Source organism: Seriola aureovittata, chromosome 5 (assembly GCF_021018895.1).
Source record: "Seriola aureovittata isolate HTS-2021-v1 ecotype China chromosome 5, ASM2101889v1, whole genome shotgun sequence".
In the NCBI taxonomy this organism is placed as follows: domain Eukaryota; kingdom Metazoa; phylum Chordata; class Actinopteri; order Carangiformes; family Carangidae; genus Seriola; species Seriola aureovittata.
This window is the reverse complement of record NC_079368.1, coordinates 313,670-451,480: the sequence shown is the minus strand read 5'-3', so window position 1 is coordinate 451,480 and position 137,811 is coordinate 313,670. Positions and strand designations below refer to the sequence as shown.

Below are 137,811 nucleotides of genomic sequence, written 5' to 3'. Positions count from 1 at the left end.
AGCTGGGCTTAGGAACAATACGTACTCCATGCCCCAAAGACAGGGACGCGTCTCAGAGGCACCAAACAAACTACACTAACAGTTCACAAACACTGCACAAATATCACAAAATAATCACAATGATCATACAATAAACAGTTGGGAAAAAAACAAAAAAACAACCTCTGACAATTTCAATTATTTACATTTATAAATCATTGGGTGTTTGGATCAGCAATTTCATTTTGATCAATCAAATAACTGATGGACACAGCAATATTTCAGTAGTGAAATGAGGTTTATTGGATTAACAGAAAATGTGCAGTATGCATCAAAACAAAATAGGACAGGTGCATAAATTTGGGCACCCCAACAGAAAAATCACATCAATATTCAGTCGAGCCTCCTTTTGCAAAAATAACAGCCTCTAGACGCTTCCTATATCCTCTGAGTGTCTGGATTCTGGATGAAGGTATTTTGGACCATTCCTCCTTACAAAACATCTCCAGTTCAGTTAGATTTGATGGTTGCCAAGCATGGACAACCCGCTTCAGATCATCCCACAGATTTTCAATGATATTCAGGTCTGGGGACTGGGATGGCCATTCCAGAACATTGTACTTGTTCCTCTGCATGAATGCCTGAGTAGATTTTGAGCAGTGTTTTGGGTTGTTGTTTTGTTGAAATATCTTGAACATTATTCTCATGAATCTGCTGATATTGAGTGGAATCCATGCGACCCTCAACTTTAACAAGATTCCCAGTACCAGCACTGGCCACACAGCCCCATAGCATGATGGAACTTCCACCAAATTTTACTGTGGGTAGCAAGTGTTTTTCTTGGAATGTTGTGTTCTTTCGCCGCCATGCATAACGCCCCTTGTTATGACCAAATCACTCAATCTTTGTTTCATCAGTCCACAGCACCTTATTCCAAAATGAAGCTGGCTTGTCCAAATGTGCTTTTGCATACCTCAAGTGACTCTGTTTGTGGTGTGTGTGCAGAAAAGGCTTCTTCCGCATCACTCTCCCATACAGCTTCTCCTTGTGCAAAGTGTGCTGAATTGTTGAATGATGCATAGTGACACCATCTGCAGCAAGATGATGTTGTAGGTCTTTGAGGTCTTGAGGTGGTCTGTGGGTTGTCTTTGACTGTTCTCACCATCCTTCGCCTTTGCCTCTCCGATATTTTTCTTGGCCTGCCACTTCTGGCCTTAACAAGATCTGTGCCTGTGGTCTTCCATTTCCTCACTATGTTCCTCACAGTGGAAACTGACAGCTGAAATCTCTGAGATAGCTTTTTGTAGCCTTCCCCCTAAACCATAATGTTGAGCAATCTTTGTTATAAGATCATTTGAGAGTTGTTTTGAGGCCCCCATGTTGCCACTCTTCAGAGGAGAGTCAAAGAGAAGAACAACTTGCAATTGGCCACCTTAAATACCTTTTCTCATGATTGGATGCACCTGTCTATGAAGTTCAAGGCTTAATGATCTCACCAAACCAATTTTGTGTTCCAATTAATCAGTGCTAAGTAGTTACAGGTATTCAAATCAAAAAAATGACAAGGGTGCCCAAATATTTGCACAGCCTATTTTTCACGTCTGATTTAATTTCATACAACTTAATATTGCTACACTAAAAATCTTTGTCCGGAAAATACCCCAGTGCTCAGCTTTTATTAGAAAATGCATGGCATGCCACTGTGATTATTTTCTGCGAAGACGGAGTAAATTATTATGCAGCCTCAGAGGGGTGCCTAAACTTTTTCATACCACTGTATATAGAAAACGTCTTCACTTCTCACCACCAAGCACCGGACACAGTGTTGAAGAAGAAGAAGAAGAAGAAGAAGAAGATAAAGAAGACAATGACTAAGAAAAGGAAGAAGATGAAGAGGACAAAGATGAAAAAGAAGAAGATGAAGTAGATTTTGATTTTTAAAAATAACTTCATTTCAATCCTTTACTTAGAAACAACAGTATTGGACATGCAGGACATTTTAATCTGCACATTTTTTTTCTCCCTGATCAGACACATGACATAATAAATTTTCAAGACCCCACAGTTGCATGAAAGTGTGTACATTGGTGTGGCTTTGTGGAAGCAGAACTCCAGCCTCAGCACTGGCTTTAATGTTACACCAGACTCAGTCTGTAGTCTGTCTTTGCAAGTGAGATGGACTGCCAATTTAGCTTCTCCGTTCAAAAAGTTGACCAATTGACACTTTGATTTAGCTCTTTTGCTGAACTGGATTCCACAGATAAAAACAGGAGCAGACAACACAACACTTAGTTTAAACACTGACAATAGTTTAAAAGTACCAGATAAAAATCGCTGAGTCTCCTGTACTCAGTAAAAACATGAAAAACATTTTCAGACAGACCACAGAAAGGACACTCGTTTAAAACACTATTGTTAAAAGCAGACACAAAAACATTGGTGGCAAAAATTCTCCATTGGAGATCACCAGTCCTTTTTTTTATTAGTGGTTTTTAAAGGGAGGTCCACTGGGGGCGCTGTCCCTTCAGTCTGTATGTCCTCACAGTGGCTGCTCTCGTACACAGACTTTTCCTGTTGATTGTTTTCATACAGAGCATGTACACTGTCTTTCTGCCCACTTTGTGCAGGCTCAGTTTCTCACCATCCTCAGTTGTAAGGAGGGAACCACCAAGCTGTGAGAACCCAGGGCTCAGGTGGTGGTCAGGGAAAGTGTCCGTAGGGTCAGGCTCAGCTCCGGTCTGGCAGCAGTGCTAAGAAGAGGCTCCTCTCTTTTGCATAGAGTTTCTCCCCCCAGAGCTCCAGGCTCCTCTGCACTAACTGAATAGAATGTATACCTAGCATAGAGCTCACAGCCTGGGCATCAGTGAGTGTTGGCCCCACTAGGTCCACCAGCTGTTTCAAACTCTTTTTACTGCACAGCGCCCTCATCAGTCCAAGCACAGCGCTGCTGCTTATGTTCAGTCTGGCACCACAGATTAAGGGTTCTTTCAACAGCCAGTGCAGAGAGTTGCACTCTGGATTTCTTTTCAAATCAAAAACTGCACATGACTTAAATACACCCTGATAAAATGGAGGTATCCCTACTAACTTTAAAAATTTTCAATCAGTTAAAAACAGAGCAGCATCCAGTCCCGGGTTATTAACACGTCTGAGTATGCAGTCGGCCACATCCCTCCACACTAGATTAGCAGACCCTGTTAAATATTTCTGGACAAACTGTTACCTAAAGTTGGCTGTTCTACTGGCCAGGTGGATGAGGCCCTGTCCCCCCTCACTTCGGGATAAAAAACAGAACAGATTGTGGCACCCAGTGTAGCCGACCCCTGGATCTGGGCCAACACATCTGAAGGTGGATCCAAACAGGCAAGCAGGTGCCACAACAGAAAGGCAACAAGATTGTTTAAAACCAACACTCTCCCTCTGTAGGACATCTGAGAGTGGATCCATTGCCATTTTTCAAAATTTCCACTCACTTTTTTCAACGATGTCCTCCCACTTTTCATCACCCAAAAGAATATGAAAATACTTAAATCCGGCCTTTTTCCAGGTCAGGCCCTGAGGGAGAACTCGGAGGCCCTCATGCCAGTCACTGACAGTGAGCGCTTCACTTTTTTCCCAGTTCACCCTTGCAGCCGACAACACAGAAAACCTTGCATTACTAACTATGTGTTCACATTCTGCAGATCTTTTACACAAACAACATCATTCAGCATAGGCAGATTAAACCACTTTGCTATTAAAACTGGATAAAAACAAACCATGAACGGACTTTGTGAGGGAGGGGTTCCAGGGAGAGTGCATAGACCATTCCCACAGATCCCTGTCGAACGCCCCTATGCACTGTCAGAGGGGCACACAAGGCACCATTAACCTTCAGCACACTCTCAAGGTCGATGTACAACACTCGGATCTTGGCAATGAGACTAGTTCTGAACCCAAACCACACCATAGTCTTCCATAGGAAGGCATGTTGAACACGGTCAAATGCCTTTTCTTGATCTAATGACATCAGTCCAATATTAATGCCAAAAGAATTGGAGATGTCTAAAATATCTTGAATTAGGTAGATATTATCTACACCAGTTTTTTATGTCCTGCAGGTTGTCTTTTTTTGGCAGGAGGGTAATAACTGCCGTGCAGCAGGACATTGGTAATGAAGCTGAAACCAGGCTTTCATTGAATATGTCCAACACATTGTTGCCTAAGATGTCCCAAAAAGCCTTGTAGAATTCTACAGTGAGGCTGTTGATGCCCTGTGCCTTCTAGCCCTGCATGCTCTGCAGGGCAACATGCAGCTCATATAGCATCAGGGGCCAGTCTAGCTGGGAGTTGGTCTCCTCAGAGACCTGAGGCAGTCCACTGCAAAACTCCTCCAATAGCTTCTCATTTTCTTTATACAGTGAGGAGTAAAACTCCAAAACTCTCCTCCTGATCTGGCTGGGTTCAGTCATCTCCTGCCCTGTGTCTGACAGCAGAGAGTGGATGAACTTCCTCTGCCCATGTTTCCTCTGGAAGCCAAAGAAGAAGCTAGAGGGAGCATCCGTTTTGCAACATTTTGGTTTCAGGACTAGTCCAGCGCACCTTGTACTTCAGTGTCAAGCAGGTAGGCTAACACCATCTTTTTAATTTTGAGAGTTTCAATATATCCTCAATTTCCTGTTGACTTGCTCATACTCTCTAATTCCACAATATCAATCTTAAAATCTCTGATAGATTTGGTGATCACATGTGACATTGAGAGCTCTCTCAAGAGCCTATCTAAAATTTTGGTCAGCAGTTAAAACCAAATTAAAATGCCAGTAGGCACTTTTGGGTACTTCTGGTACTTTTGGGTATTTCTAATAAAAATACTACACAAAACTAACGAAAGATCAATACAACCAACAGGTAAAATTTTACATCTTAAAAAACACTAAAATGGTGCTTAAAACAAAAAGCGGTCGAGGGGGGTCGCAGAGATACTGTTCTCTCTAACGTGTGCACTGTCTGGACTTCTCAACACGTCAAACAGGCCATGGGAGTAGAACAGCTGCTTCAGAGCCTGCTGGGAGATTGGATGAGGCTCTGCATGATTCCCATTCTCTGTCCTCCGCGGCTCCAGGCCCTGCGGCGGAGTGCGAGTCGAGCCGGGTTGGTTCGGTTAGGACAAGCCTTAATGCGATGACCTTCTTCAGCACAGCCAAAACATTTCAAGCCAGAAGAAGTGGCAGAAAGCACGTAGTCAAAATCATCTACTCTGACATGAAATTGATAATTATGCCGTTGTCGCCTGGCTGTGTCAACGTCAGCACTGGCTCAAACAGGCCGTTCACAGTAATCCCTGTCTCCACCAGCCTATGCACCTGTGATCACTATTCTGCACAAACATAACTACCACCGCACTGTTCATGCGGGCAGCAGATTTGACAGACGCATGCCCGATCAGCTCTCCTACAGCCAGAGCAACATCCTCCACGCTGCACAGAGGCCAGCAGCTACTTTAATCGCATGCTTCCATGTTAGCAGAGAAACCACCGCCATTTGCCATGGCATTTGACCAGCCAACCGGCTAGACCAAATCTAGCCAGCAAAAACACACCCAACACCCATGAACTGAAATAAACTAACACACTACACTACCAAAGCCCTATAGCAACCACTGCATGAAAGAAAAGGACAGAGAAACATTTTGAAAACTCAGTCACACTTCCTCCACTCTTACACTCTCACTCTCACAGAAGAACAACAAGAAGAACAAGAAAAAGAAGACAAAGATGAAGAAGAAGAAGTAGACAGACTTTTCTTTTACTTTCACACAACTTTATTTAGGACATTTTCTGACAAAGTTCTTAAATGGTCCATTTCACAGCTTCTAATAAATTAGTAGTCAACAATTAAACCCCCACAATTAAAACAACACACTCCTAGCTAGGAGTTAAAAAAGCTAAAAAGCTGAGGTGAAGTAACCCATCCTCCCCACCTGAACACAGGACCAGCCTGATCTCCCAAACATCCATATTGCAGGTCAGTCTGTAAAAATAGTGCTTTATTCTGAGCTTAGCTGAGACCAGAGCCTTCAGACAGAGCACCGGCTCTGTCCAGCCCACACCTGACAACTGGTTCTTACAGCTTTTCCAGATTGCAAGCTTAGCAGTGGCTAGCAAGAAGTTGATAAGAACCAGTGCCAGTGTCTTTTTTTAACAGTATACCTTGGCCCAAAAACAATTAGTGAAAAAACAAAAAACCTCTCCCAAAGCCTCCACCTACCCATGCAGCCTACATAAATCAGCCAAAACGAGGACAGGAAACCACCAGATGTTCTAAAGTTTCTGTCTGCCTGCAAAAAGGACAGCCCTCTCCAGTCCAGGTGAGCTTTGTATCTATTCTTAGCTATAGCTCCATGTATGATCCTCCACTGGAGGTCAGTCATCCATTTTTCAACAGGAGGCTCATACAGGAGCAGCCAGCAGCCTTTAGGGGAACAGTCTGCATCAAACACCTCAGTCCATTTGGACTCCCTGAGTCCTGTTAGAGAGCCAGGATTCAGGATCTTTACACAGCTGTAGTAAAATGGTTTCTTCCCACAGGGGATGAATTTGCCCAACGCTGGAGTCTTCAGGGAGAAAATCAGACCACTCTTCTCTCTCCACTCTCCCACAGCAGGATTGATAATGAGGGAGGGGAACACTCATGGCCCTCACTCCACTGTTCAGCTTGCGCCTGGTCCTGATCAAAAGCCCTCAGTGGAGCAGACAGAGACTGCCCCACCTCATCTACAAATCTCTTGAGTACTCTGTATGACCTGATGTTGGTCACCTCCGCTAGTGTGTCCAAAGACATCCTTATTTGATGACCCAGCTTGACGACCCCAGCTCCAACAAACCAAGTGCTCAAAGGAGCTGAGGAGAGGATGGCATTGGACAGGAAGCTGATATTGAACAGCAGCTCCTCAAAAAGCCACATTCCAGGTCTGGGGTCAGGAGGTCGGGTGATGTCAAGTGTCCTCCATGCATCAATCACTGACCTGTAGAACAGCGTGAGTCCACATAGGTCACACTGCGAGTCCAGCAAGGATGAGCTGGGAGGGAGCCGGCCAGCAGAGAGCGCAGCCGTACACCAGCCTCTGAGCTGCCTGAAGTCTGCCATCCTGGATCTGATGTCTATATGCCCTCCTTCTACCACAGGGACATACAGTACTGCCACCTGCAGCCAGTGATGACCCGGCCAGTAGAAGTCCATGAGGAGCCACTGCAGCGCCTCCATGAGGTCTGGTGGCGGAACCAACACTTGTAGTCTGTGCCACAGGGAAGAGGCAAATAGGTTATTGATAATCAGAATTCTTCCACTGTAGGAAAGCTGGGGGAGCAGCCATTTCCACTTAGACAACTTGGTTTCCACCTTCCCTAGCACTCCCTCCCAATTCTGTCTTTCTATGTCCTCACTGCCTAGATGAACACCTAAATCCTTTAATCCTCTTGTTCCCCAGCTAAGGCTCCCAGGAAGACCAGGAGGGCATCCTGGAACCCACTGCCCTGCCAGACAAGCTCCACTCTTCCCCCAGTTTATCCTGGCTGATGATCTCATACAGAGCCAGGCCGGCCTCTAACTCCCGTACATCCCCCAGACAAAAACATTGACATCATCATCAGCGATATAACCACAGGGGGGCAGTCAGCCAGCTCTGGCAGAGAGAGACCCCTCAGCCTGGACCTCAGTCCGTGGAGGAGATTCTCGATGGCCACACTGTAGAGCTGGACTGGGATGGGCCAGCCCTGCCTGATCCCCCTCCTGACTGGTACAGGACAACTAAGACCTCCCCCCACCTTTAGCACACCACACGCACCACTGTACAGTACCCTCACGCAGGACAGGAAGTGCTCCCCAACACCAAAGGCCTGCACTTTTCAAACAGAAAAGAGCGGTCAACACAATCAAACGCCTTCAATGGAAACTGCAAATTGTCCAGCATGAATCTGTCAGGGCAGACAGCAGTATGACTGCTCTGCCCCAATCAACAGTTCAATAAAAACCTTTAGTCTGTTAGATAAAAAACTTGTAGAGGATTTTGTTATCCATACAGAGAAGAGCAAGTGGTCTCCAGTTCTTTAAAAGTGTTTTATCTCCCTTAGGCAGTAAGGAGATCACCGCGTGCCTGCAGGAAGCTGGAAGGGTCACTTTAATAAAAGCATGTCAGGTCCCAGCTCACTCCGGAAGTGTTTTGAAAAATCAGCAGGTAAGCCATCCATGCCTGGTGTGGGGCTCCTCTGGACTCTGTGGAAGATCCTGCAACAGCTTGGCAACGGCGTCCACATCACAACTTTCAGCATTGAACAGTTCAGTGTACATGCCTCCTAATCTCCGCCTGGTCAGAAGTCAGCCTCCCATCAGGCAGGCAGAGACACACCATCTGCATCTTCCGGGCCACCGACCCCTCCAGGCTAAAGAAGAACATAGTTGGTGAATCCATGTTGTTGATCTGAGTTGAGCACTCCTTTAGCCCTCTCCTGGAGGAAGGTGCTCGACTGCTGTTTTTTAGAGAGCAACAGGGCGCTCTGCTCACCAGACCCACTCCCCAACTCTGTGATATTTCTGCCTCTAACAGCAGAAAACCCTGATTTGTCCCTTTCCTACCTCCCACCACTGACTCAGAGAAGGAAAGGACTCTTTCCTAGACTTCCAGTATGCGCAAAATAATTTAAAATTTCCACAATTTTTTATAACAAGTGATCACATTAAAATGCCAAAAAGATTTAAAACTGTCAGTGGAGGATAAAACAGCTCCATAAAAACTAAATGGTGATCTGTGAAAGCCACAGGGAGGATGTGACAGTCAGCAGCCCAAGCTGTAAAAGCAGCTGACAGATAAATCCTGTCTAACCTGGCTGCACTGACCCTGCCACCTGCCACCTTCACCCATGTGTACAGCCTGACTGTAGGCTGCCCCATCCCCCATACATCCACTAAATTAGCCTCTGCTAACAGCTGAGACAGAAGGTGCAGCTCCTGACCAGTCCTGTGTGAAGAGTCTGTGCAGCATCGTGGCAAAGAAAGAATAAAGAATGCAGACAAAACGTGCAAAAATGGCTAAGAGCCATGGCTAAAAGCGAGAAGCTAAGAGCTGTTGCTAAGAGCTAATAATTTAGAACTTAGAGCTTTTGGCTAAGAGCTTAGAGCAATGTGTGAATTGATCGCAACTGTTTTATCCCCTGGGGGCTGGCGCACATTTCAGGGGCATCACCCATCTTCTCTTTTGTTTCAACTTGTAGAAGAGAATAATTTTCCACTGAGCTTTTGAATTGTTTTATTCTAGAGTTTACCTATAAACTCACACTTCCACCATGGGCATAAAAACATTAAATGAAGCAACATATAAACCTAATGGCACTCATAGTGAGAGATGGGAATAATACAAGTGTGGATTTCATATTACATCCTTCAAAACCTGGAATTAATCATAATACAAGTGGTTAACTCATCAAATAACATAACATTTCCTGAAGCTAATAGTCTATAAATGTGGATTACACAGCAGTTCTTAGACTGTAATAGTAATAATAAAGACATTCTGGATGTCATGTAATGTGTGTTACCTTGTGTGAAGGATGCTGACAGTATGGTCACATGAAAGACAGTGTATTAAAGTCTACAAGTTGAATCTCAACCATTCTATAGGATAGGAATCTGGGGATTGACCTCGTACATAGAAACATCACATGCTTTACAGAACAGTTAGATATTTAATTTCATATTCTTCCTCAGATCTGTGTCTGTGAGGAGAGTTCTGCTGGTCACTACCAGGATTGGAATGAGGGTTGTAGATTATGACTAGAGAGAGGGACAGAGGAAGTTAGGTTGTGTGTGTGTGTGTGTGTGTGTGTGTGTGTGTGTGTGTGTGTGTGTGTGTGTGGTGTGTGTGTGTGTGTGTGTGTGTGTGTGTGTGGTGTGTGTGTGTGTGTGTGTGTGTGTGTGTGTGTGTGTGTGTGTGTGTGTGTGTGTGTGTGTGTGTGTGTGTGTGTGCACGCGTATTCATGCATGGCACACAGAGGCCGGGATTCACACCTTAGTGATAATCAGTACTTTTCCATATAAGAAACAAACAAATATCAATAAAGTCTTATTGTTACAAACTGGAGATGCCTGTGCTCTCCAATTTGTCTGGTGTCCATTCGTTGACCCTCTGCAGCTGACCCTTTGACCCATGATCTGGTTGTCCATCCCTCTGACATGCTAACAGCATGGTCTGTTTATGAGAGAAGCTCCTTTGTCTCTGTTTCCTATCAATTTGATAGTTCGATGTGGTAAGAGAAACAAAGCGTCAATTTTAGATCCATAACTTCACGTGTCGTTAAAATTAACTTCTTTAATGGCTAGTGACTGATGCCAGGCCAGGTATGTCTGCTATAGTATTTTCCAGTTATTTCAGTGAGTGCTCTAACTTAACTAAATCAATCCACAACCTACAGCGAAAGAGATGCTGCCTTCACTAAATGATAATGAAGGATTGGTTTAAAATCATCAAGGGAAACAGGAAGTTGCAGTTTCAGTCTCCTGGTTTCTTCAGGTCAAATCAGCAAAAACTAATGATCAGGTATCTCTGTACTTTTAGCTTCTCTCACACTTTAAACAATGCTTTTGAGAGGGGTTCTTTAGGGTGGCCCTGAGAGCTCAATGCACTGCAACTATTTTCCAGCATGGTCCATCACGTCTTAGTGTCCCCTGGAAATACTGCTGTTGTGTTGTGAGTATCTGCAGCTCATGTGTTGTCAAAGTGTGTGGGTGCACACACATGCACCCACACACACAACCAATGCAGACACTGGGTATATCACCATGGAGACTCTAACCACACACTCACACCCTACGAAATGGCCTCTGATCAGCTGCCTGTCAAATATGTCTCTGCTGTAACTCTCTGGACTCAAACTATCATGGTAAATATCCTACATGTGAAATATGTAACACATCAACACAAAGCTAACTTATACAGTGTGAACAAATAGCCATCAAACATGGAAAAAAAGCTGTACAGTATGGATGACTGGATGACGATTTATTCTATGATTATTCTCCGGACTGTTTCCTTTTGTTACCCTACTTTTATTTATTTTATTTCTACTTTTATTTTTGGTTTTATTCGCTTTCAAACATCTCCTCTCTTTTAGCTTTTTATTATTTTATCTTCACTATTTTGTCTTCATTTTTTACTTGATTTTTAATATCTTACTTTTCACTTATGGTTTTATTCACCACAATACATGTCCTATGTTTTAATAGTTAATTATTTTATCTTTATTACTCTATTTTTTTCTTTGCTTTCCAGTCTTAAGTGTTTCCTCAGTGCAAATTTATGAGATTCACAACAGCGTTTTCTCAATTCCTGTTATTGTTGTCTTCATTTTTACTAGTGTTTATATCCCTGCTTTGTGCATAAATGGGGGCACTGTGACTGTGTGTGTGTGTGTGTGTGTGTGTGTGTGTGTGTGTGTGTGGGTGTGTGTGTGTGGGTGCAGGGGGTGGGGGCTTTTCTTTTTATTGCTTCCATTCTGTAAAGCACTTTGTGTTACATTGTATGTATGAAAAGTGCATACAAATAAAGTTTGATTGATTGATTGATTGATTGATTGATTGATTGATTGATTGATTGATTGATTGATTGATTGATTGATTGATTGATTGACTGATCGATTGATCGATTGATTGATTGGCAGCACCTGATCACACAATCACTGCATTTACAGCATTCATCATCAATGACAGCGGCCACATGTTGTCACGAACACACAGAACAGCAGGTGCATTTTCCAACATGTGAGGTAACAACTCCATTGCTGTAGATCCCGCTCCATACAACAGAAACCTTTACTCACCCATTAGAAGTTCATCCAGCAGGCATTCACACAGCCTCTTCTATCCTTACTCTGCTGAGTGTCACTGCGAAATAAATCCTCCATTTTCTGAAGAAAAATTGATGTCCACTCACAAATGACAGGAAGCAGGATCATTGGTCAAGCCCCAGTCACTGGTGTGTCAGGGGCTGATGAAGAGTATACTGTTATCTTTAATCATCCAATCGAAGCCATGCTGATGCCATTTTCCTTGTAATCACATTAAATAACATGGCATCACTTCATACAAGTTTTCAATGTAGAAATAACAACTTTACTCTATTTCAGCAGTGGACGATATCACAAAACTTCTTTTCAATCCAATACCAAGTAATTCAGGGCCAGAATTGATGACAATATTTTTATTATTACAGTTTTTCTCAGTCGCTTTGGTACATTTCTCGAATCATCTTCGAAATTTGCAAAACAGTAAGTGAATTTCTCAAAACAATTCGTACAAATAGCAAAACACCATGGATTACCTGCAAAAGCCAGTCTCTTGCTCAAAATCCTTAGTTCATCTCTCAAAAGTAAATATCTGTGTCAATGAACATGTCACTGCCTTCAGATGAAAAGTCCTTGTGTTATTGTGTACGGATAAGACAGTCAAATTGCTTAGTCGTGTTGTCAATATAACAGTGTCTCTGGAGGGATGTTCTGATGTAAACTATGGCTAAAGTTTTGATGACACTTATTGTAAATTGTAAGTTACACCTTAGTGTATGTGGGAGATTGATTGCAAGAGACTGGACAAGATTCACATTTACGCTTTTACTGTTTGTACTGTAATTTGTTGACAGACCATGTCATTGTGATACAGAAAGGCCTCTTCTGCCTCTTCCTCTGTTTTGCCTCCCAACTCCTCCACGCAGCCTCACTCCTCTTCCTCTTCTTCTTCTCTCTGGCTGTTGACCCCGTCCAATTCCTTGTCCTTCCATTGTCAAACATTGTAACATTGTGTTGTGCTCCGGCTATATATATATATATATGTATATATATATATACTTGCCAGTTGGTTCATGAGATGCACCTTTGAGCTATTTCAGAAAACTGGTTGATCATTTGTTGATCGAATGCTTCACACATTTCCCTTCGTTAGAGAAAGTCAAGATTCACCTGGGAGCAATTTACCAATTCAGGACAGATTTAGAAAAATAAGTCTAATGGAAATGTATAGAGATATGTTTGACATATTATGACAACTTGTTCAACCATTTTGCATGTAAAGACTTATGGGATGAACTAATGCCTAAATGTTGTGGGGGGTGAGACTATTCACAGAGACCCATTATAATACATTTTGATCAACATGACATAAGCAACTGATAATGTAGGAAACAGCAGAGAATTGAACATAATCATTTGCATGATGAACCAAAGCATTTGCAACTTGTTCAAAGAAATGAGAAACTGCTTTCTTGATGTGCACAAGTGACACAATGATGTGAAGATTGAACAAGTAGTTTTGAGAATTTCAATTCTGATCTGAGAAACGAACCAAAGCGACTGAGAAAAACTGTAATGCAGAGGTTTGAAAGGGTTTTATAATAATAATTCAACTGATGGTGGATTCTTCCATAAAAAATATAATAGCTGGAGATGACAGAAGAAGACTGTCTGCTTCGAGGGTCGGAGCCAAACAAAAATGTGCAACAAAGATGTTCTCATCACATTATGGATATAAAGACATGGATATTCCTCAGAACTGGTCCTGGGCTGTGCTGCATTAAACAACTTTTTACGCACATCTGGAGTCGGGGCTTTGTTTTGTTCTGTAAAAGCTTTTTCATCGCTGGCTGTTGAAACACGTGCTTGATTAATCCACTGCGTGCTTCTTGAGTTAAAACACACACACTGCTTATTCCAGAGAACTTCAGACTGGACTGGTTTTTAGGAATGGGACTTTATTGGTCGCTGAGGACGTGTTTTGGATGATTTTCACTTCCCTATCTGATAGCTCTTAACGCTGTGTTAATAACACAACACATGAGGCAACAGTAAAAGAGGAACAGGCCAGATGATTTGAGTAAACAAGCCTGTTTCACTGGAAATGTCCTCAAAGCAGCCACACACCAAGACCTCTGATCAGCTGACCTCCAGTTCAAAGTGACTATGTGAGGAAACTACATCAACATCACTCAGATTGATCACCCATCTCTTCATGTTTGGCCATAGCTGTAAACACCAGTTTCCTTTGTGTATTTTCATTGGTAATATAACACCACATGAAAATGTTTCCAGTTGCTACTGCTGAAGTTTTTTAACCATTCTAATGAAGGTCTGGTACACCAACCGTTGTAGGGACATTATTTTGTTTCTCACAGTCACCACTCTCTCTATCACAGGGACTGTAACAGTGTAAACAGTGATTGTACAGGAGTTGTCTCAGTCACGGGACATGACTAAATAGAGGTTACCACACTACGATAACTCCAGTTAGATCAGCATCCGTTCGTCTACATCACTAAGTAACTCTGAACAGTTACTGTGATAATTAAAGCCAACACTATGTACAACACTTCCAGCTGGTCTTGTGGCGGTGAAATCCAAGTATGGACAGTGACACCAAATACAGCAGTTTCATCCTTCCTGTAGCTCTGTTCTGGTCTTCTCTAACTCCAGAGGGAAACGTCTCTTCAGCTCCACTGTGTTCCCCAGCTGCTCTATAACCTGGACCATCTACTGTTTGCTTCTATGTAGGTTGTTGGTTTATTTTTAAAACAGCTGACGCTCAACCCTGAGAATTAAGTTTCTGTACAATTAAACTACAAAAACAGATTTGTTCTGTATGAAATGTTATTGCATCTGGATTTCTTTTTCTATTCACATAATGAGGATATGTTAGATAGATAAACAGACAGACAGACAGACAGACAGACAGACAGACAGACAGACAGATAGATAGATAGATAGATAGATAGATAGATAGATAGATAGATAGATAGATAGATAGATAGATAGATAGATAGATAGATAGATAGATAGATAGATAGATAGATAGATAGATACTTTAATTATCCCCTGGGGGGAATGCATGTGTCCATTAGCTCATTGATAATAATAACAGTTGATAATAAATAAACAAAAATAATTAGATTAGTCCACTTCCTTTGGCTGAGGTGTTGTATAGTCTGATGTCAGTGGGAACAAAGGATCTCCTGAACCTCTCTGTTCTGCAGCGCAGTGAGATGAGATGTTTGCTGCAGCTGTATCTGCTTCTCTGTCCTGCCAGAATGTTGTGGAGAGGATGGTTGGTATCGTCTGAGATGGCCTCCATCTTACATTGCATGCATCTCTCCACAACAGTCCTGAGTGAGTCCAGGAGTGCCAATCACAAACTCAGCCCTTATTACCAACTTGTCCAGTCTCTTTGTGTCTGACATGCTGCTGCCCCAGCAGACTGCAGCATAAAAGAGTTACACTGTCCACCACTGACTGATAAAACGTGCAGCATTTCACTGCAGACGTCAAAGGACCTGAGCTTCCTGATGCAAAAGAGCCGGCTCTGCCCCTTCCAGTAGGGCATCCATGTTCAGGGAACAGTCCAGTTTACTGTCCAGGTGCACACCTAGGTATTTATAAGTGTGCACCACCTCAATGTCCTTTCCTTGAATGTTGACTGGCTGAAGGGTGGGCCTAGACCTCCGAAACTCCATGACCATCTCCTTGGTCTTGGAGGTGTTCAGAAGGAGGCCATTCTTGTCGCTCCATTCACTGAAGGCCATCGTCAGATCCCTGTACTCCTCTCCCTGCCCGTTCCTGATACGCGCCACAATAGCTGTGTCATCCAAGTATTTCTGGATGTGGCAGGACTCAGAGTTGTACTTAAAGTCGGCTGTATACAAGGTGAACAGGAACAGAGCAAAAGCAGTTCCCTGTGGAGCCACAGTGCTGCCCATCACTGTCCCTGAGACACAGTTACCAAACCTGATGTACTGCGGTCTTCTCGTCAGGTAATCCACAATCCAGGACGTGAAGCAGGGATCCACTCCCATCCTTTCCAGTTTGGATGGGGGGTGGATGGTGTTAAATGCATTTGAGAAATCAAAGAACATAATCCTCATGTAACCACCTGGCTCATCCAAGTAAGTATGAGCCCGGTGGAGCATGTAAAGGACGGCATCATCCATTCCGATATGTTCTTTGTAGGTGAACTGTAGGGGGTCTAGTGCATGTTCAACCTGTGGCCTCAGAAGGTGGAGAAGCAGCCGCTCCAGAGTCTTCATGATGTGTGACGTGAGGGCCACCGGTCTGTAGTCATTTATCTCAGCCAGTCATCCTACTTTAGGTACTGGAACAAGACACACACCATCCAGGCCTGTTGCCTTTCCAGGACGTAGCCTCTTGAGCTCCACCTCCTCCGCTGTAAAGGACAGGAGACGTGACCCCAGTGTGGAGAGAGTTGCAGCTGCAGTGTCAGGTTGTGGAGGAGATGCCATAGGAGAAGCTGCAGCTGAAGCAGTGGGAGAGAGAACAGGTGAGGCTGTGTCACACCTGTTGTAGAATAGGTTGAACTCATTGGCCTTGTCCACATCACCTGATGTTGCCTGGCTGTTCTTCTCTTTATAGCCAGTAATGGTCCTCATCCCCTTCCACACCTCTCTGGTGTTGTTGTGCTGCAGCTTCCTCTCTACTTTCTTTTATGTTGTTAATTTATGTACAAGTCACAAATATGTTGATACTGAACGTATCAGTAAACGTTCACAGACATGTTTGTTTTCCACCAGAATATCTGATCTCACTGTGCAATCTCCACCTGTAGTGACTCCAGCTTTATCAAACTGTTTGGTTCTGTTCAGACTCATATCCTGGTTCAGGTTAGAGAAAGATCCCGATCTAGTTTAATCCAGACAATGTTCACCGTCACTTCAGACAGAACCTGTTCATTGACATTTGAAAGAGCTGTTGTTGTCTAGACCATAGACAGGACTGTGGTGTGAGAGTCATGTGTTTGTAAGACCGTCATCCACCTCGACATCCTCCTGGTGACTTCGCTCCTGATAATAAATGTAGCTCTTCATTCATTTAAAAATTATATTTCCTGTAAACATTATCCAGCTATTAGAGAAACTGTAGATGACTGAACCACAACAGTTAAGCCGTGAGGCCATAAAACCAAAAACAATGAGCTGAAAACAGAAGTTTTAATGTTAATTTCCATGACAACTGGGGAGATCATGTGATTTGATTGATTACCTGTACAAATATTAAATAGATAGTGTGTGTGTGTGTGTGTGTGTGTGTGTGTGTATGTCTGTGTCTGTGTCTGTGTGTGTGGTTCAGTTTCAGACACAAATTCACATTCCTCTACTGTGGCAATCACACGCTCTGCTCTGGCTCGCTGTCAGGAATCACGGCCTTTGGTCTCCCTGCAGGATTGACCTCATAATGAGAAATAAATCAAGCCTCTGGAGCTGCACTTGGACTATAGGCCTGTACTATGCAAAAGGTTATTTTCACAGAGCTCACACATCATGTGCCAGAGCATTGCTTCCTCTTTGAAAGGTGCCTTATGGACACACGGTTTTTATGTGAGATTCTGGGATCAGAAGATATCAGGGGTTTTATAACACTCATGATGAACTGTTGACGGTGTATGGAAACCATGCTCCTCCCAATGAGAAATTTGTGCCCCTCCCATTCAGTCTATCCTCAGTGAGTGCAGGTAACACCAACAGATCTGCAGAGCTCTCTGTCTGACCAACAACAGCCACCACTCACTCCACCTTCATGTAATTATGAGACCAAAAACTTACTTTAAGTTGTGTGTGTGTGTGTGTGTGTGTGTGTGTGTATCTATATTTATATAGATATATATGTATATGTATATATATTGATACTTTCACAGTATTAATATAGAACCTAGACCTGCTTTACAATCAAACAAAATATGGACATCTACCTTTAGACTGAATAGAGCTTTAAACAGGAGAGACCGACAGAGCAGACTTTGAATTTAAGAAATATTTGTAACTGTCATTAAAGATTTATTGTGGTCTGATCCATCTTTTTCTCATAGTGCAGCTGATTGCACTTTGAGATGGTGGCCTGTGGGCAGAGTTGTTGTAGTTGGTTCTTCTGCTCTGTTTGCTTTCTCTCTGTGAGGGAAACACTTTATGGCTTGTATATGGAGAAGTCAGTCCTCAGGCCTTTTTCACATTCTGGCAATATTAAATTTTATAATGTGTTGCGGATGCACATTAAAATGCTTTATGTGTCACGCCTTCACAATAATTTTTTCACTTCGTTGCTTGGCCCAAGTCTTGCTTGCCTACAGCAGATCATGTGTGTTTGATCTGTGCTCCATGTTTAAACCCTCTCTCATTACACACACTACTTCAGGCTAACAGCACACCTCATTGTGCTGCCATGCTGCTGCTGCTGCTGCTTCATTAAACAAAACCTGCAGCAGCTGAAAGGGTTAAACAACACAACGTTTCTCCCAGCTGAAGTCAGAACCTCACGAGAGGTGTAATAAAACACCTCATCAACATTGTGGAGATCCAAGAGGGATGGGCGGGAGTCTTGACCCAGTGAGGCTTCATTACCCCCCTCCCACAGAAAACAACTTGTCCCACATGCCGAGTCTGAGAAAACCACAATGATATCATGGTTCAGACCCCCAAAATATGTAGAGAGGGGCACAGTGTGAAGATCCTTTAGACAAAGCGAACAGTGTGGTGAAATATTTCCACATCCACACTCATCAGCTTATACTGGGGCTCTTTTCACAGGAGGGGCTCTGATGAGGTGGGGGCGGGGGTGGCGGCGGGGCGGGCGGGGGGGGGGGGGGTGGACAGAAATGCCTATACATGAGATAATTGAGGATTCAGTTGGATTTTACTGATCTAATCTGTCTCACAAATGCAGTTATACAAGGAAGTGCAAAAAGAGATTTCAAAACATGTCCAGTCCAATATAAATGTGATTTGAAATAGCTAAAGAGAGAAGGGACACAGTTGCCTCTGTGGAAATGTCTCCAGGATTACAAATGACATTTTGAGTTTTGAAAGGTCATTTCATCACAGATCTGTTTTGGAGAGGATTGTGTTGCCAAGCATCTTTGTGTCAGTGGGAAGTTCAGTGACCTTTCCAAAGTCTAGACAATTACTGGAGGAGAGGGGACATTTATGATGCTCCAGGGTTTACCTCTGACTGTCCAAGTAATGACACACACTGAAGACACAGCTATTGTTTCCAATCCACTGAGGTCAGATTTACAGTTACATTTTTTATGCATCTTGGTTTTACCCAGATTCATTTCTCCAGTTGCAATTACCTGACTTGATTAGGATTTGATGATGAATTAGTTCGTCCAAACTCATTGAGGATAGTGGTATTTTCAGCTGCCTTGGATGGATAATAAGAAATGAATCAGACCAAGTATATGATGTTGTACTTTTAGTTGGACTCGTTTTTTTCACTGAGGTTTACGCTTGGTGATGTAACGTTATGTACAAATTGTAATTCCAGAGTCTATGAGTATAGATCATAGACTGTAAATGAAGAGGAACATTGCTTCTGTGATGTCACCCACAGGTTTCTGAAGCTCAGAGTGAAATTAGCTACAGAGACCAAAACTGTTTTAGTACCAGGCTGTAAACATGTTTATTTCTGCTGTAGAGTTGGACATTTTAACATGGGAGTCCATGGTGATTGACTCACTGTTGGAGCCAGACTCCTGTGGTCATTAGAGAAACTGCAGCTTTTAGCACTTCAGTATTGATGTTTCATGTTTCAGCTCCGGACGTTGGTGATTGGTATAGACGCAGCCTGTTAAGGCCATCACTAATGGGTTTATCCCTCAGACAACCATGCATGGTGAGCATCCTTTTGGTCATATCTTGAGTGTAAGTTGGATGAAGACAAGACATTTAACAGCCATGTAAGGAGCTCACTTGTATCTGCTGTTATCTGCTCACATTAAGGTGGGGGTCCTGTAACGAGTGGTGTTAGTTAGGCCTTTTTCCACATGTTCTCCCATACTGTCCCCTCTGCTTTTGTGTGTTGTCACCTATCTGTTATCAGTCCTGTGTGTGTGTGTGTGTGTGTGTGTGTGTGTGTGTGTGTGTGTGTGTGTGTGGTGTGTGTGTGTGTGTGTGTGTGTGTGTGTGTGTGTGTTCATTCATGTCATAGAGATTTATCCTGACACTGACCTTAGTCACTGCAGGTGTCCCTCAGAAAGCCATTTGAAGCTGTCAAGACTGGCCAAAATAACCTCACACTGATGGTTTCAAACCCAAATTTGTCCCCACAACCATAGCAAGACATGTATACACATGTACATTCCCTAACAGAAGTCTATCTGCAATAAAGCTATACCACTATATCTTCATATACAGTAGACGATAGATTCTAAGATTGAACTTTTTCTACCTACCTTCCCAGGTAGGAAAGAAGTGCTCTTAAAGGCATTAAAAATGTACTTGAAAGTCATATTTCCTTGTACGTTAACACACTTTTCAAAAGTATACTTTGAATAAATTGGTAATAAATAGATGCTTGATTATACTTTTAATTAATATGCTAAAACATAAGCACATTTTTTGCAACATTTTAGTCTATGTATTCAAAACATATTTATTTCAGTCTTAGTAGAAGTACTATTTAGGTTTACTTTCTGGAAGTGCATAGGTAAATAATTAAACTTTTAGTGGGTTAAAAATATATTTGTGACTTCCGGTGGCTGCTCGCACGAGATGCACATGTAACCATGAGCTCTGTCTCAAAAGTCAGAATATTTTCAAAATGTCTTTCAATTCAGAAACAAATCCAACGTAATTTGTATTTAAGGACCCCTGCAACATGTTGGGACCTAGAGTCACAAGAGGTAAACCATCCCAAGAAGACCACGCAACTAGAAAGAAAGACACAGGCGAACCGCAGATGGATCCGTCTAACGCAGCCATCTTGTTAGCATTGGAAGAACAGGAGGATCGGTTGGCGAAGAAAGTTAAACTAGCCGTGAGGGAGGCTGTTGAGGATATGCTTGCCGGGGAAATCCAAACCCTTAAGACTATGATTGAATCCTCTAATGCAGCAATTAGCAAACTTAGCCAGGACATCGCTAATCAAGACGGGGTCAGCCCTATGTTCCCACAGCCTTATGTTCCCACATTTCTTAGAACTTTTTTTTCACAGAGATTTTTGAAAATTAGGGTTAGAGTTAGGGCTGTGGGAATATAGGGTTAGGGCTGTGGGAATATAGGGTTAGGGCTGTGGGAATATAGGGTTAGGGTTAGGGCTGTGGGAATATAGGGTTAAGGTTAGGGCTGTGGGAATATAGGGTTAGGGTTAGGGCTGTGGGAATATAGGGTTAGGGCTGTGGGAATATAGGGTTAGGGTTAGGGCTGTGGGAATATAGGGCTGTGGGAACATAGACACGCTCCCATCAAGACAAGGCTAGAAAAGCACTGCAAGGGAAAGTGGCGGCTATGACTGCTAAAGCTAGAGCGGCTAAATGCGATGTGATTACCCTCCAGGTAGATACATTTACTTTGCGTCAAAAACTCATGAGATGGAAGAAAGATCACGGATGTAACATCTGACTCGTCGGTCTAGCTGAGTCAGCAGAGGGCGAAAATGCTATCCATTTTCTCCAGCAAAGTTTGCCTGTGTGGATTCCCTCCCTGTCGGGGGAGAAGATCGAAATCCAGCAGACGCACTGCATCTAAACCTCCCAGGATAAACCGAGCCACCCCCGGACCCTCATCTTCCAGCTGCTCCGGTACCAGGAGAGAATCTTTAATGGCGTCAGAACCCTCGCAACCCTGCCGACACACCAGGCATCCACGTTATATCTTATTTCTTAATGTTTCTAGTTAGTAATGTTTAGGACCTATACGGACTTGGACTAGAGACGTGTGTCACTTTTGAAAGCCACTGGTAGCTAGTGGATATTTTATTTCGGTTTTTTTCCAACCTAAGAGTAAATTCTTTATTTCTTGTGGATGGAAAATTTGGTTCTGGTTTTTGTTTGTCTCCCACTAAAGCCTTGCTGTTTGTGTAAAATTCACTATAGTATATCATATACTCTATGTTTTAAAGGTGCCTGCTTGTGTAGACTTACAGCTCATATTCTCCAGACCACACGATGGCAAGAATCTGGTTATGAATAGGCCTTTCAAGGTAATGTCATGGAATGTCCAAGGCCTAAATTCGCCAGTTAAACGCACTAAATGTCTGGAATTTTTTAGACGTAAAGGAATCTCAATTGCTCTGGTCCAAGAGACACATTTGAAAACAAATGACATCCATAGATTTCACAACAGGTTTTATTAATGTGTTACTTACTCTTCTGCTGCAAACATTTTGAAAGGTGAAGCTATTTTATTCGACAGGAAATTGTGTGTCAATATTGACAGCTCTGGTAAAGATGACTCTGGAAGGTTGACATATGTCTGCATTACAATTAATAATGTCAAAATGTGTTTTGCTTCAATATATGGTCCCAACATTCATGACCCAAGCTTTTTCACTATGGTTTCTAATACGCTTCTGGACATGCCAGACTACCAGTTTATAATTGGGGGTGACTTCAATCAGGTGTGTGATGAGACTTTAGATAAATCAACAACAGGGCCTCCAAGTCAGGAACCATCCCCTGGTATTAACTTATTTATTTATGATCTGAGTCTTATTGATCCTTGGCGCCTATGTAATCAAAACAGCAAAGAATTACACTTTTTTCTCTGCCAGACATAAAACATACTCAAGAACTAACTACATATTTGTGTCTCCTCATTTGAACCAATGGATCAACTCTACTGATATACTTCCTATCATAATATTTGACCACGCCCGTGATGTACAACTATCAAATCCAGCAGAGCTCTCGTAAACATACACACAGGTGGCGCTTCAATACACTTCAATACAACGTCACTCCAGAAATCTACTTTTTTAAAACGATTGAAAAATAATCCCAAAGTATTTCTAGAAATCAATTATGAGACAGCCTCTTCACCCCAAATATTATGGGAAACAACAAAATGCTTTATAAGGGGGGAATCATATTCATTTGCATCCTATTTAAAGACCTCTAGAAAACACAGAATTGTACAACTAGAAAGTGAAATGCGGATGCTAGAATCTGACCAAAAACATAAATTCTCTGACCAGACCCACCCAAATCTTCTGGCCCTGAAATTTGAACTAAACAATCTCTTTATGGCCCAAGCTGAATATATAATTCACCAAACTAGAGTAATGTACTGTTGCCAGAGTGAAAGTTCAAGCAGACTTTTAGCAGCCAGATTAAAACAAAATGAATAATTTTCCACAATTATTGCAATCCAGACCATATCAGGATCTGTTACTCATGACCCAGATGAAATAAATGATACCTTTAGATCATTTTATTCTCATCTCTACACAGCTGAATCCACCCCCAATCTGACTGCCCTCAAATCAAACCTGTCAGAGCTCAATCTACCTTCACTGACAAATTCTGAGGCAGAACAACTTGAAGTACCACTTACTCTTTTAGAATTTAAAGAAGCCCTCAATTCCATGCAAAAAGCCAAATCACCAGGTCTTGATGGCCTGCCCCCAGAGTTGTTCCTTGAATTGTGGGATATTAGACTTTTAGACTCGTGACCAAAGTACATCACTTATATCGGTAATGCTTGAAAAAGGTAAACCTCCTTTGAGACGTGGCAGCTATAGGCCAATATCTCTTATTACAACAGAACTAAAGCTGTTTGCAGGGGTTTTAGTTAGAAGACTAGAGAGATTCGTGGTCAAGCTAATTCATCACGACCAAACACTTCACTGTCTACTTCTCTCATTTCTGAGCAAGCCATTTTCACTCATCTCCTCTCTCTCTCTCTCTCTCTCTCTATTCTCTGGTGCTGAAAGGTAAACAATCGATTTGATTGGCTTGGCTATTGATGACGTTTCTGTCATATTAACTAAATTAGCTGCGCATGCACTAATGGTTTATCTTTTTATTAGGCCTAATATTATAATTATAATATAATTTTCACGGGTCCGGGCAGAACCGTCACTGGGTCCGTGCCTGGACCGCGGTCCGCCATTTGGTGATGCCTGCCCTAAACAATGCAGCAAAACAGCTCACATTACCAGCTATTCCGCATATTCATTGGCACAACTCTACTTTTACATACTTAGGATTGACCATAACCAAATTCTCTGATATCTCGCACACTAATTATAATAAGGTCAAACTGGAAATCTCATCTGATATCATCATTTTCATGATATATTTATACATATTTTACATATTTATATGCTGCATGCGTCATGAAAATGACGAGGAATCAACAATGTTGCGCTACACAGCACCCGGTATAAATGGGTTAACTGCTGCCAAGAAGACAATTATACACTCATGGTTTTCTCCCGAGTCTCCGTTGATTAAAGAATGGATGAATCATTTCAGGGATATCGCTCTCATAGAAAGATCACTGGCTTTAATCCATAAGGCCCGGGCGTCCGCTGTGGAGGCTTGGGTTGCCCTCATTGGTTCTCTTTCAGACCCACATTTTCTTACATACCTATAACTCTGATAAAAGAATTTGATAATATAAAAAAGTCTACACACAGAGTCTGCCCACTTTTCTTATGTGAAAAGCTGGTCTTGGGTATAGTTTTAGGTTTAGTACAATGTTTGTCTAAACTTTTGTTTTGTTTTGTTTTGTTTTTGTGTATGTGTGTTTGGTGTGTTTTTTCTACTTATTGTTATTTCTACTTTTTGTTTAATTTAATTTTCCAGGGTAATGGTGGTATGTATATTTCTTTGTTTTGTTTGTATTGTTGTTACTGACTGTAATCCTTGGCAATTGTATTCTAACTATCCCATGTAACAAAAGGCAATAAAAAGTTGATCACAAAAAATATATATTTGTCATTTACTCTTCGATGTGTACTGCAATATATTTTAAATATTTATGTAATTACCATGTGCTTCAGCCTGCTTTCCATTAGTAGGCTATAATTTTTTTTAACTTTTTTTTAACATTTTGATATTTTTTTTTATAATATAATTTTTTAAATACACTTAAATACAGCGCAGCTATGATTCATGCAAGTGTATTCTTACAATTTACCAGCTTCTTATTTCTTATACATATAATTTTCAAAAGTGTCTAAGTATAGTAAGAAGCACACTTAAATCATAATCATGATGTAGTTCAACTATACTTGTTTGTAAAGTATACTTAAAAATCATTAATAATTTACTTAATTATAGCTGTTCTTCCCACAAGCATTTCTCCATCAATTCCTGATTTGAAGTGTACCATCGATCAATTTTAAGATGCCTATGTAATTAAAATGACTTATAATTGAGATCGATCAAACAGCGAAAAAGGAAAAAAAAAATTTAATTTCTAAAAATTAAAAAATGTACTTATTCACTCCCGCCTAGCCCGCCATCACAGTACATTTGGTTTGACCAATCAGAGTCAACGAGTCACACCGCTAGTCCAACGCATGAAAGTATCGCATGGTCAGGTCACTGTCAGGCCGCTGCTGTTTAGAGGGAAGTTCATTTTGGCCAGAAATCATATAGTTTCCAAGGTTTGCTTTGTTTTACATCCCCATCTCTGACTTGGCGAAGGTGGACACCACAGACATGATTAGAAGCGAACACAGACGAGAGGAATATCAAGTCAGGTCCCGCGAACAATTTACATGTGAAAAGAGCCACGTAGAGGTGTGCCTGCAAAGATACTGCTGGCAAAAATACTTCTTTTTGGTGGTAAGTTTATCATTGTTAGCCAAACAACACTGTTACTGACGTTGAGCTCACTCTGGGTTTAGAAAATATTGGATAGCATTGGTGTTGTTGAGTCCAGATCCATTTTACCCTTTTATATATAACCAAACAGGACTCGCGCATTCGTTTGATGAAGTATGCAGGACAATAGATAAAGTTCAACACGTCTAATTTATTAAAAGTATAGCCAAGCAGATAAGTTTGAGATTGCTTACAGAGCTCTGGACCACACTGCTGTCGCCTCTCCTGTCTAAGCAGCGTGCGGCACTTCCTTCTTTCAGTCACTCACTCTTATACACACAGTTATCACAGTTATCACAGTTTCACTCCGCCTCTCTGACATTTAGTACAGTATCAAACGCATCCAGTTCATTAGCTGCATATTCTGATATCGACACAAACACATATCATACATATACTATCTTGTCCTCTCCTTTCCCTGTACATTATGTTCTCACTCTTCCTGCTTACACAGCATATGTCGCAATCCCAAACTTATCAGAAGTTTATAAGTTTCATCACAAACATTTTTATCAGCTTAAGGCTGATTCATACTTTCATTACACAAACTTATACAGTATGAAATAAAGTAAGCATATTATATCCTTCAGTGTGCATTAGCTAATGCTAGCTTAACCCATTTATACCAGATGCTGCGTAGCGCAGCACCCGGTATAAATGGGTTAAAGGTGTCTTCACAATGTTAATTGCTTTAACATTATGCAGATATTTAATAGCCAGTTAACTAGCATCTTAATAATAGCTTTATAATTGAGACAGCGACTTTCGTCTGTGTGTTTTGTTAAATGAGTGAATGAAGTTGTGACGGTCTCCGCTGAGACAGAGGAGAGGAGAAGCTACTAGCCCTCTCTCGCTGTCACTTCTAGTCGCGTTGCTCTCCTCCCCAGTAATGTTAAATTTAGCACCGAAAAAAACATAATAGTGGTAATTTAAATAGCGGTTCATGGGATTTATTAACCCTCAGGGGTCCCTCTGTCCTTTTTTGGACATTTTCTTCACTTTTCTTTTTTGATTTGCTGATCATTTTGGCTGTGTTACAGCTGAAGGTATGGATTTCTGCAAGAAAGTGTTTTATATGTGTTTTATAATATTTTTAAAATCTAATGTCAGTTACTGTTACAGGTCTATTATACACTGGTAACACATTTTGTAGCCTCTGGGGTTCCTCGCGTCCAAAAAAGGACACACAAAGAAAATACTATAAAATCATCATATATCAATAATTTCTTCTGCTTTTTTTTGCATAAATCTCTTAAACCACTTCAGTTCTGCTCAAACCTACCAAATGTTTATTAGTTTTCAGGATTTTAACCCTTTAAATGCCAGTTTGAAGACATGTTGCCTCTTGTTTTATTAAAAAAACAACACAGAATATGAGATATTTCCCACATAATACATGATGGAGGGATGTGACATTGTTTTATATCAGGGTCTTTTATATCAAGACATTTCTCAAAACCAGAATATGATCAGGGTGACTTTTGAACACTGGAAATAAATCATGTACTCATCCCGGCAGTAGCCCCCGTGGCACTCAAAATTTCCCTGGAATTTTCTAGTTTCTTTTGTCATTCAAATGAATGGGGACCATGTTCAAATCCCTGAAATCTTCAGCCTTTTTAAATTTGAATTACTTCAGCATACTTTCAGCTACAGACTTCATTCAACCTTTAAACTGTAGACAGCCCTTTCAGCTATTGAGCTTGTATTCAAATTTTTTGTTATTAACAGTCATACATATTAACATATAACAGTTTTTGAATTACCACAGTTTTAGTTTCAAGCTTTTTTCTAATCATTTTTGAGTTTATAATGTGTGTGTATTGCACGGAATGTTCAAGGCTAGAGTGGAAGAAGCTCTAAAATTTGTCTGAAAAAAATCATTTTAACTCGTCCTTATTGTCACATATTTCAATCTTCACGCATAATTTCTTCCTTAATAGTAAAAAAATTTGGTTTGGTAGTTGCGAGTCTGCCTCCCATTCGTACTATTGATTAAAGTTAGTTCATGTCAACACACACACACACACACACACACACACACACACACACAGATACAGATACAGAAAACTGTTTACAAGTTAGTACTCATAGACGGAGATGACAGTAACACTGGTGTTATACTCGACATCCTCCTTTTAATTTCCTTCGGTTGTTAACTCCTCCTACATACTTTTTACTACATAAACCGTTCAACTATCAAAACCTTCAGCTTCTTCAGGAGAAGTATCCTTTCCTTCAAGGTTTTGATACTATTCATCATTTTTTAAATGATAAGGTTTTTCTGCAATTTATAAAATGTAAGTGAATAGAGACGATGCTCAACTGCTTCAAAACTTCAACATCTTTGAAATTCAACTACTTGAGAAATACTCTCAGCTACAGACTTTATTCAGAATCTTAACTGTTCACAACACTTACAGCTTTTAAGCGATTTTTCAGCTTATTCATATCTTATATTAAAGTTTCTACTATTTAGGATGTAGTTCATTTTTCTGTTACTATTACAAATGATTACTATTTTTAAGTCATTTCATTCCTGCTCCTACCTATGGTGGTTAATAATTTGGCTTTCAAGTGTTTCAGCAACATGTTTCAGTTCTCAGATTTTGCAGCTAATGGACTTCAGCTCCTACAGTTCAACATTTTGGTATCTAATTTTTCAAGCACTGTCAGAAATCTCTTTCAGGTGTGACATTAAATGTTTTGCTTGTATATTTCTTCTTTCTTAGGTTTTTTTTCAGCCAATTTAGGCCATTTAGCTTTCAACTAACATGTTTTTCACATTTTGTATATTTTCTAGAGTTTTACACGGTTTGTTACACATTCAAACAAAAACGTAGGCCTTTTTGAACCATTTCATACCATTTAACCTCCAGCTTACAATTTGTGCGTTTAATCTTGAGCCATTGCTTGAGCTACTTTAGCATTGCTCCAGCAGTTATTTCAGCTTTTTCAACATTGCTTCAGCAATCTCATTCAGCTCTCAGCATTCACACGCATTATTTTTTTCTTCCGACCCATTGTACCTGTTTTTGAACCAGCCTCCCTGTTTTTGGACTTTTGATCTCCTACCTGCCCCCCATTGGATTTTTTTGCCTGATTGTCTGATTACCTGGTTTGTGACTCTGCCTGAATTCAGTAAATTTAACTTTCACTGAGACTGTACTGCCTCGTCGTGCTTTTAAGTTCACATTAGTCTGTATTTGTAATCCTCACAGTTAGCTTGTCATTTCATTACCAATATAAAATGTCATGTATGATCAAATGTTACGATAACTGGTGATCAGTCATGAGCAGTGACACAATGGAGGATTAGTTGTTGTAGAGAAACGTTGACATCAATATGCAGTTTATTATTTCATGTTAATAGTCTTTGTGTATCTGTGGTGGTTTAAGTTAGTCTTTTATCGTTTTGATATTTGCTTCTATATTAGATAGCCTCTTTGTTTCACCCAGGAATTCAGGAGTTTTACCTGTTGGCTCATTGAACAATATTATCAGCAGTGGTGGAAAATAATTAAGTGCATTTACTCGAAGTAATGTACTTAAGTACAGTTTTGAGGTACTTGGACTTAATTTGACTATTTCCATTTGATGCTAATTTATTCTTCCACTGCTACATCTCAGACAATATTGTTCTCTCTACTCCACTACATTTATTTGACAGCTTTAGTTAAACAAATAAGATACTGTGAGCACTGTAACACCTCAGTTCCCTGAAGCAGCTGCTCTGTACTGGGTTCCCTTTCAACGTGGGGAAAAAGTCGACCCCCCTGACTATCATTGTATAATTCAGTCTGCAGGCGTTCATGTTCCCCTCAGGATGAATTGCAATAACTTTTACGATCTTGGCTTTTGATTAATAATTTTAGTTTGTCCAATACTTTGGTTTATGACCAAATACCTGCAACACAGTGACAATCTTATCAGCCTCAGCTGTAACTTGTGTTTAGCTAAGAGACTCACATAGCTGCTAGGGTGGTTGTAGACTCTTATTTAAAATGAAAATATGTTTATATATTAGCCTATATTCTACATAAAAAATTCTGGTGACTAAAACCTGCATTGCTTCACTAACTATAAGGACTGTTAGAGATTCTTTGGGTCTATAAGAGAGCATCTGAAGGGAAACCACTGTTGTGAATTAGTGGGAGAAAGGAGCTTTATAATATAATGAGTGAGGGGTATATATAGATGGGGAAACTTAGTGTATTAAAAGCAGGGATGGAGGGGTGAGAGGAATGAGGGAAAACTATGTGGCCATTATTACTGCAGCAACCCGATTTTTCCTCAGTGATAATTAAAGTTTTTGCTCTTATGAAAAGTATCTGTGGTTACAGAAATAAGCAGCAGATTGATGGTTTGAAAATCAGTGTATGATGCCATCTCAACTCTCCTGTGATTGGGCTGTCCCACTCCGAGCATTTGTCACAGCTGTTGCTCCACATCCAGTCACTAGCAAGTTTAAAACACTGCAGAGCTTTCTGCTTGTGGCAGCAGGGGTGAAAGGTCATGTGAAACATTGTCCCTACAGGCCTGTGGAGAACACACACACATGCTTTCTATTATAATCTTGTAGATTAGGCTGATTTTCTAACGTGCCAAATATAAACATCCTCATTGAATCAGTTCCAATCCTCTATGCCCTCTGCTTTTAAATGTAAAATAAGATTAAAGCCCTGCAGACACCACCACTCTTTATTACACTGCACAGCACAGAAGTTGACACACTAGATTTGAACTGTTTTAGAGCCTCACCAGTCATGGAGCTGCAAATGGTATCATCAGCAAAATGTAAATTCAGTATCAAAAGTAAAAGAACTGTTTATGTATATTATATATTATAAAATGTATAGGTTTTGTGTGATTTCAGCTGAACAGTCTCTATAGCAACAAGGTTCAAAAGCCAGAGTAGAGAGAAAGAGGACAGAGTCTCTGCTGTGTGTGGGATCAATATTCTCATCAGATCTCAAATACAGCAGGACTGTCAGATGCTACTTCCACATCTGGGCCAACTCTGGTGCACACACAGAAAAACCTTCCAGCTGTCAGCCAGTACTGGAGGATACCAGCTGGAATCTGCCCATATATGGGCAGAAGTGTATGTGCCAGGCTCGGGCAAGGACCCATTTACAGTGGCAAGAAAAAGTATGTGAACCTTTTGGAATTTCATGGTTTTCTGAGTAAATTTGTCATAAAATGTGATCTGATATTCATCTAAGGCAAGGTATTGACAAATATAATGTGTCTTAAATAATACCACAAAAAAAAATTGATCTTTCATGTCTTTATTGAGAATAACCAAAAAATCCTCATAGTGCTTGTGGAAAAAGTATGTGAACCCTTGAATTAATGACCTCAAAAAAGCTCATTGGTGTCAGGTTTTAGCATACCTGGAGTCTCGTTAAGACAATGAGTTTGGGGGTGTGGACTAAAGCTACTTTGACTGATAAAAACCCCTCAAACTTTTGGAGTTTGTTTTGCAAAAGAAGAACACATTTATGTGAGCCATGCCTCGCCAAAAAGAAATTTCAGAGGATCTACGATCAAGAATTTTTGATTTACATAAAGCTGGCAAGGGTTACAAAGTGATTTCAAAGACTTTGGAAACTCACCAGGCTACAGTTAGGCAAACAATCTACAAATGGAGACACTTTGGGACAGTTGCTACTCTACCAAGAAGTGGACGCCCAGTCAAAATAACAAGAGCACAAGAAGTCTCATCATTGAGGTAAAGAAACAACCCTGAATGACAGCCAAAGATTTGAAGGCATCATTGGAACTGGCTAACATCTCTGTTCATGAGTCTACAATATGTAAAACATTGAACAAGCAGGGGATCTACGGCAGGACACCACGAAGGAAGCAACTGCTTACTAAAAAGAACATTGCTGCACGCCTGAAGTTTGCAAAAGAGCACATTGACACTCCACAGCGTTATTGGCTAAATGTTTTGTGGACTGATGAAACTAAGATTGAACTATTTGGAAAAAACACCCAGCACTACATCTGGCGTAGAAAGATCACGGCATATCTTCATGAAAACATCATCCCAACCGTAAAGTATGGTGGAGGAAACCTCATGATTTGGGCCAGCCTGCAATCATTGAGGGGAAGATGAATTCCCAAGTTTATCAGAGAATTCTTCAGGATAATCTGAGAGTGTCTGTACATCAGCTGAAACTCTCTAGAAAGTGGGTGATGCAACAGGACAACGACCCAAAACACCAGAGCAAGTCCACAACAGAATGGTTCTAGAAAAACAAAATCCGCCTTTTGGAGTGGCCAAGTCAGAGCCCAGACCTCAATCCAATAGAAATGCTATGGATTGACTTGAAGAGAGCCAGACACATGAGACGTCCAAAGAATACGCTAGATCTTAAGCAGTTCTGCCAGGAAGAACGGGCAAAAATTCCTCCTCAACGATGTGCAGTTCTGATCCAGAGCTACAGGAAGCGCCTGGTTGAGGTTATTGCTGCTAAGGGGGGGTCAACCAGTTATTAATTCTAAGGGTTCACTTACTTTTTCCACTGCCATTTTGAATGTTGAATGAGTGTGTTCAATAAAGACATGAAAGATCAGATTTTTTCTTGTTTTTTTATTTTAGACACATTATATTTGTCAATACCCTTGACTTAGATGAAGATCAGATCAGATTTTATGACAAATTTATTCAGAAAACCATGACATTCCAAAAGGTTCACATACTTTTTCTTGCCACTGTATATGTTGGGCCTGAAGTTTCATTTCGCTGTCTAGAGTATGAAATAACCAAGTTGACTTTTTAGCCATGTTAGCAGCATCTGTTGTTCATTCCACCCCTTTGGACCAGACTGAAATATCTCAACAATTCACACTCAAGGTCCTCAGAGGATGATTCCTCATGACACCTCTATGAGACTGACACATGTTTGAATGAAATGCTTTCAGAGCTGTTGGATGGAGACATTCATGTTCCCTCAGGATGAAGTATAAAAACTCTGGTGATCCTCTGTCATTTCATCCAGTGCAACAAAGCAGTTTTAATAATCAAAAATGGAAAACGACCAAACGAACTGTTATCTGATTTTCTTGATGTGATTATATATGGAAATTGGAAATTGAAAACGTGTGTGTAAATCATCACTCATACCAGGAAGTCAGGAGCATTAGTTAGTTGCAGTCATTTTGAGCAATGATTTGGAAGTAAACTAAATGTCTTTGCAGGAATATGTGGGTTTTATTGAAGAACACAGAATAAATGGAAAGTCTTGTGGTGAGATCACCGCTGCTTTATGGCACCCATAGACTGAAACGTGGCTAACAGTATGCCACTAGTAGTGGAGTGGCTTATGCTGATCTCTAGCAGACTGTCATCAGCTCATTAAATATGCATATATAAGTTTGTCTTGTCTGTTCTGTTGTTGGGGGATGTGCAATGCTTTTGAAATGATGGTAAAATAATTTCTTATTCTGATATTGATTCTCACTCTGAGCTAAAATAGCCCTCACTAGCCTAGCCACCATAGTGGCTCAATCAGTCATCTCTGGATTAATGGAGGTCATAAATAAAGTCACTGTATGGATGGTGGAGGCTGTACTCAGCTTCTGTTCACCTGGACACCATCACACAGCCGCTGCTGCTGTGTAAATGAAAACAGACACTATCCCTCCTCTGCTGGGTCCAGTCCAGGTGAACGTGAGGTCAGACAGTGCAGACAGTGTGAAGTTAAATCAGGTTGATGCAGTGATAAAATCATCAGATGATCCCAATCCATAGAGTGATGTTAATCTGACTCAAGCCTGACTTTTTTTTTTTTTTTTTTAAATAGTCTGGACATGGTCTACATTCATTCCACAGGTGAGGTACACGTGTCTCTGTGGGTTTATGAACTCCACCCCTCACACCTTCTCACAGCAGCTGAAGTCAGCATGGAGCATGGTGAAGGTTTGATTCTCATTAACAGGGTAGTGGCTGATACTGTAAGTCATCAGACAGTCACACAAGAGAATGAGAACCGGTCTGTACTTGAAGGAAAACATAAGAGCCTCAACATTTTCAGTATGAGACAGGTCAAACCATTTCTGACAGCAGATAGGAGAATTTCAATCAGTTAGGAAGGACTGTAGTTCATTCTCTCCTGTTATGATCATTTTACTTCTCCATGATTGAAAAACTATTTACAGGTCTGGGGACTTTAAGGTGCGTACCACATTTTCTCAGCCTTTGTTGCATACTCCATCTCTCTCCCCATGTTTCCCACCTGTCTGTAAACTGTGTATGTCACATAAAGACAAAACATTAAAAAAAACACTTGTGTGCATGTATTTTTTTTTCTACATTTCTCAAAAGAAGACAAACTAAAATAAATAGTTTCTAGAATCTACAAAATATTATATTAACTAGACAAAACACAAACATCTTCAGAAAACATCTTCAGTCTAACGACACGAGCTGCAGATACTCACAACACAACAGGAAGTGTTTCCATGGGACACTAAAAAGTGATGAACCTGCTGGAACAAACTTGCTTGGATTTATTATAAAACATACATGTGCACTTGTTCAATGCATTTAACTTCAAAAGTCAAAGCCGTGTCCCAACAAGTTCACTTTTTTGCAATCATGGGAGTTGTTGTCTTCATCACCATTACTGTAAGCTCCTCCCGTTTTGGATTCCTTCAGTGTCAGTGGTTCAGGAAATCAAACTGACATGGTGATTCTAACCATTAAAAACACTGAATAAAGCGGTTTCACATTTAAAGTCAGTGTTTGACCGACGCTGTATGGAGGACAGAGATGTCAGGGAAGAGTAGGAGCTGAGATTGAGACTAACCTTTGTTTTGATTTTCACTGATAACTTATGAACCAGGTGTTGGAGGTTTTCTTTACCAGCAGCTGGATTATCCAGAGGTGTCATCCTCTTCATAATAAACCATGGGTGTAACAGGGTGTAGTGGGACACAATTGCAGCACAACCAAACAGGTGAATAATTGGTAGTGACTTTTATTAATGAACCAGCAGAGATATTGCATACAGGTGGGTAATGGGGATAGAGGAAGGGGTCCGGGGCCGGGGCTGGAGATGCGTGTTGCAGAGCAGGTGAGTGGAGTGGGTTGAGTTGGGGAGGCTCACACACACAGGGACAAGTTGGTAGGAAGGCAACGGTACCATTAGGGAGCAGGCTGGATACATAGTCAAGGGTGAAGGAGGATCGGAACCAGGGAAGCAGTCGGCGGGGAACACGAACCAGGAAGGAGCAGGCAGGCTGGTAATTGGAGGTCAGACAAAGGATCGGGAAAGCAGCAGGGAAACACTCACGTTGCAATGTCGGAGCTGGAGAATGCGAAACAGCCACAGGGACAGGCAGACAGGGACCAGGAAGCGCACAGGCAGAACTCGTGGTCAGGGACAGAAGGCTGAGGTGTTTACCAGGGCAGAGACGAGGCAGGATGGTCAGGGACGAGCAGAGTCAACACAGGGCCGTCAGTCCGGAGATGAACGCTGGAAAGTCTAGCATGATACTAAGAACAATCTGGCAAAGAGTGAGTGAACTGGGGATGTATATATACTGGCCTGATTGGAGATGGAGTGCAGCTGGGGGCAACAGGTGAGGACAGTGAGGCTGGTTAGGAGGTGTAGCAGAGTGGAGAGTGAGACAGAGGCATAGCAGGCTGTGACAAGGGGATTAAAACCAGAAGAAACCCCTATTAAGCAGTTTACCTTTAAAAATCAGAGATTCACTGACGCTCTTCAGTGACACAGCTCAGGACGTCTCCAGCAGCTGGGAGCTGAGCTGTCTAACATTTACTCAGCTTTTTTCTCTGATAACTTCAGATCCAGACATCTGATTACTTAAATCCATCATCTGAAGAGATATTATAGAACTGCATTAAGGAAATGTACACTGTAAGCCCGGATAAGTTGATTGTACTTAAACCATTTGCGTCAAGTGATTGCCTCAAACGGTTTAAGTTATTGACAGTAGAGAAAATTAATTTGTTTAAGTACAGTCAACTTAAATGTGCAATAGTCAGAATTTAACATTTTTAAGTTATATACACTTAAATGGTTTAATTAATCAACAATTGAAAAGAATTGTGGAGTCTACTTAAAAGTAGTATTGTCAAAACTTAATATTATAAGTTAAATACACTTGAAATCCTAGTTTTATTAAAAATATGAATATATTAAATGTTAAAATATTATGTTTGGGATAAGAAAATAAAATTCCAATTAAATTTTTCCTTTGTCAATGACCACACAATACAGTACATTTTATCTATTTTATTTAGACATACAACAAAGCAACAAATATGCATCAACAATGATGCTCTGTGTGAAATACCAGATGCAAATGCAAAATAACAGTAAGACCTATACAACAGTATATTCTTACTTTTTGCTGCAGATATTACCTTAATGCAGCTCATATAACATGTGTATTGAATTATGAAAACGATGAAAGATTTCCTTCCAAATACATCACAGCACAGTTTTTTAATTGTTTGCTCTGTGAACAATTTTCAAGTTTGAAAAAAAACAAAAAACAACACTGACCATGTAGCAACTTACTGCGAGTGCAAAAGGAAAAACTGTATGCTTTGTGTGCCACACAACAAACCCTGCAACTTTCTAAAATATGGAATAATTTCAATAAAACAAACAATACTAGACAAATCTAGTACAAGAACAATCACATACAAAACTGCAAAAATATTTGCTCCAATCAGTGCAATGTATACAGTATGTGCAACAATCCAGACACGGACATGAAGAATTGTTCCATGAGCATGAATGTGTCTTACACTGCAAGATCATTCTTCAGCTTTTGAACCTTTGGCGGTAGCTCACTTCGGCCCAAATTTGGCATTACCTGCTGAATGAAGGTAAAAGTGTTTTTCAAGCACTTTGGGTACTGTAGATGGAGTGCGTAGGCAAAGACAAACAAGAGGCACATTGCTTGAGGTAGGTTGGTGAGGTCTTCCATTACAAGGCTGCCCTCTAGGATGATCCCCACTCTTGACGGGTTTAGTTGTGGCAATGCTGGGTTTGCTGGTTTGCTGGGATTGCAGCACTGGTGTCCTCATGGCAGAGGATTCCCACTGGAATGTCCACGGAGTCTCCCTCATTAAGAGCCTATAGTGAGAGAAACAAGACAAAAAGAGGATATTCAGGTTAACAGCAATTTGTCTACAATCAGCTGTATGGTCTTCACAAATATTATGATTTTTATTTATTGTTATTTTTATAATTCAAAGTGGTTTTATTTTAGATAATGTATCAACAAGCTGTTTAGGTGTGCTGCTGACCGGGGTGAAGCACACAGTTTTTTGACCAGAGCTTTAGTGGCCTAATGCTAATTATCATAACCCATCATCTCAAATACACGAAACATAGGAGAATGAAAAAAAACTGATTCAAATACCGATCAAAAAACTTTACTCACCGAACTGCTCTTAAAGAACATAGACGCATCATCCCCAAGAATGACTGGAAGTCCTCTCAGGACAAGGCATCTAATGGCTGTTGGCTCAGTGCTCTGCAAAAAGGTACAACACACACTTAAATGGAGAACAAAGAAATATATCTTTTATCAGTTTATTTGTTCATATACCACAAGGGAAGGTGAGACGATTAGTTTTTGTAATATGAATGAATTTACCATCAATATCATTACAAGAAAAAACAGAAATATCAACCCACCGTTGTCTGTTGTAGCAGGTCAGCTAACTGCTTGCCTATCCGACCTGTCTTCCTCTTGAAGATTTCCATCAAGCTTGGACACAAACTATCAAGAACACCAAAGAACTCTTCTTTAAGATTTCTCCCGACAACCCTGTTAAACTCCAAGTTTCTCCATTGAGAGACTTGAATGTACACATACATTCCTGATGCAAGCAAGGAAATGGCTCAGTTCTTGCATAAGTCCCATGTTTTAGCCTATAGTGTTTAAAAAGCTGTGCTCTCTTCTCACAGATGGCAGGGCAGTACTTGCATTTCCAAGGCATTTTAATATGGCTTTAAACAAAAATAGTAGGGCTAATGAGGCTAATGTTAAAAGTGGGCATTTATTTTTTTCAAAACTACATGAATATGTATTTTACACTACTGTTGCAAAACTGTGTGTAGCGAACACACAAATAGAGAGAGCTACTCTAAAAACACTATGCTGCAATTGTCCAATGCTCAAAATTTACCTGAGTCAACCTCAAATTCACACACATTCAAATGTACATGTTTCAAACTACAAAAGTTCCAGTTTCTAATTAGTAGTACTTGAATAGAGAAAACAACTCACCTCATTCAGGCAGAAAATGATATCGTCTTTACAGCAAATGTCCTTTAAAAGTGTCCAAACTTGTGAAAAACAGATAAATGCAGGCAGAAAATGTATTGTCCAAGGCGCATGCAAAGTGCAAAGACCTGAAATTGCTCTGTGAAAATTAGAAAATGGCGCTACTTTCTCTGTAACCTCCAACGGACAAGCACAGACTTGTCTTGAGTTTTGAGCCAATCACAACAGGGCAGCACTGTGGCCTGAGGTAAAACTTGATAGCTTAAGTTTGTTAAACTTACAAAAATGAGTACACTCAATGACTGTCCCATACAGTCTTCATATACTCATACTGTTTAAGTAATGCAATAAAACTAATTTTTAAAAGTGGTTTTTACTCAAACTGTTTGCATAGAAAGAACTTTCGGGTTAACAGTGTAGGACAAAACAAATCTGATTAAAGCCCTGCAGTAACTCTTCTTCTCAGGTGTTTGTATCAGGTAAGAACACGGACTCCACTTTACACATCCCAGGTTGTTAATGTAATCCTTCTTTTTTTGAGACCTTGCACCTGAGGGTCATTTACAGCCTTTGGTTTGGACTGTGTTCTCTGTCAGTAACAACCTGTACCACAGTTTTGCTGGCAGAGAAATGACCGGCAGCTCTGTTCCCGCCAAGTGACTGAGAGGAGCAGAAACAGCAGAGGTCAAATAACCCACTGGCTGTGAACGCTCCATCACTGTGGACGTGTAACTTGGTTCAATATCTGGTTAAAATATCAACCTCAGTGCCATTGTCTCACACAAACTGTACTAAACTACTGTGACAGTAGACAACTATGACACACACACACACACAGACCCCTCCCCCCATCTAATCTAGCACAAACAAACCTAGAGAGTGAGCTCACGGTCCCTTAGCAACAGTAACAGTCCTGCTGGTAACCTCAGCTCTGGGTGTGGATCTATGTTCAGAGGACAGTCTATGAGCTCTGCTCCTCATGGATCCTCAGGAGAACTGTTGAAGGATCTGAGCATCGGACTGAGAGCAGGTAAGAGGCAGATTTACAGAGGCAGTGGAATGAACTGTAATCCTAAACCTCAGCACACACATGCTTTCTGATAACCTGTTCGTCCACCGTCTCTGAACCGAAAGGGCCAAATCAGTTCCAGAGGAGCTGCCTTCTCTCTTTCTTTAAATGTGTCAGGCTGTTAAGACCAGCCTGTAAGTGTGGAGCAGTGCTGTCCCAAGACAGTTAGAAATGTTTGTCACATCCTCTTGGACTATCTTGATGTTATCCCCAAATCAATCAATCAATCAGTTCATTCCTGCACTTACAGTCTAAGCACCTTGGTTTTTGCTGTAGCAGGCGACTGCTGAGAGGGAAACCCCCTGACTGATTAGTCTGGGGGCTTCTCTCAAAGGGAGTTTGAGGACAGAGCTGAATGTATCTAAAATTCACAGTTCACATAAGATGTTTCTCTCTTTCCCTCAGTGTGTTGGTGTATAGTGTTATTTTATGTGATTTCTGCTGAGTTACAAAGTCACAGTCAGAGGAGCTATTGTCTCCCACAGGAAGTTTGTGTTCAGGACTTTTCTTCCATAACTCATCTACGTCACTGTCACACATTTGCATAATGCCCGCCTACTGACTGGTTTGACACGCCCTCAACCAGAGGCAATTAGTGTGGTTAGTTTTAACTTGTCAGCATGCCAACAAAACAATGTTTTTTCCCTTTGTGTACAAACAACTGACAGTGTTTATCATATAGTGGATATTTACAGCAGAAGAACATTTTATCAGATTGTGACTGAAAGAATGAATCTGCTGTTACAATAAGCAGGTGATGGACCTAATATTTACCTACATTTCCCTAATTACCTGCTGTGATCTGTTGATGTGGATGTTCATGCTCCACTCTCCAGGAACACACTGGATGTGTGGCATGTGTGAGGCAGCTGCAAAGCATCTTGGTTTTTTCATTTTGGCGCCATATTAGCAGGTTAGAGCGACACACTGTCTGTGTGACCTGAGCATCTATCGACTCACGGCTGCGTCACGTGATCTAGAGATTGAGCCCTCACCTGTTTTTCACATGTGACGCATCTTGCAGCAAAAACAGACAGAGAAAAGACCTGATGATGTCATAGTAACATCATACCAGCAACATTACATCAAAGTGACACCTTCACTATAGTTTCTATGTCTAGACTGAATCTGAATATGACACAGACATGAAAGAATATAAATAAATTTTTTTACAGACACATGTTAGGGATGTTTAATGATTTTTTTTTTTTTTTTTAAGACAGTAATTAACCAGCAGAGACTCAGCAGGTCTCTGGATGTTCAGCCAATCAGAAGAAAGTAAGCTGAACGAGGCCTGAGCTAATGTTGATGTTCAATTAAAGGGCTGTAAAAATCAATCTGAGATAAATAAAGATTTAAACGTTGAATTATGTAAAGCTGCTGTAGTGGAGCAGAATTTAAGAATAAACTATAGAGCTGGAAATGAGCAGAACAGGTCTCCTTCAAATAATAGCTGTAGATTTAAACCCCACAGAAAGAATAAATACAGAGGATTCTATCTATCTATCATATCTGATGACAGTGTTGCAACACGTTAAGATACTCTTTATTCACCTGGTAACGAGCTGCAGCAAATGTAACACAGCCAAAAGTTTTACATTTAAATCCTCTATACTGTGTTTTTTTGTCAATAAGAACATATGCAGGTAATTAACTCAGGAGTCTCTGCACTGACTTTCTAGACTGAGCTTGAAGCATTGCACATGCATAGATTATTGCATGTTTAAATGTGATTACAGTACATTACATTAGAGCACTGACAACATGCACAAAATGGAACACACAGAGTCAGTACATCCAGTCCACAGTCATCAGACCTCATTTACCTCCTCAATCAAATTGTTTTCACTGCCCTCATATTCTGTCGCTTGGCAGTTTTTCTTTCTTTGTTAAAATAATTCCCCATACCACCCCTTCTCATAAGGAAACTGTTGCTGCACTGTGTGATGTGTAAACTCAATTTCCAGCTAAGAAAGAGCCACATCTCCTGTAAACTGCATTTATCATAAAGCTGTGGTCCAGAGAGCAAAAAACTAGCAAAAAAAAAGCAAAATACTGAGTGTGATGTTACTGTAAAATGAATAAAAACGTCAGACTTTCATACGAGGTGTTTATCATGACATGAACTTGATTTAACGAGATTTATTTAATTCAATCTAGGAGGAAATTTGTTATTTTAAAAGATGACAGGAGCAATAAAGACTCAGGAGACATTATGGTTCATGGATCATAAACCAACCATGTGCTAGACTCTAAACAAAGATGGCTGTAGCTTCTGTGACATCTCCCATAGGTTTCTGAAGCTGTGAGCTGCTCCACCGTCACCATCTCAGCAGTGCCTGACTCTGACCCTAATTTCCTGCAAATCCAAATATGGTCAAAGAGGAAGGGCGTGTGTGGAGCTGACACTTTTTCAATTTACATTTACAATTTTTTTTAACATGGGAGTCTATGTGGATTGACTCACTGTTGGAGCCAGACTCTAGTGGTCATTAGAGGAACTGCAGCCTTGCTGGTTGATGGTTGGAGCAGAGTGTTTATCATGATCATCATCAATAAAGCAAATTACTAAATGTATTTAGGAAGACCTCAGTTCATCCCTCCAGCAGCTTTACTAAGACACTGCATGAGTTTCTCCTTTAACCCTACGTCACTGATCTGTAAAGATTTACCAAGAAGAGCTTCCTGTTGCAGAGGGAGGAACAGTGGGGCCACCATGTGGTTGTCATTATTTAATCCAGTGTAAATCCTGGTTTCACTTAGTGGATGCAAACAACAGAGCCAGTTTTCTTTTTTAAAAATGTTTTCAGCTCCATTTAAATCTAATGCAGATCGTGCCAAGATACTTTGAAGTCATTCCATATTCCACACTCCAAGAACACAGGGAACACCCATTTACGAAGAGTAATTAAAGCTGCAAGCAGCGTTGAGCATGCCCTCGCACTTTGGCGCACCTCAGGAGGGCTTGCAGCTGCGCATCCTAATAACCGCCGGATACCATCCCCAGGGGCTAAGATTTCCTGATTGAACTGTGTGACAGCAGACAAGATGTACAGCATTTTTTACATGCATTCTTAATCTATCCACTAGGTAGAGCCAGACACCACGCATTAGGCACACATGTAGCTATTTATGAGACCACACAATGAAAATGTCATGTAAATCAAATGACTTTCATTTAAGAGTTACTTCCTGTTTTCAGTAGGTGGCATTGTGAAAATGGCTTAATATTATTATATAATATTAGATATTATCCAGATATCTTCAGTGTGAGACTGTGATCAAATGTGAAATTTGGGGAAGATTGGACAATATATAATATATAAAGCCACTGAAGATATTGCATGTTTGTTTGCATTCTTAAATATTTCCACCAGGTGGAGCCAGAGACCATGAAATGAGCACACGTGGCTGAGTATGAGAGAACACAATGAAACACAGAAATTCACCATACTGCAGAGGCCACATGCTCAACAGAAACTGAAAATTTTTAACAGGGCAGCATCATCTAGGTGTAAAGTATTGACCACGTTCTGTTTTAGAATTCACTGTGCTGCAGAAGCCACACCCTTAAGTGAAAACTCACAATTTTTGCAATCATGCATCAGCAGGTTAAGAAGGATTTTGGGACAAAGATTCAAATGAAAAGCCACAATTTTCACAATAAAGCATCATCAGGGTCTAGAAAGTATTTTCTGACACTATTGATGATGGCCAGGTCAACCTCCTAGGAAGATTAAATTAAACAATAAAATATGATGTTACATGCTGCCATGAGGTGGCACTATGACTATCACTAAATATGGGCATGAAGATGTGTACAGGCCAGAACTCTTAGCACACATCTAATGTTTGGGGCAGTTTGGACGATACATGCTGGAGTTCTAGAGAGTTGTTTGTTCATAGCGAAGGACTGAAATTAGCCCTGTGGTCACAGGCAGGCTATTCCACAAAAACCTTTTATTATGATTTATATTCAACTTCTTAAGCATATGGTGGTAAAGTTTGAGGTGGGTGTGGTCAACCCTCTAGGATTAGTCCATGTACACATTGTACAACATGACATTTCCTGTTGCCACAACATGGCGCGTATCACTGAATATGGGCATAAAGGTGTGTTCAGGGCTGGACTCTCATCAAACACAAAAAGTCTGGGGAAGTTTGGACAATTTGTGTTGGAATGACTGCAAGTTGATTTTTCATGGCAAATGATCAAAATTCACCGTGCTACCACAAGCAGGCCGTTCATAGAAAACTCAAATGCTTTGAGTCTGACGCCTGGAAATGACAAAAAAATGTATCAAAATTTTACACTAAATTCGAAATTGCGGACTTCTGGTTGTGCTTATGGTATTGGTCTGAGAGGTTTACGTACACCTCCATGGGACACATAAGCCTACTAATTTTCATACATCTAGGTGAATCCTAATGCAGGGGCTACTGTGAAACATGACATTCCTCTATCATGGCGAAGCCACGAAATTCGCCACGCCATTCAACAACCTTGAAAAAGCTTTGCAGTTTAACATCATAATCATCTTAAGTTTGTGTGAATCCAATTTTTAGTTGATCTGATTAAAACTCTAGGAGGAGTTCGTTAAAGTATGAAGCCTGAAAATGACAACAAAATGCACCAAACTTGCACACAAAATTCAAAAGGGCAGACTTCTGGTTGGGTTAGGCTAAAGGGTCCAAGAGGCTTTTTTGTAGATCTCAATAAGGTACACATGCCTACCGATTGTCACACATCTCGGTCAAACGTGCTGCAGGGGCTACTTCATTGAAATGTTCTAGGGGGTGCTCCTTGAGCTGTTTTGCCACACCCATGAACAACTCCACTTGGATTATCTGAGTTAGATGACTTCGGATACACGTGCCAAATCTCGTGGGCATAGGAGCACCATTGGCCCATCAAAAATTCTGAAAGTCATTAGGGGGCACTATAGAGTCAATATGCCACACCCTTGCCCAATTCTGTTATCAAAATAACTGTTCATAGGTGCAAAAATGTCTGCGAAGTTTTGTGAGTTTTTTCACATTCTAAATGCCTCAAAACTGTGTTCGTAAAATGAAAATTGCCACAGGAAATCCAAAATGGCCCTCTTCCCAAAAATATGGGGGGGGTACTATTTGGGGAATCATTGCATTGAATTTAATAAACATCCAAGGACCTTGATGTTGACATGGCCCAACATTCGGGGCACAATGGAACCGCTGGACACACCCGAGCCCAATCACTATTTAATTTTGTGATTTTATTAACTGAGTTTCAAGTTTTGGAGTATGTTAAGGCCCTCAAAAATCAAATATTCTGGCAGAAAAATAATAAGAATCTCCAGAAAAACAATAATAAACAGCAAGGTTTTATTAGTGTCCTCGCACCTTACATTGCTCAGGCCTTAATCATCTTTAGAAAAACAATAGGTTCCTTGCATTTCCGGTGCTCGGGCCCTAATAATAATAATCGTTCCAAAAACAATAGGTTCCCGCTGGGCACTAGCGCACTCGGTGCTCAGGCCCTAATTATAATAATAACTAGAAAATTCCAGGGAAATTTTGAGTGCCACGGGGGCTACTGCCGGGATGAGTACATGATTTATTTCCAGTGTTCAAAAGTCACCCTGATCATATTCTGGTTTTGAGAAATGTCTTGATGTCACATCCCTCCATCATGTATTATGTGGGAAATATCTCATATTCTGTGTTGTTTTCTTTAATAAAACAAGAGGCAACATGTCTTCAAACGGGCATTTAAAGGGTTAAAATCCTGAAAACGAATAAACATTTGGTAGGTTTGAGCAGAACTGAAGTGGTTTAAGAGATTTATGCAAAAAAAGCAGAAAAAAATATTGATATATGATGATTTTATAGCATTTTCTTTGTGTGTCCTTTTTTGGACGCGAGGAACCCCAGAGGGTACAAAATGTGTTACCAGTGTATAATAGACCTGTAACAGTAACTGACATTAGATTTTAAAAATATTATAAAACACATATAAAACACTTTCTTGCAGAAATCCATACCTTCAGCTGTAACACAGCCAAAATGATCAGCAAATCAAAAAAGAAAAGTGAAGAAAATGTCCAAAAAAGGACAGAGGGACCCCTGAGGGTTAATAAATCCCATGAACCGCTATTTAAATTACCACTATTATGTTTTTTTCTGTGCTAAATTTAACATTACTGGGGAGGAGAGCAACGCGACCAGAAGTGATAGTGAGAGAGGGCTAGTAGCTTCTCCTCTCCTCTGTCTCAGCGGAGACCGTCACAACTTCATTCACTCATTTAACAAAACAAAAAAAAAAAGCTACGAAGGAAGCAGTAAATGGACTTACATATTTAAGACCTAACTAAATGTAATTTAAGACCTAACATGCGGCTAATGTAAAGCTAGCGGAGCTTGGAGAGTTGGTTATCTGGTTGCTAGGCACGCACACACGCACACAGGTTAGGAGCTGCCGTTGCCATGGCAATGTGAAAATCTGCCCAGAATATGGCTTCTACATGGCTTCAAACAATTGCAAATTATGAGAAAACCGTTACTTATTTTCAAAAACCGATAAGACCGTGCCAGACACTGAAGCCAGAAGTTTCTTACAGTCTCTATTTTATTCAGATATTCCTTAAAATGAGTGAGTAATCTCAGTGCGAAGACAGAGTGAGATTCTTTTGAAAAAAAAAGACGATTACATTAGGTGTCAATGAGAGTGAGACGGGTATTGCTGCCGGACTCGGCACCCCCGTTTAAATTTTGTGCAGACCCTGCCTGTCAAAGTTACATTTTATGAATCCCCACAACTATGTCTACATTTTGAGAAAGAATTATTTGTCTCCTTTTTACGGTTTGGCCGTGAGCTCGAGTTAAAAATAAAAATAAAGGTTATTTTTTACTGCTTCGCGCACTCTAGCCAACTGACGCTTTCACTCTAACTTTGAAGAAAAAGTGATTTGCACTCCTCCTTTGAGTGCTCACAGTTTGAAAAGTTTACATGTTATGTAAAAACAGTTGTGTTTTGGAGAGAGCAGAAGTTTTCCTCCGTTTTATAGTTTGAATCACATTTCATTTCGTGCAGGTATGAGAGAGCTGGGTGACCCTGAAAAAAGGTGAAATTTTGTAGAAAAAAGGGGAAATTTTGTAGAAAAAAGGGGAAATTTTGTGGGTTTTTAAAGAAAATTCCAATGCATTTCTAATGCATTATTTATTCCCAGTATTTTGGGAATAACTTTGTGAAAAATTGGAATTTTAACACAAGTCATAGCACCTCTTTCGGGATCAAGACACACGTTTTGATGTATATATTACCGGGGTTTTCTCAAAGCTCCTCTCAGCTATTCTAGCTGTAGAGGAGTGCCTCGGAGCTGAGCACCCGTGGCACTAATAATAATCTTGCAAAAAACAATAGGTTCCTTGTATCTCCGGCCCTGGCACACTCGATGCTCGGGCCCTAATCTGAGGCTTTATAATCCTTAATACTCATAAAAACAGTGACTTTATTGCCTTTCATCTCAACAATACAAACAAACCCATTCAACATATGTATGTGAGTCATACAGTGGACTGACTGACTGTGGACCTTTTGTCTCTGCAGTGACAAACATGTGGAACAATGAATGACAGGGAGACACCTCCAGCTGAGTGTGGTGCAGATGGGAGGATGCACATCCAGAGGAAGAACCTTCAGTCCATATCTGTTCATCTGAGCAAGACCTTCACTCTGCTTCCAACGATGTGTCTTTTCATATTATGTTATTTAACTTTATTTTATGTCTTTTCATGTTTTGTCATGTCATTTTATGTGTCGAGTGTCTTTGTATCATGATATTTTATTTCATCTCATTCTGTGTTGTGTACTTCTGTGTGATGTCTTGTCTTTGTATGTCTTAGTTGTCCCTGTACCAGTGTCATTCTGTGTTGTGTCATTTTATTTTGTGTTGTCTTTTCATCAAAATGATTGTTATCAAGTCTGTGTTGAGTTGTGTCATGTGATTTCCTGTTGTTTGGTGGTCTCCAATGCTGTAACTGTATCTGTACGTCATTCCTAGTTGTAGTGATAAATACACCATATCTCATTATATAATGTAGGCCTGGGCCAATATTCAAGAACATCAAATGCTAAATATTTTCCGCTAAAATAAATAAATGTATCTATCTAAATTTATATTTATATATCTTATACCTGGATTTTGTTTTTTTGCTTCTTTATACCTGAAACATGAAATACAACTAATATAACTAAGAAATTTTGAATGTGCCTGCTGCTTGGCGCGTGTATTTCACTTCTCGCATTTCAGTCTGTACAAAGGATGTTACTTTCAGTTTCACATGTTGTAGACTTATCCTGACACTGACCTCAGTCACTGCAGGTGACCCTCAAAAAGCCATTTGAAGCTGTCACGCCTGGCCAAAATAACTTCACACTGATGGTTTCAAACCCAAATTTGTCCCCACAGCCATAACAAGACACGTATACACACATGTACATTCCCTAACAGAAGTTGATCTGCAATAAAGCTATACCACTGTATCCCCATATAGAGGATATACATAGAATATATATATAGAAGATCGAACTTTTATTATCTACCTTACCTCTTACCTTTTTTGAGACTCTTTTTTTGAAAGTGTCTGTGCTTCTATGTTTGGCAGTATAAATTGCATAAGGTTCTGTACAACAGAGCCAATAATTCCCTCTTACCATGTTGAGATGTTTATTTTGAAGGTTAATCCAAATCGTGGCGTGTGTGTGTGTGTGTGTGTGTAGTGGTAGAGCTGCCCAACAGAACCTCCAGTAAGTTCTTTTTACCTGGTTGAGACTTTTAATTTGAAGGTGAATATCAAAAAAGTCAGATGGTGTTTGTATGTGTCTGTCAATGTGTGTGTGCATTGTTGTGTGTGACAGTAGAGCTGTCTACCAAACAGCTTCCAAAAATCTTGTGTTGCAAACACTTATACATCCATATGGTGGTGATGGAGTTTGTGTGTCTTTCAATGTATGTGTGTGTGTGGTGTTGGGAACTGCATAAGCTTAACCTTCAAACTGCCTGTTGAAGTTGTCAGGACTGGCCAAAATGACCTCACAATAATGTTTTTTAACAAAAATTGTCCTCACAATTATAGAAAAGCAAAGAAGCACACATCAACACACAAGTACACGCAAATACACTGTGTTGATTTACCTTAGAGTTGCTCTCATACCTGAGGAGGCAAAGAATTAATGAGTCTAATTGGCCAATCAGAATCAGCTTTGCCCATTTCTGCCCAGTAACACCTGCTGAGTAGCACCTGCTGAGACACTGGTTGCCACTGGCGACTGTGGAGGGAAACATGCACACACAATTTCCTCTGTCTCCCTTGGCCGGCAACAGCTTTTAAGATGAAACTTGTGTATGAAAATGGTATATCGAAGGGAAATCTACAAGTCCTATTGAAAAGATCACCTCACCGCAATGCTTAAATGGTTGAAAAAGCAGTTGATATTAATTGCAGTACAGTGCTTTGAAAAATTAGATGCCAAAATGAGGATTTTTTATAGGGTAAATATACAAAGGTCGGAGATGGTTTGTGTTTTTGTCAATATACAGTATGTGTGTCAATGTATATGTATTTCTCCCTGGATACTGCGTTAGTATTGTGTGTGTGTGTGCGTGCGTGGGTGTGTGTGTGTGTCTGTGGCTGTGTTTATAAACATCACAGAGATCAAAGAGTTTCCTAACAAGCCATGTCGAACAGCTGTGTCTAGCTGGAAGACAGAGCTGACACAGCTGACTAAGATTTTGGCTCAGCAAGCATCTCAAACAAGTGATATTTTTGAAAAGACCACTAACTCCTATCAGAACTATGAGTGGACCATGAGCGGCACAAGACCTTTTGTGGGTTTGGTGTTTCTAGAACCAAAAATGTGGACACAGAAGCGAGTTACAAAAAAGGGTCACTTCTGCTTTTCTCTGGAAATCAGCTCCTGCATTTGTATTGCAGTCAATGGGAGAGGTGGAGGGTGCTCCCATCACTTCCTCAAAAACCATAAAAGATATCAGAATGAGACCAAAACTGGTCGTACATGACAAAAAAGTCTCTACATTTGTGATTTAAAAAATTGTCAGTGAAGGTTGGAAATTATGGTATTCAAAAGAGTTTTCTAACTTTTTTTGAGGGATGGCAGTGCACAGTTAGCTCCGGTTAGCGAGAGGAGCTGTGCCTGAAGAAAGCAGACATCGCTGAAGATGTAATAAACATCACAATCCTCTACACTGAAGTTACAACAACACCACATGAGCGAGTGAGAGAGAGGGAGAGAGAGAGAAGTTAGTGCTAACTGCTAAGCTAAAGTATCTAGCAGATCTGAACAGCATGTAAACAACTGCTGAGTTAGTGAAAGTCATTAAAAGCAGCTGTAGCAGAACTAGTGTAAGTTTAAATGTACAGTACAAACTCTACCATTAACAGAATCTGACTGGAGATAGGACACCACACTGACGTCAGCACGTCAACACGTGAACAGCATCACTACTATTAGTAGAAAAACACTAATAGTCTTACTATCGCATTCACAAGAATGAGACAGATGGACAAACAAACTGCTGCAGCGAACTTGCTGCTCCCTCCAGCAGAGGCCCACCAGTTGCAGGATGATGCCTCAGAGCAGAGGGGGAGGAGATGCGGGGACGTTACTGATGAGCAGTTTAAAGAGAGGACTGGAGAGTAGATCAAAACCAACATCGAGGACCAAGACTAGAACCAGATCTGTGATGATCCCAGAGGGAGGAGGTCTGACTGTGGGTCACCACAGAGATCAAGACAGTAAAACAGCAGGTGAATGTTTGACATGGACGCCATCACCGCCACTAGCACCACTACCACACATTTAATCTGATAAACATGCATCCTTTGGTCAATGTTCAAAAGCTGTTGTTTTATCAAATTCTGAGAAATTAAATCAAGCAAAGATTTTTTGTAGGTTTGAAGTTTGCAGGAGCAGCTATGTGACTCAAACTAGTCATTTCATTTCATCGCCAATTGACATGAAAGTTTGTGTGTTTTCTTTCCCTCTGTTGTTTGGACTGAGGGCAGAGTGTTTTTTCTGCAGTTTGAACAATTGCCTTGTGGAAATCCTCTGGTGATAGGCAGACTCAGTGGTCGCAGTGGACTAAGTGGTCGCAGTGGTTCAGGTCCGTCAGCTGGTCCCAGCTGTGGTGTTTGTCTGTAAATGATATCTGCAGCCTGGATGTGACTGAAGCTGTGACTCATCTCCTCACAGAAACTCCCACAACCCCCTTCGACAATGAGAGACGCACTCACGGACAGCCCGGCCCCGCTAAGGTTTCACAACTGCATCTGTATCTGCCTTCATCGTCAGTCTGTGAGGAGGAGGAGGAGGACTCTTAGGCAGAGGAGATGAAATAGGGTTCTTCGCAGTGGTGTGTTCAGGGCGTGGTCGCTGAGTCATGGAGAGCAGACATCTGCACCACACTCATGAACTGTTCCTCGGATAATTTCTTTCACATCACATCTGTGGTTTTCAGAAAGTGGAGCAGAGCTGCAGAACAGCTCTCAGGAGTGATGTCAGTTGGAGGGTGGGGAGACGAAAAAATATTTTCCCAAGCAATTAGAGGAACTACACACAGGCATGGCCACGGCGTTTACATGGATCTGTTATATCCATGGAATCAGTCCATGCAACAAAAACAGGAGAGGATGAAGTTACAGGATGTTCTGTGAAACATCAGTGGATGAGGACACAGCCATGATGGAAGAGGGTCAACCCTGTAGTATAATGTTTGGCTTCATATATAACAATTCCTTTAGACATTAGATCATTATGCTGATTATACTGAGTCCAACTTAACAGAGAAGAAAGACAGAAACCCAGGAGTATATAGCTTCTGACATAAAACCCAAGACTAGATGGCTGTAATCACTGACAAAGGTGCTGCAACTAAGTCTTGAGTGAAGTGTCTGAATACTTATGTCAATGTTATATTTCAATTTTCCCTTTTTAATAAATTTGAAAAAACTTCTAAAATCCTGTTTTCTCTTTTTCCTATTACTGAGACCGAAATGATTTCTACATAAAACTGCAACAGCACACTGAAAAAAGTGAAGGGGTCTGAATACTTTCTGAATGCTCTGTATATGAACACCCACAAACACCCCCACATACATACATATATACATACATACATACATACACACCCCACTGTACATGCACAAAACTCAAAGTTCATTTAAAAGGAATCATTTAAGACTTTAAGACTCTTCTCTTTGTTATAATACTTATAATACGTTGTGGGATGGCCCTTTGTTGAATATGCTTTGTTGTTATTTTTATTTAGTTTATTTAGTCGAGCCTACTTATAAATGTATAGATCTGATACAAAAGTTGGTTCAAGGTTGTATAATTGAATTGGCTTGATTACTTTTCTGCAACTGAGCCCATGATGCTCTTCACCTGCTTTTTATCTTCACGGATGGAGATGGATTTCTATCTCAATGTACTCTTCATCATTTTGCCCCCTGGCAATGTCTTTTTTGTTATGTTGTGTGTGTTGACCTCTTCTTTTTTACCCTTCTCCCTTTATGGCATTGATGAAAATATTTTTCAGACTACATCTTTACCCCTCCCCTTAATCCATAATTTAATCATGCCTGTTATATCCCCAGTAGTAACTAGATGGTGTGGAACAATGTTAACTTAATTTCATGGAATGTAAATGGGATAAATAATAAGGTGAAAAGGTATAAAATTTTGATGCATCTGAAGTCTCTCGGTTGTGATATTGCAATGATTTGAATTGACATTTGAATGCGGTAGAATCCCTTAGATTGAAACAAAGATGGGTGGGACAGGTTTTCTTCTCACCTGGTACAAGGAAATGCAAGGGGCATGTGCATTCTTATTGCTAAAAGAATTTCCTTTCAATTAAATGAATTGTTTACAGACAAAGAGGGGAGATATTTGATTTTATCAAGAACCTTGCAAAATGTAAAATGTGTACTGGTAAACATATATGCTCCCAATACTGGACAAGTAACCTTTTTAACATCACTCTGTCCATTATTATCAAGGTTTTCAGATTTACTCATGGTCATTGGCAGAGATTTGAATCTAGTGCTGGAGCCAGAAGTAGACAGATCAAATCATCCTCTTCCCTCTGACAGATCCCTCTCTTCTGCCTTTAATGAATTTTCAAGCACTTTGGGACTAGTTGATGTTTGGCGTATGCTAAATACAGTATCTCGGGAATACACTTTTTATTCTAAAGTCCATAATTCTTATTCTAAAATAGATCACTTTATCATATCAAATCACATGCTCGAGAATGTCATTAACTGTCAAATTCAGAACATTATCATATCTGATCATGCCCCAGTGGTACTCTCTGTTGTCCTTGCAGACAGAGAAGCAACTAAACGTCATGGAAGTTTAATAATTCTCTTCTTAGAGATGAGGAATTTGTGTCTCTTATTAAGAACAGGATCTCTGAATTTATTACCTTAAATGAATATTCTGTCCCATCTATACAAACAGTGTGGGAAGCATTTAAAGTAACTTGCAGAGTTCAGTCAGTTACTCAACTGCCAAAAAGAAACAAAGAATAGAAAAGAAACACAAACTGCAGATATTGCAAAGATCTGGAATGTAAACATATGGAGAAACCAAAGGATTTGAAAAAATAATTATTTTTAGTAAAGTCTGAACTTCAAACCATTATTCATAAGGAAACTGCATTCGCATTATATAAGTTGCAAAGGAAAACCTTTGAATCAGGTGATAATGCCGGCAGGATGTTTGGATTGAAACAGTTAGAGAATAATCAGATTGTATCATCAATTAGAGGGAATGATGGATCAGTCATCAGGGATACAGAAGGTATAAATGAGGCATTCAAACAATACTATGTGAATATCAATATATTGTGAATATCTTCTTCTTTTTTTAAAAAAAGAAAAAAGAACTAGTAATAGTCATAGCTGATTCAATAAGGATATGGATAGGGATTACTTCATGTAAGTGTTGTCTGTTCATTAGTAGACAGAGCTTTTGTCCTTGTAGCTGATAAATACTCTCATAAAGTCATAAAGTCGTCTTCTGCTGCCTGAGAATTTACAGTAAATAAGTGTGAAAATGTTTAGGCCTGAATCTGGGATTACTGATCATTTAGATTTTCTGGAGGAAAATTAATTCAGCTATCCCATAAAATAGCAGCCCTAGTTCTTTGCATGTGTGTACGTCTTTCTATAATTGTGAGGACAATTTTAGTTAAAAACCATTAATGTCAGCTCATTTTGGCCGGTCCTGACACCTTCAAAGGGCTTTTTGAAGGTTAAGCTTAGGCAGTTTCTAACACCACGTACACAGATACATTGACAAACACACAAACAGTCTCCACCTTTGGATATTAACTAAGTGTCTCAACCTGGTAACACAAGCCTTTTGGAGGCTCTATGGTAGACAGCTATACTGCCACACACAACAATACAAACACGTTGACACACACACAAGTGCAGAAGTTCAGTTGCTGCCCAAACTTTCACACAACTGACTGACAACTGGCTAATTAGACTGATTAACTCAGGGCATTTTTTACTATTGTACATTTTGTTCTGTTCTAGCAGGAGAAACCACAGAAGCTTTATTGCAGATTAACTTCTGTTAGGGCATGTACATGTGTGTGTATACAGTGCCTATAAAAAGTATTCACCCCCTTGGATGTTTTCCCCTTTTATTGCTTTTATAAATGGAATCTTGGTCAATATAATTTGGCTTTTTTGACAAGAATGTACTAAAAAAACCTCTTTCATGTCAATGTGAAAACAAATTTCTACAAAGTAATGTCAATTAATTAAAAAATATATAATGTAAAATAGGTGATTGCATGCAGGTCCAGCCAATTGGTGCTAGTAGTCTCAAAATGAGTGAAATGGAGATCACCTGAGTGCAGGGAATGTGTCTCAAGTGATCTTAGTATAAAGACACCTGTGTCTGGAAGGTCCAGTCACTGGTCAATCACATTCCTAGCTACAATTACACCATGAAGACAAAGGAACACTCCAAGCATTCTGAGAAAAGGTTATTGAAAAGTAGTAGTCAAGGAATGGATACAAAAAAATTTCCAAGTCACTGAACATCCCCTGGAGTTCAGTTAAATCCATCATTAAGAAACAGAAGGAATATGGCACATGTTTAAATAGGCCATCCTCAAAAACTGAGTGACCATGCAAGAAGGAGTCTAGTGAGGGAGGCCACCAAGACACCTATGACTACTCTGAAGGAGTTAAAAGCTTCAGCAGCTGATATGGGAGAGACTGCATATAACAACTGTTGCCAAGGGTCTTCACCAGTCAAAGCTTTATGGAAGAGTGGCAAAGAGAAATTCACTGTTGAAGAAAGCTCATATTAAATCTCGACTAGAGTTCGTCCAAAGGCATGTGGGAGATTCCCAGGTTAACTGGAAGAAGGTTCTTAGGTCTGATGAGACAAAAATGAAGCTTTTTTGCCATCAGACTTGACGCTATGTTTGGCAGACACCAAACACTGCAGATCACCACAAACACACCATCCCCGCCGTCAAGCATGTTGGTGGCCACATCATGATGCGGGGATGCTTGTAAGCAGCAGGCCCTGGAAGGCTTGTAAAGGTAGAGGGTAAAATGAATGCAGCAAAATATAGGGAAATCCTGGAGGACAATCTGATTCTGTCTGCAAGAGAACTACAACTTGGGAGACGTTTTATTTTCCAGCAAGACAATGACCTGAAGCATACAGCGCAAGCTAAACAGAAATGGTTTAAAGACAACAAGGTGAATGTTCTGGAGTGGCCGAGTCAAAGCCAAGACCTCAATCCAGTAGAGAATTTGTAGCTGGACTTGACAAAGGCTGTTCACACCTGATACCCATGCAACCTGACTGAGCTTGAGCAGTTTTGCAAGAACTTTCGGTGTCCAGATGTGCAAGCCTCATTGAGACCTATCCACACAGACTCAGTGCTGTGATTGCGGTCAAAGGTGCATTTACTAAATACTGACTTGAAGGGGGTGAATATTTATGCAATCACTTTTTACATTATATATTTTTAATTAGTGCCACGGGTGCTCAGCTCCGAGGCACTCCTCTACAGCTAGAATAGCTGAGAGGAGTGCCTCGGAGCTATTAATATTCTGTTTCGGGTTTATTATTCTTCCGCCAAATTTCAGGACGTAACTCGTCCCGCAGCTTTGAGAAAACCCCGGTAATAAATACATCAAAACGTGCGTCTTGATCCTGAAAGGGGTGCTATGACTTTTGGTGTTAAAATTCCAATTTACCCAAAGTTATTCCCAAAAAACTGGGAATAAATAATGCATTAGAAATGCATTGGAATTTTCTTTAGAAACCCACCTTTTTTCGACAAAATTGCACCTTTTTGCTGAGTCACCCAGCTCTCTCATACCTGCACGTAGAAATGTGATTCAAACTATAAAACGGAGGAAAACTTCTGCTCTCTCAAAAAGACAGGAACTGTTTTTACATAACATGTAAACTTTTCAAACTGTGAGCACTCAAAGGAGGAGTGCAAATCACTTTTTCTTCAAAGTTAGAGTGAAAGCGTCAGTTGGCTAGAGTGCGTGAAGCAGTAAAAAATAACCTTTATTTTTATTTTTAACTCGAGCTCGCGGCCAAACCGTAAAAAGGAGACAAATAATTCTTTCTGAAAATGTACACATAGTTGTTGGGATTCATAAAATGTAACTTTGACAGGCAGGGTCTGCACAAAATTTAAACGGGGGTGCCGAGTCCGGCAGCAATACCTGTCTCACTCTCATTGACACCTAATGTAATCGTCTTTTTTTTTCAAAAGAATCTCTCTCTGTCTTCGCACTGAGTTTACTCACTCATTTTAAGGAATATCTGAATAAAATAGAGACTGTAAGAAACTTCTGGCTTCACTGCTGTCACGGTCTTATCGGTTTTTGAAAAGAAGTAACGGTTTTCTCATAATTTGCAATTGTTTGAAGCCATGTAGAAGCCAAATTCTGGGCAGATTTTCACATTGCCATGGCAACGGCAGCTCCTGACCTGTGTGCGTGCCTAGCAACCAGATAACCAACTCTCTAAGCTCTGCTAGCTTTACATTAGCCGCATGTTATGTCTTAAATTACATTTAGTTAGGTCTTAAATATGTAAGTCCATTTACTGCTTCCTTCGTCGCTTTTTGTTTTGTTGTTGTTAAAAGAGTGAATGAAGTTGTGACGGTCTCCGCTGAGACAGAGGAGAGGAGAAGCTACTAGCCCTCTCTCGCTGTCACTTCTAGTCGCGTTGCTCTCCTCCCCAGTAATGTTAAATTTAGCACAGAAAAAAACATAATAGTGGTAATTTAAATAGCGGTTCATGGGATTTATTAACCCTCAGGGGTCCCTCTGTCCTTTTTTGGACATTTTCTTCACTTTTCTTTTTTGATTTGCTGATCATTTTGGCTGTGTTACAGCTGAAGGTATGGATTTTTTTAAATCTAATGTCAGTTACTGTTACAGGTCTATTATACACTGGTAACACATTTTGTACCCTCTGGGGTTCCTCGCGTCCAAAAAAGGACACACAAAGAAAATGCTATAAAATCATCATATATCAATATTTTTTTCTGCATTTTTTGCATAAATCTCTTAAACCACTTCAGTTCTGCTCAAACCTACCAATATATTTATTAGTTTTCAGGATTTTAACCCTTTAAATGCCAGTTTGAAGACATGTTGCCTCTTGTTTTATTAAAGAAAACAACACAGAATATGAGATATTTCCCACATAATACATGATGGAGGGATGTGACATTGTTTTATATCAGAGTCTTTTATATCAAGACATTTCTCAAAACAAGAATATGATTAGATTAACTTTATTTATCCCACAACTGGGAAATTCATTTACCACAGCAGAAAATAAACATCTATAGAATAAAACATCTATGGAAATATACAACAAAAATTATACCAATATACACTAATAAATACAATATACACAATACACACATGATCAGGGTGACTTTTGAACACTGGAAATAAACCATGTACTCATCCCGGCAGTAGCCCCCGTGGCACTCAAAATTTCCCTGGAATTTTCTAGTATTACTTTGTAGAAATCTGTTTTCACTTTGACATTAAAGAGGGTTTTTTTTATAAATGCTAAAAAGCCAAATTATATTGTCCATGATTCCATTTATAAAAGCAATAAAAGGGGAAAACATCCAAGGGGGTGAATACTTTTTATAGGCACTGTACATGCCTTCTTATGGTTGTGGGGACAAATTTAGGTTCAACACCATCATTGAGAGGTCAGTTTGGCCAGTCCTTGCAGTTTCAAAGAGCTTTTTGAGGGATACCTGCAGTGACACGAATGAAACTCCTCTGTAGAGATTGAAAAGTGTGTGATGGATACGCACCAAGCATGTATACATTTATACATCTATACTTACACTGCTCGGGGATATCAATCTGTGCATCTAGGAGAAAAAGTCATTGTGAATCAATTTCACCTGCTTTGGTGCAAATGAAAGTGACAACAGAGGCAAAAAGCAAGACAACCCCGAAAGAGGGAATGGTTTTGCATGTGGTGGCCATAGAGAATTCCTCTCTCCTGATCCTTCCTGACTGATTCTTCTCTAGTCTTGTGTTTTACTAGTGTCCTTGTCACTACTGGTAGCATGAGGCGGTACCTGCAGCACAATCAGGTTGCACAGGTAGTCCAGCTCCTCCAGGATGGCACATCCATACGTGCAGTCACAAGAAGGTTTGTTGTGTCTCCCAGCACAGTCTCAAGAGCATGGAGGAGATACCAGGAGACCGGCCGTTATACGAGGAGAGCTGGACAGGGCCGTAGAAGGGCATCAACCCAGCAGCAGGACTTGTACCGAGGAGGAACAGGAGGAACACTGGCAGAGTCCTACAACATGACCTCCAGCAGGCTACTGTTGTGCATGTTTCTGGCCAAACTGTCAGAAACAGACTCCATGAGGGCAGCATCAGGGCCTGATGTCCCTTTGTGGGATATATGCTCACAGCCCAGTACTGTGCAGCTCAATTGGCATTTGCCAGAGAAAACTAGAATTGGCAGGTCCGCCATTGGCCCGACAGTGCATACAGGCACGCGGAGTTGGATCAGCCTGTGATGTCAATTTCTTACTTTGATTTTTGGTGTGATTGTGAATCCAGCCTTCAAAGGATTGATGATTTTGTTTTCCATTGACCGTTGATACATCATTATGTGCTCAATAAATTATACAATGTACATCAGTAAAAGATTTTCAACTTGAATAATTCGTTCATCAAGTTCCAATGTGTGATTTTTTGTAGGTTTTTGAGAATATATACAGACCAGTGTGAGATATCTCCATGAATTCTTTTCCCAGAGGAAAACAAAGAAATGAGAGGTGGAATAATGCTGCAGGAAGTTTCAGATGTTTCTGTCAAAACTTTAGTATCTTAAGTTTAATACCTTAAATTTTCATTTACTCATTTTCTCATGTTGCAGTTGTCAGTTGAATCCAGTTCAGTTAAAAACATGTTTTTAGATTGTACCTCATGTTCGTGTGTTTGTGTAGCTCCTCTAATTGTGTGTAATTCACTGAAGACAGATATCATCAGAAAAACTGTGACCTGTTTATCTTTAGAGACAATCAGTTCAGAGTCAGTTACTTCAGTATGAATGAAGCAGTGACACACCATCAGTCCTGGTTTGTATCAAGTCTGGATTAAATGTGTCAGTACTGACTCTGTGCTGCCTTCGTGTGGTGAGCTGTCTAAGTACACTCACCTCCACAGTGACCTGACCTCAAAACCTACCGCCACGCTACTTCATGTTGTTAAATTGTAATTGCTACATAATATAATTGTGTATTATATTATTATAACACGTTTGGAATTATATTAAATGACATACTATTGTCATAACACCACCACATTATAGTATTCTATACTAATTTGTATTGTATTCTATTAGTTTATATCATATTGGCATATTTTTTGTTGTGATTTATTGAAAATTTTTCATTAAATTCTACCTACATTTACATTGATACACCTTTAATGTCCACTATACTTTCCCTTTCACCCTCTCACTAAAGAAATAAGATACAGACATTTTCATTTGTACATCTCTATAACTGTCATTTACATGTCTGTCCATTTTATGTTCCCTTCATGTCACACTTGTTTTTGTTCTGTAAAGTCACTAATAAAGAACAATGGTGTGAAACTCTAGTTAACGTGAGATCTGCAGCTGGATTTCCCACTTTTAAACTTTAATAACTACAAAGAGGCTCTCACGGATTCATTTTCTACTGTACAGTTGAGGTCAGGACAAACTGGAGCTCAGTGTCCAGATTTCACTGATCCAAAATGAATCAATCAGGTCCCACTGTTGGTCTTGAGAAACCTTCATTTATTTATGCTTCAGAGGAGGTGAGACCTGCAGAGGAAATATCACAACACACGCTTCTTGTCTTTTACACAACTTTTATTTAGTCAATAGAAAAAGCTCTTAAGCTTTGACTGCAAATTTGCGGATAGAGTAGAGGAGGTCTTTCCTCTGCTGCTTCTTGGTCCGCAGACTCTCTTCATGCTTGTTGAGCCGGCGGCGCAGAGCTCTGGTCTTCTTGGGTCTCAGGTCCAGGGGCTTGTACTTCTTACCCTGAGGGAAATGAAACACATTCAGTAGATGTGAATGGAAACTGAGGCCAAGCTCAGCCTGCAACTGGTGTCAAGATCCTGACACATTTGACAAAATATTTATACTCCATATTTTCATGCATTTTTCCCATGAGCAGTGAACACAAAGCAAGGTTTCACATTTCATACATGTAGATGTTATTTCAGAAACCTCTTGTCACTAGGACACATGATATGAAGGAGGGAAGGCACCATCACTACATTTACACTGACTACAAACCTCCACTGTAATGCTGCTGAAGCTTCATCTGACAAGTCTCAGACTCAGAGCTGGACCGTCACAATCAAAACACTCAGGGACAGTCTCCTGTCCATCTCCTCATTTTATTTCACCTTAAGTGCCACAACCAGCTGCAATAATAAACTCTCACTGCAGCCATTTTGTGAATGTATCATCTTTTCTTCATCCAATCATAAAAAGGAAAACTTTCAAAATCATGTGAATGGTCACTAAAATAACTCAAGGTAACAACATGACAATTGTCTTCATGTTGCAGATAAGTTAGTTACATCATGAGAAGGACCCATGACTAACTAGGCCTTTTATCTACAGTGCGTTACAGGAAGTCATAATAATTAGCAACTCCGGTTAACATCCAGATCATCACTGTCTTAATTAGAATCTCTGCAGTCAGTGTACACAGTCATTGATTATGAGGAACATTCAGGTCTCAGTCTTTTGGTAAGCAGTTATGAATGCATCAGCAAAACATCAGCTCAACAAATGTATCATCTCAGACCTGTGTGTGTGTGTGTGTGTGTGTGTGTGTGTGTGTGTGTGTGTGTGTGCCCTCACCTTGTAGAACTTCCTCAGGTTCTCCTTCTGTGTCTGGTTGATGACAGTCAGGACTCTGGCGATGGACTTGCGGACTACACGGCTGTGAAGAGCAGCAGTCAGTGTACATGAGTACAATATCAGTCTGAAGAGACAGCTGATGTTCACTGTGTGGTTAGTCACATAATTAAATCCTTACTGACTCTAAACACTATATAACAATCATCTGTACTTCCTCCTCTGTGGTGGAGAATCAAACCTGTGAACTACCGTATTATAGTCCCGTTGACATAAGTAGTCAGTAAAAGTACTAAGCAGTGATCTATAGCCCAAGCCTCTTGGCTCCCACACATCCACTGAGCTGAACACTCAGCATGTCAGACTAGGTCTGTCCATTGGTAGACAGTGAGCCAAACCTGTCTTGTCATATCAAACACTACTTACATCTTGGAGAGCTTGGATGCGGCTCCTCCGGTGACTTTTGCCACACGGAGCTGGGACAGTTCATTTTTCAGATCATCCAGTTGCTTCAGCAGCTCCTCTTTCTTCTTGCCCCGCAGATCTCTTGCCTTGATCTTGGCCTAGCCCGCGACAGAAAACACGAAATCAACACATGTTGGTGACTGCACCACATCAGCCTAGAACACGCCATCAGAAGAAAACTCCGCTCCGTACAGAACTGCTACTCCTCTTACCGACACGAGCCAAACACATTATTCATCAGCCTGACCCGACAGAGCGTCTTCACATTATTAATGTTGTTTATAGTTATGTGTTAATACAGACACATCAAATAAACGCGTTTTCTTTTAACATAAATCTTAAATGTCTTAAGCCTGCCATAGCTTCGTTAGCTTACGGTTAGCAACTCATGTTAGAAGCGTCGATCGGTCCCTGCGCTTTATAATATACAATTTTACTCCATTCCGGTAGCAGCCTGCTAATATACACATGTATGAGCAACTATCCGAGGAACTTATGTCTACGTATAACACACATTTGATCAGGTTAAGTTGAGATAAATGTGAAAAAATCCACAATTAACGGCAGAGTCTCAGATCCTCACCATGTTCCTTCTCGCTGCCCTGTTGGAAAGGCCGGACACACCGCGTGCTCAGAAAAAGTAGCTTCCGGAGATTTTCTTCTTCGTCGGTTTAGACAAGGTGCGAACAGCGCCACCGGCGGGCGGAGCAACTGCATCACGATGTACATACACAAACAAGGAGGAAGAAACGACGTAGAAAATCAAAACAGAACGACATTTTATAATTCCAGCCGTTTTTTTCTTTTAAATAAAATTTTTTAAAATTTTTATTCCATTGGATTTGTGTTCTTTGTTTAATATTTTATTTAGATCACTCTCCCTGGCTCTATTATTGTTTTGTATATATTAATGACTGATTCATTTGTGTATGATTGTTTTGTTTGTATTAATGATTTCCGTTATATGTAACACCAATTTTCAATAATGATGTTGGGAAAACAATAATGATAATGATAATCCAGTTGTTTCAAATGGTGGTTTTGACTATTGAAAAATGTACTAAGTTACCTATATTGTTAAATTAAATGTTTTCATTTCCCTCACCCAAAAATGTTTAAATAAAAAGCAAAAATTGAGAAATACAATGAGATGAAGTTGTTTTTAATTGTTTCATTACAATACTGGAAAATTTAACAACTAAGTATATTATAAAAATTTTTCAATTAAATAAAGTGTTCACTCCCCCCACCCAAAAAACAAAACAAAAAAATTAAGATAAAAAAATTACCAACAATCAAAAAATGAACCATATTAAGAAAACAAATTGATAGAATACATGGATTATCAACACAGGTATCACTGTGAAAAACCATCCATATTACAAAGAATCTTTTATGGAAATGAAATGTGTTTATGCATATAATAATTTTCAATGTCAGCATTTGTATAACAGGACAGGAGAGGATTGATTTTTTTTTTTTTTTACCAAATATGGAGCATGTGAATCCAGAGGGGGTGATTTTGTCATTTCATTTTTATTATTAATAAACGTGGTAAACAGGAACCTGGCAGCAGTTGTTAAATCATAAAAAGCAAAAGTCACAAAATCGGTAGTGATTGTACACGTTGTGTTTCAGGGTTTCACACAGCAGAATCAATGGGGTTAAAAAAGTGCATTCATTGTTACTTTTGATTCTCATGGAGACAGTGCATTACCCACAATAGGCTGTCATTAGTGACAGTTGTCATTAGTGATGTTCTCCTGCATCCCAGTTCAGAAAGACTGATCCCAACACAACCTCAAATGATAAACAAACACCAGTGAAACAGTTTTCTGTGATGATGATGATGATTCTTCTGCTCCACATTATGTGCATATCACTGGAAGGGATTGCAAAAGACTGACAAGCTGCTTTAGGATTCAGTTGAACAGCAGACATGCAGATTCCCACTGATGTAAAAAATAAATACCAGCCTGTTGTGACATCACTCTGGGGACTGAGTGACAGGCTAAGGGAGAAACTGTATGGGTTCTGGTCTATGATGATAAATACTGCAAAATGCTCACATCAAACCATTTACATCCACTGATTTATAAAGTTCTCAATGCATACTGTATGTACAGATTTCTATATATAAATAGACATGTGGAATGTACTTTCATTTACATTAGCAAAGGCAGGTAAAGGTAGAGCATGTCCTCCTGTCATCATTTACATAACGTTCACTTATTTCATCACATTGTTTTTATTATTGTCCATATAATTAAACATGGTGTTAAAGGACCTGGAACAGTCTGCAGGGACAGACTGGATCAGCTGTGGTCCTCCAAGACCAGCACCAGACTTTGTTTTTTACCCTGAACTGAGTCTCTCAGGCAGTTCCTCTGAACTACAGCATGTTCTCCTCTTCAGGTCAGATGTTTGATCTGAGAGTGAGGTTGGCTGGAGGCTCAGGTCACAGTAATAACAGTCTAATAAAAAAGAGCTGTTCTGATTCTGAGCCTGACAGATCAGCACACACGTCAACTGATCAGTGGAATGACAACTTTATTCTCCAGGTGTAAAATGTCCTAAACTCGATCACATCCTTTGCAGAGTGTCGGTCTGTGTGTTCATGTTAAAACATTTAGTTAAAACTCTAGGCCTAAAGACTCTTAGGATAATCTTATGATGCTGGTTTCAATGATTTAGTGGGAATCTGAGAGAAATCACATTTCACTATTTATGACTGATGATTTGAAACTCAGCCCAGTCAATAACGACTGATCATGAATAATTATCAGTCTTGTCCTGATGTCCAGCCTGGATTTCCTTGTTGACTGTTAAAGAGCATGACGCACAGAAACCATCACATCCAGACAGTTTGACGTGAGCGACAAACATCTGACAGGTATCATTAAATGACTTGAGGCCAAACTGGCATCAGACTGAGAGGTCCTTTAGCAACCAAAGGCTGAACTGTCTCACACCACAGACAGATGTGACAGATGTGACCTGTGTAGATTGAATCACAGTTAAAATAACAGTCTTCTGTTGTTTCTGATGCTGAGTCTCATTTCTTTCATGTCAATTCACTTGTTGCTGTTTCACTGACTAGAAATCATCAGATCTGTGTTTTTTACTCTCTCTCCACTGACAAGAAAATAATGTCATTCTTAAAATCAACCACTGATGATGACTTGGTCTTTATCCCTTAACCTGTGCAGCCCTTCTGTCCCACAGAGCATCACAGAAAACTGCAGGAGGCTGTTTCAAGTTTAAAGCTAGAATCCCTCTCAGTGAAGGAGGAGGAGCCGGTCCTCCTAAATGTCCTAGAGGTCGTCACTTCTTCCTGCTGCTCATTAACTCCAGTGAGTCGAGTTGCCTGAGATTGAAGGCCGGATGATGCCTTTTGGAGAAGGCTTGGACCCAAACCAGGACATCTACAACAGACAACAAAAGTCACTTGGCCAGGTCTCATAGGAATCTATGAGCTGGTCGTTTTATTTTGAAGAGACATTGGTCCTAACACAGGAACATCTTCATATTCTCATACTGAAGTTCTCCTCCTTGTTTCTCTGATGTGTTAAATAAAGCTGAAATACCTTGATCTTGACCAATCAAGTCTTTTCAGGGTCTTTATGCAGCCCCAGTTCCCTGTTTCACTGAGTGTCCCACAGTAGTGTCAATGTGTGAGAGACTTTTTAATTATAGTAACAAAGTAGTCTGTTTTATGAAGCTTTGGAAGATAAAGACTAAAACACGAACCTTGTACTCCAGAGTCTGTTTCAGCATGTCCTCCTCCTCACGGGTGAAGTTGAGCAGCACGGACACAGCTCGGATCAGCTGATATGCCTGACAGAGACACACACACACACACACACACACACACACACACACACACACACACACACACACACACACACACACACACACACACCACACACACACACACACACACACACACACACACACACACTCAGACACTGTGACACTGAGTCAACACACACCAGCTGACCTGCAACTCACCTCCGCGTCTCTGGATGACATGAACTTGAGGACGACATGTTTGAGATACTCAAAGTTGATTTCCCGCGAGTCGTTGAGGTCTGATGTGTTGGTCACCGTGGTGTTGGTGGTCAGGGGGGTCGGGACAGATGCTGGGGGAGGCTCTGGACAAACCCTCTCCTGCTTTTCTGCCCGGCTCTCAGGCAGTTTCTCCTTCCCCTCAGCCTCTGGCTCCGGCTTCAGCTTCTACAGAGAAGAGAGGAAAGAACTACAGTCATCTGTGTTTCCACACAGGGTGAGAGAAATATATCAACCTGTACAATGTGAATGATCCAAACTCCAGTTTATAAGGAGCAGGAGTATTAGATCTGTACATGAAGAGATACTGTATGTGTGAGGGAATTTTCTCTTGTCCACCTAATGAATGACTGAGTCAGGGTAAAAGGTCAGTGTGAGGCCCTAGGTCTCTGTGCCCCAGCTACTGCACTAAATCTTACTAGCTTTGAGACACTCAGGCGGCTCCTCCAGACGAAGCTGTGCTTTTGGCTAATACTGCTGGTGCCAGGGCTGATAACAACAGACCTTGGATGGGCACTAACAAGTGGCTGAGTGTTCTAAAAATCAGCACTCATACGCATATAGTCATGTTTCCATGTTTATGGTTAATGAACCAATAGTTGTTCACACATCCCTCTTCTCCCTCTTCTTCTAGATATTTGACTAATTATGCAGTGTAAGCTATCTATAGTAATCTCTCTAAGTGTATAAAGACAGGAGTTTCTGCTTCAGAATTGAGGTGACATCATGTGCAGAAGTCTGTATTGATGAATCCTCCTTTCTCCTTGATCAAGCATCAATAAACATCCTCAGCATTAAGACATCCTGGACTCCAGCGCTCTTTCATCACCACCGATGATAAGAATTTCCCTAACAATATGTAAGGTTCAAAATTATGCAGCAGCTTCTCCTCTGTGTTGGTGTTTGACTCAGCTGCTCCACACAGAACAGAGAGCAGCTATGGTTGTTACAGATAAAAACCCAGTGAAGTCATTTATGGAAACACCTGTTAAACAAGGAGAAACCTGGAGAAAAGTAATATTCTCTGTCCACCAGCAGCATGTTAACCATAGCAAGCATGTTAGCCTAGTAGCTAACACAGCTGAACTGTTGAGTCTTATTTGTTTCATATCTTAAAACTGAGCAGGTTCGATTAAAAAGACTTGTTCAGACCTGAATTTGAAAATTTGAAAAAAAATAATGTATATATCGATCTATCTGAAACCTGATTAAAAAAACAATCAATGATGAAAACGTCTCTGTCAATAATATTGCTACTGAAGGGAAGAGTGGGGAGAGGTCTGTAGATGTGTAATATTGAAGTTTCTCTTGTTCAGCAGCAGTTTGTTGTGAAGATGAAATTCACCTGAGAGCAGTGAGTCATTTACAATCACGACTTTAACAGTGTGTCATGAGAATGAAGCTTTAATAGTGGATAAAAAGTTAATGACAGACTCAACATTGAGGCTTGTGATCTCTAGTTATATTCATGATATTAAAACTGAAAACCTAAACAAGAAGGGAAAAGAGTCCAGATGACATCATCCAGATCACTTGACCTCATGTTGTTTTTGTCCAGTTATAAGAAACAGACCGACCTTGACAGAGAAGTTCTCATCATGTAATCACATCCCTCCAACGACACCATGACTCTCACCAGTTCCTTCTGCAGCGTCCTCTTCAGCTCTGCCAGTCTCTGCTGCAGCTGCTTGATGGTCTGTAAGACAACAACCAGTAACTCACTGCCCTAGAGTTTCTACAGAACCAGCTCTGAGACTACAGCAGGACGGACTGAAGGTGTCTGACCCTGTTCTTGTCGCTGAGCTGCTGCTCCAGATCTCTGTTGACTTTCTGAATGTGATCCAGGTCGTCCACCGTGACGCTGCCGTTCTGATCCTCCTCACAAACCTCAGGGCTGTGAAGCTGCTCAGTCAGGGTCTCCACCTCCACCTCCAGGTACATGATCTGGACCAACCACAACACACCAGAGACATTCTGACCATTCATTCATCTTTGATTAGTGGCTATGTCTTTGGAGAAGCAGATCATTAGTGGAAGAACAAAACGTAAGAGCAACAATTTCAATGTTCCACATGAGGTCATGTACAGTATCTACATGATGTTTTACTGTGTGTGAGTGCTGACCCTCGCCTGGCAGCTGTCCAGCTGCTGGGTCTGACTGAGCAGCTCCATCCTGAGGCCCATCAGCTTAGAGTCTCTGTCCTGCTCGATCTGCTCCAGCTGAGCTCGTAGCCACTCGGCCTCCTGCTGCAGCTGGAGCAAAGACGCCTGCCGACTCTGCAGCTCTGCAACACACATACACACACTTTTTCTTTGTGTGCTCCCTCCTGTTTATCATATAGATAAATATAGACACAAGATCAGTATCTTTAAATCTTAGAGGAAATTTTCAGTTTCACTTTGTTCAGAACAAAGATGTTGAAAGTTTCCAGTGGAAAATCCTGTTAGGAATATCAATTTTCCCAATCGAGGCAACACTAAGTCTAGCTTTTAAAAAGACACATGTGGAATTAGCTTAGCACAAGATAATCAGTCTCATACACTACAGGTCAGATGTTTTACAACAACTCCATTCTTCCAGATGAAAGCTGGAGGTTACTTATAACCAATTTCTTAGTCCCTGAGAAAGGCCTGTTTTCTCTGAGGTTGACAGGATTTGTCAGTTTGTGTTTTTCAGTTTACAACTGACCTTTGAGCTGCTATGATTTATAAGAACAGGAAGATATGGATGTGTTCTACAACTTCTCATCAACTGGCATCACATCCTTCCTTTCAGTGGTGAACCACACTGTGTGTAACACAAAGGTCACCATGCTACAATATAAAAGTTCTGGAAATCAAGTCAGCCGTGGCATAACACTTAAAAACAAACCACCTTCTGTCTGTCTGTGTGTGTGTATGTGTGTGTGTACCATTCTGGAGAGTGTTGATGTCTTCTTCTCTCAGTGTGAGCGTCTCAGTAACAGTGGACACTTCCTGTTGTGAGGTGTGAAGAGATACAGCCAGCTCTCCCACCTGACATCAAGTACACGGAAACAATCACACACAGAGTCACAGAGCAGCTCTAATGGTCTTCTACACTGGCTCACAATCAGTGAGTGATCAATGATCAATGCATATCGGTATGCAGTAGAAAAAGTGAGTGAACCTTTGGAGTGACCTAAATATATACAGTCATGGCCAAAAATATTGACACCCCTGCACTTCTTTCAGATAATGCACCATTTCTCCCAGAAAATTGTTGCAATTAAAATTGCTTTTAAAAAGCCAAATCTGATATCATTCCACACAGAACTCCAAAAATGGACTGGACAAAATCCCCCTCAACTTAATATTTGGTAGCACACCCTTTGGAAAAAATAACTGAAATCAATCGCTTCCTGTAACCATGAATGAATTTATTACACCTCTCTACTGGAATTTTGGACCACTCTTCTTTTGCCAACTGCTCCAGGTTTCTCAGATTTGAAGGGTGCCTTCTCCCAACTGCTGTTTTGAGATCTCTCCACAGGTGTTCTATGGGATTTAGATCTGGACTCATTGCTGGCCACTTCAGAACTCTCCAGCACTTTGTCTTAAACCATATACATACATACATACATACATCTACATATATATATATAAAAAAAAAAGTGTATTTGTTTAAACTTTGACCTTCATCCATGTTACAATTATGAACAAACACAATCTGTTTATACTAATAACACAAATAATTTTGTTGTTCTTGTTCAAACATTCACAGTGGAGCTGAAACAGTGTGTGAAGCTCGACTAATGACATGAACAGAAGCTAGTGCTACAGTCAGTGAAACCAGACTGGAGGTTTAGAGACACATTGACTTCTAAACAACACTCAGCCATTTGAACATCATCTTATGTGAACCAGGCCTCACAACAAAGATCTCAGAGACTGAGGATGAAGAGTTGATGAAGGGACGTCCAGCTGAGACTCCAAAATATTAACACAAATGGAGCTCAGAGTCACAACTGAGGGTTTAAAGGACTCACTGGCGCTGGTTCACATCTCTGACTAGACCCAGACCTGGGTCCAGTAGAGCTGCTGTGGACTGAGCTCAGAGAGAGAACCTGTCTGACTGAAGCAGGTCTGTAAGAAAAACAATCCAGACCTCCTACTGAAGACTGAGGAGCAGCTACTGAAGAGCTGGTTTCAGACCAGTTCAACCAGTTATTAAATCCAGGGTTCAGTGACTGTTTCTAGCTGTTAATGTTGAACATCTGTGTTCAATAAAGACAAACATTTTAACTGTCTGGTTGATATTAATCTAAAGACACTGTGTTTGTCTACATGAGTGTTAGATGAAGATCACACCAGCTGATGCAGAAACCAGGTCCCTGTATGTTTTTGTGGTCAAAAGAGAGGGTCCTGCATTATTTGTGTGTGTGTGTTGTTGTGTTCACACACGCACACCTGTATCTGCAGCTCCTCCTTTTGTCGTCTGGTTTCTTCCAGAGCTTTGCCGATTTCTGTGCTGACTGTGTGTCGCCTGTTCAGCTCCATCTGAGGACACACACACACACACACACACACACACACACACACACACACACACACACACACACAGGAAGTGAGGACTGTGAAAACCCCTGAACAGGAGCATCCTGGTTTTCAACATCACTGGGTTTTTAGGCCTATATTTTATTTTTATCTCTTTTAGTCAATTTTCAAAGCAAAGTAAAAGAATCTGTATCACATACATGACGACTACAACTATATAAAGTGTGTAAGGTTGTGTATTTGGGTTCTGAGCTTTAGATTTTAATTTTTCCATATTTCTATGTATTTTGATACTGAATAGATGGATGCATTTCCATTTAAAGCACAGAATATGAGTTTAAAATGTGAATGTGTTGAAGGTGTTGTTACCCTGCATTCCTCCAGCTCCTCAGTCCGCTGCCTCAGTGTGGAGTTCACATCGTCGCTCTGCTTTTCCAGATCAGTCTGACACAGCACGGGAAGGAGAAAGGAAAATACGACTCAAAGGTTCAAGCTCTCTCTCTGCAATAACTACATTTACTGTATATGAACAATTATTCTACAGCTGACTGAGACAGAAACCAGCAGTCTCATAGAATGAACTGACAGAGTTTATAGCTTCTACACAAATCTGTGATGAGTCAACAGAAGAAGAACGTACCACTGTGTGCTGCAGCGTCTGTTTGTCTGTCTCTAAACAGCTGATTCGTTCCTCCAGCCGGCTCGTCTTCTCCTCACTCTGCTGTTCTAACAAACTGACCTGCTGATCCAGAACGGCTTTCTCTGCACCCCACTCTCCTCGCTTAACGAGACATGCAAACAGAATGAAACATTTACATACTGTCATTTAATTTTTATGAAGGTGTTTTTGGTATAAAACAACTGAGCAGCTGTGACAGTGGAGTTAATAGTTGTATAATGTGTAAATATGTGTTCCAGTAAGTTTGAGGTCACAGAGAAAAGATGCTCTTGGAGATGCAGACTTGTAGATTTCTTTTCTCTCCCACAAACACAACACAACAGTTTCACCTTCTCAGATTCTTCACTGCAGCCACACAAATCTTGTTTTATGAATCACAAAATAAGAAACTCATACACTGCATTTTTGAAACAGCAGTTTTCAAACTGTAGCATTTTTGCTACAGTTGCTGCAAAAATAAATCAAATAATGTGAATTCATGGACAAAATCTGCGCATCTGCAAATCAGTATGTGAATTCATGCAATGAGAATTGCACATCTGTAAAATATTTTCTCATGGATACGTTTTTCTTGGATATTTTTGTAGCACAAACACATTCAGTAACTACAGCTGTTTGAATCTTCACTAGGAGTCACAAATGAAGTTGTGCTCTCACTGCTCCACACATCTCTGTGCGGATGGAAATATGGAGGAAAAATAAAATAAATCTGAAACCTTGTCAGTACAGCGAGAGAGTGATAGCATTAGCACAACCACTGCCAGTTACAAGCTTACAAACAACATCAACAAATAAAAGATGCTAACTACGCTAACCGTTCTGATCCGTCTGCTAGTCTCTGATTTTGGTCTCAACAGACTCCTCATCTGAGTCTGGGTCTGACTTTAGGCTCAAACATGTGGCTAAGTGTCCCTGATGTTTCCTCCTCTAACCATCTTGATACTCTCTGTGCTCTTTCACCCGTCGACCTGGAGCAAGCAGGTGGTGGGTGGAGCTCAAGGCCTCCACATTTCTAACTCAGGAAGTAAGAGTAGATGAGCTTCAGACCCAGTTTAATGTGTGAAAACATAAATATGAATCATAGGATTTTTACAGAGTTTAAAACATGTCTGGTGGGAAATTTTTCAGTTGTATCTTATTTTGATAAAAGGGTGGCGTTCTGGTGTTTTGAAAATGGATTTCTTGTGTGAGAACTAAAGTCATCAACATTATATTGTGAGTCGGCCTCAGTGTCACTGTTGATACCACCACCACCAGTACCTTCATTTTCAAATCCTTAGTGTTTAGCTGTTTGTTGAAACAGGCAGAGCAGCAAGTACTTTTGAATGACAGTATGGTTTTTAAATCTACTGTAAAATTTTTTTAATGATTTATCACTTATTGACCAACAAAATGATCGATCGACTAAAGCTGAAAACTTATATAGAAGAGGTGTGTAGATAAGGTGTCGTCATACTGAAAAAGGCTGAAGAATGTTGTGATCCTCACCAGTTTGTCAATGAGCTGTTGCTTCTCTGAGAACTGCTGCTCTGCACTCCTCAGTCTGTCTCTGCTCTCTGTGACCTGCTGCTCCAGGTCAGCAACCTGAAACACAGAGGAGTGACCAAATGTGAGCAGACCACAACACTGTGAGTCAACAGACACAGAAATATTCAGGTGAACAACAGACAGAACAAGACGCTGTCTGGCTGTCACCTTGCAATTTGTTTCATGAACACTGTTTAAAAAGTAATTTAAAGTGTGACAGTGCTACAGCTGATAATCACCTACATTAATAAACACATATGATGCTTAGATATGGTAGTGTTCACTGCTGTGGTTGATGTTAATTAAAGCCTTTACATTAAATGGAATAAATGACTGTGATGTGTGTTATCACTGAATGAGTCTGATGTTTTGATTGATTGTCTGAAGCGCCCTCTGCTGGTCAATGTGACATCATGACAAACAGAAGCTTTGAATCCCTGAGTAGCACAATGGAAACAGAGAGAGAGAAATGGTTCCCTCACACCTCAAGAGTGAGTGATGTCTTACCTGTGCATCTGTTCTCTCTCTGTAGGCCCTGGAAGAGTCGTCTTTATGTCGGAGGAGGGTCTGCAGCTCCGTGATGCTGCAGCTCATTCTGGAGACCTGAGGTCACACATGCACCAGCTTATTACTTCAGATACATTTGATGATGGAATCTGTTTAAAGTATGAAGCTTGGGAGACAACGTTTCTTAAATTAAGGGAGTGTTTCCATGTTTTTCTGAGTGCCATTGTCTTCATTTTGATCCTCACGAGGAGACAAACTGCTGAACCCAGCGTCTTCTTTCAGAGACTCCGACTTCTAGTTGAAAATCTCTAGATTTTACAGAAAGGCTATGGCATCATCACTGCAGCTGCTTTTCAGCCAACAAATCAGATGGGGCAAGACTCATGACCATGGTAACCAACTTAACGGAGGAGGAGCTTGTCTGTCCAGAGCTTTATGACATGTCGGATAGAAAAGCTTAACTGTGGGAGCAGATCGGCCATACATGGCGGTGTTGTCAAGGTATTGTTGCCATAGGAACAAAACACCCGAACACTATCACAGTCCACATGAAACTGGAACTGGGTGCAACAGAAAAGAAAAAAAGGTGCACTTGTTCTGCTCAACTGAACTACTCGAATAGCTGTAAAAAAAAAAAAAAAAACACTGTAAAGTTTGGTGTGCAGAACTGGTGGCTTACAGTGTCATCATGGATGCAGGGACATAGATTGGGGTTCAGGGTTGAGTGTGCTGCTGGTTTACCTGAGCCTCCAGAGAGCTGACAGTATCAGCATGGTTTGTCCGAACAACCAGCAGCTCCACTCTGGTCTCCTCCAGACTCTGCTCCAGGCTGCACTTCTGAAAAATCAACAACAGTACTGATTTTGTTTCCTGCAAATCAGAATGATATGTCAGTATGACGTCTCTAAGACAGAGACAGGGCAGTGGCATCATGACATTCATGTGAAGGGAAACTTAACATTAGTTTGAATATTTTAAATCCATTATCTGTGAATCACATGTCCTACCAATCTGTTTAATTTAACACTATGTCATCTACAAATTACTCTACTTCAGAGAACAAGAATCACAGTCAGTGTTAACTGTAAAAACAGAAAAAAGAATTACATTATAGCAGCAATTAGCGAGTTCTATCTGTTTTGCGCTCGACCGAGAAAAGCAGCATATTTTAGACAATTTATGATTTAGTAGGCCTACTCCACATAACAACCTGAAAATATCTACCAAGTTTAATGATGATCGAACCTAGGGTTAAAAAGTTATGGCCAATATTAGCTAAGCCCCGCCCTTCGCAAAGATATTTTGGTCGACGGCGGCCATGTTTTTCCACAGACCTTGCTCATTTGTAACAGAAATGTGCCGCTCAGTCACCCAAGGCTGTATACCAAATCTGGTTAAGTAAGAAAATTAAGTAAAAATTCAAAAAGTTCTTTTCATTTTACTGTTTTTAATGTTGTTATAATTAGCTCAAAATCCATTATGGTAGTCGCTATTACCACAGAAGCTTTTTGTAGAGAATATTGGCCTGTAACTGAGAGGTAAATTTGAAGACAATGGGACTCTCGGTGTGGCAGGGGCAGCCTTTCAAATTTTGTACAATTTTGACTCTTAATTATAGCGCCACCATATGGCCAAATGGGACAATGTTTTTTGTGAAGTATTTACACACCATTCGGAGTTATGATACTATTTTTTGTGTGTCTGGCTCGTTCCAGCTCTCTGCAAATTGAGCAAAGGCTTAAGATGGCACATATTGGTAAATACGCCCCACCCACTTTCATCAATCAGTATGGCACTTCAGATTTTCGTTAATACTCGCCTTTAGAACATGCGTCCCAATTTTGGTGAAAATCTGTTCACCAGATATTGAGGTATGTATTTTTCGCATTTATGGCGCCCCCTAGAGAGCAGGCTCAAAATGCTTTGGTAGGCCTACTCCCTGTTTCAACCTGAAGATATGTACCAAGATTTATGTTGATCCAACCAATGGGTAATGAGTTATGGCCAACATTAGCTAAGCCCCACCTTTTGGGAAAGATATTTTGGTTCATGGCGTCCATATTTTTAGACAAATTTCGCTCATTTATCATAGAAATTTGTATATTCATCTCCCAAAGTGGTCTACCAAATTTGGTGTTTCTAATCTCAAAATTTATAAAGTTCTATTCATTTGACTGTTGTTAATTATGCAAATTATCAAAAAATCTACCCAGGCGCACTTTAATGGTCCAAGGGGCTTTTTTGTAGAGCACATGGAGCTGGACTTGTGTGCCAAATTTCAAGTCAATCAGACAAATGGTCTGGGGGGCGTGGCCTTTTGAAAATTACTTTTTTTAGCTTTAATTAGTCCATACTCATTTCCAGTTATTTAGCCAAGTTTAGTGTTTCTTGCTCATTCCAGCTCATGGTAATTAGAGCCACGGCAGAAGACAAATAATAATAATAAACCTGAGCAAAAACAAAAGAGTTCTACCGCTTAGGGGTTAGAACCCTAATTATAGCTGCAAGCGGCAATTCACAGGTTCCAATGGTTTTGTGCTCAACTGAGAGAAGCAACCGAATTTTAGCTACTTACAGCTTTGCTAGACCTATTCACTATGAAGACCTGAAGATATCTACCAAGTTTTATGATGATGGGACAAATGGTTAATGAGTTATTGCCAATATTAGCAAAGCCCTGCCCTTCAAGGTTAGAACCCTAACGATGAAACATAATGGAAAAAGGTCTGAACTCCGTCCTGGTCTAGTGGTCCTCACCTCCTGGAGAAGCTCCTGCAGATGCTCGTCCTGGCTCAGGTTCCCCTGCAGTCGTCTCTCCAGGGAAGTCACTTTCTTCTGAAGGTCCACCAGCAAGCGCTCCTTGTCTTCCTTCGTCACAGCGGCCTAATGATACCAAGAGCAACACGTCCAAAAATATTCATCTTTAAAACTAGAATCTTTTCAAATATCAGTTTTGAAACCAAGATTATTTATGTTGATTTTCCAAAAGGCAAGTGGCAATTTGCGGGTTCTAACGATTTTGCGCTTCACTGAGAGACGCAGCCAAATTTTAGCGACTTAATGCTTTGGTAGACCTACTCACTATAAAGACCTGAAGAGATCTACCAAGCTTATGATGATCAGATAAATGGTTAATGAGTTATGGCCAATATTACCTAAGCCCCAACCTTCACAAAGATATTTCAGTCGATGACGACCAAGTTTTTTGACCGATCTTGCTCATTTGTAATAGAAGTCTGCCTCTCAGTCACCCAAGGGTGTATACCAAATTTGGTGTTGATAGATTAAGAATTTGAGTTCTATTCATTTTACTGTTTTTAATGTTATGCTAATTAGTTCAAAATCCAGAACGGCGGTCGCTATTATCAAAGAGGCTTTTTGTAGAGAATATTGAGCTGTAACTGAGAGGTACTATTGAAGACAATAGGCCTCTTGGTGTGGTGAGGGCAACCTTTCACATTTTTACAATTTTGTCTCTTAATTATAACGCCAAATGTGAAAGGTTCTAGCTGAATGGGATAATATTTTTTGTGAATGTGGAGTTATGATACCAATTTTCATGTGTCTGGCTCGTTCCAGCTCTCTGCAAATTGAGCAAAGGTTTAAGATGGCACGTATTGGTGAATAGGCAACAATAGGTACATATTTTTTGCATTTATGGAGGTCAGGCTCAAAATGCTTGGGTAGGCCTACCATGAAAGAGTAGAACCCTATTGTTTTTGCTCAGGTTTATCATTATTAGGGTTCTAATCCCCGAAGGGATTGAGAAATCCCAGACAAGATTGAGAAGACCCAAACAATATATATATCAATACGTGCGGCTCGATCAGGAATGGTGTGCTATGACTTTTTTAAGCAATCTGAGTAACCATGGCAATGTAAATGGCAATGAAAGGCGAAAAAATTCCCATAGAGAATGAATGGGGAGAGGTCTTCAAAACGACCAACTTTGGAGCTCTACTGCTGCGTCATGATTAGTCATGATAGTAATTATAAGGTGTATGCTCCAAAATGCCTAACTGCAATTAATTGGATGATTTCATTGCTGTTCTCACCTGGGAACTGATATATCTGGTAACCTAAAGATGTTCTTTAATTTTATCGTTTTATCATATATCATTATCACCCTATGTTTTAACCCTCTCTCCCCATTTTCAAATTTAACAGAGTAACACGTTTACTCAGAAGCATTTTAACAGACTTACTTTGTTCTTTCATCTGAGAACATTTTTACACAGTGATTTATTTCTACTGATGTGTTTTCACTAATAGTAATGACGCTGTTCACATGTTGACATGCTGACGTGCTGATGTCAGTGTGGTGTCCCATCTCCAGTCAGTTTCTGATACTAGTAGAGTTTTTTACTGCTCTGTCCGAACACATTTAATGTTGCTGTTTTTTTCGTCACAGTGTCTAACTATCTTCTGTGCATTCTAACTTTTGCTCCAAAAGTTAGTAGTTCCCTGCTCCTTTTAGCGACTTTCACTAACTCAGCAGTTGTTTACATTCTATTCAGATCTGCTAGTTACTTTAGCTTAGCAGTTAGCACTAGTTTCTCTCTCTCTCCATCTCTGTCCCTCGTTTGATGCAGTGTTGTTGCAACTTCAGTGTAGAGGATTGTGATATTTATTACATCTTCAGCGATGTCTGCTGTCTTTAGGTACAGCTCCAGTCGCTAACCGGAGCTAACTGCGCACTCTAACTGCAATCCTTGAAAATTTTCCTCAAAATAAGTGAGACAAGCTCTTTTAAATCTCATAATTTCCAACCTTCATTGACAATTTCAATATCAAAATGTGTTTTTTTTTTCCAGTATTACCCAGTTTTGGTCTCTTTCTGATATTTTTTACAGTTTTTGAGGAAGTGATGGGAGTACGCTCCACCTCTCCCATCGACTGCAAAACAAATTCAGGAGTAAGTGTTACTGGGCCGCAATGGGCAAAGCTGATTCTGATTGGCTAATTAAACTCATTAATTCTTAGCCTTTTAACTCAGGTATGAGAGCAACTCTAAGATAAATCCACATGGTGTATTTGCATGTACTTGTGTGTGCATGTTGATGTCTGGTTCTTTGCATGTGTGTTCGTGTCTCACTATAATTGTGAGGACAATTTTTTTTAAATCCATTATTGTGAGGTCATTTTGGCCTGTCCTGACAACTTCAAAAGGCTTTTTGAAGGTTAAGCTAACGCAGTTCCCAACACCACGCACACATTTATATAGAAAGACATAATAAGTGTCTCAACCTGGTAACGCAAGCTTTTTGGAGGCTCTTTGGTAGACAGCTCCACTGCCACACACAACAATACACACACGCACATTGACAGACACACAAACACCATCTTACTTTTTTGATATTCATTCAAAGTCTCAGCAAGGTAAAAAGAACTTACTGGAGGTTCTGTTGGGCAGCTCTACCGCCACACACACACACACACACACACACACACACACACACACACACACACACACACACACACACACACACACACACACACACACACACACACACACACACACTGCCCCTGCCACACCAAGAGTCCTACTGTCTTCAAATTACCTCTCAGCTACAGGTCAATATTCTCTACAAAAAGCCTCTGCGATAATAGCGACTACCAATATGCATGTTGAGCTAATTAGCATAATATTAAAAACAGTAAAATAAATAGAACTTTTCGAATTTATACTTTATTAATACCAAATTTGGTAGACCGTCTTGTGTGACCAAGAAGCACATTTCTATTACAAATGAGCATGATCGGTCGAAAAACATGGCCACCATTGACTGAAATGTCTTTGCGAAGGGGGGGTCTTAGCTAATATTGTCCATAATTTTTTAACCATTTGTCTGATCATCATAAAACTTGGTAGATATCTTCAGGTTGCTATAGCTAGTAGGTATACCAAAACATTAAGTAGCTAAAAATTCGCCTGCCTCTCTCAGTGGAGTGCAGAATGGTTAGAACCCGGAAATTGCCACTTGCGGCTATAATTATCATTAGCTGTCTTCTGCCACAGCTCAAATTAACATGAGCTGGAATGAGCGAGAAACACAAAACTTGGTCACATAACTGGAAATTTTAAAAAAAAGTAAAGAGAATAGAACTTTTCGAATTTTCATTTTATCAATACCGCATATTTCTATTACATATTTCTTTGAGCGAGATCGGTTAAAAAAACATGGCCGCCATCGACCAAAGAGTCTTTGCGAAGGGCGGGGCTTAGCTAATATTGGCCATACCTTATTAACCTATTTATACCGGATGTTGCGTAGCGCAACATTGCCCCTCCCGGCGGTTGCTGCGTAGCGCAACATTGCCCCTCCCGGCGGTTGCTGCGTAGCGCAACATTGAGTCTCCCGGCGGGTGCTGCGTAGCGCAACATTGCCCCTCCCGCCAGTTGCTGCGTAGCGCAGCATTGAGTCTCCTGCCGGCTGCTGCGTAGCGCAGCATTGTTGATTCCTCGTAATTTTCGTGATATATTTATACATATTTTACATATTTATATGCTGCATGCGTCATTAACAACAATGCTGCGCTACGCAGCAGCCGACAGGAGACTCAATGCTGCGCTACGCAGCAACCGGTATAAATGGGTTAAACATTTGTTTGATCATCATAAATCTTGGTAGATATCTACAGGTTATGGGGAGTAGGCCCGCCAAAGCATTAATTAGCTAAAATTCGGCTTCTTCTCTCAATTGATTCCCAAAATGGCTAGAACCCGCGTATTGCCGCTTGTGGTAATAATTATTATTATGATTACTTGTTCAACTTTTTTAATTATGTTCTAACCTTGTGCTGCTGCAGCTTCAGGGCATCATGTTCGGTCTGTAGATCATGGAGCGACATCTTTAAAGTTGACACCATGCTCTGAGACTGAAAAACAAAATTTCACAAACTTGTTGTATTCTTGTATTCTGTTTTTTTATGAATATTTTTAAAGTATAATTGTTTGGTGCAGCTTGTTCAACAGCCAACCTTCTGGAAGTCTTCAGAGACCTGCTGGATGACTGACTGCAGCTCCTGGCATCGTCCCTCCAGCTCACTTATCTTCTTCTCCGCCTCCTCGCTGAGCAGCAAAAGATCCTCTCTGCACAAATCAAATCACATGCACTTTGTCTCTTTTTTTTTTTTTTTTTTACAAACAGACCATACCAAATTTCCTTTTTTCTTTTTCTCTTCCATGAATTCAATTATTAATTTCTTTAAAGAGCATATCGATCTGACAATACAGAAATACTGTGAAAGGCTGTGATAAAAGGTGTCATTATACAACTCTACACTACTCATAATGATGGCATAATATCACAAACATGGAGCTGACTTACCGCTCTATTTCCAGCTCAGAGTTGAGTCTGCAGCTCTCCTCGTGCTGCTGCTCCAGAGCCTGAAGCTTCCCTCGAGCCTCGGACAGGCCTCGCTTTGCAGACTGAACCTCGGCCTCCTTCTGCTGGAGCTGCAGCTCCTGCTGGTTCAGCTGCTCCTCCTTCCTCAGCAGCTGGTCAACATGAAAGAGGAAATAACAAACCATGATCTAAAGAAAGAGCTTCTATAATAACATGACACAGCAAACACATAAAAATAGACTCTCCTGCACACTGAGGCTCACATACTGCACTGGCTTTAAATCACTTCTGTCTCTCCTAACTTGTTTCAAGGTTTCAGTTCAATCTCACACAGCATTACTGTTTTTAAGAGATGCTTCAAATCCAACCAAGGAACTCCACATGTACGCACCATGTGTTTAACCTTAGCGAGCTCCTGCTGCTGAAAGCCCTCCAGTTCATCCAGGTCATCTCTTTTCTGGAAGAGTGCTAAGCTTTGCTCCATCGTCTCCTCTAGTCGTGCTGACAGGGCAGCCTTGTCCTAAACAAACACAACAGTTACACCAATGTACAACAGCTTTGTCCAGTGGCAGGTCTGCATTTAAAATGTGGACGTTTTAACTCATAGTAGCAGGTTTTCCTATGAGTGAGTTCCAGTTTTGACACACATGATGAGTGCAGATTACGGATTCATGGTCAGTGGCGTCACATTATCCCACTGAACAACAGGTGGCTGTACACCAATATACGCAGCATTGCACTGCAAAGACAGAGAAGAAGACACTGATGTAAAGAATGATGGATTTAATATAACTTTAAAAGCTTGAGGATGAATGTAAACACAACTTTAAGTGTGTTTTCACATTTCTTTGCTTGTTCGACCAAGAAACAAAGGTTTTTTTTCTTTGTTGCTCTAATCCATTCATGTTCAGTTAGTTGGTTGTTTCCTCCACCAATCAGTCAAGTTCCAGTAAACATGGTCACAGTGTTGAATAATGGACAGAACATTATGATGTCACAATTAAATTCACCTTTGACCACTTCATTTTATCCTTATAGACATTTGAGTTAAATTGTGTCATAATTAGTGGATGAATTCTGGCCAAACACATGTTTTGTGAGGTCACAGTGATCTTGACCTTTGACCTTGAACCACCAAATTCCATCCTTGGGTCAAGGTGAATATTTGTGCCAAGAGGCATAAAGAGGCACTATCTACAGTAATTATACAGACATGTTCACTTTGTGGTGTGGTGTGTGGCTGATTCATTATGCTCATCTCATGTGATTTTTTGGGAGAGAACTACTGAAACAATCTAACACACCTCTGGTCACTTCCTGCCTGGATCAGCAGATCATTTCTCATCAGTTGTATTTAACCGCAGTTTCACTTTTGAATTTAAGTCTTTCACAACCCCCTTTGAGAATCGCCACCTTAACATGGTGGAGGGGTTTTATGTTTCCCAGTGATCCTGGGAGGTGTGTTGTCAGGGGCATTAGCCCCTGGTAGGGTCTCCCAAGGGTAAGGTTAGGGATGGATTTCGGGGTCGGGTCATGCTTACTCCCTGTTTTGTAGATTGGTCATAGGGACATGGAATGTCACCTCTCTGGTGGGGAAGGAGTCTGAGCTGGTGCAGGAGGTGGAGCAGTTCCAACCAGATATAGTTGGGGCTCACCTCCACGCATAGCAGGGGCCCTGGAGAGGGGCTGGACTCTCTCCTTTTCTGGAGTTGCCCAGGGTGACAGATGCCCGCCAGGTGTGGGGATACTCACAAACCCCCGGTGGAGCGGTGCAGTGTTGGGAGTTCTACCCAGGAACAAGAGGGTCACCTCTATGCGGCTGAGAGGAAGGCTGTGACTGTTGGTGGGTGGGATCCTGGAAAGGGTTCCACCTGAGGACTCTATAGTTCTGGTGGGGGACTTTAACGCCCATGTGGGCAACGACGGAGAAACCACGAACGCACTGGATTTTCTGCCTGCGGAGGGAGACAGCGACCTGATTTTGCAGCTCTTCAAACAGGTGAATAAGGCTGCCACCCATCTCGTATAATACAGGATCGTTTCGTATTTTAAAATAAAATGCCAATTTGTCCCATGTTACGTCCTCAAAGTGCTGTGAATAATGTAATGTCAAGTAAAACCAAAGTAGTTGCCACCTTTTTCACATAAAAGGTGGCAACTCTACAGATGAATATTATCTCTTTTACATCCAAGCACACCCAGCTTCCTGAAAAGTTTCCTTAAATTAATGTTCACATCTCATCGTGTTTTTGTGGATATGGAGTCTGAGTGGGTCATGTTAAAAGCTATTGCAGAAGCGGCAGTTAGGGAGCTGTGGCCTCAAGGTAGTCGGTGTCTGTTGAGGCAGCAACCTAAGAACCCGCTGGTGGACTCCAGTGGTAAGGGATGCCGCTGCAGATGGAGACCTTGAGGGTTTGGCTGGCCCAGGGGTGTCCAAAAGCAGCAGATAGTTAAGGGGTAGCCAAAATGGTGGCAGCCTCTGCAGTTGCAGAAGCAAAAACTCAGGTGTGGGAGGAATTCATGGAAGCTATGAATGAGGACTTTCGGTTGGCCTCAAGTTCTGGCAAATCATTCGGCAACTCAGGAAGGGGAAGTAGGGCTTTAACCAGGCTGTGTTCAGTAAGGGAGAACTGCTGACCTGGACTGTCATTAAGCAGTGGAAAGAATACTTTGAGGAGATCCTGAACCCAGCCAGCATGTCCTCTGTGGAGGAGGGAGAGTCTGAAGATTCGGGTGAAGTCTCATCAATAACCCTGGCAGAGGTCGCTTAGGAAGTTAAGAAGCTCCCCGGCAGCCCTGAGATGCTGAAGGCTCTGGACATTGGAGGGCTGTCTTGGCTGACATGACTCTTCAATGTCACCTGGAGGTTTGGGACAGTACCTGTGGAGTGGCAAACCAGGTTGGTGGTTCCCATTTATAAAAAAGGGGACCAGAGGATGTGCTCCAATTATCAGGGTATCAAACTTCTCAGCCTCCCTGGGAAAGTTAACTCCAGGGTGCTGGAAAGGAGGCTGGGACTGATCGTCAAACCTCAGATTCAGGAGGAGCAATGCACATTCCATCCTGGCTGTGGAACAGTGGACCAGCCCTTTACCCTCGCGAGAGCACTGAGGGGGGCATGGGAGTTTGACCAGCCAGTCTACATGTGTTTTGTGGACTTGGAGAAGGCTTATGACCATGTCCCCCTCCCCGTATGTATGGGGTACCGGGCCCATTGCTACAAGCTATTCAGGCCCTGTATGACCAAAGTCAGAGCCGTGTTTGCATTCTCGGCACAAAGTTAAACAGGTTTTCAGTGAATGTCGGACTCTGCCAAGGTTGTCCCTTCTCTCCAATCCTGTTTGTGATATTCATGGACAGGATCTCAGGTCGCAGGTGACTTGAGGAGTATGTCCTCTTTGGGTACCTCAGAATTGCATCTTTGCTTTTCCGACCCCAGATAAGCAGAAGATAATGGATGGATGGATGGTTTGATGGATGGATTTACTTTCACAACACCAAACACCATACCAACAGCCACGCTCCTTTTCAGGGTCTTTGTTTGGTTGTTCTTCAGCATTCACACCAGCCCAAACAAACCAAACACAATAGAATTCATTTGAACTGCAGCAAACAGCCACTTTGAGTATTGTTCTGCTTTTGCTTCCATGTTTGGAAAAAAGTCACATTTTTAAATCTTCAAATAGCATATAACTGAAAGGACTCACCTTTTCCACATCAGCCATCTTCTCCATCCATTCCTGCAGGTAAATAAGAGAAAAACATAAGTACACAAGCCACTCATCAGCACTGAGGTGTGTGGTGGACAGAGAGTTTACCTGGTCCTTCTTCTCCAGTGCTAGAGCCATCCCCTCAGCCATTTTGGCTCTGCTGGCCTGGTGTGACTCGTTCTGCTCCTGGAGTTTCTTTATGGAGGCTGTGCAAAGACAGTGAAGGAGAGAAACAGAGAGGAAACCACAGAGAAGTTTGTATGCGGCTGAAGAGAACAGCAGTATCAAACAGCACAGACGGTGGCACCGTTAGTAGCTGTGAAAAGTTAGAGTCAGATTAAGAAGTGTGTTCATCTCAGAAGCAGAGACAGGCAGAGACGAGCAATGCATGGCAAATGATAAGGACTGAAACGCCAACATCACAATGTATAAGATATTTAAGAAGAAAATCCACCCTGAAAAAAACGAGGATCAAACCTAAAGACTGTAGAAGCTGTAACGTTCATCACAACACTGAAGTATGACAACAATAACCAGCACTCACTCCTCAGAGCTCGTTACCAGGAACTAACATGTTAAAGTCAGACCTGAAAAAAGCCAACCAACAAAGATGAGAAGGGTAGCAGGGAAGCTGGACTTCATCTGATAACCTACTGATGACCCTCCATGTCCACTGGATCCAGCTGCATCACTCTATCCACTGGAGGCGTTTCAGAAACAAAACGATCATTTGGTATTTTAATCGTACTGAAAAAAGTTTGAGGCTCATTCATCTATGATACTTCGTGACTACACCACCTTATCTTGATTTTGAATGTGTGTGAGAGAGTGAATGAAAAGACAAAGGCGATAAATGAAAAGCAGCATCAAATATTAATTTCATTCCCAGTGTCAGTGAAGGTATTTATACACATTCAGATGTGCCGTGCAGAGTGATCTGATCATCTCCAGGATTCTACCTCAAGACCACAAGTTCAGTATGAACAGTTAAAATTCAGAGATAATCATCATAGGATGAAAAAATACCAGTGTATCCCAAGAATATTTAAATAATGGGTGTGTAATTCTTAAACTGAAAGCCATGGCTGTACAATCACACTATGGGACATGTGTGGAGCAGACAGAGTGAAGGCAGTGCGCACACACACCTCTGAATCAATGTGCTGAATAAATATCAGTGGAAAAGATCTGTGGGTGGATTTTCAAAGGGGAAAAGCGTCCAGAGTTCCCAAAGCAAACCTCTAAAGCCCAGCATACTAGCATCTAAAACAGAAGCTTGTCGTGATGAAGCGATAGGTGCTAAGTGATGGTTGCTACAGGTGACAGACAGATGAGAGAGGAAGCGAAGTGGGAGGCAAGTAGGGGTACGTACAATCCTGATGCTTTTCTAATGCAATTTCAAGCTTGTCCTTGGTCTTCTGCATAATTCGTAGTTGCTCAGCGTAGTCTAGTGTTGGGAAGTAGGGTGATGGGATGGGGTATAAACACACACACACAAACACACACACAAACACACACACACACACACAAGGAGGAGGAACAGGCAGATGACGGTAAAGAGAGGCAGGAGAGAGTGAACAAAAGGAGAGGGAGAAAACAAAAGGGAGAACATGATTGAGAAATAATGGAAGGTAAAACTACTAATGACTTTCTTATCTGAGAAAACCATACTGGTCAAAGGCATGTAGCCACTGTGCAACCTATAACCTTTTCTCAGGAAGTCACATAAGCCACCCAAAGGAAAGAAGAGCTCTTATACTGAGTAGAGGATTAAAATCAGCTGACAGGCTCCACACTAACTTTTTATATTGTTGAACTATTTTTTCATCACAATGATACACTTTAAGTGTAACATCTTTTTGCTGTTTCATCATATCTGAGCTACTACTAGCTACTAATTAGTGCCACGGGTGCTCAGCTCCAAGGCACTCCTCTACAGCTTTAATATTCCTCATTAGTGCCACGGGTGCTCAGCTCCGAGGCACTCCTCTCAGCTATTCTAGGGAATAAATAATAATTCTATTTATTCTAGGGAATAAATAATAAAAATACTGGGAATAAATAATGCATTAGGAATGCATTGGAATTTTTTTTAAAAACCCACAAAATTTCACCTTTTTTCTACAAAATTGCACCTTTTTTCTGAGTCACCCAGCTCTCTCATACCTGCACATAGAAATGTGATTCAAACTATAAAACGGAGGAAAACTTCTGCTCTCTCAAAAACACACTGTTTTTACATAACACGTAAACTTTTCAAACTATGAGCACTCAAAGGAGGAGTGCAAATCACATTTTCTTCAAAGTTAGAGTGACAGTTGGCTAGAGTGCATGAAGCAGTAAAAAATAACCATTATTTTTATTTTTAACTCAAGCTCAACCGTAAAAAGGAGACAAATAATTCTTTCTCAAAATGTAGACATAGTTGTTGGGATTCATAAAATGTAACTTTGACAGGCAGGGTCTGCACAAAATTTAAACGGGGGTGCCGAGTCCGGCAGCAATACCTGTCTCACTCTCATTGAAACCTAATGTAATTGTCTTTTTTTTCCAAATGAATCTCACTCTGTCTTCGCACTGAGCTTACTCACTCATTTTATGGAATATCTGAATAAAACAGAGACTGTAAAAAACTTCTTGCTTCAGTGTCTCTCACGGTGTTTTCGGTTTTTGAAAAGAAGTAACGGTTTTCTCATAATTTGCAATTATTTGAAGCCATGTAGAAGCCAAATTCTGGGCAGATTTTCACATTGCCATGGCAACGGCAGCTCCTGACCTGACCTCTGACAGCCAAGAGCTGCGTGATGTCATCGCTACAGTGACACAGAGAAGATTTTTTACCTTAACCCTAACCCTATCCCAGCAGTAGCCCCCGTGGCACTCAAAATTTCCCTGGAATTTTCTAGTTACATTTAAAATACACCACATTGTTAGAGATTAAACCAGTAGTTTCTGACTAACAGCAGTGTGTAGTAGGGGTCACATTATTTATTATTTATTTATTCAAAAATACTATATGTCAACAGTGACAATGCAACAGCTCTAAAGTGCAAGCAATTTTGAAAAACTTGTTTAATGTATTTATCTAAAAAAATTTATTGTTTAATTATAATTTGGAAAAAAAGATTTTCAGATATACAACCTCAACCAAGAAAATGCTGGGACGATGTGAAAAATGTGAATAAAAGGCACACACAGTAATTTATAAATTCCCCTTAACTTTTATTTCATGGCAGGGAGTATGAACACAAGATATGTTTTTTTTTTTTTTGTCAACATCATTTGATTTGTAAATCAACATCCATTTTTGCCATTCAGGCTTGCAACACGTTTCAAAAAATACTGGGATGGGGGCAGTTTATGGGTAGTAATGATGTATTCTTACTAAATAATGATGTGATTTGAAACAGGTGATGTCAACAGGTGATTGCAATCATGATTTGTTACAAAAGCAGCTTCCAGGAAAGGCCTGGTCCTTTTGGAGCGAAGATGGCAAGAGGATCGCCAGTTTCCCAAAAAGTGAGGGCAAAAATCGTTGAACTGCTTAAGAAAAACGTTCCTCAAAAAAAGATAGGAAGAGATTTGGGTATTTCTTCCTCTACCGTACATAACATAGTCAAAAGATTCAGGGAGTCCGGAGGAATTACCGTGCGCAAAGGCCGAGGACGCAAGCCTAAACTGAATGGCCGTGATATCTGAGCCCTCAGACAGCACTGCATTAAAAACCGTCATTCGTCAATAAGTGACGTAACTATATGCTCGGGACTACTTCAGGAAATCACTCTCAAGCACCACAGTACGTAGTTACATCAGGAAATGCCAGCTAAACCTGTACTATGTGAAAAGGAAACCCTACATAAATAGTGTTCAGAAGCGCTGTCGAGTTCTCTGGGCTCGGAGACATCAGGGATGGTCCATCGCACAGTGGAAACGCGTACTGTGGTCAGACAAATCGGTTTTTCACATCTTTTTTGGAAAAAATGGACGGCGTGTGCTGCGGACCAAAGAAGAAAAGGACCATCCGGACTGTTACCAGTTACAAGACCAAAAGCCCGGGTCTGTCATGGTATGGGGTTGTATCAGTGCGTTCGGCAAGGGTAACTTACACTTCTGCGATGGCACCATCGATGCTGAGAAGTACATAGAGATTTTGGAGGGGCAAATGCTGCCTTCAAGGCAAAACCTCTTCCAGGGATGCACATGCATTTTTCAGCAAGACAATGCCAAACCGTATACTGCAGCCATAACAAAGGCATGGCTGCGTAAGAAAAGGGTGCGGGTGCTTGACTGGCCTGCCTGCAGCCCTGATTTGTCTCCTATAGAGAATGTTTGGCGCATTTTGAAACGCCAAATGCGTCAACGAAGACCCGGAACTGTTGCGCACCTAAAACATTGTTTGCAGGAAGAATGGGACAAACTAACGCCTGAAACACTTAGTAAATTGATTAATTCAGTCCCTAAACGTGTTTTGAGTGTTGTTAAAAGACGTGGGAACAGTACAAAGTGGTAAATGTTGTACTGTCCCGGTATTTTTTGAAACGTGTTGCAAGCCTAAATGGCAAAAATGGATGTTTATTTACAAATCAAATGATGTTAACAAAAAAAAAAAAAATTACTTATCTTGTGTTCATACTCCCTGCCATGAAATAAAAGTTAAGGGAAATTTATAAATTACTGTGTGTTCTTTTTATTCACATTTTTCACATCGTCCCAGCATTTTCTTGGTTGGGGTTGTAGAATATGTGCTTTGGGCCATTTTTCTCTATTCACTATAAAAGTATGTGCAATGTAAAACAAAACTGTAAACAATACTGCAATACTATAGCAAAGTTTAAGTGTTTCCTTCTTAAAAACAGATAAGAATGGGAAATAAATAGTTAATGAAAAATTAATAAATATAGAAGATAAAAAGAAATACAGTAACATTGAAGTGCTTAAAGAACTGGTAAACTGGAGTTTAAAGTGAAATCAAGAAGGCCACAATCACTTATTTCTTCATTGTTTTTGGGTTGCAAACAAATTAATTGTGAGTATTTTTTGACTGCAGACATGGTCAGTCATTGATGACTGAGTGTCAACCGTAACTGTCGCTCCCAGTAACGTAGTTGTAGCTTTATGACTGGGGTCCAATTCATGATGAGAGGCACTACTAACTGCCACAGCTGGTGGCAGTTAGTAGGTTTATCGAGCACACCATGCAGAAACAAGCGACCAGCTCTTTCAAGCCACTGGTTCCTACACTGCCAGTGTTGCCAAGACTCGCCCCGCTCTGCTTCTGATTGGCTAGTAGAATTTGTTAGGTTCAGTGTCTAGTTAGGTTGAGAGCGAGAGCTGCGTTCCTCTCATACCATTGGTAGGTGAACTTTATTACCTCGAAAATGATAAACTGTATCCATAACAAGTGTTTGACTTTTCATTTTTTCTCTCACAGCGTTACACCGGAGATCCGGCACGGTGCTGGAATACCTTAAGCCCTGCCTTATGAATATAAAATTTCATCACTTTATTATTTTATACTGTCTAACATTTGTGTTAAATTGTATCAAAAGTAGTAAGTCACAGTAACCTCGTCCTTTGACCACCAAAATCTAGTCATTTCATCAGTGTGAGTCCAAGTGAATGTTTGTGCCAAATTTGAAGAAGTTCTCTGAAGGTGTACTCAGACATTTTGTTTGTGAGACGATGAGACGACAGACGATAATAATATTTGTTTATGAATTATAATATAATTATAACAGTTCCTACCATGACTGACCTCTGATCTGTGGTGCAGTTTATAACACTTGGAGTCTGGTCAGTTCATAGAGTTTAAAACATTTAAAAAAGGAAGAGGAAACTGCAAACACACATTCAGATTTCTCTGGTGAATTTAGATGGTATGAATGAAAAGTAATTTCTGATATATTGATACATTGATCTTTAACAAAAAGATGCTGTCTTACTGCAACTGACTTGCTCAAGACAAAGTGAAGGAAAAGCAACAGTCCAGGATCAGGACCAGTGTTTAGTCCAGTGCTGTGCCTGCTGTGTGTTTGTATGTATCCTGTGCACTCAGACACACAGAGGGGTCAGCTGCTTAAACTCAGCCTAACGTGTCCTACCTGAAAGCTTGGCCTCCAGCTTCCGGATCTGATTGTTCCTCCTGAGGAGCTGGGCGGGCAGGTCGTCCCTGGAGCTGCTGCCATCAGACGCCTGGAGACACGCACACACAGTGTTATTCTACAGTTGACACTGGGGATACTGGTCACAGACAGAAACACATCAAAGCATTTCAGTGGTAACTTGTTAAAGAAAATCCCTGGCTACTCTTCTAACCTGGTAACTGTCAAAAATCATATCAAATCCAGAACCTGAAGCTTATCCTTCACAGACAGATGCTCTGCTGTCAGACTACACTGATGTTGAATACGTCCTGTGATTTCATGTCATTGGGGTTTGGCTTATGAGCTGCAGGAATAATGAACATATAAAAAATGGATGCAGAAAGAGTTAATGTGTGAAAATGTGGATATAATACAATGCAATATAATAATATAGATAATTATAGCCGCAAGTGGCAATTCGCAGGTTCAACTGTTTTGCCCTTAACTGAGAGAAGCATAATTTTAGCTAATTAATGCTTTCAGCGGCCAGCTCCACATATCAACCTGAAGATATCTACGAAGTTTTATGATGATTGAACAAATGGTTAATAAGTTATGGCCAATATTACTAAGCCCCGCCTTCTTTAAAGATATTTTGGTAGATGGCGGCCATGTTTTTTAACTGATCTTGCTCATTTGTGATAGAAATGTGCCTCTCAATCACCAAGGGCTGTATACCAATTTTGTATTGATAAAGTAGAATTCCGAAAGGTTTATAATTAATATTGCACTTTAGATTTTATATATTATATAATACTCGGCTCCAGAACATGTATACCAATTTTGGTGAAAATCTGTTCATCAGATTTTCATGTATATATGTTTGGCATTTATGGCACCCCCTAGAGGTTAGGGTCAAAATGCTTCGGTAGGCCTCGTCACTGTATTGGCCCCCGGAGATATGGACCAAGTTTTATGATGATTGGACAAATGGTTGATGCGTTATGGCCCAATATTAGCTAAGCCCTTTGTGAAGATATTTTGGTTGGCCATGTTTTTTGACCATTCTTGCTTATTTGTAATGGAAATTTGTCTGTCAGTCCACCAAGACTGTATACCAAATTTGGTGTTGCTAAACTTAAAAGTGCTATTCATTTTACTGTTTTTCAATCCAGGCTGACTTTAATGGTCAAGGTGTGACCACAAACCACACACAAATGGTGTGAGGGGCATGGCCTTTTTGAAAATATGATTTTTGAACCTTGATTACAGCACCACCATGTGGTCGACAGCACTCATACTTCTTGGGCCAGTAGCACACATCCTTTCCAGTTATTTCATAAGTAAGTAAGTTTCGTGTTTCTCACTCATTCCATATTCCATATCTTTGGGTCAGGACAGGGAGCTGGCCTTCCAAAGCATTTAGAGCCAGAACTGTAGGGGGCACCAATAATAGTACCTCAAAATCTGGTGAACAGATTTTCACCAAAATTGGTACACGTTATGGAGATGTGCCATATTGATTGATTAAAGTGGTCGGGGCCTATTCATAATACGTGCTATCTTAAATCTTTGCTCAATTTGCAGAGAGGTGGAGGTTATAACTTGTCCTCTGAGCAGCTACAGTGACCCAGTATCAGAAAGTGACGAGACAAGGCAACTGGACCAGGGCTAGCTGGTTAGCATGCTAGCTTCAGTAGAAGAAAAGAAGGGATAATAATAGGGGCAAAATGGACATAGCTGTTGGCAAGTAAAGGAATAAAGTGTGATGCTTTCACAATGTTTCTTCTAGACTGGTATGTAAACAGCTTTTAGCGCTAACATTAGCTATGTAACAATAGCAAAACTTACATGTAGCTCCTTTAATACCAACATCTATACATTTGGCAGTGATGCTGCAGGATGAGATTGTCCCTGGGGCTCGATAACAGGGGAAAGGTGCAGTAAAAGGCTCTTATCCAGCCACAGAGGGGATTACTAATGTAGCTGGACCACGGCCATCAGCTTCAGCTGGAGCTGCCAGAGAATCTCTAACGTTCAGACAACTGGCCCAAATATCACAGATCCACCCCACAAGACTGACAAACATGGCATCTACAAGAACGTAAGGTGCTTTGCGTTCACAAATATGTTCTGAGGTCGCATCAAATACTTTATGTCTGAGAGCTCAATACATTTAAACACCTGTTACATTAAATATGGCAACATTTAACAGTCATTTATCAAATATCAGTTTCCTAAAGCCTGAGAAATGTCATCAAGGCATCTGTTAGGTATTTAATTTACTATCATATAAAACTAAGAATCACCATAAATGACAAATGATTATTGGATCAAATTTATCAAAATAGTTGCTTATTATTTTTCTGTCAATCAACTAATCCATTAATCATTTAATCACAACTTTGTGGAAGAGCAATACTAAACCACTGGACTCTCCCTTTAAAATTTATGGAAACATTATTTAATGTTCACTTAAGGTAACACAATCCTAATGGTCTGACAGCTAGCAGTGGACTGATCTTAACATAAGAGAAGAAGAGCACAGTCTAACTATTTACTCTATTATCATTTGGTACATCTATTATCACACTGGTTTAAAACTACACTTTGGTTTAGCGATGCACTACAAGGATGTTATGCAGGTTGATGATAATGATCCAGCAAGAACAAGTCAGGAACAAGTCTAACTATTACAAAATGTTAGATTAATATTCATCAGTTAAATACTGAACTGTTTTAACTAAGCTGACCAACAAATACTTGGCCACTGCTACTTCATCTCCCCTTGTGTGTGCGTTTTCTTTTGTGGAAGTATCCTGGAAAGCACTCTATAAGGAAAATTTATAATAATAATGATAATAATATTAAACACTGTCAAAGCCCTGTGGCAGAGACCAGGGGTTGTCAGTGTTTTACACTCTGCAAAAAAATCTTAAAAAGAAACACAACATCCAAAAAATGGCTGATTATAAAATATAACAAACCATCTAGAAAATCACAATAAACCAGGCTAGGTACGGTTGTTGATTTCACAGAGTACTTACAAAGTCATCCCCTGAGTCCGCCCCCACCGAGGTGATGGATTCCTTACTGATGGTGCGTGGTATACGGACACCACTCCGTGGTGCTGTTGCTGCCTCCTCTGCAATCTTCTTCTTCAACTTGGCAAACATGTCTGCCCTTTCAGTATCTCTTTTTCAGTGCAGTTTCCAGGCTGTTAAGAGTAAGTGACTTCATGTGATGTAGAGATTATGGCTCTTTGTTCCAAGAGCTGAAACACATTCTGATGCAGAACCACTCAACAGAAATTTGTACTGGAAATCTCATTCTGCTACATCTAGAAAAAGAAAGAGATACTTGTTAATGTGGCAAGATTTACAACAATGTCACATTGGTGTAATGAGCCCAACAACAATATCAAAACACACTCTTTTTGCATCCATTATTATCAGTGATGAGCAGCACTGGGGCTCCACAGGGGACTGTTCTGGCTCCGTTCCTGTTCAACCTGTATACAGCGGACTTTAAATACAACTCTGAGTCCTGCGACATCCAGAAATACTTGGATGACACAGCTATCGTGGCAGGTATCATGAACGGGCAGGAGGAGGAAACCCTAACCCAAGACCAAGGAGATGGTCATGGAGTTTCGGAGGTCCAGGCCTACCCTTCAGCCAGTCAACATTCGTGGGAAGGACATTGAGGTGGTGTACACTTATAAATACCTAGGTGTGCACCTGGACAGTAAACTGGACTGTTCCCTGAACACGGATGCCATTTACTGGAAGGGGCAGAGCCGGCTCAGGTCATTTCACATCTGCAGTGAAATGCTGCACATGTTTTATCAGTCAGTGGTGGCCAGTGTACTTTTTTTATGCAGCAGTCTGCTGGGGCAGCAGCATGTCCGACATGAACACAAAGAGACTGAACAAGCTGGTAAAAAAGGCTGGGTCTGTGCTTGGCAGGAGTATGGACTCACTCAGGACTGTTGTGGAGAGACGCATGCAATGTAAGATGGAGGCCATCTTGGACAATGCCAACCACCCTCTCCACAACATTCTGGCAGGACAGAGAAGCAGATACAGGTGCAGCAAACCTCTCATCTCAATGCACTTCAGAACAGAGAGGTTCAGGAGATCCTTTGTTCCCACTGACATAAGCCTATACAACACCTAAGCCAAAGGAAGTGGACTAAAATTATTATTGTTTATTTATTGTCAACTTTTATTATTATTATTATTATTATTATCAACAATGAGCTAACACGTGACACGTGAATTTCCCCTAGGGGATAAATAAAGTATCTATCTATCTATCTATCTATCATCATACAGCATATCAGGCAGCCTACTTTGACATATCAATGACAGCCAGATGTTTTGGTTGTGTTTGTTTTGTCTGTCTACTCTGTAGATCACTTCCAGCAATGGATCTAGCTGTTATTTGCTAGATGCTAGGTATTTAGGTATTTAACTGGAAAAACACTCAGTGTTTGTCACACTGTCTTCAGAGACAAAATACATTCAACAACTGTAGTAAAGATTGCCGATCATATTGTTACACCAGGCAGATGGAAAACTTCTGAATGCTCATTTTCAGTCCTTTAAACATTGGAGTTATTGTAGAGTTCATAACATCTGACACTGGAGTAATTATACAATTCATTCAAAATTATCGTAGATTTTAAAAAAAGATTCTTCCGACTTGGAAACTAAATGTTTTTCCATGGCTGAGCTACAGTGAGTTCCGAATGTTAACTCAGTCTTCCGGCTAACGTGTGAATAGTAAGTGAAAGTACCGGCTCCACGGTGTCTTCTCCGTGTTACCCGCATTACTAAATGTACAATTACATTGTAGGCTGACAGCTAGCCAGCTAACTCTTCTAGCCATAACAATGAGAGTTACGTTACCGCCGCTGGGTGCTGTTAGCTGTCGTTAGCTTCCTCGTTCTCTGAAGTCGTCTTTCTCTTACCATATTAGCTTTGAATAATATCCGTCGGTGTCGTTTCCGGCTGCTCAATAGCCATTCGCTCCATTTCTCTCTTCACACTCAAAAACAGCTAACCTTGTCTCTGTCGACGTTAACCCGCTGCTGTTGTCCCGTCTGACAAGCTAGCTGCTGCTAGCTGCTGAGCTACACGTAATCACCCCAACACAGATGACAGCCGACGTCACGGCTGTGCCTCTACTCATTGGCCTGAGAGTAGACTTGAACCATGAGTAGAGGTGGAGAGATACAGCTTGCGACATGTGCTGCCTATAGGCGAGAAGATGAACAGCAGCAGTAGCCTCAGGCCTACAGCTCTTTATTTGCGTGTGACTGTACATTTATCTCTTACCCAGAGTTAAAATGTGTCTTATACACAGAAGATCAGTGTTGATCTTATTAGTTTTATTAGGTTATTACGTATTATGTGCCTGCAATGCATTGAAGGCATATATTATCATTCTGCATACTTAACAAAATGTTTCTCTTTATTAGTGTGAATGCCTCAGCATCAGCTATTGTTATTCAAATCTTTCTTATAATTCTTTTTCTTCCGTGGCAGCTAACTACTCCTTCATACTTTGTGCTACAAAGATCGTTCATATATCAGAATGTTCAGTTTGTTCAGGGCTTTCCTGCTTGCATTCAATTTTTTTCTACTGTTTAAAAGTGGGCGACTGGTTCTGCTTGTGAACAATAGATGGTGCAACCCCGGTCACATCACAGTGAAGGAGAAGATCTGCTGTTGGCATATAGAACTGTTGGCAGTTGGTCTTAGACCATACTATGTACAGAGGGAGTTCTCACACATTGTCGCCATTGTTGTTTACATTCAACCACGAGCAGAGCCTGCAGTCGCGTGTGACATCATTCACAAGACTGTTGTGAGAGTACAGACCCAGCACCCTGATGCATTCATTGCAATATTGGGGGATTTTAACAATGTCATTCTCACCTCTCACCTAACTGGTTTCACTTAGTATGTTGACTGTCCCACAAGGGAAAATAAGAAACTGGATCTGTTGTATGCAAATGTTAAGGAGGCCTACACTGCTTCAGCTCTACCACCACTTGGCAAATCAGATCATAATCTGGCCTTCCTAAAAGCCCTGTGTACTGAGGCAGACTGGAACCACCTGCTCATTCAGGAACTGGACCCCGGAGGCCAGTGAGTGTCTAAAACACTGTTTTGAGTGCACAGATTTTGGAATGTCCTGTCGGAGTCACAGGAAAATGATAAAAGCAAGGACTCTGACCTTGATAGAATGGTTGAATGTACCACGGACTACATTAACTTCTGTAATACCAGCAAGAACTGTACACTGCTTTCCAACAACAAACCCTGGATCACCAGTAACATCAAGACTCTCCTCAACCAGAAAAAGGAGGCCTTCAGGGATGGAGACAGGGAGAAGCTCAGGTTTGTGCAGGTTTGTGTGTCTCAGGGACAGTGATGAGCAGCACTGGGGCTCCACAGGGGACTGTTCTGGCTCTGTTCCTGTTCACCCTGTATACAGGCGGACTTTAAATACAATTCTGAGTCCTGCCACATCCAGAAACACTCGGATGACACAGCTATTGTGGTGTGTATCAGGAACAGGAAGGAGGAAGAGTACAGGGATCTGACGATGGCCTTCAGTGAATGAAGCGACAAGAACTGCCTCCTTCTGAACACATCCAAGACTAAGGAGATGGTCATGGAGTTTCGGAGGTCTAGGCCCACCCTTCAGCCAGTCAACATTCGAGAGAGGGACATTGAGGTGGTGCACACTTATAAATACCTAGGTGTGCACCTGGACAGTAAACTGGACTGGTCCCTGAACACGGATGCCATCTACCGGAACGGGCAGAGCCGGCTCCCTTCCTCAGGAGGCTCAGGTTATTTGATATCTGCAGTGAAATGCTGCAGATGTTTTATCAGTCAGTGGTGGCCAGTGTACTTTTCTTATGCTGCAGTCTGCTGGGGCAGCAGCATGTCCGACATGAACATAAGGAGACTGGACAAGCTGGTCAAAAAGTCTGGGTCTGTGCTTGGCAGGAGTCTGGACTCACTCAGGACTGTTGTGGAGAGACGCATGCAATGTAAAATGGAATGAATTTCCCAGTTGTGGGATTAATAAAGTTAATCTAATCTAATCTAATCTAAGACATCTTGGACAATACCAACCTTCCTCTCCACAACATTCTGGCACGACAGAAAAGCAGCTAAAGGTGCGGCAAACGTCTCATCTCACCGCACTGCAGAAAAGAGAGGTTCAGGAGATCCTTTGTTCCCACTGCCATCAGGCTGTAGAACACCTCAGCCAAAGGAAGTGGACTAATCTAATTATCATTGTTTATTTATAAGCAACTGTTATTATTATTATTATTATTATTATTATTAATAATAATAATAATATCAACAATGAGATAATAGCTATCTGTGGAAAAACGGTAACTCCTATCAGGAGCATGAGCGGCCCATGATCGGCACAAGACAGTGGAGTAAAGTCCTGTCTGGCTGTGTGGCTTCCGCTCTCCTTTTGTTATTCTCACAGAGTTAGCTGTTCCCTGAAGCCCTAGAACTCTGCTGTGGCTCCTGTTGCTTGGAAAATCAGTTGGCGGACCTTGTGTTGTAGCTGCTGATTCTGAAGAGAACTTGGTTCACTCCCTGTAAATCCTAAGCAGGTTGCTGCTGTTGAGAAGAAGAGTGTTGCAGTCCGCTGTGAGAAGGCCTGCAAGAGAGCTGTTGTCTCAGGTACCTGGGCGGCATTGTTGCACCTTGAAGAGGGGAGAGGAGCTGCTGCTCCTGAGAAAGCCAAGAAGAGAAAGAACAAAGGAGATCTGGTTTTGTTTGGAGACACACTGACACACACCGACCAACACTGACTGGTCAGTGAGGTCCCTGGGGAGGGTCGTCCCCAGGTGGGAACAGTGAGGAACTGTGGGGAAGTGAGTTCTATTGTCAGAATGAAGAGCATGTGGTCTCCACCACTTGAGTCCCAACAATTGCTAGAGTGGGAGAAGCTCTAGAAGTCTAGTAGGAAAAAATTCTGGGTAACTCGTCCTTCTAGCCACATATTTCAGTCTTCACACATCATGACTTCCTCAGTAGTAGACAAATGTGTGCCGTTTCATAAAAAGTGTCAACCTAAGCACAGAGATTTACAGAATTTGAATGGTATAGAGAGAGACACACACACACACACACACACACACACAGTACTAATGCAGTATCTGGCGAGAAATGGATAAAGCTGATTCTTATTGGCTAATTAGACTCATTAACTCTTACCGTTATTACTCTCAAGTATGACAGCATCTATAAGGCAAATCAGCCCTGTGTATGTGTGTGTTCATGTCTTTCTATGATTGTGAGGACATTTTTGTTAAGATCCCGTTTTTGTACACACATATGTACACATATGTATTGAAGGACACACAAACCATCTCCACCTTTTGATAATTATCCTATACAAAATCATCATTTTGGCATCTAATTTTTCAAAGCACTGCACTTAAATAATTATGAACTGCTTTTTCAACCATTTTAGCATTGTGGTCAGGTTATCTTTTGTGTGTGTGTGTGTGTGTGTGTGTGTGTGCCTGCCTGGGGTGGTGGTCCGGTTCCTTTTCCTGCCAACCCATCCATGCACGTGTCATTCAGCACTAACACTAACGATCTGTAGTGTTCTCTCATGTTGTTTGATTAATCCTGTTCCCTTGTCTGACTGTGTCTCTCAGCCTTGCTCAGATCCTCGTCTGTCCTGCCAGCTGAAGAACCAGACCTCCCCTCCACTGTCTGTCTCAGCTCAGCTTCTGCCCCACTGTCCTGACCCTCTGACCTTCACAACTTTTCAAAAAGCCTTTTTGAACTGTTTTTTCAACTGTTTTGAACTAGGTCCATTGACCACACTGAACGTAACAATCTATCCTGTTTGAGGTTACATATCCATGAAATTCACAGGATTTTATGTGAAAATACAAACAAAGCCCCAGGAGTTAAATATCATATGATCAGCAGCCTGTAATCTTACATCTTTGTTAAGTTTGCTTAAGTTTGCTTGTTTGTTAATGTCAAAAGGAAAACATTAATAAGACTGGGGGAGGGTCTGGCTTTGTGTGATAAGTTCATGACCGTAAATCCGCAAAATACTCGCATGGCTTAAACAAATGCTTCTTTCCTTCAAAAAGGGCTTTTATTGTGGTGACACTGAGATTACCACTTTAACTCCACGTAGTCATCCTTGTCTTGCTGCAACTGGTCCAGAACACTTCAGCTTGACTTCTGATTGGTTCCAGGGGGAGGGATCACATTAACCCTCTCCTGGCCTCTCTCCATTGGCTCCCAGTTTGTTTTAGAATAGATTTTAAGGTCCTACTGTTTGTTTTTTATAGCCCTCAGTGGATTACCACCTTCACCCCCCCCATTCCAAACTATAAATTATTATTTTTACATACATTAATGCTCCTGTTGTTCTTTAAGTGTGAGATGAATGCAGATGTGTATTTCCTCCTTAACAATAAAAACAATAACTATCCTGACAGTCCAATCATCGTTGGCAGAATGAAGCGTGGTATTGATGGTACTGATGTCGGACTCTACAATTTTTGGATTTCTTTATTTAAAAACATGGTGACACAGAAAAATAATAATAATTACAAGTGCTGATTCAAAATCTGAAAATTAGAGATTTCTTTTAACAGGTGTCACAACCCTCTAACATACAGGTATATTTAATTTTTTACACATCAACTCTCTGTTTATTTATAAGATCACATAATAACACAAACTGTATAACGCCATTGAAATGTGACAGAATAGATGCAGTTGTTGCTTTTGTGCAGTTCTTGATTATCTTACATCCAGCTTTAATACATTACCATAACAAAATAAATGATATGTTGTGTTTAACACTGCACCTGCAACTAGCTCAGTGACTTTTTATTGCAAAGTAAAATTGAAGTTTATAAATATGAACATTTTACAGGTGTCAGTTGTGCACTGTTCATTCTTCCTCTCAGACACTTAAACAGCACAGCAAAGCTACTGAGCTAACTCACTTGGCTGCCATGTCTCAGTGTGATTCAAGCTTCAGAATAATAATGGCATCATATGCACATACTGGGAATAACAGCTGGCAACAGGAGATGCACTGTAAATACTCTAAATGCACTATACAACATTCATATGCGTTTACACATGCTGATGCCCCTGTCCCAGTCAGTGTCTGTGCACTGTTGTGTCAGTTTTAATGTGGTCACAGGAAGTAAGGTGTCGTAGTTCGGGGTGGGATGACTCTCTCGGAGTCAGGCACTGCTCTGAAGAGCTTCGGCTCTCTCGTGTTGGCGTCTTTGAAGACCATGATGGAGGCAATGTTACCACAGCGATAGCAGTAATTAGGAGCCGACCACACCGTGACCAGCTTCTCGTCAAACATGAACTTGTATCCTTCGTGGACGAGTTGATGTGCCCGGCAGATCAGCTTCAGGTTGTTGATGTGAACAAACTGCAGATAGAAACGAAAGAAAAATGTGTTTGAAAAACAAAAAACAACAAAAGTGAACACAGATCACCTACCAGAGGTTCTGTATGTACAAGGTGACATCAGTCATGATGGAGGTATAGGAGGAAGTCAGTGTGTACATCAGGCATTGATCAAAAATGAAATTTTACAATTTTTTTTTTCCAAATTTAAAATTAGAATCACCTCTGTGGTTGCTTCCTCCACCACTCAGACTAGTTTCAGGTTACATCCTTTTATTCAGTCATATTAAATATTAACCATTGGTGTGAAATTTTGTCATAATTTCTGTGTAAAGTGTTGAGTTATGGCTAAAAAGTGTTTTGTGGGGTCACACATACCTTGACCTTTCACCTTTCACCACCAAAATCTGATCAGTTCATCCTTTAGTCCAAGTGAATGTTTGTACAAAATTTGAAGAACTTCCTTACTGAGATATTTTGTTCATGAGAATGAGATAGACGGACAACCTGAAAACAAAATGGCTGTTGCTCTGACTGCCGCTGATAGTGAACAACAACATACTGGATTGTCAGTAACAAACGCTGATCATTTTTATTTGTACATTATAGGACTGCTTACATCACTTGATATGCAGCCATATTTACAACAGAGAGAAGTCCAAACACTTCTGGTCTGTCTGGAGTTTTTCTTCACTGTCACCATGGATGCCTGTGTTCTACCTGCTTCCTCTGTCTGACAGGGAAACAGTATTTTCTAAGGTGTCCAAAGCCAGATCTGGACCACTAGAGGTTTCCCTAAAGCACAACTCACTGTTTAAAACTGTAAACATCATTGTAGCTTTTGCAAACTCTCATAACAAGCCTGTTATACACAGACGCTTCGCTCATAGGGACAGACCAGTGCTCCACCAGATTTGAGACATTAAAACTTTGGAAGAGAGAAGCTCAACCTGATCACACACTTTCCTGCTAACTAGGACTAGGACACCTGAGGATTCAAACTCTGAACCTTTGTCTCTCAGAGAAGGAGATGGGCTGACTTTGGATATGCTGTTTATACAGTGTGTTTATCTTCATCATGTCTGTCTTTATCTTAATCTTGTGCTGCCTTGAATCATGTCAGAGCCACTGACTCAGCAGTCTGTCAGTAACCATCAGTAGCAGTTATCCTTGAACTACTGACCCAGGATCAGTTCTGAGACACACTGAGTACAGATAGCTCCACTGTTGAAGGATTTAAGGAAACTTTACATTCTGCACATCACACAACGTATCAGCAGGAAAACAGAAAATACTCATTGAAAACATTCACCACCAAGCATCTGGGTCTATTCACAACTAATGGATTTAAAACAATTACAACATTTCATTTAATACTTTATATACTTAATTAATATACTTCATTTATTACTTTAATTTAATGGTGAGTCAGTTCACTACAGTACAGTCAGAATGTATTCAGACCGATACACTTTTTCAACATAAAGGCTGCAGCATAACAACATGTGTGTTCCCCTGACCTAAATCCAATTGAGCACCTATGGGACGTTATGTATCAGTGCATCCGACGCCGCCAAGTTCTGCCACAGTCTGTCCAGGAGCTCACTGATGCCCTGATCCAATGCCTGGTAGGAGATCTCCCAGGACACCAAACGCCATACACACTACTGAGCCACATTATGAGTTGCCATAATGAGATTCACGCAGGTTGGATCAGCATGTGATTTTTAATTTTTCACTTTGATTTTCTGTGTGATTGTTAAGGGTTAGGTCAGGATTAGGGTTAACCCTAACCCTAGCCCTAAATGGATTGATGATTTTGGTTTCCATTGATCGCTGTTACGTCATTTTGTTCTCAACAAATTAGGGCTGTCCCAAACGATTATTCTTTAAATGATTAATCTAGCGATTATTTTTTCGATTATTCGACTAATCTAACGATTATTTTCGATAATTTTATTGCAATTAAGTTTTGCTGCCATCTTGACTTGCTGCGCCTGGTTGTTTCCTCTTCATGTGCTCGTGCATGACTGTCGTGCTACAGTGATATGCCAGATGCACTTCTAGAGTCAGTGGCAAAGTTTGCACCCAGGCTCATCTCTCTCCCCTGCACCTTCACCCAGCTCTCTGCTCTGCCCTCCTCCACTTTGTTTAACAACTCCTCCCTGTCTAATGTTACTTGTCTAATAAGATTACATTAAAAGTGTGAGTAACGTAACGCTAACAGCGTTATATAGTTTACACTCACATCACATCTGATTACAAGTGTGAACATTAAAATACTATTTCTTACCTAACCATCATCATTTACGAGTCAGTAAAAGGCTTATGATGCTACCTGACTAGCGTCTTCTTCATCTGTTGTCTTTCTCTTCTTAGAGAAGTATCTGAACAAGCTCATCTGAAAATGCAGTCAGCAGTTGATACATAATGACGTGTAGATATTAGCTTAATGTTATCAATTAGTTTTTTCAAGTTAGCGTCACTGAATTGGCTAATAAGTCTACCTTTTTTCTCCGGTAATTCGCTGCCTTATTCCTCACGACTTCACTTCTCTGACTCTCACCTGGTGCCTGACGTGACGTCACTTTCAAGGCCGCGCTCTTGCGAGTAATTAACTCCCTCCCTCCCCTCTCCTCCCCTCCCCCCGCTGTTGCGCTCATCATCACACAGGCTGTGAAGGTGGAGAGATGTGGCGGTGGTGCATTTGCGACAATTAAAAAAAAAAAAAAAAGAAAGAAAAGAAATTTGAAGGCGTGGCGGCCCGCCACTGCTAAATGAATGTAGAGGAAACACTGAGCATCATCATCATCCAGTCTTCCATCAATTCATCACCTCACGCCATCTCTTCCATCCTTGTGTTTAAATGTGCACCTCAAGCTCCAGACTCTACCCTCCAGGCCTCCTTATAATACTGAAGCTCATCAGACAACGATCTAATTATTTACACTGGCTGAACCAGTGTTACTGCAGGATGTAAAATAAACATGTGCCTTGTATTTTTCTTACTTCATAATTTTTTCAAAACTACTTTTGTGGTGATGATGATGATGATGATCAGTTAACCTCCATGAACACGTTTACTCACTGCAGTCACTAAAAGCATTGTTAAGCTGAACTCCATAAAAAAAAGTGACCTACCTCATTTGTGACCTTTGCACCAAAAAGCCATCCAGCTCCTCTGGGACTGATGGCCCAGGTGTCCACGTCTTCAGGGTCTGACCACACCAGGTCACAAAATGCTCCTTTGTGGGGAATCTCCTGGTTCCGCTCGATGGTTCGAATCTGATCCAGGGTCTTAATGTCTGGGGAGAGGCCTCCGTGGACACACAGGATCTGCTCGTCCATCAGCTGACAAAAACACAAGTGTGAGGACGTTATACACGTCACCAAACCTACTGGGTTCAGGACTAACATCATCCTCTCAGCGACAACTACTGTAAAAACTTAAAAATATGGGGTGCCATACAAAAACCAACTGACTACTTCTATGAAGCAGTTCCTTCAAGAAGTGTCAGCTGCTGGGTTTAATGACAGCACATTGACAACATACTGTGGCTTTAAACTCACATCTGTCTGCTGGATCACAGTAGACCAATGATGAGGTCAGAGACAGACACTATAAACAATCAAACTGTACTCAGTTTGAAGGTCTAGGTTCATCAGGTGAGTGACACTGTGTCAAAATTAATCTGGGAAGCAGATCAGTGGTTTTCAGCTGAGAGGTTCAGTAAACTTGTAATATATATATACATATATTATATTTATTATATTTCGTATGTGAAATGATACATTTTTGAGGTCAGACATGTTGTGGCCTGTTTGGATTCTGAGGAAGGGGCCAGTGGGATTACAGAAGGTTATAGATAGATGAAAACTCAACAGAAATTAACTTCTCATGTTTACACAGATATATCTACACAGGCAGAGCCATCATTTGAATTCAGTTAGGTTTAGTACTTCAATACTTACAGCTGCAACTGTTAACATGTCGAACACTTTGGTGCAGTAACGCCACGCATTTGCATTCCCATACTTGGTCTGGCACTCATCTGTAAGACAAAAAAGCCCTCACTTATTTTTGACTGAACGTGTGTCAGTGGTGATGAATTCTGATCATGATCCTCATATCATCACCATAAAAGCCATAAACTTGTGTGATCTGTCTGCTCTCATGGTTTCCACGGAGAAGTGTGATGCGGTCGGGCCATTTGGCTTTCAGCACCAGCAGGTAGGTGAACGTCTCCAGACTGTAGTATCCCCGGTCAACAAAGTCCCCCTGCAGAGGACAGAGACTTTACCAACACTGGGCCACACAGTAATTCACACCAATCCACTCACACAAACTCATTTAAATATACAAACCATAAAGATGTAATTTGTGTCTGGAACCTGTCCTCCGGTCCGGAAGAGCTCACAGAGATCATAGAACTAAGACACACATAGATAAACATCAGATTCTACACACTGTGTACACTGTCATATTAACAGCAACATTAATTAAAACAAAAAGTTTCCTGCAGTTTATTTTACCTGTCCATGTATGTCCCCACATACTGTCACAGGAGTAGAGACAGGCTGGACGTTGGACTCCTCCAGCAGGAGATCACACACGTAGTCACATAACCTCTGTACAGATGAAAGATTAATACACAGACATAAGTGATGAATGTTCATTTAGCAACAGTATTCAATTACTTTACATGAAACATGAACTCTGAAACATAATTTCACATCATGGGAATATAAATATCCACCGACACCAACACTAATGAGATTCTGTTAGACAGAATCGGTCAGCGTTTTACTCCCTTATTTGGGATGTTTGTTCTGGATTTTTACTCTTCTATGCCCTAACTAAATAAAGGCATTTTCTTATATCCTTGGCTCTGTGCGACTGTGCCTGAAGTTAAGTTCACAGCTTCATTGTGTCTTTACTTCAACTTCAAGAGCACCTTTTAATTCACCTGAGGACTCACTATGACATAACCAAGAGCACTCAGTATTTTTCTTCACATAATGAGATTCTGTTAGACAGAACAAAGTCAGTGCAGGGTTTCCACTAGGTGTTCATGTCACTGTGACAGGCACTGACATCCTAAACACTCCAAACTGAGCATCTGTACCAAGACCCAACATGTTATCAGGTACCAATGACTGTGACAGCCCACACTGTACTGGGTAGATGACACCAATAACAGTCAGGCCAAGGAGATGCTGCGGGTGTTAGGGGACATATGTCAGGAGGTTTGACATGCCTGAGGCATGAATACACAGAAAATAATGTTTGAAAAAGGTATGGGTATTATGGATAATTAAAAACTAATGGTAGCCACCCACTGACTGACAGTAACTGAGCCACTGTGCTTCCCTACATATGGATTTATAATTAACTGTGTAACAGTTAATACTGATAAGTATGAGGATGTACACAATTACGTTGGGTGAATGGTAAATAAATGAAAAGGTATCTATCTATCTGCAGTGTAGGAGTCAGAGGCCTTTTCATACACTGACCTGTTATTTTAGGGGAAATAAAAGCAATTAGACAGATTACGATGAACTTTATTAATTTCATCATTTTATTTGGTTGCAAATTGTGACTGGTCAGTGTTTCATGCTGACTCTGACTGCCTGAGACCTTCAAGATGACTGTACAGTATACAGTATACAGCAGGGCTGCTGTGATCTTCACCTCCTCTGTCTGTGTGTGTCACCATGGCGAAATTTGTTACTGTCGGTCGGTTGGTCAGCCTGTCTGTGTGTGTGTGTGTGTCACCATGGTGACATCACAGCTGTGAACAATACAGTCACAAACAGTACTGGTGTGTAGCTGCGTATACTGCATAATCACCTAATAATATAGTAATGACTAATGAGTACTCAGGGGTCAGAACATGTACATATTGATGTTAGTTGTTGATTATGTTGTTGTGGCTGGTCCCATTACAAGATGGTCCCTTGTTAAAAGCCAATGACAGTAAATATGGTACATCTACTCTGTGCCTTTATTGTTGTTATACTCTCTATACTCTATTCTAAATCTCACATCTTAACTGTATAGCTCACCTATTAAAATAGACTATTCCGGTGTGTGAGGACAGTACCTTATTCCCATAACCTTATGAGCCGTCTTTGGATTTCAAGAATTAAATGTCACTGTTAATGAACATGCGCCTGTCTCCTCAGAGATTAGCGTTAAATGCGCCTGATACATTTGGAGTCAGTAACAATCAGCTGTCAACCTAACATCACAACAGTCAACAACATCAGGTCACCAGGATGGATGAGTTAATGTATACCGGCAGATAATGACACACCAAAGCAGCAGCTCATCTGACCCTGCTCCGTTAGCATTAGATACGACAGTTGGACTTGTATCGAGCTACGATAAATTAAACTACTGATTTAACGGTTTTGACGTTGTTGAAAGCAGCAGACTAGCTAGCTGAAACAAACGTTACCTGAAGCTAACGTTAGCTAGTTACCCTGTTACAACATAAAATAGCAGTGAGCCAAGGTTACCAATTTAAGCTAATCACGTCTTAATTTAAAATATTTCTATAAGGTCACATTTACCTTGAGGTCATTTTCTGGAAGGTATTTACACTGTTTTGCAATCTCCGCATATTTATCCAGATCTAGAGGCGCCATTGTACCAAGTGAATCGTCATGCGCAATGGAGTGCTGCAGCGATGAGTAGTTTTGTAGGCCAACACGGAAATTAGCATCACCTGGTTACCTCGACACTTGAATTTTTCCACTGGTTTTTGGATTATTGCAGAAAATGAAATCTGTGACAAAGAAGAGTTTATGATACTGTTGTTCAGCAAGACAATATTCACTAATGAACACCACGTTATGCTTTTTAAGCCTAAATACAACCGTAAGTGAAATGCTAATGTTAGGTCCAAACGAACTACACCACGGTCGCATGACTTTAACGTCACGATCTTTAAGCTTCCAACTTGTAATTTAATTTAGAGCACTTAGTACTTGTACAAAAGCCGTCCCTCTTACAACGTTAGTAACCGTTTGTAAAAGTGCGAATATAAACACAACGAGGCTGTAAAAGTGGATCAATGAGTAGATTAAGTTTCGTGTTGGGCGTGATGACGTTTAACGTTCCCGACAACTTCTGTAGTCTCATTTAGCCCTTGTTAGCAACCGCGTTTTTAAGACACGTAAAACCTTAAGAACATCACGATTACGGTATTCATCGGAGTATTTTTATGGTGTAGAATTAAACACGAAGACGTCCCGAGTTTGTGTTAACTACAACCTTTATTTCAGCCATCTAAAAAAAACGACTTCGGGAAGGGAACGGAACCGGAAGTTCTTCTTCTTTGACGTTTATTGGCGGTTGGCAAACAACGAAATGGTGCATTACCGCCACCAACTGGTGTTAAGTGTGGATTAGCCTGTGTAGTGGCAAAACGATGTATTTTGTATTATATGATACTATACTACATATAACGATATATTTTATATAATATTTTCTTTACCAAGTTACTGAGGAAGTCTTACTGAGGATTCAATAACAGCCATTCCTCCTAAGACAAACAATGATGTCACTTTTGCCAATAATGTGTATTGAGCGATCAATTTCACATATCTGCAACTGCATTTTTGATGAAGAGTGATCATTCTAGATTTCAGAAATAGAACCATGGATATCTGAAAAGTGACATAATTTGTCCAAGGAAGAATGATGTTTACGGACATCTGAAATATTCATTTTGACAAGTCCACAACTGAGTTACAGACTGCCGTTTTATATACATATCCAGACTACCTATCAAAGGTTCAAACAGCCACTTATACTTTTCAATTATTTTTAGATATCCTACATTTTAGCTTTGACTAGGGATCTCACAAGAACCAATACTTCGATCACAAGTCGATGCCAAAATTCTGAAAATGTGACAGTACTTGTTTTTGTTGGAAAACCAGAAGCTTAGTAATCGTTTGTGGGGCCATGTCTTAGTATATGAGAACCAGTATGGCTACAACAAAGTACAGTATGTCACATCACAGTTTTGCATGACTTGAAATATTGGGCTATGTTAAAAAGATTGAGATTTGGTATCAACCACTCTCAGCAAGTTATCCATTGTACTAGCACTGACTTAACACAGAGGGCTATAAGATGTGATTTAATTACAATGTTTCCAAAACCTACCATTCAGTTAGGAACAGTTATACAAAATTCAAAATTCACAAGGTTCAGATCAACTGATGTATTTTCTCATCCAGGTAAAACAGTAAATATTGTGAGTCTGTTCTGTAGAAGTTCTATCCAAATATGTTCAGATAACAACAATGGGCCACAGGAGCCTTTTAGTTCCTGAAGAATGAGGTCGAAACGCAGCTATAGTCTATATTAAAATAACTCTCTCCATCCCTCTCTCTCTCTCTTTTGTTTTCCTCTCTGGTTCTCCATTTCTGCCTCTTCATGGCTCCAACTATAGTCCAGGAACCAATGGTCTCTCCAACAGCCCTCCCTAAAGAGGTTTGTCACTACATTTGTCAACATAGCTTGAAACACATGAAGTGCTTAAAAGAGACCTGAAATGATGCTCACTTACTGCTACTGTACGTGACTGAGATTTGGCTATGGTTTCATAACCCTTGTTGTGTGTGTTTTTGTGTGCTTAGTCATGGTTTGTGGGGCCATGGTTAAGTATGTGAGGTCTAGGAATGTCACGAGAACCAATACTTTGATCACGTTGATACCAAAATTCTGAAAATGTGACAGTATTTGTTTTTCCACAGTACCATAGGTACTGAAGGTATCATAGATGTCATAGATACTGGAGATGTGATTCTTCCAGGAATGATGAGGGCAGTATATTAACCCTGCAAGCGTCCTAGTGTGACATTAAACTGGAAGAGAAGAAGAAGGCAGGGACAGTTGGGATAGTTCAATTCAATGCTTAAGAACTATTTGTTAGATTAGGACTCCTAATGGCTACTGTTTCCTCTCCATTGAGATTCGTTTCTTTTCGTCTTTTGCTTTTTTTTGCCCGTTGTTGGATCTATTTGTTATTTTTTTAATATTTAATTACTAATTATTTAGTTATTTTTTGTTGTTTAGTTTTGAAGAATACACCTTTAGTTTGCTAACATAATAATAACATTTAGTATTATTTGAGTACTTATTAAGTACTTATTATTTGAGTACTTATTAATGCTTTTATTTTGAAGGTACTGGGTAGCTGAGGCGCACTAGGTGAATCTACATATTGGGGTATGCAGGTATAGGTGAGCCAGGCACCTGGGAGGGTTTATGGTTTTTTACCAGGGCAAGAGAGGCAGCAAATGCCATTGTTCTTTGTTTGTTTGTTTGCCAATGGAGAAATAAACCGAAGAAACTTAATTTTTGCTTGGACAATGGATTTTGTTTTTCCCTGCGTAAATTAATTCCCTAGGTGTCTCAGTGGCTGTTTGATTTGATTTTGTCTTATTTGAGGGTTTTTGATATTTAGATTTTTGATCATTGAATTGAGGACAAATAGCCATTACACCCGTATTGTTCCCTTCTGCAACACCACAACACTTCTGCAACACTACAACACTTACATTTTTAAATAATGTACACTACAAACACAAATCTTTATGGAGAAAATACTGTAAAAATAATTATTTTATTTGCATATCAAGCTTGCCTAAAAATCTTAATCAGCTATTCACAGAAAAATAACATTTTGAGATGCACTGTAAATGCAGACATGGTATTTAATTAAAAATAGTAAATTGACTTAAACAGTTTTTATCAAATTGCTAATAACACTCGCTTTTAGTAAGTTACTTGTAATTTGTGGTTGAAAAATCTCACCAGCTCAGTCTATTTGAGCTGGATTCATTTAGAAAAAGTACATTTACTCAGTACTGCACTTAAGTACAAAGTACTTTAAGTATTTTACTTGAGTTTATTTTTTTCATATTACTTTCTACTTTTACTCCACTACATTTCAGCGGGAAATATTGTACTTTTTTTTTAATCACTGTATATGTAATAATATCACAAGAGCCATTTTCCTCCAGTGAGTATGCTACTTTTACTTTTAATATTTTAAAGGGGACATATTATGCTCCTTTTCAACAAGTTTGAATAAGTCTCAGAGGTCCCCAAAACATGTCCTTGAAGCTTCTTGCTAAAAAATCCACTCCGATCCTATATTTCAGCAAGCCTGTAAACCCCTCTTTTTCAGCCCTTTTGGTAAATAAGCACTATTGTGAATAGTGTAATGTAGTTATCTGTCATGCCTCCTTAGATATACTTTTACAGTCTATGAAAATGTTTGTTGTATTTGGACTGCTACAGGTGTTCAATGTCAGTACTAGTCAGATATTTTAATAGATGCTGACAAGTAATCACAAGTAAACAAGTAAATCATTTTTCTCCATGTTTTGAGCAGAGGTGCTCATCATGACATATTCCTTTATGTAGTAAATTTATTTTGTGTATTACAATGACAGCTGTAAATCAGCATAAACATGTCTGACAGCAACAGGTCAAAGACTAAACTGTGCAGTTTTCTACACTACACTGTTCTACTACACAGCTCCACATTATATGCAATAAGTGACATGTTATAAATTAACTATGTTATATGCGCTTGATATGTAGCCAAGCTTACTTCTTACCCACCTTAGCTCCACTGTCTGTCAGTGTTTGAATTTCATAAGCTTTATATTTTGGTGAATGTTTCCATTTTTCTCTATATTTTGGATAGGTGCTCCTGTGGAAACTGTGGAACCATGTCCACAGAAGCTGAGAATATCTGCTGCTATGAGATACCACAGGTAGCATTCTCACTGGACAAACGAATCAGTAATTTGTTTTGATTACATTACATTTATAATAAACCATAGCATTTACCATTTGCAATTCAATGTAGGTTACCAGACGGCTATGGGAGATCGAGGAAGATTTACCATGTATGGTAGACCGTCCTGGGTTGGAGCCGCTCTGCCTCAATGTGTACTCCCTCCAGAATGCCTGAAACATGAACCGCACTGTTACGGCCGCGGCCGTATTCGGGGAACCTTTGTCTGTCCCTGTGTATATTTGTGTGTGTGGTTGTGTTGTGTCTCGTTCGCCTATTGTTGCAGACTGACCCTGCGAGAGGGGATGCCCGTGACGTCACCGGGATTTCCTGGGAGTGTTCCGCCTTTTTCCATGCACCTTCGATGCTCCAGCTGCAAGCCATCTCCCTTGATGAGCTGGTCCCGCCCCTCGTCTCCGCCCCTCGTCTCCACCCCGAGTATAAAACCACTGTCAGTCTGCGCTTGTGTGACTGTGATAATTAATGTGAGCCGAGTGAACAATGTGAAGAGCTAAGGTTGTGTGGTTTTTGGTTTGTTAGCGTAAAGTCAAGTGCAGCTTTGTTTGAGATCTGGTGTTTTGATGTTTTGTTTTTCTTTTGTTAGCTGCTCGTGTTTTTTTTGTGTTAACTGCATTATTGGCTGGCTTTGTTTTCTTGTGCCGCCTCTCTTTTTGTTTACCCTGTTTACTTTGGTTAATAAATAACCTAGGCAGTGTTGTTTTACTTCAGTGCACATAATTTTACAATGGTAATAACACACCACAAATGGAGTAACACACCCTCAAATAAATTAGTTTAGCTGCTCTTTGATTTGTAAAGTTCTTCTATCAGCAGATAGTGTGCATATAATATATGAATTCAGAGGAGTCATTTCTTTAGTAACAATCAAGCATCAAGCATTTATTTACATCAAATGAGGGCCTTATAATCAGTGATAATAAAAAACTGTAGGATTCACTGGATCCATAAAAAAAAAATTGTGAGACACATCATAGATATATGTTTGCAAGACTAAATGCCCTGTCCAGTTGTTTTAGTCAGTACAGGTATCTAGCCTATAGGAGCTTTGTGATCTGGTGCTGGGGCTTCCTTGGTCACAGAATCTGGGTTCTCATTCCAGCCTGCGTGGTCCTACGCATCAGTGCTGAGTTTCCTGACGCCACAGGCCCCAGTACGGGGGTTTTAGACTGGCCCATGATAGAACCGGGACACAGAGCTGGATATGACCTCCTCCTTCTCAGGCTGCTCAAACTGTGCAGTGAGGTCCTCTGGGATGGGGATGGCCAAAGCAGCTTCTGTGTATGGTCCCAGGTCAACAAAGACTTTTTCAAATATGAGGTCCACCACATTCCCTGTAAGATTCTGTTTTCATTTTTCTTTTTGTTGTTTTTTTACAAAACAATGACCGAAAGTCTGTTTCTAACTACCTCCTGACATTTTCTTTACTGTATTTTGTTGTTGATGGAACTGTCATAACATTATACGTGCAATACTTAATACAATGTGTACAAAACAGTTTTTGGTTGAAAAATAAAATAATATAACACACCTTAGGAAATTGGACCTTGAACAGTGGTTCACCTTCTTTTGTTTGGGCTTGTGGTCGGTCAGCATTTTCATTGTAGTACGTGGCAGCCAGGTAGAGTCTGGAGGTACAGTAAAGAGAAAATCAAAGATGTTAATGTTGACAGAAACCTTAGCCAATGTAGCGTGGTGCAGAGTGAAGCTGCCCTCCACTGCACATTTAATTTGAAGTCTTTTATTTTGTTCTGTAAAGAGCAAACATTTATTTCACCAACATCGTTCGCCACACACACACAAACAGTAATTTCACACTCAAGTGTGTGTTCTCGTTCTCTGAACGTGTTTGATATTCGAACACAAAAAAAAATGATGAACATCTGCACTAACATCCAAACAATAAATCACGTCTGTTGTATCGCTATTCCAGACCATTTTCATCATGTACATTCAATATCAACTTGTTTTTCAAATACACAGTCAGCCAATCATGTCTACCAAACATTGTCAAATTAATCAAATCAACCATGTATCTATTTTAAGTTATTTATGTATTTATTTATGAACTAGACACGAGCAGTCCGGACTCTTTAGACCGGCTCCTAGTTCTACTCTCCATCCTCCCACTCGCTTGCGGTAACTAAGCAACCAGTACTAACAACCGGCTAGCCGTTTTCGGTACATTACTTTCACTGACCAAGTAACGTTCATAAACAATCCCACATATAACACAACCGGGACCATAAACTACGACACAACATATTCACCCATCAATTACACAATTCTAACTTTCCCTTCTTACCTGTAAAGAGCAAACATTTATTTTACCAACATCGTTCGCCACACACACACACAGTAATTCAAGAGTGTGTTCTCGTTCTCTGAACGTGTTCACGCGAGACTTCCCTTATCCCTGAACACAGTGTAGCGAACGCGCTCGTCCTGCTACGTCCTGATACGTGGCGACATAACCAGGTTTTAAAAAGCTTAGCTGCAGGAATTGAAGAGTTACGGAGGCAGGCAAATTTAGGAGGACCTAAAACAAAGAAAGTTGCAATCAAGTTTGTTCAAGAGGGAGAGAAAGTTGGTAAGACAACAAGAAGGCAAGGCAGTTTAGAAGGTGCTTGTGATTGGGAAATGCAGGTAGATTTAGGAGGAAAGCTTGTTGTTCCCCAGGAAATAGCCAGTACAAAGCTAAGGCCTGATATAGTCTTGTGGTCTAGGAGTAGAATGAAAGTATATTTCATAGAGCAGACTGTTCCGCAGAGGCCTTAGTTGAAGAAGCATATGAAAGGAAAAAGCTCAGGTATGCAGAGTTAGGGGCAGAAGCAGAGCAGCGAGGATGGAAAGTTAGGATTTGTCCAGTGGAAGTAGGATGTAGAGGATTTGTAGCAAGGTCTGTTGTTTCTTTGGTAAGGAAGTTAGGAGCAAGTGGACAGAGTGTGAGGAAAATTGTAAAGGACAAGTCAGATGAGGCAGCAAGATCCAGTCAGTGGATTTGGATGAGAAGGAGTAATGGTAGCTGGGGGCCCAGCAGGGGGAGCACTTAGGATAGACAGACTCTTAGGAGAAGCAAGGAAGAAATCCAGGAAGAGGAAGTGTTTTTAAGTGGGGGTGTGGCCTGTGTGAGCCTCTTTGAGACCATGCGGTTAGTCCAGGTGAGGTGGCCTGTATTGTTTGCTTGTATTGAATTGGTTTGTAGTGTGTCTGTGGCTGTTTAGGTGAGTTTGTTTGTTTTAGGTGAGTTGCATGGTGTGGTGTTGGAGAGTAGGGGGGGGGGGGTAGAGCACAGCGTAATCCGGCGGGGGAGAGCCAGCCTAAAAAGGCCCCTCTCACTGACTCTACCTCCCTCATTGTCTTGGAGAGTGGGGGAGTGGGGGGGGGGGGGGGGGGTAGAGCACAGCCTAATCCGGCGGGGAAGAGTTTAGCTCAAAAAGGCATCTCTCCTTGACTCTACCTCCCTCATTCAAAATGGCCGCCACTTTCTCCAACTGTTTAGGGGAGTTTGTTTGCTGAATCTGCTAGTGTGTTTTGTCAGAGTTGATGATGGTGTTGTTTGTGGTAGCATAGGCAAGATAAAGAAAATGGTGGTGTGAGGAGCAGTGATGGCTGGCATTAGGGGAGTGACTCTGGGACGCCAGTGATCACTGTCTAGCCTCCTGGAGGTGTCGTGGGACCAACTAGACGAAACACTGGTGAAAGGAGGTTCCCACCTGATGACCCCAAAGACATGTTAGTTATCACTGCTCATTAGTCTGTATAATTAATAGTTATCATAGGACATGTTAAGCTTAGGGAGCTATTCACTGAGTCTGGTCCATTTTCTGTAGCACAAGTTTCTTGTGTTTATCTTAAATGCTGGTCGGAGTTAGACACTGCATGCTGCTAGATGACACTACATTTTTCAAACAATAAACCAACCTTTCCTTATCATAAAACACACAGACAATTTTAACAATACTCTGAACATGAGCTGTACAAAATGGAAATTATGTTAAACGTATAAATAATAATAATAATAATGTAGGTATATCAACCCACTGATGGCTCTGTATGCCACACTAACACACTCTCACAAGTTCTGAGTAACCACAGCTTCATTTACCTGCACAGCATTCCAAGACTGTTAGGTTTATCAAAAGTAGATGCACTTCAGATGGCCACAGACCTGTACTACTGATGTGAGGCTGAAGAGTCTTCAAGGATAACTGTGTGCCTACAGTGGGTCAGTCTGGCATGCAACATCCCTTGTTGCAGGAAGCTGTATGTTTCCTCTTGAACAGAGGAAACAGAGGTTACACCAATATCTCCTCAAATGTGTAGTTATGGCAAGCAGTGCAAAAATGATAATAACAAATGCGCTCAATTATGTGTAAATTGGGTTGTCAATAGCTTGTAAATACTGCAAATAGCTCACTATATGTGCAAAATGCAAAAAATGTGTATTATAGACTATCCCCTTAACTCTGCGCTTATCTAGATATTTCCTACAGGCACTGTATCTGTAAACATGATATAAACGTTAAAACAGCCATCATAAGGCATGACTCTCAATAATAACTTTCACAGCACTAATAAACAAGCCCGGACACCTATTCTAATCACTACAGAGCCTATTTCTAGTCCAAATTTTACCGGCTTGACTTTACAGACAGCTAAAACGCCTTTACAGTATAATACATTTAGCAGGGTGGCTCTAATCAATGTCACACGGCGATACCAAGCAGAAGAATTGCATACAATCTGTACCCGGCTATACCCGGTGTCACGAACTGAGCAGACAGGCAGTGGACCCAAAAAGCAGAGCTGAGGCAGACGCTTAGCAGTAGACAGTTTTATTCCAAAAAGGGGTCGGTACACGGGATGTCAGTCAAACCAGACAGAAGTACAAAATCGTTAGGCAAAAGACAGGAACCAGGAATCGGAATCTTCAGTATAACACGAGGGATCAAAACACAGGGAAACTGAGCCGGAACGCTGGGACAAAACACGCAGACGATCTGACAAAGACACACTGGGAGAGGAGGGGTATAAATACACACAGGAGCAGGGGATAATGAGACACAGGTGAAGGCAATGAACAATCACACACACAGGGAGTAAAGACACAGAGAAGAACACAAACAGGAAGTGAGGGAATCCAAATAAAATAAAACAGGAAGTGGAAAAAACTAAACTTGACGGGACCTGACAGTACCCCCCCTCTACGGCCGACCCCCGACGGCCCAGGGTCATGAGGGTGGTCACGATGGAAGTCCCGGATGAGGGAGGAGTCCAAGATGTTACCAGCGGACACCCACGACCTCTCCTCCGGCCCGTAACCCTCCCAGTCGACCAAATACTGGAATCCCCGGCCCCTGCGGCGAACAGCCAACAGCTTCTTTACCGTGTAAACAGGGCCCCCATCGACGAACCTGGGTGGAGGAGGGGGTCTGGTGGGAGGGACCAGGGGACTATTCTTCACAGGCCGGACCTTGCTCACATGAAAGGTGGGGTGTACCCGAAGAGATCTGGGGAGTTTCAGTCTCACAGCAGATTGATTAATAACCTTGGATACTGGAAATGGTCCAACAAAACGAGGAGCCAACTTACGGGATTCCACTCTGAGAGGGAGGTCCTGTGCAGAGAGCCAAACTTTCTGTCCGGTATGGTAGTGGGGAGCCGGCCTTCTCCGTCTGTCAGCATTTCTCTTGTAGACCTGGGAGGATTTCAGAAGAGCCTGACGAGCCCGCAGCCACGTCCTCCTGCACCGACGAACCATGGCCATGGCAGAGGGAACGTTAACCTCCTTCACCAGGGCTGGAAATAAGGGAGGTTGATACCCAAACACACACTGAAAGGGGGACATCCCCGTGGAGGAGCAAGGTAGGGTGTTATGAGCAAATTCAACCCATGCAATAGACTTGCTCCAGGAGGTTGGGTTCTGTGCTGTCAGACAGCGGAGTCCTGCCTCCAGTTCCTGGTTTAACCGCTCCGTCTGCCCATTGGACTGAGGGTGGTAGCCTGAGGTCAGACTGACAGTGGCGCCCAGGAGGTGACAGAATGCCTTCCAGAACTGTGCCACAAATTGCGGGCCCCGGTCAAATAAGACATCCCTAGGAAACCCAAAGACTCGACACACATTATGCATTAGCACCTCTGCCGTTTCCTTGGCAGAGGGCAGTTTAGGTAGTGGTATGAATTTCACCATCTTAGAAAATCTGTCCACTACCGTGAGCACAGTGGTGTTACCCTCAGACAGGGGCAGACCAGTCACAAAGTCGAGGGAGATGTCAGACCAGGGGTGCTGTGGCACAGGCAGCGGCTGGAGAAGTCCGGCACTGGGTGCCGACTTACTCTTATTGCGTTCACACACAGGGCAAGCAGCCACATATTCAGCAACATCATTCCTCATGTTGGGCCACCAAAACCTCTCTCGAATCCGGGCCAGAGTTCTGCGGATACCAGGATGACAGGAGACAAGAGAATTATGAGCCCAAGAAATAACAGGGCCCCTGAGATCAGGGGTAACAAACAGTCTATTTTCAGGTACTGCAGGAGGGATGTCTACTCCCTCAATGGCAGCTGCAACTCTGTCCTCAATCTCCCAGGTTATTCCTCCAACGATACATGAATCGGGTATAATGGTGGTTTCTGTGGACCCCTCTCCAGAGTCTTTAAACAGTCTTGACAAAGCATCAGGTTTAGTGTTCTTTGAACCAGGTCTGAATGATAATGAAAAATTGAACCTGGAGAAGAAGAGAGCCCACCTTGCTTGCCTGGGGTTTAATCGTTTGGCCGACCGCAAGTACTCTAGGTTCTTATGATTGGTCCAGATCAGAAACGGTTGTTCGGCTCCTTCCAGCCAATGTCTCCATTCCTCCAGGGCCATCTTGATGGCTAATAGCTCTCGGTCCCCCACATCATAATTCCTCTTTGCAGACAGCTAAAACGCCTTTACAGTATAATACATTTAGCAGGGTGGCTCTAATCAATGTCACACGGCGATACCAAGCAGAAGAATTGCATACAATCTGTACCCGGCTATACCCGGTGTCACGAACTGAGCAGACAGGCAGTGGACCCAAAAAGCAGAGCTGAGGCAGACGCTTAGCAGTAGACAGTTTTATTCCAAAAAGGGGTCGGTACACGGGATGTCAGTCAAACCAGGCAGAAGTACAAAATCGTTAGGCAAAAGACAGGAACCAGGAATCGGAATCTTCAGTATAACACGAGGGATCAAAACACAGGGAAACTGAGCCGGAACGCTGGGACAAAACACGCAGACGATCTGACAAAGACACACTGGGAGAGGAGGGGTATAAATACACACAGGAGCAGGGGATAATGAGACACAGGTGAAGGCAATGAACAATCACACACACAGGGAGTAAAGACACTGAGAAGAACACAAACAGGAAGTGAGGGAATCCAAATAAAATAAAACAGGAAGTGGAAAAAACTAAACTTGACGGGACCTGACAGTACCCCCCCTCTACGGCCGACCCCCGACGGCCCAGGGTCATGAGGGTGGTCACGATGGAAGTCCCGGATGAGGGAGGAGTCCAAGATGTTACCAGCGGACACCCACGACCTCTCCTCCGGCCCGTAACCCTCCCAGTCGACCAAATACTGGAATCCCCGGCCCCTGCGGCGAACAGCCAACAGCTTCTTTACCGTGTAAACAGGGCCCCCATCGACGAACCTGGGTGGAGGAGGGGGTCTGGTGGGAGGGACCAGGGGACTATTCTTCACAGGCCGGACCTTGCTCACATGAAAGGTGGGGTGTACCCGAAGAGATCTGGGGAGTTTCAGTCTCACAGCAGATTGATTAATAACCTTGGATACTGGAAATGGTCCAACAAAACGAGGAGCCAACTTACGGGATTCCACTCTGAGAGGGAGGTCCTGTGCAGAGAGCCAAACTTTCTGTCCGGTATGGTAGTGGGGAGCCGGCCTTCTCCGTCTGTCAGCATTTCTCTTGTAGACCTGGGAGGATTTCAGAAGAGCCTGACGAGCCCGCAGCCACGTCCTCCTGCACCGACGAACCATGGCCATGGCAGAGGGAACGTTAACCTCCTTCACCAGGGCTGGAAATAAGGGAGGTTGATACCCAAACACACACTGAAAGGGGGACATCCCCGTGGAGGAGCAAGGTAGGGTGTTATGAGCAAATTCAACCCATGCAATAGACTTGCTCCAGGAGGTTGGGTTCTGTGCTGTCAGACAGCGGAGTCCTGCCTCCAGTTCCTGGTTTAACCGCTCCGTCTGCCCATTGGACTGAGGGTGGTAGCCTGAGGTCAGACTGACAGTGGCGCCCAGGAGGTGACAGAATGCCTTCCAGAACTGTGCCACAAATTGCGGGCCCCGGTCAGATAAGACATCCCTAGGAAACCCAAAGACTCGACACACATTATGCATTAGCACCTCTGCCGTTTCCTTGGCAGAGGGCAGTTTAGGTAGTGGTATGAATTTCACCATCTTAGAAAATCTGTCCACTACCGTGAGCACAGTGGTGTTACCCTCAGACAGGGGCAGACCAGTCACAAAGTCGAGGGAGATGTCAGACCAGGGGTGCTGTGGCACAGGCAGCGGCTGGAGAAGTCCGGCACTGGGTGCCGACTTACTCTTATTGCGTTCACACACAGGGCAAGCAGCCACATATTCAGCAACATCATTCCTCATGTTGGGCCACCAAAACCTCTCTCGAATCCGGGCCAGAGTTCTGCGGATACCAGGATGACAGGAGACAAGAGAATTATGAGCCCAAGAAATAACAGGGCCCCTGAGATCAGGGGTAACAAACAGTCTATTTTCAGGTACTGCAGGAGGGATGTCTACTCCCTCAATGGCAGCTGCAACTCTGTCCTCAATCTCCCAGGTTATTCCTCCAACGATACATGAATCGGGTATAATGGTGGTTTCTGTGGACCCCTCTCCAGAGTCTTTAAACAGTCTTGACAAAGCATCAGGTTTAGTGTTCTTTGAACCAGGTCTGAATGATAATGAAAAATTGAACCTGGAGAAGAAGAGAGCCCACCTTGCTTGCCTGGGGTTTAATCGTTTGGCCGACCGCAAGTACTCTAGGTTCTTATGATTGGTCCAGATCAGAAACGGTTGTTCGGCTCCTTCCAGCCAATGTCTCCATTCCTCCAGGGCCATCTTGATGGCTAATAGCTCTCGGTCCCCCACATCATAATTCCTCTTTGCAACAGAAAACTTATGCGAAAGGAAAGCACAGGGATGTAGTCTATGGTCCCTTACTGACCTTTGGGAAAGAATGGCCCCTGCTCCTAAGTCAGAAGCATCCACCTCCAACACAAACTGCAGGGACCGGTCAGGAAGAGCCAAAACCGGGGCTGAGATAAAACGCTCTTTAAGCCTGTGGAATGCTGCATCCGCTTCTGGGGACCAGGAGAACTGTAATTTGGAAGAGGTGAGAGCATGCAAGGGTGAGGCAACTTGACTGAAGTTCTTAATGAATTTCCTGTAGAAATTAGCAAACCCAAGGAAGCGCTGCACCTCCTTCCTGGAAGTAGGAGTGGGCCAGTCCTGAACAGCTTGGACCTTGACAGGATCCATGCTGACCTGTCCCTCGGATACTATCAGACCGAGGAATGACACAGTAGACACATGAAATTCACATTTTTCAGCTTTGACATACAGATGGTTATCAAGCAATTTCTTTAACACTTTACGAACATGCTGAATATGGGTCTCGATATCAGCAGAAAAAATCAAAATATCATCCAGATATACAAACACAAACTTGTTTAGATAGTCACGTAACACATCATTAACCAGAGCTTGGAACACAGCAGGGGCATTAGTCAACCCAAAAGGCATTACCAAGTACTCATAATGTCCAGTGGGAGCGTTAAATGCAGTCTTCCACTCGTCCCCCTCCTTAATCCTGACTAAATGATATGCATTGCGGAGATCCAGCTTGGTGAATACCTTTGCACCCTGCAAAAGTTCAAACCCAGCGGAAATGAGGTGGAGAGGGTACCTGTTCTTGACAGTTATTTCATTAAGTCCTCTGTAATCAATACATGGACGGAGTGTCTTATCCTTCTTACCCACAAAAAAAAACCCTGCCCCTGCAGGAGAGGAAGACGGTCTAATAATACCTGACTTCAGAGCAGAGCTAATGTATTCCTCCATGGCCTGATGCTCGGGAGTGGAGAGGGAGTAAAGGCGTCCTCGAGGGGGTGTGGAACCAGGAAGAAGCTTAATAGTGCAGTCGTAAGGGCGGTGAGGAGGAAGAGAGGTAGCTTTGGCCTTGTTAAACACTTCCGGTGAAGTGTAGATCCCACCCTGAATGGGCTCCCTCACAGCCGCCAGGCAGCGTGACTGGCAGTTCTCTCCCCAAGACATGATCTCGCCGGTGGACCAGTCAATGTGAGGGTTATGTTCAACTAACCAAGGATAACCTAGCAAGACTGGGTGTTGTGGTGCATTATAAACGTAAAAAGATATATCCTCAGTGTGAGAGTCAGTGAAGGTGAGTGTAACGGGTGAAGTGCGGTGAGTGACTGCATACAAGAGACGCCCATCCAAAGCAGTGGCGGGCATGGGTGAATCTAAAGCTATGAGAGAAAGCTGAAGCTTGTCTATCAGGGTCTTGTCCATGAAGCTAGCATCGGCACCTGAATCCACTAATGCTGATTGACAAAAAGAATGAGATGCATGAGAAATAGATACATTAATATACTGCCGGCGAGACCCGTCCTTACTGAGGAGAGGACTTACCAGCACGGCGTTTCTGGGTGATGAGCTTTGGCGACGAACAGGACAGTTATTAAGGAAGTGACCCAGCTGAGCACAGTAAATGCAACGACCCTCATTGCGTCTGCGGAGACGATCCTCCGGTGATAGTTGAGTGCGGCCAATCTGCATAGGTTCCTCAGACTCATGTGAAGAAGTGACAGGTGTCACCGACGCAGATGCCTGAGGTGGTGACGAGGGCCCAGGGAAGACGAATCCCTGGCGAGGAGAGACAGGATGAGGCCTCATCCTTTCTCGTTGGAGCAGTCTTTTGTCAATCCGGGATGCCAGAGCAATGAGGGCCTCCAGCTCGGAAGGCAGATCCAAAGGGGTAAGGTGATCTTTCAAACGTTCAGAAAGGCCATTAAAAAAAGCATCAACTAAAGCCAGTTGATTCCAGCCACTATCAGTAGCTAATGTGCGAAAATCGATGGCGTAATCTGTCACACTTCTCCTTCCCTGGCGTAAAGCGACAAGAGCTTTGGAAGCCTCATGGCCAGGAGTGACAGTCTGAAAAATATGAGTCAGAGTGTTTGTGAAGAGTGGAAGAGAGTTACAGATGGCTGAGCGACGATTCCACTCAGCAGCGGCCCAATCCTTGGCCCGGCCGGTCAAATAGGACATAATAAACGCCACTTTGCTCCTATCCGAGGGGAAAGAGGAACCATGAAACTCAAAGTGAAGTTCGCACTGGGTGATAAAGGGTCGACAGTCACCTGACTCTCCAGAAAAACGTTCGGGACTGGACAGACGCAGGTGTGGGCTTTCAGCTGAAGAAACAGACGACGACAGAGGTTCTGGAACCTGAGACTGTGAGGTAGGTGAATCAGCTCCAGTTGAAGGCACGGTGTTGCTGTTCTGTACTCGATCTGCCAATTGACTTATTTGAATGGTGAGATCAGAGAGAAGAGTCTCCTGACGCTTGTTGGTCTCAGTCAGTTCATGTCGGAGCCAAGCCAACTGTTCGTCCTGCATCTGAATGCGCTGAGCTTGGACTCTCAGAGCACCACGAACTGGGTCAGCATCTGCGGGGTCCATGTTATGGTCAGATCGTACTGTCACGAACTGAGCAGACAGGCAGTGGACCCAAAAAGCAGAGCTGAGGCAGACGCTTATCAGTAGACAGTTTTATTCCAAAAAGGGGTCGGTACACGGGAAGTCAGTCAAACCAGACAGAAGTACAAAATCATTAGGCAAAAGACAGGAACCAGGAATCGGAATCTTCAGTATAACACGAGGGATCAAAACACAGGGGCCCTCATTTATCAAACGAACGTACGGCAGAAAACCGTGCGTACGACCATTTCCACGCAAGCTTCGGCATTTATCAATTTGGACGTGAGCGGACGCTACGATCAGATCTCACGTCAGGTCTGAGCTCGTGTACGCAAATCTGAATTTGCGGTGCAGCAGCAAAATCTGGCTGAGTCTGAAAATAATTAAACAAACCTCAGCTGTCATCAGCATAAACAGTCACATATTTAGAACAGATCAAAACGAATTCTTAAAACGAATAAAACAAGATAAAAAATTTGAATTTTAATAAAGCCCTCGTTTTTTACTGATACCACTTTTTTGTACAATAAAACAATATGATAGGCTAAATAGCCTAACATGACATCTAATTATTGCACGTTAAAATTTGAAATAATAATAAATACAAGCAGAAATGTGTGTTTGCAAATTAACTCATGGCAAAATTGTGTAATTGTTTTTTGTTTTTTCCGATGGGTATGACACAACTGGAACAACAATTAAAAGCTTCTGGTGAGATAATCATTGTTGCACTGTGGTTGGTCAAATGATTACTCACTCACCTATTTAAACAGATGCTTTGACAGTTATCAAATCATAACGATGGCAGATTTACTCGTTTTGGAGGAACAATACGCGCGTGTCAGACGTGAGCGCGTTTTCAGAGACCGCAGGGATCTCCAGATTGCTGGGTTTCCAAATTTGGTTGGAGCAATTGATTGCACTCGTGCGTCTGAAGGCACCATCCATGAATGATTACGCATTCATCAATCGCAAAAACTACCACTCTATAAATGTACAGGTGATTTGTGATGCCAGGCTATCACTTTTAAACGTGGTGGCCAGGTGACCGGGGGACACACGATTCTTTTATTTTTCAAAACAGCTGTGTTGGCGCGCGGCTGCAGGAGGCGGCACTGCAGAGCCAAACTCATCTCCGTTACCCTCTTCCACACAGCGGTTTTATGAGCTCCTGTGATCCCACTCTTCAGACTGCCAAAAAGCACATCCTTATTTTACGTCACCTCGGATGTCAGGATGTCAATTTCCATCTCTGAAAAGTTTCGTTTTTTGCCAGTAACTCTTCTCTCCATGTTTGACCTTAGTGGGCGAGGCCTCCGAACCAGGAATATTTAAGGGCGTAACATGTTAATGACGATCGAATTCAGCCGCCGCATTTATCAAGACCCGATCATTCGTACGCTGGGATTGCTCAGATACGAATGTTTCATGAATCACACGTGGATCCTATCGTACGACCAATTCTGCGCTCAGATCTGCGCCTGTTTTCACGCAAGATTGATAAATGAGGGCCAGGGAAACTGAGCCGGAACGCTGGGACAAAACACGCAGACGATCTGACAAAGACACACTGGGAGAGGAGGGGTATAAATACACACAGGAGCAGGGGATAATGAGACACAGGTGAAGGCAATGAACAATCACACACACAGGGAGTAAAGACACTGAGAAGAACACAAACAGGAAGTGAGGGAATCCAAATAAAATAAAACAGGAAGTGGAAAAAACTAAACTTGACGGGACCTGACAGTACCCCCCCTCTACGGCCGACCCCCGACGGCCCAGGGTCATGAGGGTGGTCACGATGGAAGTCCCGGATGAGGGAGGAGTCCAAGATGTTACCAGCGGACACCCACGACCTCTCCTCCGGCCCGTAACCCTCCCAGTCGACCAAATACTGGAATCCCCGGCCCCTGCGGCGAACAGCCAACAGCTTCTTTACCGTGTAAACAGGGCCCCCATCGACGAACCTGGGTGGAGGAGGGGGTCTGGTGGGAGGGACCAGGGGACTATTCTTCACAGGCCGGACCTTGCTCACATGAAAGGTGGGGTGTACCCGAAGAGATCTGGGGAGTTTCAGTCTCACAGCAGATTGATTAATAACCTTGGATACTGGAAATGGTCCAACAAAACGAGGAGCCAACTTACGGGATTCCACTCTGAGAGGGAGGTCCTGTGCAGAGAGCCAAACTTTCTGTCCGGTATGGTAGTGGGGAGCCGGCCTTCTCCGTCTGTCAGCATTTCTCTTGTAGACCTGGGAGGATTTCAGAAGAGCCTGACGAGCCCGCAGCCACGTCCTCCTGCACCGACGAACCATGGCCATGGCAGAGGGAACGTTAACCTCCTTCACCAGGGCTGGAAATAAGGGAGGTTGATACCCAAACACACACTGAAAGGGGGACATCCCCGTGGAGGAGCAAGGTAGGGTGTTATGAGCAAATTCAACCCATGCAATAGACTTGCTCCAGGAGGTTGGGTTCTGTGCTGTCAGACAGCGGAGTCCTGCCTCCAGTTCCTGGTTTAACCGCTCCGTCTGCCCATTGGACTGAGGGTGGTAGCCTGAGGTCAGACTGACAGTGGCGCCCAGGAGGTGACAGAATGCCTTCCAGAACTGTGCCACAAATTGCGGGCCCCGGTCAGATAAGACATCCCTAGGAAACCCAAAGACTCGACACACATTATGCATTAGCACCTCTGCCGTTTCCTTGGCAGAGGGCAGTTTAGGTAGTGGTATGAATTTCACCATCTTAGAAAATCTGTCCACTACCGTGAGCACAGTGGTGTTACCCTCAGACAGGGGCAGACCAGTCACAAAGTCACACTGAGAAGAACACAAACAGGAAGTGAGGGAATCCAAACAAAATAAAACAGGAAGTGGAAAAAACTAAACTTGACGGGACCTGACAGTACCCCCCCTCTACGGCCGACCCCCGACGGCCCAGGGTCATGAGGGTGGTCACGATGGAAGTCCCGGATGAGGGAGGAGTCCAAGATGTTACCAGCGGACACCCACGACCTCTCCTCCGGCCCGTAACCCTCCCAGTCGACCAAATACTGGAATCCCCGGCCCCTGCGGCGAACAGCCAACAGCTTCTTTACCGTGTAAACAGGGCCCCCATCGACGAACCTGGGTGGAGGAGGGGGTCTGGTGGGAGGGACCAGGGGACTATTCTTCACAGGCCGGACCTTGCTCACATGAAAGGTGGGGTGTACCCGAAGAGATCTGGGGAGTTTCAGTCTCACAGCAGATTGATTAATAACCTTGGATACTGGAAATGGTCCAACAAAACGAGGAGCCAACTTACGGGATTCCACTCTGAGAGGGAGGTCCTGTGCAGAGAGCCAAACTTTCTGTCCGGTATGGTAGTGGGGAGCCGGCCTTCTCCGTCTGTCAGCATTTCTCTTGTAGACCTGGGAGGATTTCAGAAGAGCCTGACGAGCCCGCAGCCACGTCCTCCTGCACCGACGAACCATGGCCATGGCAGAGGGAACGTTAACCTCCTTCACCAGGGCTGGAAATAAGGGAGGTTGATACCCAAACACACACTGAAAGGGGGACATCCCCGTGGAGGAGCAAGGTAGGGTGTTATGAGCAAATTCAACCCATGCAATAGACTTGCTCCAGGAGGTTGGGTTCTGTGCTGTCAGACAGCGGAGTCCTGCCTCCAGTTCCTGGTTTAACCGCTCCGTCTGCCCATTGGACTGAGGGTGGTAGCCTGAGGTCAGACTGACAGTGGCGCCCAGGAGGTGACAGAATGCCTTCCAGAACTGTGCCACAAATTGCGGGCCCCGGTCAGATAAGACATCCCTAGGAAACCCAAAGACTCGACACACATTATGCATTAGCACCTCTGCCGTTTCCTTGGCAGAGGGCAGTTTAGGTAGTGGTATGAATTTCACCATCTTAGAAAATCTGTCCACTACCGTGAGCACAGTGGTGTTACCCTCAGACAGGGGCAGACCAGTCACAAAGTCACACTGAGAAGAACACAAACAGGAAGTGAGGGAATCCAAACAAAATAAAACAGGAAGTGGAAAAAACTAAACTTGACGGGACCTGACACCCGGCTGCGCGTCGACGACGCTAAACGTTAGCCACATTAGCTGCCATGCTAACAACACACGCAACAGGCTCTCGTGAACATACAGTAAAGCAACATAAAATGGTAAAACTTACAGCTCCCAAGTTCAAAGTTGGGTCACGGACAGTCGGTACTGATCCATGCTTTATCGTCAGACTTGTAGCAAATCCTGCATTGTACTGGCCCTCATTGAGAAAGCAGTCCGAGGTGAAATCGTTAGCACACACATACAACACTTTCGGAGTTGGAGCGGGTACATTTCCATCAAAAATAAAATTAATCCCTGGGTCTTCAGATCCTCGGGCGAAGGGGTTAAAAAAAGACTTCTGTGTTGGTTTGCGCAGCCAACAACAAAGCAACTACTGTGTTTTGCTCGTACCTTCGACATTGTTCTACCGAAAGCCAGTGTTTGCGAGGGAAGTAACGATAGCGTCTGCAAGACGGACTCAGTGGGCGGAACACACACCTAGCTCGGGGAGTGTCACCCACCCGGGGGGAGGTGGCATCTCCCTTCTTGACGACATCAAGGGAAAATCTCCAGTTCGCCTGTCTGAGAACACATTTCCTGAAAAGTGGAGAAAGCAAAAGACGGAGAGGATGGACTTTTGTCATGTTTGGGAGGTTCGTAGACATGCCAGGGACACATACTACTGATAGAAAACCATGGAAAATTGCATTTTGCATAATATGTCCCCTTTAAGTATTTCATTTTGTGGATATATGTTTTTACTTAATTGAAATTTTCACTGCAGGACCTGTACTTGTATTGTAACAGAGTAGTTTCACAGAGTGGTATTAGTACTTTTGCTTCGTTATGGATTTGAAAACTTCGCCCGCTTTTTTTTTTTTTATTTCGACCTGTGGGCATGCGCGGATCCGTCCCCTCTAAGCTTGATGGTACATGTCAACAACATACCTGCAACGGACGAGGTGGAGCTGGACCTTATTGAGCTGGACCTAATTGAGCTGTAACGGCACTCGTGATTATTATTTTCAGCATTCTTGTGCTTGCCACACTCATTAGGTGAGTAATATTTTACCCTTGTTTAGACCGTTTTGTTTCTGTAAGTCAGCGCCATATTTTTCGTGCTTGCTAGTAATGATGTGTGTAGTAATGTCGGCTAACGCTAGCTGAACTATATTAAGGACATAATGTGGCTAAATTTTTATGAAACTTGGTCAATACTTAATTATTTTTTCAAACCACAACTTCCTCGGTGTTGAAAATAAGTAACATTAAAGACTTTTGTCACGTTAAAGTTGAGGAGAAACTTTAGTGTAACGGTCGCGGGCGTGCTTGTCACGTGCACGCGCACACCCGCTGCCGGAGTTGTATTTTTTAATTTTCTAAGGCAAGTAATTAGTGCCACGGGTGCTCAGCTCGGAGGCACTCCTCTACAGCTAGAATAGCTGACAGGCATCTATAAATATTCCATCAGGCTTATTATTATTCTTCCGCCAAATTTTGGCGCGTAACTTGTCCCGCAGCTTTGAGAAAACCCTGGTAATATATACATCAAAACGTGTGCCTTGATCCCGAAAGAGGTGCTATGACTTTTGGTGTTAAAATTCCAATTTTTCCCAAAGTTATTCCCAAAATACTGGGAATAAATAATGCATTAGGAATGCATTGGAATTTTCTTTAAAAAACCACAAAATTTCACCTTTTTTCTACAAAAGTTCACCTTTTTTCTGAGTCACCCAGCTCTCTCATACCTGCACATAGAAATGTGATTCAAACTATAAAAAGGAGGAAAACTTCTGCTCTCTCCAAAACACAACAACTGTTTTAACATAACATGTAAACTTTTCAAACTATGCGCACTCAAAGGAGGAGTGGAAATCACTTTTTCTTCAAAGATAGAGTGACAGCGTCAGTTGGCTAGAGTGCGTGAAGCAGTAAAAATAACCTTTATTTTTATTTTTAACTCGAGCTTACGGCCAAACCATAAAAAGGAGACAAATAATTCTTTCTGAAAATGTAGACATAGTTGTTGGGATTCATAAAATGTAACTTTGACAGGCAGGGTCTGCACAAAATTTAAACGGGGGTGCCGAGTCCGGCAGCAATCCCTGTCTCACTCTCATTGACACCTAATGTAATCGTCTTTTTTTTCAAAAGAATCTCACTCTGTCTTCGCACTGAGCTTACTCACTCATTTTAAGGAATATCTGAATAAAATAGAGACTGTAAGAAACTTCTGGCTTCAGTGTCTGTCACGGTGTTTTCGGTTTTTGAAAAGAAGTAACGGTTTTCTCATAATCTGCAATTACACCATCCAAAATTTTTAAGTTAACATAAAGTGAATAATCTGGTACTGTGATCTCAAATACTTAATGATAAAAGTAATAGAAATATTTAAGTTATATATATATGATTGTAATTTGTACCGTGAATGAAAAATATTCCGTAAAAGTAACTTAATTTACAATGTTTCTTTATCTTAATTTCATAAGTTATTGTCACTTAAAATTATTTAGTATGAGCTACTTAAAAAATAATGTTTCTTTAACTTATAAAATTAAGTTAGTATCACTTTAAATTATTTTGTAAACGCACTACATAGTGCTTCTTTAATTAAAAAAATACAGTTATGTCACTTAAAATTTTTGATGTAATCAGTTTCAACAATTTTTTTGAGTTAAATTAACTTATCGGGTTTTACAGTGCACCTACACCTGCATAAGCACTAAGAACTGACAGATATTTCTTTAAATGTTTTACCAAGAACGAAGTTTAAAAGGGTTAGCTCAAATAGTATATTGCTTGTCATAATTACTAGATTTGGTGTTAACAACAGAGTAGGTGATCAAATTCATGAATTAAATTACATTCTCAAATTGATGGTATTTCAGGAAATTAATTCTTTGTCTGTGGTCATGGTAAGATCAACATTAGTGGAATGTTAGTTAATTTGGAAAACTCACAAAGCCTTTATTTTGATTCTAGAGCATCACATAAAGTAATTTTATTGGATGCTCTTCAAAAGGCCAGCATCAAAACAGGGTCAAATTTGCAATTGCATGAACTTTTAGCACAGCAGAGAGCTGGAGAATCCAAGCAGTCCACTACGCCAAAGGTATCGTGAGTACTAGGTTAGGATTCAACGCTCTCTTCCATTGAAAGTAATGGAAACGCCAGCACTGACCTGTCATTATGTGTTGACCACTTAAGTGTACATAGCATTGCTATGTTGATGTTGTGCCAACCAGTGTCAGGAGAGAATACTGCCCTTTATTCTTAAATATTTATGATCATGTCTACTTGGCCTGCTACAGCGGGGAAAAGTAAATATTGAACGCATCAACATTTTTCTCAGTAAATATATTTCTGATGGGGCTATTGACATGAAATTATCACCAGATGTTGGTAGGAAATCAAAACATATATGTCCATAAATTAAGGTATGTGTAATAAAGTGAAATGACACAGGGAATATTTAGAAAGCAATCCTGCCCCCTATCAGTGCAAATTAATATCAGCTGGTTTAGTCCTAATTGATGGCCTATAAAAAGGTTTCTCATTACCAAGGTGTCGCACAATGGGCATCTCATGATGGATAAAAGCAAAGAGCTCTCTCAAGAACTTTGCAACCTTATTGTTGCAAAACATACTGATGGCATTGGTTACAGATGTATTTCTAAACTTCTGAATGTTCCAGTGAGCACCGTTGGGACCATTATCCAGAAGTGGAAAGAACATCATTTCACCATAAACTGGCCACGACCAGGTGCTCCTCGCAAGATTTCTGACAGAGGAGTCAAAAAAATAATCAGAAGAGCTGTCCAAGAGTCAAGGACCACTTGCAGAGAGTTCAGAAAGACCTGGAATTAGCAGGTACAGTTGTTTCAAAGAAAACAATAAGTAATGCAAAGAGGCCACAGGAACCTTCAAGATTTGAAGACAGTTTGTGTGGAAGAATGGGCCAAAATTAGCAATGCATGCGACTAGTTTCTCCATACAGGAGGCATCTTGAAACTGTCATTACCAACAAAGGCTTTTCTACTAAGTATTAAATAAATTTCAGTAAGCGTGTTCAATACTTTTCCCCTTAGTCATTCCACGTTATTACACATAACTTAATTCATGGACATATATGTTTTGATTTCTTTGTATGTGTGGATTACTTGGATTGTTACCAACATCTGGTGATAATTTCATGTCAATAGCCCCATTGGAAATATATTTACTGAGAAAAATGTTGACCCGTTCAATACTTATTTTCCCCGCTGTATGTCACTTCATTTAAATTTGTCATATCATGTTGTCATAATGAGGTACAGTGCAACAATCTCAACTTGTTTTTTTGTTGTCATGTAGTGTTTATTGCAGGTGTTATCATGCCTTATTTTTCATTCGCTTTTCTTTGTATTTTAATCAGAATGAATCTGAAACCAGTGAAGAGGAGGCATAAGATGATGAATGTGATCCAGAATATGTTCCAGCCTAAGAAACTGACACAGAAGACGAGGAACCAATAAACAGCTTGGCAATCTCAAAATAGCTGGCTGCTGAGGAATCACTAATGGATACCTTTATAGGCTTGAATGTCACAGGTGACACCAGTGACAATGGACAATCTTCAACCGTCACAGTACATTCAACCACTGTAGCAAGAGGAGGACAAAATTTGTACTTTTTAGCAAAAAGGTGACCATAAAAACTATGAATATTGAATCCATTGCAGGGGTATGTTTTTGCAACCAGAACTATGGAGACATATTAAAAGGTGCTCCTCCAAGCCAGATGGCCAGGAAAACCAAGGCAGCATGTTCAAGCACTGTTGATGATGGGTTGCTAAAGATTTTAAGCAGTATGCATGATGATGGAATTGCCAGTGTAGCTCAGAATGACTTTTGCCTTCTACGGTTTGCTGAGTCCCTTCACAGCAAATATGGACATGACCCTTCAAAACATGACTATATCTGCCAAAAAATCCATCAGCTTGGAAGATTCCTACAAACCATGCACAAAAAGTCTCTAATCCTAACCTTAGAGGATGCTATAAAACCAGGAAATTTCATGAATTTAATTGAGGCAGTAAAAGAAACCAAAGGATTTGACAAGGATCAGAACAGTTACAAAACTCCAAGCCTTGCATTGAAAATTGGACACTCCCTGTTAAAAGTTAGTGACATTATTCATTGCCATACTATCTTGGCTGGAGATGAGGACCTAATTAGATCTTCACAAACTTTTCAGAATCTTTATTAGGCAAATTGGGGTACATATCACACTGTGCCTTGAGCATTATTATTGATTTGAAATATAACAAACCAGCCAAACTACCACTCACTGAGGATGTGACGCATTGGGAAGGTCTCAAAAGATGAAACTATTTTGAGTTGAACTGAAAGGAAAGGAGGAGAAAGGTAGCAGTGCTGCTAACACCTGAATGACTAATGCACTCAATCTGATGATTGAGAAGAGGAAGGAATGTGGTGTGCCAGACAAAAATGAGTTCTTATTTGGTGTACCAAATTGCCTGACTTATTACAGAGGACACCAGTGTCTCAGAAGGCTTGCAGATGAATATGGTGCCAAGAAGCCAGATTATTTACGATCTACTCAACTACGCAAAGAAATAGCACCAATAGACCACTTCACAAATCCTAAAGTTAAAGAACAATGAAATAGATGAGCTTGCTGATTTCTTGGGACATGATATATCCGTGCATAGACAATTCTACCGGCTGCCTTGGCCCAACACACAAAGTGCAAAAATGTTAAAGTTGCTTCTTGCACTAGAACAGGGAAAGCTGTGTGAGCTTAAAGGAAAATCTCTTGATGAAATTGAAGGTATTTAAATTCGTATGTTTTTAATGTCAAATATTACATTTTGTTGCTTGTTCATAACTATTGCTTATTATTGACTCAAATGGTTATAGTTTGCATTTAAAGAAATCTGTTTTACAGTACCTTCAGTACCTTTTACAGATGCTTCCATCACTTGAGTTGTATTGACAATGTCTGTATTCCTATTCGAATTTTGTAGTTTCATAGAAATTTACCTATATCAGTATTCTTTATTTGGACTTTTACAGAAATGTCAGTAAAGTGGTAAATTTACACCGTAGATATCAGAGGAGACCCTAATCAGGTAATTTGAACAAGCTGTGTGGCCCCTCCCTGCACTCAGAGGTTGCCATGGTGACAATGCTGTCTGGCTGCCTACCTGTCTTTATCTCTGCAAAATGTATATTAGAATATATGTAATGTGGAGTCAATTAGATTGCAAACTGAAATTAACAACCAATGTATCCTGAATAAAATTGTGTCTATCTGCCTGCCTGTCTCTGTCTGCTTGTGTGTCTGTGTGTGTGTAAGAGAGAGAGTCTGGCTGTTGAAGACACAGAGCTCATACAAATATATGGGAGAAAGGCGTCAGCGAACCTCCCAAACTCCCATTAAAGAAAAAACAGTACATAATTTCAACAAAATGATCACAGCGTCAGAGCCACAAGACTCTCCTGAAAACCTCTATGTGGTTTTGGTGTTTCTAGAGCCAAAAATGTGGAAACAGGAGCAAGTTACAAAAAAGGATCATTCTGGGTTTTTCTCCTGAAATCAGCTCCTGAATATGTATTGCAGTCTGTGGGTCAGTTGGAGGTTACTTCCATCAGTTTGAGGTTCCTAGTTCAAAAACCGTTAGTCTCTGTGATATTGTAGACACTTTGTATGAAACAGGACAAATGTGTCTCCTAATGAGGAAGAACATATGTGGCAGTAAGGATGAGTTATGCAGTTTTTTTAAGACAAATTTTAGAGCTTCTCCCACTCTAGCGATGATGTCATCCAATCTAGCCCCGAACATTCCGCGCAATACACACCCATTATAATGTCAAAAATTGTCAGAAAAAAGCATAGAAATTAAACTGTCATATATCAAAATCTGCTGAAGATATCAGAAGTTGAATACAAGTTTAATAGCTTAAAGGCTTGTGTACAGTTTGAATGAAGTCTGTAGCTGAAAGTATGCCTAAATAGTTGAAGTTCAAAGAAGCTGAAATTTTCAAGGATTTGACCACTGTCTCCATTCATTTGAATGGCAAAAAAGCAGAAAAAGCCTAATATTTTAAATAGTATAAATAAGACTAGAAAATTTTGTGTGTGCCTGCCACTTGATGCGTGTACTTCACTCCTCTCATTTCAATCTGTACAAAGGACATTACTTTCAGTTTCATTCATGTGGTAGACACTTACCCTGACACTGACCTCAGTCAGCCTCAGTCAGCCTTTTGAAGCTGTCATGACTGGCCAAAATAATCTCACACTGATGGTTTCAAACCCAAATTTGTCCCCACAACCATAGCAAGACATGTATACACACGTACATGCCCTAACAGAAGTTGATCTGCAATAAAGCTTTACCATATATCCCCATATAGACGATAGCTTTTAGGATCGAACATTAATTACCTACCTTTTTCGAGAGTCTTATTTTGAAATTGTCTTTGTTTCTGTGTTTGGCAGTATAAATTGCATAAGGTTTTGTACAACAGGGCTAATAATTCCCTCTTACCATGTTGAGACTTTTAGTTTGAAGGTTAATCCAATTCGTGGAGATGGTGTTTGTGTGTTTTTGTCAATATATACTGTATGTTTGTGTGAGTGTGTGTGGTTTTGTGTGTAGCGGTAGAGCTGCCCCACAGAATCTCCAGTAAGTTGAGACTCTTATTTTGAAGGTGAATATCAAAAAATAAGATGGTGCTTGCGTGTGTCTGTCAATGTGTGTGTGTATGTTGTTGTGTGTGGCAGCCCTTTGAAGTTGTCAGGAGCGGCCAAAATGACCTCACAATTATGGTTTTTAACCAAAATTGTCCTCACACTTATAGAAAGACATTTACATACATACAAAGAAACACATCAACACGCACACACAAGTACAAGCAAATATACTGTGTCATTTTATTTATTTTATTATTGTTAAAAGGCTAAGAATGAATGAGTTTAATTAGCCAATCAGAATCAGCTTTGCCCATTTCTGCCCAGTAATACCTGCTCCTGAATTTGTATTGCAGTCAATGGGAGAGGTGGAGGGTAGTACCATCACTTCTTCAAAAACTGTAAAAGATATCAGAATGAATCCAAAACTGGGTGATACAGGACAAAAAAAATGTCAAAGAAGGTTGGAGATTGTGGGATTTAAAAGAGCTAGTCTGACTTTTTTGAGGAAAATTTTCAGGGATGGTAGTTAGAGTTTGCAGTTAGCTCCGGTTAGTGAGTGGGGCTGTGCCTTTAGACAGCAGACATCGCTGAAGATGTAATAAATATCACAATCCTCTACACTGAAGTTACAACAGCACCACACCGAGCAGGCGAGAGAGACGGAGAGAGAGAGAAACTAGTACTAACTGTTGAGTTTAAGTAACTAGCAGAACTGAATAGCATGTAAACAATTGCTGAGTTAGTGGAAGTCGCTAAAAAGAGCTCCAAGTGCTGGAGCAGAACTAGTGTAAGTTTAAATGTACAGCAGGAAGTTAGACACTGTGATGAAGAAAACAGCAACATTAACTGTGTTCAATTAACTCTACCAGTAACAGAAATTGACAGGAGATGGGACACCACACTGTCGTCAGCACGTCAACACATGAATGGCGTCACTAATATTAGTTAAAAGACATCAGTAGAAGTAAATAACTGTAAAAATTTTCTACAGTTTCAATTGATCACTGAGGAGGATATAGTGTATATTACATTATACAGAGGTGTTTCTGTGATTTAGCCTACCATCAGTGATAAAAGTGTGGGGGTTGCGGTCCAATTGAGTCCAATTAGCCAATAAGAATCAACTTTGTCCATTTCTGCCCAGATACTGCCTTAGTGGCACCTGCTGAGACCTGAGACCTGCTGTTTGCTAGCAGCTTCTGAATTTGTACTGCAGTCTACGGGAGAGCTACTATGATGGTTCAACAGTTCCTGTAGCTCAAAGCTCAAAGTAAATTCAATATGTTTGCTGCTGTATTTACTATGTACTGTCTAGTCTGTAACTGTAATCTTTCTCTATGACCACTAACTTGTAAACAGCTTTCTGCCTGTGTGTGTGTGTGTGTGTGTGTGTGTGTGTGTGTGTGTGTGTGTAAACATCACAGAGATCAAAGAGTCTCTTAAGGAGCTGGTTGGAACACCTGTGGACACAGGAGCGAGTTACAGAAAAATGTCACTTTTGCAGCTTTGGGGAAATGAGCTCCTGAATTTGTATTGCAGTAGATATAGATAGATAGATAGATAGATAGATAGATAGATAGATAGATAGATAGATACTTTATTTATCCCCTAGGGGAAATTCATGTGTCCATTAGCTCATTGTTGGTCATAATAATAATAACAGTAAACTAGAAAATTCCAGGGAAATTTTGAGTGCCACGGGGGCTACTGCCGGGATGATTACATGATTTATTTCCAGTGTTCAAAAGTCACCCTGATCATATTCTGGTTTTGAGAAATGTCTTGATATAAAAGACTCTGATATAAAACAATGTCACATCCCTCCATCATGTATTATGTGGGAAATATCTCATATTCTGTGTTGTTTTTTTTAATAAAACAAGAGGCAACATGTCTTCAAACTGGCATTTAAAGGGTTAAAATCCTGAAAACTAATAAACATTTGGTAGGTTTGAGCAGAACTGAAGTGGATTAAGAGATGTATACAAAAAAAAGCAGAAAAACTCTTGATATATGATGATTTTATAGCATTTTCTTTGTGTCCTTTTTTGGACGCGAGGAACCTTTTTTTAAAAATATGTCAAAAAAGACACTTTCTTGCAGAAATCCATACCTTCAGCTGTAACACAGCCAAAATGATCAGCAAATCAAAAAAGAAAAGTGAAGAAAATGTCCAAAAAAGGACAGAGGGACCCCTGAGGGTTAATAAATCCCATGAACCGCTATTTAAATGACCACTATTATGTTTTTTTGGTGCTAAATTTAACATTACTGGGGAGGAGAGCAACGCGACTAGAAGTGACAGCGAGAGAGGGCTAGTAGCTTCTCCTCTCCTCTGTCTCAGCGGAGACCGTCACAACTTCATTCACTCTTTTAACAAAACAAAAAAAAAGCAACGAAGGAAGCAGTAAATGGACTTACATATTTAAGACTTAACTAAATGTAATTAGTGCCACGGGTGCTCAGCTCCAAGGCACTCCTCTACAGCTAGAATAGCTAAATAAACAATAATTTGATCAGTCCACTTCGTTTGGCTGAGGTGTTGTATAGCCTGATGGCAGTGGGAACAAAGAATCTCCTGAACCTCTCTGTTCTGCAGCGCAGTGAGATGAGAGGTTTGCTGCACCTGTATCTGCTTCTCTGTCCTGCCAGAATGTTGTGTTGAGGGTGGTTGGTATTGTCCAAGATGGCCTCCATCTTCCTGAGGAAAAAGAGTCAGCTCTGCCCCTTCAGGTAGATGGCATCCGTGTTCAGGGACCAGTCCAGTTTACTGTCCAGGTGCACACCTAGGTACAGTTATCTTCATAATAATAGCAGTGTGTTTAAAAAGGTGAGTAAACCTCAAAATTCTTCAAATAAATTGTATTTTAATGAACACAAATGCATTGGGGACACTGCACATTCTATTTCAAAGCAAGAAAATTGGAAAAAGTAATTGAATTTGATAATATTTTACAGAAAGTCAAGAAATATAATGTTCAAAAAAAATAGCAGTGTTGACATCTTTCTTTACAAACTCAAAAATGTACTGTATAATCTAAGAAATGCTTGAAGATTCAATTTACCTGAGAATCATAAACTAATATTTAGTTGCATAACCACGGTTTCTGATAACTGCTTCACATCTGTGGTACATGGAGTCGACCAACTTCTGGCACCGGTCAACAGGTATTGCAGAACAATTGCACTACGTCCACAATTCTTCTGCATTTCTTGGTTTTGCCTCATGAACAGCATTTTTTATGTCAGCCCACAAGTTTTCTATGGGATTAAGGTCCGGGGATTGTGCTGGCCACTCCATTAGTTGAATTCTGTTTGTCTGGAACCATGATTTTGCTCGCTTGCTGGTGTGTTTGGGGTCATTGTTTTGCTGAAACACCCATTTCAAGGGCATTTCCTCTTCAGTATACGGCAACATGACTTCTTCCAGTATTCTGATGTACTCAAACTGATCCATGATCCCTGGTATGTGATAAATAGGACCAACACCATAGTACGAGAAACATCCCCATATCATGATGTTGGCACCACCATGCTTCACCGTCTTCACTGTGTACTGTGGCTTGAATTCAGTGTTTGCAGGACATCTGATAAACTGTCTG

At 41.3% G+C, this 137,811-nt stretch overlaps 3 protein-coding genes and 2 long non-coding RNA genes across 5 annotated transcripts; 2 read left to right on the top strand and 3 right to left on the bottom strand.

The window, feature by feature from the left end:
- The first annotated feature begins 38,804 nt into the window (after window positions 1-38,804).
- LOC130170170 (uncharacterized) lies at window positions 38,805-47,122 on the top strand. Its single transcript, XR_008827952.1, has 2 exons — window positions 38,805-38,917; window positions 46,545-47,122. It is a non-coding gene; the product is annotated as an uncharacterized LOC130170170 (long non-coding RNA).
- A 12,295-nt stretch (window positions 47,123-59,417) lies between these two features.
- Window positions 59,418-61,631, bottom strand: rpl35 (ribosomal protein L35). Its single transcript, XM_056376137.1, has 4 exons — window positions 61,492-61,631; window positions 60,870-61,006; window positions 60,447-60,528; window positions 59,418-59,612 (listed from the first exon to the last, which is right to left on the bottom strand). The coding sequence occupies exons 1-4, from the start codon at window positions 61,492-61,494 to the stop codon at window positions 59,463-59,465; spliced, it is 372 nt and encodes a 123-aa protein (XP_056232112.1). The 5' UTR covers window positions 61,495-61,631; the 3' UTR covers window positions 59,418-59,462.
- A 794-nt stretch (window positions 61,632-62,425) lies between these two features.
- golga1 (golgin A1) lies at window positions 62,426-94,520 on the bottom strand. Its single transcript, XM_056376138.1, has 24 exons — window positions 94,322-94,520; window positions 92,394-92,686; window positions 89,365-89,455; window positions 84,636-84,710; window positions 83,372-83,469; window positions 83,261-83,293; window positions 79,945-80,073; window positions 79,536-79,705; window positions 79,186-79,297; window positions 79,000-79,083; window positions 74,962-75,087; window positions 72,946-73,041; window positions 72,205-72,300; window positions 71,659-71,754; window positions 70,132-70,272; window positions 69,861-69,935; window positions 69,405-69,494; window positions 67,889-67,991; window positions 67,101-67,261; window positions 66,762-66,920; window positions 66,613-66,672; window positions 64,920-65,144; window positions 64,659-64,745; window positions 62,426-64,333 (listed from the first exon to the last, which is right to left on the bottom strand). Exons 2-24 carry the CDS (start codon window positions 92,520-92,522, stop codon window positions 64,253-64,255), a joined length of 2,517 nt encoding a protein of 838 aa, XP_056232113.1. The 5' UTR covers window positions 92,523-92,686; window positions 94,322-94,520; the 3' UTR covers window positions 62,426-64,252.
- Window positions 94,521-98,918: 4,398 nt separating this feature from the next.
- LOC130170057 (serine/threonine-protein phosphatase 6 catalytic subunit) lies at window positions 98,919-106,615 on the bottom strand. Its single transcript, XM_056377168.1, has 7 exons — window positions 106,383-106,615; window positions 104,337-104,432; window positions 104,169-104,234; window positions 103,941-104,082; window positions 103,776-103,855; window positions 102,945-103,154; window positions 98,919-99,825 (listed from the first exon to the last, which is right to left on the bottom strand). Exons 1-7 carry the CDS (start codon window positions 106,455-106,457, stop codon window positions 99,577-99,579), a joined length of 918 nt encoding a protein of 305 aa, XP_056233143.1. The 5' UTR covers window positions 106,458-106,615; the 3' UTR covers window positions 98,919-99,576.
- LOC130170058 (uncharacterized) lies at window positions 106,581-111,309 on the top strand. The gene is made up of 4 exons (XR_008827938.1): window positions 106,581-106,689; window positions 108,275-108,315; window positions 110,543-110,612; window positions 110,708-111,309. It is a non-coding gene; the product is annotated as an uncharacterized LOC130170058 (long non-coding RNA).
- Window positions 111,310-137,811: the final 26,502 nt, after the last annotated feature.

Coding starts and splice junctions, on each gene's coding strand:
- rpl35 (XM_056376137.1), bottom strand. Junction 60,529..60,869: donor GCATCCAAGCTCTCCAAGAT/GTAAGTAGTGTT, acceptor TGCTCTTCACAG/CCGTGTAGTCCGCAAGTCCA. Junction 59,613..60,446: donor ACCTGAGGAAGTTCTACAAG/GTGAGGGCACAC, acceptor CATTTCCCTCAG/GGTAAGAAGTACAAGCCCCT.
- LOC130170057 (XM_056377168.1), bottom strand. CDS start 106,457: ATGGCGCCTCTAGATCTGGATAAATATGCGGAGATTGCAAAACAGTGT. Junction 104,235..104,336: donor GTGGGGACATACATGGACAG/GTAAAATAAACT, acceptor TGTGTGTCTTAG/TTCTATGATCTCTGTGAGCT. Junction 104,083..104,168: donor ACACAAATTACATCTTTATG/GTTTGTATATTT, acceptor TGTCCTCTGCAG/GGGGACTTTGTTGACCGGGG.
- golga1 (XM_056376138.1), bottom strand. CDS start 92,522: ATGTTTGCCAAGTTGAAGAAGAAGATTGCAGAGGAGGCAGCAACAGCA. Junction 71,755..72,204: donor GAGAGAGAACAGATGCACAG/GTAAGACATCAC, acceptor TCTGTGTTTCAG/GTTGCTGACCTGGAGCAGCA. Junction 67,992..69,404: donor AGGAGGAGCTGCAGATACAG/GTGTGCGTGTGT, acceptor ACTTGATGTCAG/GTGGGAGAGCTGGCTGTATC.